General features: G+C 34.5%; 8 protein-coding genes, 3 long non-coding RNA genes and 4 pseudogenes across 11 annotated transcripts in view; 7 read left to right on the top strand and 8 right to left on the bottom strand.

Moving 5' to 3' along the window:
* Nucleotides 1-2,353, bottom strand: part of LOC132168513 (receptor-like protein EIX2) — a 3,174-nt gene extending 821 nt beyond the window's left edge. The window contains exon 1 of the mRNA XM_088512401.1: nucleotides 1-2,353. This exon is cut by the window's left edge and continues 821 nt beyond it. Within this exon, the coding sequence (XP_088368527.1) occupies nucleotides 1-2,353 (2,353 nt within the window).
* A 7,040-nt stretch (nucleotides 2,354-9,393) lies between these two features.
* On the bottom strand, nucleotides 9,394-12,932 carry LOC148587984 (receptor-like protein EIX2; annotated as a pseudogene).
* Nucleotides 12,933-13,229: 297 nt separating this feature from the next.
* LOC148587985 (uncharacterized) lies at nucleotides 13,230-14,009 on the bottom strand (annotated as a pseudogene).
* A 567-nt stretch (nucleotides 14,010-14,576) lies between these two features.
* On the top strand, nucleotides 14,577-85,650 carry LOC132171862 (uncharacterized). The gene is made up of 5 exons (XM_088513636.1): nucleotides 14,577-14,623; nucleotides 14,880-15,211; nucleotides 79,313-79,440; nucleotides 80,441-80,495; nucleotides 85,535-85,650. The coding sequence occupies exons 2-5, from the start codon at nucleotides 14,944-14,946 to the stop codon at nucleotides 85,648-85,650; spliced, it is 567 nt and encodes a 188-aa protein (XP_088369762.1). The 5' UTR covers nucleotides 14,577-14,623; nucleotides 14,880-14,943.
* Nucleotides 26,444-63,344, bottom strand: LOC132169217 (receptor-like protein EIX2; annotated as a pseudogene).
* LOC148587986 (uncharacterized) lies at nucleotides 54,899-56,470 on the top strand. The gene is made up of 4 exons (XM_088512261.1): nucleotides 54,899-55,788; nucleotides 55,880-56,137; nucleotides 56,224-56,316; nucleotides 56,434-56,470. The coding sequence occupies exons 1-4, from the start codon at nucleotides 54,899-54,901 to the stop codon at nucleotides 56,468-56,470; spliced, it is 1,278 nt and encodes a 425-aa protein (XP_088368387.1).
* On the top strand, nucleotides 59,394-60,245 carry LOC132168470 (uncharacterized). Its single transcript, XR_015909784.1, has 3 exons — nucleotides 59,394-59,429; nucleotides 59,591-59,702; nucleotides 60,106-60,245. It is a non-coding gene; the product is annotated as an uncharacterized LOC132168470 (long non-coding RNA).
* On the bottom strand, nucleotides 73,550-76,735 carry LOC148587987 (receptor-like protein EIX2). Its single transcript, XM_088512161.1, has one exon. The coding sequence runs from the start codon at nucleotides 76,733-76,735 to the stop codon at nucleotides 73,607-73,609; it is 3,129 nt and encodes a 1,042-aa protein (XP_088368287.1). The 3' UTR covers nucleotides 73,550-73,606.
* A 1,002-nt stretch (nucleotides 85,651-86,652) lies between the features above and the next one.
* On the top strand, nucleotides 86,653-87,327 carry LOC132168799 (uncharacterized). Its single transcript, XR_009438930.2, has 3 exons — nucleotides 86,653-86,720; nucleotides 86,822-86,890; nucleotides 87,044-87,327. It is a non-coding gene; the product is annotated as an uncharacterized LOC132168799 (long non-coding RNA).
* A 1,034-nt stretch (nucleotides 87,328-88,361) lies between these two features.
* LOC132171592 (uncharacterized) lies at nucleotides 88,362-91,156 on the top strand. The gene is made up of 2 exons (XM_088511773.1): nucleotides 88,362-88,610; nucleotides 90,825-91,156. The coding sequence occupies exons 1-2, from the start codon at nucleotides 88,421-88,423 to the stop codon at nucleotides 90,962-90,964; spliced, it is 330 nt and encodes a 109-aa protein (XP_088367899.1). The 5' UTR covers nucleotides 88,362-88,420; the 3' UTR covers nucleotides 90,965-91,156.
* Nucleotides 91,157-92,285: 1,129 nt separating this feature from the next.
* LOC148587988 (uncharacterized) lies at nucleotides 92,286-93,915 on the bottom strand (annotated as a pseudogene).
* A 1,417-nt stretch (nucleotides 93,916-95,332) lies between these two features.
* Nucleotides 95,333-96,894, bottom strand: LOC132186635 (uncharacterized). The gene has a single exon (XM_088511614.1). It carries the CDS (start codon nucleotides 96,887-96,889, stop codon nucleotides 95,627-95,629), a length of 1,263 nt encoding a protein of 420 aa, XP_088367740.1. The 5' UTR covers nucleotides 96,890-96,894; the 3' UTR covers nucleotides 95,333-95,626.
* A 302-nt stretch (nucleotides 96,895-97,196) lies between these two features.
* LOC148587989 (receptor-like protein EIX1) lies at nucleotides 97,197-98,485 on the bottom strand. The gene is made up of 2 exons (XM_088513642.1): nucleotides 97,321-98,485; nucleotides 97,197-97,225 (listed from the first exon to the last, which is right to left on the bottom strand). Exons 1-2 carry the CDS (start codon nucleotides 98,483-98,485, stop codon nucleotides 97,197-97,199), a joined length of 1,194 nt encoding a protein of 397 aa, XP_088369768.1.
* Nucleotides 98,486-116,397: 17,912 nt separating this feature from the next.
* Nucleotides 116,398-116,969, top strand: LOC132169203 (uncharacterized). The gene is made up of 3 exons (XR_015909804.1): nucleotides 116,398-116,465; nucleotides 116,567-116,635; nucleotides 116,797-116,969. It is a non-coding gene; the product is annotated as an uncharacterized LOC132169203 (long non-coding RNA).
* Nucleotides 116,970-118,132: 1,163 nt separating this feature from the next.
* LOC132171968 (uncharacterized) lies at nucleotides 118,133-120,677 on the top strand. Its single transcript, XM_059583387.2, has 2 exons — nucleotides 118,133-118,402; nucleotides 120,346-120,677. Exons 1-2 carry the CDS (start codon nucleotides 118,213-118,215, stop codon nucleotides 120,483-120,485), a joined length of 330 nt encoding a protein of 109 aa, XP_059439370.1. The 5' UTR covers nucleotides 118,133-118,212; the 3' UTR covers nucleotides 120,486-120,677.
* The last annotated feature ends 2,668 nt before the right edge of the window (nucleotides 120,678-123,345 follow it).

Genomic DNA, 123,345 nt, shown 5'->3' on the forward strand with positions numbered 1-123,345 from the left:
AAAAATCATTGTGTGCAAGGTCTAGAATTCGAAAACTTGAAAGAAGACATAATTGTTGAGGTATGTTCCCATAAAACAAGTTGGACCTTAGACTTAACCTCAATAAAGATGGTAGACTTTCTCCTATCCATGTTGGAAGTTTTCCAGAGAATCTGTTTCCTCCAAGATCAAGGGTTTGCAAGTTTCCATAGTTTCTAAAGAAAGAGGGAAGCTCTCCTTCAAGATGATTTTGGCCCAATGATAATACCCCTAATGCACCCAGATGTCGCATTGATTTGGGAATGTTACCGGATATATTGTTCTCTGATAAGTCCAACACCCATAACAGTTGTAAATCCTTCCAATGACTAGGTAGTTTCCCGGATAGAGAATTGTTTCTCAAAATAAGACATGTCAATTCCTTTAGCATTCCAATAGAATGTGGAATCCTACCAGTAATTGTATTTGAAGACAAGTCCAACCAAGACAACTTGGGTAGTAGCGCCACTATGTTTTCAGGAATAGGTCCAGAAAACATATTCTTATAGAGAGATATGTCACTCAAATTACTAGGAAAGAGTGGGAGTGGACCCTCTAAGTTGTTGGAACTCAAATCAAAATAATATGCCGAAGGGTGAAATTGAAAGTATGGTACCTGCCCACGTAGTTTGTTGCCGGATAGACTCCAAGATGTGACCTTTGGGCAAGATTTCCAAAGGCCATGCGGAATGGTGTCAGAAATGCCAACATTGTTGAGTGACAAAGAATTGAGTTCATTTTGTGTTTTTATCCATGCTGGAAAGTTTGGGCCAATCCACATGTTTGTTAACTGAATATCTCTCAACTTAAAAGGAGGAACCCAATCGTGTTTGACATCTAAAACCAATGTCCACTTTGCAGAAAGTTTCGTAGACAGGGTAAGGGATTTTAACCGGGTGAGATTTTGAAAATGAGCTTCAACTAGGACACCTTTCCAAGAATTCTGAGCAAGGTTCAATGAAACAAGCATTGATAGTTTCCCGATGCTTTCTGGAATTGTTCCATTCATTTTATTGTTCGAGAGGTGAAATGTTTGCAATGATGACATGTTTCCAATAGAATCTGGAATTGAACCCAAAAAAGAGCAGCCTTGGAAATCAATAGTTTTCAAATTCTTGAGTCCTTCCAATGAATAGGGCAAGTTGCCCCCGAGCAACATATTTTTACTCAAATATAGATACTCAAGGCTACTGTTGGAACATTGAGATAAGCCATCAACAAATTCAGTTATATCCCCACTTATATTGCTGCTCTTCAGATCTAATGTTTGCAAATTGCAAAGGTTGGGGAATGAGTTTGGAATCTTTCCAGTAAAATGGTTGCCAGCTAAATTCAAGCTGCGCAAGCTAGTTAGATGTCCCAGACCAACTGGAATAGCACCTCTAAGCGAACTGGAATCAAGATTGATTATTGAAAGGCCACTCACATTGGACAACCAGTGAGGTATAAAGGAATTAAAACTGTTGGAAGAGAGATCAAGGACTGAAAGCAATGTGAAGTTGATGGAGGAAATAGAGTGAGGAAGACTAACAAGTCCACAATTAACTAGGTGTAACTCCACCAAGGAAGGGAGCATATTAACCACATCAAGCCAATTTAGTACTTTCTTAAGATTTACGTCTCCCAGATTCAGGTACCTAAGAGAAGGAAAACCAACAAGCCACTGCAGGCTTTCAACCTCCAATCCTGGGGAGAAATAATATGGGTTGATGGAGGATGAAAATGAATTGAGGTCCAAATATTGCAGTCTTGAAAGATTCCCAAGATGGGTAGGAATAACTTCAGCAAACATTGAGAAAGAGAGATTGAGATACCTCAAACCCTCAAGGGAACCCAAAAATTTTGGAACATTGTATCCATGAAAATCATTCAAGCTTAGGTCCATGTAACTCAAATGCTTTAAATTGAGTAATGAAGGACTTATCTTACCCCCCAAACATGACTTGTGGTAAGCTCTTACTACTTCATCATAATGATACTCATAGTCTAGATTATAAGAGGTTGAACTTTCTTCATTAATAAAATTAAATTCACTAACCGGAAATGGGTTCTTGAGGTCAAGCTTGACGACATATCCCGTGTTGTTGTCACAAGCAACACCTATCCAATTGCAGCAATCATCACTAACCCAAGAAGAGAGACGACCCGATGGATCCGTGAGACCTTCTTTGAAGCTAAGAAGTGCTTCCCTCTCCACTTTTGAGCATTTGAAAACAGGGCTTTTGGTGCATGAAACGGGTTTCATAACTTGTAGGTAGGATGCAGTTCCAAGTAGTGAGAAGAAAAAAATTAGGAGGAGATGAACAAAGTACATAAAGAAGTGGATACTAATCATTTTGGTAAATAAATCGTTAGACAGCAAAATGCATGTGATCATGTGATGCTTAGACATGCATGGGGTTCAAGTATTTATAATGTTAACGATAAGAGAGGGCTTGCACTACCTTCACCATCTTAGGTTGGAAGCAGCAGAAATACTTTGCGAGCTATAGCCAGCTGTCATATTTTGTGGTCAAATTAAAGGTATCAATTTGTATTTTACAAAAGGAGATAAAGAGCAAAGGTTGTGGATGCAATTCTTTCTACTCTTCTTTATGACTCTCTGAAGAGTCAATGATAATTTGGTTGGGAAAATTAAGGAAACAGGTAATAATTCAATTAAACCATTTTGCACGGTATAGAGTTTTCCATCCAGATCCTTTAAGACACAAATTGGTCATAAATTATATATAGAATGAGATATATCTATGTAAATCAAAATAAATCCCAAATTCCCTACTAAAATGTCACTCATTTTTCCGAAATTCTACCAAGTACATCTAATAAATCAATTTTACATGGATTGTGGAAAAAAAGATCGAATGTATACTTGTAATTTTATGTGATGTTGTGGATTAAAAGGTCAAAATGTAGATACTTGTAATATTAGGTTGTGACTTTGTGACAATGAAAGCATGGAGTGGGAACTTCCACATATCCACTTTCTTGACCGACTAAGAAAAAATCCAAGAAATCCAAGAAAATAGACCAGGCAATGTGAAATGAAGAAGATGTACATTTGCTTTATTAATTGGTCTGCCCAAGTTTACCTAAATGCAAAGACTCAATGCTTATCAAAGTCTATTAATGTACATGACAAATTAAACGAGTGAAGACATTCGACGCGCCTAATACTCCCTTCACTGACTAAGACTAAATCCATACAAACGTAGACCATGGAAAATAAAAACATTAATTGATCGGTCCACATTGGTTGAGGAAGTTTGTCTAATTGTCTTAATGCAAAGAATCCACTCTTCGAGTCTCTGCTTATATGGAAATTGCATAGTTGACCCTAAACACTGGCTTGACTAAAAAACTCTCTATGACAGATAAGAATCTACTTATAACACACAAATATATATTAATTATAATTCCTCCCACTAAAATAACCTTTGTGGGGTTAAATTTTAATAAGGTGAAATCTTTAAAATGAGTTCAATAAAAGACACCAACTCAAAAATTAAACCAATTTGCAACTGAATAATGTTAGAAGGAAGACTCTTGTTAAATTAAAGAATCACTAATAAAAATAAAAAAATTAACAATGATACATGAGCTCCAATGGACCGGTCATGTCCCGCCTCATGCATGATGAGATTATGCTTCCTTTTGTCTTCTATTTACAATTTTTTTATTATAATACGAGATTATGCTAAAGGCCAGGCTTATATATAAATAATATATCAAAACGATGCCGTTTTGGTGTTATATAGCAAGATCAGCTGAGACTAATCTCCGAACAATATCTCTTCCAACATCAGATATCTGTAAATGAAGTCCATCCTCGTCCTGCTAAGCGATAATAACTGAAAGTCTGAAACAGAGAACTTGTGACATTCTAAGTTCATGTAGGAATGAAATTTAAAGAGTATATATGCTTCATGAAAGACATGGCCGGATAGATGTACGTGTTTCAGGTCTGATCCGTGGATGACTTGGTAACAAGTTATATGGCGTGATATATTGTCGATGTGGTACTCTTAACATCTTGAGAAACAGTTAGAAAACTAAAGTCGGTTAAAAGTTTCAAAATGGAGAGACTAATTAGTGAAGCAGAATGTGAAGAAGTGGATACTGTATTTTTAGTTAACTTGAAAATCAGTTGTACTTAATTTTTTGACATTGTATTATTGGGGAACTTTGTCATATAGGTCAACCACTAAGGGTCCGTTTAGGATTACGGTTTCAATAGGTACAGTTTTAAAAATTGCGTTTTTGAAATAACTAATTTTTAAAATCGTAAAAGCGTTTGGTAAAATACGTTAAAAATAACTTTTTTTTTTTTTTTTTTATCAAATATTTGTTATGCAAAATTGTGATTTTGATTTAAATTCGTGGTTTTTTTAAATAAACACCCCTTAGTTTGCATATAGAAATCACAATTTTTTTTTTCTATTTTATAAATCCAAGAAATGTAGACCATGAGAAATAAAAACGATGTACCTAACTTATCTCATCAATACGGCCTAGACTCTTCTCTTCAAGTCCTCTTCATGCAAATTGCTTGTTAAATTCCACGTGGACCCCATGATGTGAATTTGTTTTGCAAGTGATAATCAATAATATAGCGTATGGAATTTCTGGATATCACTCTCTTGATTGAGTCCCAATAAATCTAAAAGAAAAATCAACTTTTGGAAAATAAAGAATCTATAATTGCCGTCCACTTTCGGATTGAAAGTTCATCTCATCAATGCAAAGACTCAAAGACTCGAGGATTGGAGTCGTCTATCCCCAAATTGCACGTAAGTTCCACATGTAACATAAGGCCCTATGACTATGATGACACATAATTTGTCCGAGGCCGAGGGCTGGGATTTTAATGTTGTGGGTTTAATTAAAATTGCGACTTCTTAAGTTTAAACCCTTTTTTTTTTGAGTTTAAAATTTAAACTTATGAATAAAGATATTTTGCTTAAATTGTATTAAATCTGAATAATAAGTCAATATATGCCGTATATGTTCTAAAACAATGTGTATTTTAGAAAAAGAGATAAGAGAAAAGGTTGTGGATGCATTCTTTCTACTCTTCTTTATGACTCTCTAAAGAGTCAATGCTAATTGGTTGGGAAAATTAAGAAACACCTAATAATTCAATTAAACCATTATGCACGGTAGAGTTTTCCATCCAGATCCTTTAAGACACAAATTGGTCATAAATTATATATAGAATGAGATATATCTATGTAAATCAAAATAAATCCCAAATTCCCTTGTAAAATGTCACTCATTTTTCTGAAATTGTACCAAGTACATGTAATAAATCAATTTTACATGGATTGTGGAAAAAAAGATCGAATGTATACTTGTAATTTTATGTGATGTTGTGGATTAAAAGGTCAAAATGTAGATACTTGTAATATTAGGTTGTGACTTTGTGACAATGAAAGCATGGAGTGGGAACTTCAACATATCCACTTTCTTGGCCGACTAAGAAAACATCCAAGAAATCCAAGAAAATAGACCAGGCAATGTGAAATGAAGAAGATGTACATTTGCTTTATTAATTGGTCTGCCCAAGTTTACCTAAATGCAAAGACTCAATGCCTATCAAAATCTATTAATGGTGTGACATGACAAAACGAGTGAGGACTTTCGACGTGCCTAATACTTCCTTCACTGACTAAGACTAAATCCATACAAACATAGACCATGGAAAATAAAAACATTAATTGATCGGTCCACATTGGTTGTGGAAGTTTGTCTAATTGTCTTAATGCAAAGAATCCACTCTTAGAGTCTCTGCTTATATGGAAATTGCATAGTTGACCCTAAACATGCTGGCTTGACTAAAAAACTCTCTAAGATAGATAAGAATCTACCTATAGCACACACATATATATTAATTATAATTCCTCCCACTAAAATAACCTTTGTGGGGTTAAATTTTAATAAGGTGAAATCTTTAAAATGAGTTCAATAAAAGACACCAACTCAAAAATTAAACCAATTTACAACTGAATAATGTTATAAGGAAGACTCTTGTTAAATTAAAGAATCACTAATAAAAAAAAATTAAAAAAAAAAAAATCAATAATGATACATAGGGGTGCAAAGGCGGGCGGTTTTTAACCGCCCGCTAACCGCTAACCGCTATAACCGCCAACCGCCTAACCGCCTAACCGTCTAACCGCATTAACCGCTAACCGCCTAACCGCCATAACCGCCTAGCGGTTAGCGGTTAGCGGTTATTGGGTCTACTAACCGTAACCGCTAACCGCTAACCGCCTTTTTATATAATATATTTTTATAATTATAATTATAAAAATATTTATACATATAACATAATCACTTGATCATTAAATCACAATTTTTTTTAAAAATAATTAAATCACAATTTGTGTATTAATATATTATCACTATAATTTATATGATTATATCATATAATCACTTGATCATTAAATCACAATTTTTTTAAAAAATAATTAAATCACAATTTGAGTATTAATATATTATCACTATAATTTATATGATTATATCATATAATCACTTGATCATTAAATCACAATTTTTTAAAAAAAATAATTAAATCACAATTTGAGTATTAATATATTATCACTATAATTTATATGATTATATCACATGAGATTGATTATTAAATCATTTGATTATATAATAACAAATTATACATATATAATATAACATAACTCATAAGTATACTAATTCATACTAATACAACAATTAAATATCTAGAGACTTATTTCCAATGTATGTTATAAACCTATAAGTTTATATAAGTCTACATATGTATATTAATAATATAAATGTATAATATCAATAGTTAATCATATGATTCAATGACAATTCAAATACTTTATTCAAGACTTCAAGTGAATCATATTATTAATGTACAATGATGATATGATTCGTATAATATCAAATTAAGTAATTGACATTGGATTAAACAATGACCAATGTGTTACTTATAAACATAATTTAAGTATTAATGTATTATCATTATAATTTTAGTAATTTATATATTATCACTATAATTGATATGATTATATCACATGATGACTTGATCATTAAATCATATGATTATATAATAATAAATAATACATATATAATATGACATAACTCATAAGTCATAAGTCTGCAAGTTAATCATATGATTCATGTACAATGATAATCACAATTGATTCAATTGAATTAAACAATATGTTACTTATAACTACAAGTCTACAATTTAATTAAAGCATTATTAGATACTTTAGGAATTTAGGATTTAGGAGTTTGAACATTACCATTTACCATTAGATATTAAGTTCAATTCAAAGAAAAAAGATTATAAGTAAATATGATAAGAATTTAAATAATTAATCATATGATATAATTTAATGAGACTATATGATTATATAATATCAAATTAAGTAATTGACATTAGATTCAACAATGTGTTACTTATAATCACAATTGAAGTATTAATGTATTTTTTAAACATTTTTTAGAAAAAGAAATTTAACCATTTTTTGAAAGAAAAAAAAAAAGAAAATTAACAATTTTGAACAATTTTGAATTATATATATATATATATATATATAATTGCTTATAGTTATATTATATGCATATTGAATAATATAAATGTATAAGATAAATATTTAACTATATGATCCAATTACAATTCCAATACTTAATCAATTATTCATATACAATGACAATGACAATGTGATTCATATAATATCAAATTAAGTAATTGACATTGGATTAAACAATGTGTTACTTATAACTACAATTGAAGTATTTTTGTTTGTTTGTAAGTTTATAAGATTAACACTTAATCATATGATCCAATGACAATTCAAATATTTTATAGCAATTGGGCCCAAGAAGATATTAAAAATACAAGAAAAAAAAATGAGGGTAAAAAAAAGCCCAAAAAAAAAGCCCAAAAAAAAAGCCCAATTTTAAAAAAGCGGTTAGCAGGCGGTTATCTATTTCACTAACCGCTAACCGGCCACTAACCGCTAACCGCTAGGCGGTTAGCGGTTGCGGTTAGTGAAATTTACTAACCGCTAGGGCGGTTACGGTTAGCGGTTATTGCCACTAACCGCTAACCGTAACCGCCTTTGCACCCCTAATGATACATGAGCTCCAATGGACCGGTCATGTCCTGCCTCATGAATGATGAGATTATGCTTCCTTTTGTCTTCTATTGACAATTTTTTTATTGTAATACGAGACTTATAAATCAAAATCTAATAACGATACATGCGCCACAAACGATCGGTCATGTCCCGCTACTCATGATGAGATTATGCTTCATTTTGCTTCTTTTTACAATTTTTTTTTATTATAATACGAAATATGATTATCACCGAGCGACGCCAACGGAAGGACTATATTCATTTGAAAAATACTAAATGATTAAAATGATCTATTTTATTTATTTATTATTTAAAAAAAAAAAAAAAAAAAAAAAAAAAAAAAAAAAAGGATATATCAAATTAGAGGAGTTCAAAACCCCATTCGGCCACTTTGATTTTGCTTTCCTCATTCTCTCACTTTCTCTCAACTCTTCTCATGTACACCCAACTTTTTTAGAGCCAAAACATCTACCACACTCCACTCTTCTATGTTATTCCACACGGTATGGCAGGGGAAAAGTTCATCAAAACATCCTTTTGATTAATTTTTTCACACCATTCTAAGTAGCATATATATACCTCCTGATGATAGCCTTGCTTGAATATTGAAAAACTGATTTGAACAAATTGAAAAGTGAATATATTGCTTTCATTGAAAATCCCATATAATGCTATTTTTCTTTTTATATCAATTGCATGAAGACATATATATGGAGAGATAGCCAAACCTATAGTACATATATATACATATTCTTCTTAAACCATTTTCTGGAATGAATACTAAATTCCACTACGTTTACGGTATTCATATTGTCCAACTTTTTCCCTTCAAAGAAAACATGTTGTTGATTTGTCAATCCCGTAACTTTTAAGTAATGAAAAAAAAAAAATTAATAGATAAATTTTTCCTCATCGATCTGAACTGAAAAAGAAGGAAATTGAATGAGTTTATACAACTGAAGCGTGAAGCTCATGCATCAATTTATAGCATATCATTTTCTATATGACAATATTATAAGTTTCGGTAATGTAATATTAGGCAAGCTGGTAATTAAGACCCAAAAATAGTTAAATCGATGACAAATGGTTATTGGAAAATGGGATGCAATACAAGAAATAATGCCTCACAATTGTATATATATAACTTTAACAAGCAAAGAGAAGATTGGAGCATATATTATTACAACACCTTGAGAAACTTGTAATACATAAATAATGCATATTAAGGAAAGCTCCAATGCCCGTAACCTCAACTTCTCTCCAACTTGACCTTCCTTAGCAAGCGAATAATTTTGACCATAACAAACACGACAATCATGTCTTTCAAATTATCAAAGCTTTGAAAGTAAGCTTTTCTCTATGATGTTTTGATGATTAGTGTGCCACAAACTCCCCAAAATCCAATAATAAACCCAGCTACCATGCTAATGTAGAATGATAATGACTCAATTCTCCATCGATTTTCATTGGCTACTCGGTTACCATCATTTGGTGTTACTTCATATTTTGAACACTTAGTCGAAAGAGAAGGCCCATAGAGTAAAGAGTTACCTTTGTAGATAGGAGAGTCATTAAGTGTTTGAAGTTGATTCTCAGCTGGAATTTCCCCCGACAAGTTGTTGAATGACAAATTCAAGTGACTTAAGAAGTTCAAAGAAGACAAGCTTTCAAGGATATGACCAGAAAGCCTATTCATTGAGAGATCAAGTGATTCTAACATGTATAAATCTCCAATTTTTTCAGGAACTCTTCCAGTCAAATGATTCATTGATAAATTCACATTGACCAATCTTAAGAGGCTTGTTATATTACCAGGTATTTCTCCCGATAGATTGTTACTTGAAAGGTCTATAGAGTGAACAAGATTAATGATTGTATACTCATATAGATATTCTCTTCCCTTAGAAACCAGCAGTATATGATCATCATGGTCAGTATAACTATAATCATCTTTACTCCAATTTCCTAAACATTGAGGGATTGCTCCTGAGAAAGCATTGTGTGCAAGGTCTATGATTTGGAGACTTGAAAGAAGACATAACTGAGGAGGTATGTCCCTATGAAACAAGTTGGACCTTAGGCCTAACCTCAATAAAAAAGACAAACTTTCTCCTATCCATATCGGAAGTTCTCCAAAAAATTTGTTTCTGCCAAGATCAAGGCTTCTCAGGTTTCTATAGTTTCTAAAGAATGAAGGAAGCTCTCCTTCAAGATGATTTTGGTGCAACAATAATATAACTAGTGAACTCAAATATCGCATTGAACTTGGAACATTGCCTGATATATTGTTATTTGCTAAGTCCAATACCTTTAACTGTTGTACATGTAAATCCTTCCAATGAGGGGTACACAAGATTTTAGTTTTTGTCTTTTCTGCCTATTCAATCGTATGACAGTGTTTCTTATTTATAATAATAAAAAGATTGTTTTGTTTACAAGATTAATAACTGAAGAAAACCTAATTCTATACAAATTGTCTTTGAGAAGTAATTCACTTCAGTTCTTGTTCCTACAAGAGTTTCTGTTGGAGCAAAGGTCCTTTGTCATTATCTTTATTACAATTGGTTGTTTGTGATTTATCTGTTCCAATACGCCCCCTCAAACTCGACGTGGGTATGCTAACGTTGAGGTTGGATTTTAGCACCAGGAACTTCTATGAAACTAGAGGTTTGATAAGGATGTCAGCTATTTGGTCTTTCCCTGAGATGAAATGAATGTCAAGTTCTTTGGTAGCCACTAAGTCATGAACAAAATGATAGTCAATGGCAATATGTTTTGTTCGTGCATGAAACATGGGATTGGAGGAGAGATACGTGGCTCCGATATTGTCGTAATGTAAGATTGGAGGATGCTGGAAATGCTGACCAAGTTCACGGAGAAGAGCTTGAATCCATACCAATTCGGCTGGGGCATTTGCTAAGGCTTTATACCCAGATTCGATGCTAGATCTTGCCACCATGAGCTGTTTTTTTGAACTCCATGAGAGTAGATTTCTGCCGAAAAAGGTGCAATATCCAGAAGTTGATCGACGATCATCAAGGCATCCCACCCAGTCAGAGTTTGAATATGCTGTGAGTGAATGTGAAGATGAGCTATATATTGAGAATGTATGATCACTTGTGAACTTTAAGTAACGCAGGATGCACTTGACTATTGTCCATTGGGTGTCTCGGGGTTCCTGCATGAATTGTGATACCTTGTTTACGACAAATGACAAATCTGCGGTATAATGAGGGATCAATGATTGTGAAGCCATCAAACTTGCTTAAATGGGAAGAAGCTAACATTGGAGAGGATATAGGCTTGGCAAACAGCATGTTTGTTTTTGTAAGCAGATCGTGTATGTAACGTTGTTGAGAGAGATGTAGAGCATCTTTTGTCCAAATTGCTTCAATGCCTAAGAAGAAGTACAATGGTCCAAGGTCTTTGATGGCAAAGGATAGTTGTAGGTCAGCAATTAGTCTTGGAATAGCCGTTTGGTGGGAGCTCGTAATGATGATATCATCGACATATATTAAAACAAAGATAGTAACACCATTGCATTTATAAATAAAGAGAGAGGAGTCAGATTTTGAACCTTTGAACTTTAGTTTATAAAGCCGTGAACTCAATCGATCAAACCAGGACCTTGATGCCAGTTTTAAGCCATATAACGCTTTGTGTAGTTTGCAAACTGCATTGGGGAAGTTAGGATGTGTGAATCCTGGAGGTTGGAGCATATAGACGTTTTCCTTGATGACACCATGTAGGAATGGATTGCTAACATCAATTTGATGAATAGCTTAATTCTGAGTGATGGCAATAGTAAGGATAGTGTGTATAGTGATAGGTTTCACTACAGGGCTGTAAGTTTCATCAAAGTCGATCCCTGGTTGTTGGTGGAATCCCTTGGCTACTAGCCGAGCCTTATATCTTTCAATGCTCCCATCAGCTTTTCGTTTGATTCAAAATATCCACTTTGAGCCAACAACATTCATTGAGGGAGAGAATGGTACCAAGGACCACGTACCATTTTTGAAGAGAGCATCAAACTTCTCATTCATTGCGTGACGCCAATTTGCATCCTTGGCTGCTGTAGTGTAGCAGGTTGGTTCAATAGTAGCTGAACTTAAGGTGGTGGTGAATGCACTTGGTGGATACCTGATCACCCTGTAGGGAGAGGCTTTGGCTTGAATATCTAATTTTGAGACCAAGTTGTCATCTCATGAGTGCATGTGAGAGGACCTGGCACTTGTTCATCTTCTGAGGCCGTGGATGAGGTATGAGAATCACTTGCGGCGGAGGGTGTGATGGTGGGGGCTGGGACAATAGGTAATTGAGGTGAGGTGTGAGGATTGCTAATTGTAGACCTTTGGTTATGAGGAGTTTCTGTAGGTGGGGACCTGTTCCTGTAGTCCACCAATCCTGGGCACCGGTTCCTATAGTGAGCAAAAAATAATTGTATTTGACTACCCACCTATGTTGGGTGGGGATCCCTTGTAGTAACCCCCTAGGGGACAAGGGGCTTCCGTTGTGCTAGCGTTGAACAAATCAATCGTCACCCAATCCCAAACCCATAACAAATCATGGTAGGCTTGACACTATGAACAAATTTGTCTTTGAGAAGTAAGTCATTTCAGTTCTTGTTCCTGCAAGATTCTATGTTGGAGTAAAGGTCCTTTGTCATTATCTTTATCACAATTGGTTGTTTGTGATTTATCTGTTCCAATAAGGGGGTAGTTTCCCGGATAGGGAATTTTCTCTCAAACTAAGAGTTTTCAATTCCTTTAGCATTTGAATAGATTGGGGAATTTTACCGGTAATTGAATTTGAAGAGAATTCCAATGAAGTTACGTTTGCTAATCCAATATATCTTAACTTAAAAGGAGGAACCCAGTCATGTTTGACATCTAAAACCAATGTCCATTTTGCATAAAATTTTGGAGTCATGAGCAGGGATTCTAAACGGGTGAGATTTTGAAAATGAGCTTCAGTTAGAACACCTTCTCAAGAATTCGAACCTAGTCTCAACGAAATAAGCATTGACAATTTCTCGATGCTTTGTGGAATGGTTACGTTCATTTGATTCACCGAGACGTCAAGTGCTTACAATGATGATAAGTTTCCGATAGAATCAGGCAATGAACCCCAAACAAAGCTTTCAGAGAGGTCAAGTGTTTGAAGACTACTATTGGAACATTTAGACAAGCCATCCACAAACTCCGTTGTCTCCCCACTTATGTTGGTGAATTGCAGATGTAATGTTTGCAAGTTGCAAAGGTTAGAAAATGAGCTTGGTATCTTTCCAATTATATTGTTGATAGATAAATCCACGCTGCACAAGTTGGCTAGATGTCCTATACCATCTGGAATACCACCTCTAAGAAAACTAGACCCAAGATTTATTGTTGAAAGCCCCTCACATCTGACAACCAGGGAGGTATGAAGGAGTTAAAACTGTTGGAAGAGAGATCTACACGTCTACAAGCATGTAGGTGTAATTCCACCAAGGAGGGAGCATATTAACCGCATGAAGCCAATTTGTAACTTCCTCGAGATTTACATATCCCAAATTAAGGTACATAAGAGAGGGAAACCCATCAAACCATTGTGGGCTTTTGACTTCCAATACCCATACTGGAAAGGGAATGACCATTTGGATGTTGGATGAAAAGGAATATGAATTGAGATCTAGATATTGGAGCTTTGATAGATTCCCAAGTTGGGAATTCACAAAGTTGTTGATTTGGAGAAGCCCACCGCAGTCGACAATTGCCTCAATATATGGCTTGCATGGGCCATAAGCCCATACTGTTAAACGGATTAGATCATGTTTATCTCACTTGAACTTTAGAGTAATCATGGTCAAAATTTACTTTGTCCCATCTAATAGTTTATAAGTGTCAAATTATTTAAAATCTTAAATGACATGGTAATTTATTTACTACCATTAACAACACGAATAATGTTAGATACTATCTTTTTATTTAATAATTGTTTAACAATGTCGATATAACACTTTCAACCAACAATCAAATTTTTTTTTTTTTTTTTTTTTTTTTTATCTAACAAAGATTAATCCCAAAATTAATTAAGAGTGTCACATAAAAATTGTTAGACAATTGTTTCTCACATTTCTCTTAACCTCATATAGAATGTCAAGTACGCGGAATTTGACAAAAGACAGCTAGAAAACATGTGACTATCGAGAGCAACCTAAGCATATGATATGCCAACGAGCGGATGACCTTAAATTACAACAAATTAAAGCCCAATATTAATCACAGTAGAGTAAAGAACGGGGCCAAAATAAGAGGGATCAGTTTCTACTCATTAAAAAGAGAAAAAAAAATCAGCTTTGGTTGTCATTTCTTCCTGAAGTAGTTCCCATGGTAGATAAAGAGAGTGGCAGAGAGAACGTAGTTAACTGCCAAGAGACAGAATATGACGTAGAGACTATAAAGTTGAAAAGGCCCAACCTTTCTCCAATCTAATTCGAGGTACGATGCTATCTATATTGTCACGAATTCCTGTAATTGTTGCTCTAAATTACTTGTGTTTTCGTCAAATCAATCTTGTATCTTGGAACCCTTTCCTTATTTCTTCTGTCCTATGTTTCACTTTTGCAAACTGTGTTTTTCCTATATTCAAATTTCTTATCTTTTTTTCTTTTTCTTTGTGTTTCCTGAATCTGCTTTCTGGTGGTGGATGATGGGTAACCTTAAACATTGCTTGATTCCCTTGTAATATATATAGCATCAGAAAGTTCAATGATTGGTATTGTTATTATAGGTGATTTGCCCAATTCTCTGAATTCACGATGAAATCTGCACTTATAAGCACTAATTCCTTGCACCCATTTGCTCCGTTTGGTGCGCATATATCCTCTAAGCCAAAGAATCCCAATGTATTATGCATAAAACCCATTACTTTGCCCGCCATACTCTCCTTGAAATCCCAGTCCAAGCCATCCAGATTGGTTGCGCTTTGCGCTTCCCATTACGCAAGCCCTTCGAATGCTGAACTGAAGGATCGTGGGGTGGAGGAGGTTCCGAGTGAAGACTTTGTTGAAGATGAGAATTCACAAAGTCGATGGAATGTGAAGTGGGGAGCCCCAGTGTTCTGCCCAATGCAATGTTGTGCCGGCGGCCAAGTTGAGCTTGAGTGACCAAGTGTTCTTTCTCCTGGCCTTCATTGCTTGCACGGTATGGGGAAATGTTGTGTTCTTTTTTTTCTTTTTTTTTTCTTTTTTTTACTGTAATTGTGTTGCTATTCAAGCTTGTAGCATTCAATACCTTTTTGAGAAATGCTACATATACTCCCATACTCTCAGAATCTAAGGGGGATTTTTAGTCACAAGTGAGGGAGTGTGAGAATAAGAACGTGGGTAGCATTTCTTATACCTTTAATGGATTTCTTTGTTTGTTTAAGGCATGCTTGCTTTTCCCATTTGGGTTTAAGGGATCAGTTTAATTCTCCATTGCATTGGAAGTGCACATCCATGGCATGAAGGGAACTATTCAGGATAAGATGAAGCCTTTTGGGAATTCATGAAGTCACTACATTTTAAATGTTTTGTGTACGGGTGATGGCTACAATGATAAAGACTGTAACAATTAATAATGATGGCTTTTTGAAAAACTCTATCCAAAAAGATAATTTAAATTTCTATTCTCTTGGAACATGCAAACAGGGTTTTAATAATTCTCACTAATCAAAATTGTAGTTAGGTGTAAGTTCTCATATTCCCTAAAAAGAAAATTAATAAAAATCAAGTAAATATGGATGCTTATTGATCATTAGTAAGAGGTGACTTTTATGATAAGGAAAAGAAAGAGGAAGCCATATAGAGAAGTATGTGCTTTAGTAATGTGTATTTCCCCCTGTTCTGGTCACAAAATAGATGAAATAAAGCAAAAAAGGGATTTTTGTTGCAGCAACTGATGTTATTTGGCATTTACAACAGATTGGAAACTATTTTCAATGCGTGACTTACCAAAGGAAAATATGCTATTTGTTCCCAGCTAATTAATTGATACTTACATATGTAAGAAGAATTGGCTATGATTTTAAGTAGGTTGTGGTTTAAGCTTGTGGTAGTTATTATCTATGCTATTCTTTGCTGAAACTTGAAGCTTGAATTTTATTGTTGACTATGATCTATATGTTAATTTCATCATTATTGATAATCATGAATTAATTTCAATGTTTGCAGACTTCTGTGGCATTCACTAGCCTTATTACTGTAGCTGTCGCAACACTAAATGTAAGTAGTCTGACTTTATGTTTAAGTGCAGAATGTTTTTTTTTATTATTATTTTTTTATTATTATTATTTTTTGGTGTCCTACTCCTAGCTCCACACGTCAGGCTTAATTCATCTCACTTAAGTCTATTACAACATTATGCTACCTGTTCTTTTGCAATATGCCTAAAATATGGATAAACCAGTGATTTATTAGTTGCAGCAATTTCTGTAAGTTCTTTTGTAAAGTGTGCTTTTTTTCTTTTATGAGCAATTGTTTCATTTCTCATGCTGTTTCAGCTAATAGCTGAAGGTTGATCCACTCCCACTCCCAAAGGCCCCCTAAAATTTTGTTATTGCTAATTGATTTAATAGCCACTAACAACTCTATGTTCGTTTGGCAAAACTCTTTTGAGGGTGGTTTTTTTCTTTTGGTTGTGAGGTGATATAAAGGTAATAGTTTTTTATGGTTTGAGTTGTATGTTAATGCTTACCTACCTTAACAAACGTTGCCAAACGAGCCCAAAGTCTACGTTTTTCTGTTTCCCGACTAAACATTTCTAAAACGCATGCAATATATGGAAACATTCTGCAAATTAGTCTGATATGGAAGATAAATAAGGTCAAATAAAAAATTGTTATATTAAGCAAAGCTTGCTTGGAGCCTACCTTCAAATATTTTTCTCCTTTATATGTTTACCTAAGGAGAGGTAGGACAACCAGTTTGAGTGATTGGTGCACTTGCTGTGGGATTGGTTAAATTGCTGATGTTAAAGTTAGGTTGATGCTCTCTGCATAACACTAAACCGAGGTTTCTTCCTCAAAGAGTTTACAATCCAAATTTGTTCTTGTTAGATAAATGTTTTGATTATCTCTGCTGGTTAGTGTATGAGTGCATAAATTTTAGGGCCAAAACCAAGATCTATAAGTTCAAGCACTAAATTTCAGGGTTGAAATAGTATGGTTTTGGTGATTGATATCCAGATATACTACTGCCTGAGGAAAATAACGGAAAAGTTGGTTTGGGTAGGATAATGCGATGTCTAGCTTTTGTAGATATATATCTGCTGCTATGTGTGTTAAGCTTAAATCTCGACTTTCTCTGGCCTGGCATAAAAATGACGGTTTTCTTTTAAGATATGAGAATTCTAGGTGGTCTCAAATTTTTCTCTGTAGCCAATACCTCGTGTTTCTATTTTCTGCATACTTGATCAAAAACTTAGACGATGTTATCAGATCCTCAATTTGCAATATACATTTCCTGTGTTGTTGTCACTCCAATTGTAGCAATCATCACCAACCCAAGAAGAAAGACGACCCGATGGATCTGTAAGATTGTCTTTGAAGCGAAGAAGTGCTTCCCTCTCCACCTCTTAAGCATCTTAAATTTGGGCTCTTGGTACATGAAATGGGTTTAATAAGTTGAAGGTAAGATGCAGTTCCAAACAGAGAGAAGAAGAAAATGGGGCTGAGATGAAGAGCGGACATATCGCAAACCATTCTGCCACTCAAATGCTTGCGAGGGCCTAAGACATGCATGGTGGAGTTCAAGTATTTATTCATGGCGATGACGAGAATTGGTTCGTAAAGCTAAGCAAGTACAGCTAATTAATAATCCTATTAAACGACTATAATAAAGCTAAGCAAGTGAGATGAAGTTATATATATATATATCAAAAAAAAAAAAAAAAAATAGGGAAAAGTATACTTTACCCCCTAAAGTTTGAGACAATTTTCAATTCGACCTTCAATGTTTCAATTTTTGCAATGCACCTCTCCAAACTTCCAAAATTTTGCAATTTAACCAATTTTATCCTAAACTTCCCATATTGCCCCAAATTTTTTATTTTTTTATTTTTTATAAAAAAAAATTTAAAAAAACAATTCGGGGTTGCCGTAGCCACCTCTTGGCAATTTGGCCATTTTTGCACCTCAAATTTTTTTAAAATAAAAAATTAGGTGCAATATGGGAATTTTGGGATAAAATTGGTCGAATTGCAAAAATTTGAAAGTTTGGGGGATGCATTGCAAAAATTGAAACATTGGAGTTCGAATTGAAAATCGTTCTAAACTTTGAGGAGTAAAATGTAATTTTCTCAAAAAATAATAATAATAAATACTTGAGACTTATAAATGCTGTCACATGACAAAACGAGTGAGGACTTTTGAAGGGATCTGGCTTCCATGCGGTAGTGAAAAACTACCGCATGGTGCGATAGTCCAAAACGACCCTGTTTCGGGTTATAAAAAAATATTTTTTTTTAGGAATTAATATAAAATTTATTAAATATAAAATAATTAATAATTAAAAAAATAAAAATATTAAAAAACAAAAACTATTAAAAAGGATAAGGGTGTGGCTGGCGACCCCGAGCCCAAGGGGGTGGCCGGCCATCCCGACCTCTCCGGCCTTCTCAATCTCAAATCCCGGCGACGTTCTTGCCTCCACCGCCTCAAAGTCGTCGACCTCTTCGGGAACCAGATCTCCGGCCAGATTCCGGTCTCTCTTGTCTGGCTTAGGCCACTGTACGTGCTCCATTTGCAGGACAACAGGCTGAGAGGCACCATCCCTCCTCTGTGGCGCTCCTGCTCTGCGTGCTCCTGCTATGCATCGTTGCAAGAAGCGCAGCTGCGTAGGAGGCATGGCCAAAGTGGAAGATGAGTAGGGTTTGATATTTTTTAATATTTTTATCTTTTTAATTATTATTTGTTTTATAATTTTTAAGTTTTAATATTTTTTTATTATTAACTTTTTAAACTTAGTTTTTAACTATGGAAAACGGTACCGTGCAGTGGAAAACGGTTTCTACTACCGCATGCAAGTCGGGTCCCTTTCGGAGTACCTACTGCTCCCTTGAAAAATAAAAAAGAATTCACATTGGTTATGAAAGTTTGTCTAATTGTCTTATTGCAAATAATCCACTCGATCTTAGAGTCTACTACTTGGAAATTCCGTGTAAAGTTCCATATGGGCCGTGATGTTTGCTGATAATCAATGAAATGCAGATAAGGATTTTTTTTTATTCATTTGTTGAGGTTAAATTCGTCCAATGATTCATGTGGGGAGCCGCGTTAAACTTGATGGACTAATTATTTCTACTTAAATTTGTATCACATGTGAAGTAGTCATTAAGTTTTTGAGAGATTTAATTATGTGAATTTTCTCTTATTGGGACTCCTATAAATACATAATTGACATATGTGGTTTAGCTCTTTATCAAAAAAAAAAAAAAAAAATGCATAGTTTTTAAAAAATAATAAAATTGATACATGTGGTTTACAAGTTTATCAATCTGATACTTTTGTCTATCTACGTTTAAAAGCTAAGGGCTTTATGTTTTGACAAAAAGGTGAAAGCTATTGTTTTGTGTTTTGACAGTGTTTTGTATATTTTGAAGATTGTTTTGTGATTGGAGGACATATGTACCTATATGGCTATATTCAACGGACTGTTTTATTATTTTTGAACTTAAAACAAGATGCTACAACAGTCTACTCTGTCATTTTCTGTTTTGAATGAGAACAATCATCTAAGGAGGAAGTCATGATTAATTATTGCAAGGATTTAAGAGCCTCTTTGATAGATTCACTCGACAATTATTTCTAGTATTTGGTTTACCTTTTCAATGCCTTGAGTTTAAAAATAAATTAACAGTCAAAACTAGAAGTTTTACATGTTTAATTGATTCCTCTTGATTTCAAATGAAAATGAACTTTATAGTTTTATTTTCTATTCTTCATTTTTCTATTAAGTTAATTGAAATATTCTGTAACTTTATCAGATGATTGAAATTAAATACATATTAGTTGATCTTTCTATAATTAATTAATTTCTTGGTTGAAATTCTGCATTAAATTAATTTTACAATTAAGGCTTTTTAAGTTAGTTCAAAATGTCATTTCTATAAGCATATTTCGTCTAGGAAACAAATACATTAGCGTCATTCCGTCTAGGCTAGGGTATATGTTAATTTTCGAAGCTTTCCTTTTCATCTAATTTGGTGGATTTTTTTTTTCCTTTTTTCTCCTTAGTTTTGTTTGTGTGAAGCCTCTATCTATTGAAATTAAAAATTGAGAAAGTTAAAAGAATGTGGAAGTGGGGAGCCCAATATTCCGACGAAAGTTGTGCCGGCGGCCAAGTTGAAACTTGAAGCTTTCTTTCTCTTGGCGTTCATTGCTTGCGCGATGTGAGAATTTTTTTCATTTTTAGTGAAATTGTGTTGTCATTCAAGTTTCAAGAAAGATGGCAATTAAATTTAAGACCCCAATATGGTAAATTAAGGCCTTGTCTTGTCATTCGCCAGCCATTTGCTCACCATCTTAATCATTTAAATCGACAATGAGAATATCATTGTATTATATGATTACGATGCAATAAAAGAAATCATGTCTCACACAATTGTGAAATCATTCATATCATGTATATATATATATAACTTTAACAAGCGAAGATTGGAGCATATATTATTATAGCAATCTGAAAAACTTATAATACATAAATAATGCATATTAAAAAAAGCTCTAATGCCAGCTTCAACATCTCTCCGACTTGACCCTCCTTTGCAAGAAGTGAACTTTGATCATAACGAACACAACAATATAAGCAGACTGTGAACAAGTGGAAATTAATTTGTTTGGACTTGGAACACAAAGTAGTTTCAGGATTAGCATTACTCCTACTCTCATCCCAAACCTTCCTCCCCGAATCATCCAAATTTACTAATTAGTTGATTTTTTTTTTCTATCTAAAACATTAAAGCTTAAAAAAAAAGAAAAAGAAGAAGATCGAAAATAATCCCAAAATCATCTAAAATAGGCCGTAGAAAGAAGCTCAATGATGGTTATTTCAAAACTACCAATAAAATTAATGTCAATCTCCCCTCTAAGGACAAAAGTACCCTTCATAAGATTTAAAAACTTTTAAAACAATTTTTTATTTTTTATTTTTAAAATGAAACTCCAATTTATAAGGATATTTTAATTTTTTTTTTAAAACTACAGAAAAATATAAAAATTAAGAAAAAGAAAAACCAATTTAGAAGGATAATTTTTTTAATTTTTCCAATTTTTTCAATTTTTTAAAAAATCTATATATGAAAAAAGCAAATTTTTTTAGGGGAAAAAAAAGAAGGAAAAAACCAATTTATAAGAATATTTTTTAAATTATTTATTTACTTTTATAAGGATATTTTTGTTTTATTAAAAAAATTTTAGGTCATTTTTTTGTCTTTTTGCTGGCTTTAGGAGGACATTAATATTTGTTGGTAGGTTAGGGGGGGCATTGACACAACTGGTAGTTTGGGAGATAGTAACAATAGAATAATAGTTTGAAGAGATTATGTATTTTCATTTTTTTTTTTTTTTGTTATTTTTAGAGTTAAATGACAACGTGTAATATGAGGGAAGCCCCTAAGCCTGAATACCTAACACTACTCTTTATTGTTCTCAAATGGTAGTTCAATCGGCTGTGAACCCCGTCTCATGAAGCGGAGGTTACTAGTTCGAATCCCCTCTTCCCCCTTCCCTTGTGTGGACATGTCAAAAAAAAAAACAAAAAAGACTATTCTTTATCTACAGTTTTTCACTCAAAGCTTTTTTTTTTTTTTTTTTCTAAAAAAAAACAGGTTCAAAGCTGAGCAGACCTTAAAGAATTTGATGAGCTTATTTTAGGTTATGGAGCATCTCATATTAAAGGAGTTTGGAGGTTTAATTATCTCAATATATACAAACACTCCATGCCTCAAGTCTTCACGCGGATTAATTTGCATGTTAAATTCCACATGGGCCCCATGATGTCAATAATTTCCAGAGATAATCAATAAAGTGTAGATTAGGTTGACATGAAGTCGTAAAGATGTCGGTTTAAGGCTTTCATACGTAAAAACATCTTGAGAAACAATTAGAAAACGAAAGTCGATCAGTCAAAAGTTTCAAAATGGAGAGACTAATTACAGAAGCAGAATGTGAACAAGTGGAAATTAATTTGTTCTACGTACTCTGATCCCAAACCTCCGTTGCCGAATCATCCAAATTTAGCATTACTATATACGTACAAATTTATTAGTTGATTACTTTTTTCATCTAAAACACAAAACAGACTCAAAATGGTCCCAAAATTATCTAAAACAGGCCTTAAAAAGAGGTTCAATGATGGCTCAAAGCACCAAAATCGGCCCAAATGCTTAAAAGATGGTTATGCAGTGCGGTTCGGGCTTCAATATTAACCAAACACCAACGGTTATTACAAGCTATGAATTTACTTGCAGTCATTTTGTGGTGACTTTTTGGTGATCATTGCATTTTACATGGAAATGATTTTGCATTCAAAATCTGGTAAGAATGGAACTCTGAGTATTTGAATATAGTGCATGATTTTGCTCGATCTGCAATTGACTCAAGAGTGATTCTTTGAAGTGAAAACGTACAACGTTATCTCTAACGCATGTCAGCATGCACTTTCAAGTTTGATGATTTGAATTTTCTCTTCATCATTTGACAGATGTGGAGATGGCTGATGGGAATCAAAGCGTGCATTCTTTAAAGCCTGTTGGTGGAAAGGGAAGAAGTTTAAAAGGAAAAATGGAGTCCAAATTCTAATTGTTTTTTATTTTTTTTATTTTGAACACTCTAAAATATATTACTTCGATGATAAGCTGCGTATTTGGTGTTAAAACTTTATTATTAACAAGTGATTAGACAACTAGCTCGTTCTGAATAAAAAATGATAAATGCAAAGATAGGTAATTACATTGGTTATTAATTTGATCGAGCTTTCTTAATCCATAGGAATCGTATTATGTACGTAGCTCAAGTCCATTTTTGTATTAGTTATAAAAGTTCTCTCATAGAAGGAATATTAATGGTTTGATATTAGAAAAGTGTTGCGGCATTGTGTATCAACTGCAAGTAAACCCAATTCATATGCTTAAAATCTCCCACATTTTCAATCAATACTACTAATTAACAAGAAATACTTAATAAATTGCATAACAACATAAACATCACAAAAACAAAAATTTTTAAAGCGCCAAAACTTCATCAGGTGAAGCTGAAATTAAAATATATACTAGCACGAGAACATCGAGTAATAAAAATTAAAATACTACTCATGTTATCAGCAAAAATACTAGTAAAATGAAGCTATATCTATGTAAAGCCAAATTAATCCGGGCTAATGAAGATATAGAGCTCATGGCGGTTGTAGCTAGAATGTTACGGTTTCATTGGAATGCTCGTGTTTATGGGAAGAAGTTTAGTCCACCGTCCAGTGTAATCGGGTGTGCCACGAAGTCAATGGAGGCATTCCAATTAGTTAACTCTTGGAAAGATGGCCCGATAGAGGGGCGATTACAGATGATGTTCGGTGGGAATTAAGCCCCTATGAACGGGTTTGTTAAAATAAATTGGGATGCGGCTGTGGATAAGAGTAGAAGGAAGATGAGTATCGGTGTGGTTGTTAGAGATGGTAAGGGAGAGGTGTTGGCGACATTGGTAGCGCCAAAAGACCACATCGTCGAGCCCAATATTGCGGAAGCAGCAGTGGCTTTAAGGGCACTTAAGTTGAGGCTAGAATTGGATTTTCACAAGGTGGTTCTGGAGGGTGATTCCCTCCAAGTGGTGCAGGCTCTTAATAAAGATGGAAAAAATTGGAGCCGTTACGGTCATCTTATGGAGGAGGCAATGGGATTGCTTATTGTCTGCAAAACTGGAAGGTTAAACATGTTAGACGAAATCTCAATAGTGCTGCTTATAGCCTGGGGAATGAAGCATTATCCCGTAGTGCAGAACAAGTCCTTATTGACGAAGTTTCTAGTTGCATTTTAGACATTATCTCTATAGAGCATTGTGCTTAAGTTGTTTTAATTTATATATTGCTTGACTCCTTAAAAAAAAAAAAAAAAAACTGAAAAAGGCAGAGTCTCAAATTATAAGATAAAATTGTATGTGAACGTGTTAATTAAGTCAATAATGGAAAGAGTAATTATTATATTTAATTTGGGGTTGTAATAAATATTGAAAGGCACTTAATTTTCACATATTGACTAATTTATTGACTGACTAAGAATAAATCCAAGAATTAATAAAGGAGTTTAATTGGAAGTTTATCTCAATGTTTACAAAGACTCCAAGCCTCAAGTCTTCACGCGCGCGGATTAATTTGCCTGTTAAATTCCGCATGGGACCCATGATGTCAATAATTTCCAGTGATAATCAATAAATTAAGCTTATATCCACTTTCTTGACAGACTGATTAAGAATAACTCCACTTACTAATTAAAAATAATAATAATAACTCCACTCACTTTTTGACTAACAATAAATCCAAAAAAAATATATATATATAAAATAAGATGTCACATTTGGTATGTTGGTCCGTCGACTTTAGGCTTTAAAGTTTGTGTGAATGCAAACACAAAGGACCCCTAACTTCTTATATTAAAAAATATATCAGCTGAGACTAATCTCTGATATATTATTTAATATATTTAAAAAAAGACATCGTGATAGCAACTCATCTGGCGTGTTATATTGTCGATGTCGTACTCTTAACATCGTGAGAAACAATTAGAAAACGAAAGTCAGTCAAAAGTTTCAAAATGGAGAGACTAATTACAGAAGCAGAATGTGAACAAGTGGAAATTAATTTGTTTGGACTTGGAACACAAAGTAGTTTCAGCATTAGCATTCATTACTCCTACTCTCATCCCAAACCTTCCTCCCCGAATCATCCAAATTTATTAATTAGTTGATTTTTTTTTTTTTTTTTCTATCTAAAACATTAAAGCTTAAAAAAAAAAAAAAAGGGCTGAAAGATCGAAAATAGTCCCAAAATCATCTAAAATAGGCCGTAGAAAGAAGCTCAATGATGGTTATTTCAAAACTACCAATAAAATTAATGTCAATCTCCCCCTAAGGACAAAAGTAACCTTCATAAGATTAAAAAACTTTTAAAACAATTTTTTATTTTTTATTTTTAAAAAGAAACTCCAATTTATAAGGATATTTTAATTTTTTTAAAACTACAGAAAAATATAAAAATTAAGAAAAAGAAAAAGAAAAACCAATTTAGAAGGATAATTTTTTAATTTTTTTTAATTTTTCCAATTTTTTAAAATTTAAAAAATATATATAAATATATATATAAAAAAAAAAAAAAAAAAAAGAAGCAAATTTTTAGGGGAAAAAAAAGAAGAAAAAAACCAATTTATAAGAATATTTTTAAAATTATTTATTTACTTTTATAAGGATATTTTTGTTTTATTAAAAAACTTTTAGGTCATTTTTTTGTCTTTTTGCTGGCTTTAGGAGGACATTAATATTTGCTGGTAGGTTAGGGGAGACATTGACACGACTGGTAGTTTGGGAGACAGTGACAATAGAATGATAATTTGAAGGGATTATGTATTTTTAATTTTTTTTTTCTTTTTATGTTATTGTTAGAGTTAAATGACAACGTGTAATAAGATAAATGCTACTTCGTGTATTTTGAAGTGTTTACTTTTAAGTGCTTATTCTTTGATGTGGTAGTAAAAGTACTATTGATATATCATATATATAAATTAACTGTTCAAATTTAATAATAATTTTTATTGCCAAGTCAAAGAATAAGCAGTTGAGAGTAGGGAATTGAATATGTATGTCCCATTTCATATAGAACAATAATAGATGACTTCTTCTCGTCTAAAAGTTTGGAGAAGAAGGAACTGAAACAAAGTTTTACAACTGAAGCCTGGAGGTCATGCATCCACAGAGTTCATCTCGTTTTATAGCACATCATTTTTTTGAATTACAATATTAGTTTCGGTAAAGCAATATTAAGTATGATGGAAATTAAGACCGCAAAATGGAAAATTAAGGCCTTGTTTTTAGCCAACCTTTTTGGCTCACCAACTTCAGAATAAGAGAATAACCATATGATAAATGGTTATTGGGAAATGGGATGCAAAATATCTCTCACAATTGCAAAATGATATATATATGACTTTAACAAGATAAGATCGGAGCATTTATTATAACAGCAACTTGAAAAACTTATAATACATAAATGATGGATATTAAGAAAAACTCCAATTCCCATAGCTTCAACTTCTCTCTGACTTGACCTTCCGTAGCAAGCGAACAATTTTGACCATAACCAACACAATAATCTTGTCTTTCAAATTATCAAAGCTTCGAAAGTAAGCTTGTCTCCATGATGTTTTGATAATCAATGTGCCACAAACTCCCCAAAATCCAACAATAAACCCAGTTGTTATGCTAATGTACAAGGAGAATGACTCAATGCCAGCCCTTCCATTTTCATTGGCTCCTCTGTTACTACCATTTGGTGTTACTCCAGATTTAATTTCATCCTCTGAACACTTGCTTGAAAGAGGAGGCCCACAGAGTAAAGAGTTCCCTTTGTAGATAGAAGAGTCACTAAGTGTTTGAAGTTGATTCCCATGTGGAATTTTCCCAGAGAAGTTGTTGAAAGACAAATTCAAGTTACTTAAGAAGGTCAAAGAAGACAAGCTTTCACACTACAAAAATTATGTTGATTAGTAACGTGTTAACTATTCATTACTTTTTGGCACGTTACAAATTAGTAACGTGTCAAAGAGTGACACGTTACTAATTATTTTAGTAACGTGTGAAATTCCACACGTTACAAATTTGTAACGTGTTAGTTTGACACGTTACAAATTAGTAACGTGCCAAAATGACACGTTACAAATTTGTAACGTGTTAGTTTGACACGTTACAAATTAGTAACGTGTTAGTTTGACACGTTACAAATTAGTAACGTGCGAAAATGACACGTTACAAATTTGTAACGTGCCAAAATGACACGTTACAAATTTGTAACGTGTGAAATTCCACACGTTACAAATTTGTAGCGTGTCATTTTAGCACGTTACTAATTTGTAACGTGTCAAACTGACACGTTACTAATTTTTTGTCAAACTAATTAATACCATTAATATTATTTGGTTACATATTTGTTATTTTAAAAAAATATATATATGTATTTAAAAAAATACTAGCAACTCTGTATATAGTCTAGAATATTATTTCTAAAAATCAGAATTAAATAGTTTAATTATCATTACAATATGATAAATATATCAAATGGAAAGCTTTATCTATATACTAGTGCAGTAATATGAATAATTTAATTTGTACTTGAGCAACAATTGGATCTCTTCGTAGCTACTTTAGTATATGTTATTATAAAATGTAACAAAATTATTATGAAAACTAAATAAATCATTTTAGTATATGCATGTTGTCAATTTATTTAAAAATTTGAAAGAAAAAAAAACAAATCTTGAAACTAGCTAACACTTACTTTTTAATATCTCTCAAATTAAATATTGCATTAATATCTACTCAAACTACAAAAAAAGTTTGTAAGGTAACCCTTTTTGAACTAAAATGATAAAAATACCCCTATAAAAAATGTAGGGAAAAATACATAAAATCAAGAAAGACATTATTAAAAAATTGGTAACCCATTTCAGCGAGTAATGGGTTAGCATAATTATATGACCATGGGCGGACTCACATATACCATTGGGGGGCCTCAAAAGTTTTAAAATTCTTCTTATAATATGTAAAAGACAAATTATATATTTCTATGTGATTATGTATTTATTTAAGTTCGTTTCCTCAAGTCGAAACAATATAGTTTTAGTCTCTGTATATGACAATTTTATACATCCAGATGGAAGAAGTTTTTCCGACACAATTTTTTACAGAATAAAATCCTAGTCCAACAAGTGTTTTTCCGGTACTATATATATATATTTTTCGACACAATATACATTTTTTGACACTATAAATATATATATATTTTTTTAAAAAAAAAAAGATTCAAAAAAATTATTTTTAGCAACTTAGTAACGTGCCACGTGTGGCACGTTACTGATTAGTAACGTGCCACCCATGGCACGTTACTAAGTTGCCACATAATTATTTTTTTTTGAATCTTTTTTCCCCTGCACGAGTAGTACTTCTCCTCCAAAGTTCTCCTCTTTTTTCCCTCTTCTTTTTCTTCTTCCTTTTCTTTCCCTCCAGTCCAGCGCGCCAGCACCGTGTATCCCCTCCCAAACAGTTTTTTTTTTTCTCTCTTCCTCCTCCGGCCGTTTGGTTCTCCTCCGGCGTTTCTGCATTTCTGCTTCTAGCTCCTCCCACGTGTGCGCCCTGCCTCCTCTCTCCCCCGCTCGTTTCCTCTCTTCTACGTTGGCCGGCGTTGTCTCCCTCCAGGCGGCCTCTGTCACTCCGGCGGCGTCGAACGCAGGTGACTCTCCAACACTCTCCCCCTCTCCAATACTATACTGCAGGTATATACTGAAATTTCTCAAATTTGATGTTTGAGAAATTTGATATAGGAGCGAGAAGAAACCCATTTTAATTTCTCAAATTTGTTTAGCTTTTGTTTGATTTCCTGCAACCATTATTGTTTGAATGGCATATTAGTTGTTAATTTTTAGGCTTTTGTTTGATTTCTTGATAATATTGTTTGAATGACATATTAGGAGTTTTGGGGGTTTTGGTTGATTTCTTGATATTATTGTTTGAATGGCATATTATTTGTTAATTTTTAGGCCTTTGTTTGATTTCTTAATATTATTGTTTGAATGGCATATTAGGAGTCTTGGAGGTTTTGGTTGATTTCCTAATATTATTGTTTGAATGGCATATTAGGAGTTTTGGGGGTTTTGGTTGATTTCTTGATATTATTGTTTGAATGGCATATTAGGAGTCTTGGGGGTTTTGCTTGATTTCCTAATATTATTGTTTGAATCACATATTAGGAGTTATTTTTTATGCTTTTGTTTGATTTCTTGATATTATTGTTTGAATGACATATTAGGAGTCATGGAGGTTTTGGTTGATTTCCTAATATTATTGTTTGAATGGCATATTAGGAGTCTTGGGGGTTTTGTTTGATTTCTTGATATTATTGTTTGAATGGCATATTAGGAGTCTTGGGGGGTTTGGTTGATCTCTTGATATTATTGTTTGAATGGCATATTAGGAGTTAATTTTTAGGCTTTTGGTTGATTTCTTGATATTATTGTTTGAATGACATATTAGGAGTCATGGAGGTTTTGGTTGATTTCCTAATATTATTGCTTGAATGGCATATTAGGAGTCTTGGGGGTTTTGGTTGATCTCTTGATATTATTGTTTTAATGACATATTAGGAGTCATGGAGGTTTTGGTTGATTTCCTAATATTATTGTTTGAATGGCATATTAGGAGTCTTGGGGGTTTTGTTTGATTTCTTGATATTATTGTTTGAATGGCATATTAGGAGTCTTGGGGGTTTTGGTTGATTTCTTGATATTATTGTTTGAATGGCATATTAGGAGTCTTGGAGGTTTTGGTTGATTTCCTAATATTATTGCTTGAATGGCATATTAGGAGTCTTGGGGGTTTTGGTTGATCTCTTGATATTATTGTTTGAATGACATATTAGGAGTCATGGAGGTTTTGGTTGATTTCCTAATATTATTGCTTCAATGACATACTAGGAGTCTTGGGGGTTTTGGTTGATTTCCTAATATTATTGTTTGAATGGCATATTAGGAGTCTTGGGGGTTTTGTTTGATTTCTTGATATTATTGTTTGAATGGCATATTAGGAGTCTTGGGGGTTTTGGTTGATTTCTTGATATTATTGTTTGAATGGCATATTAGGAGTCTTGGAGGTTTTGGTTGATTTCCTAATATTATTGCTTGAATGGCATATTCGGAGTCTTGGGGGTTTTGGTTGATCGCTTGATATTATTGTTTGAATGACATATTAGGAGTCATGGAGGTTTTGGTTGATTTCCTAATATTATTGCTTCAATGACATACTAGGAGTCTTGGGGGTTTTGGTTGCTTTCCTAATATTATTGTTTGAATGGCATATTAGGAGTCTTGGGGGTTTTGTTTGATTTCTTGATATTATTGTTTGAATGGCATATTAGGAGTCTTGGGGGTTTTGGTTGATTTCTTGATATTATTGTTTGAATGGCATATTAGGAGTCTTGGAGGTTTTGGTTGATTTCCTAATATTATTGCTTGAATGGCATATTAGGAGTCTTGAGGGTTTTGGTTGATCTCTTGATATTATGGTTTGAATGGCATATTAGGAGTTAATTTTTAGGCTTTTGGTTGATTTCTTGATATTATTGTTTGAATGACATATTAGGAGTCATGGAGGTTTTGGTTGATTTCCAAATATTATTGCTTGAATGGCATACTAGGAGTCTTGGGGGTTTTGGTTGATTTCCTAATATTATTGCTTGAATGGCATATTAGGAGTCTTGGGGGTTTTGGTTGATCTCTTGATATTATTGTTTGAATGACATGTTAGGAGTCATGGAGGTTTTGGTTGATTTCCTAATATTATTGTTTGAATGGCATATTAGGAGTCTTGGGGGTTTTGGTTGATCTCCTGATATTATTGTTTGAATGGCATATTAGGAGTCTTGGGGGTTTTGCTTGATTTCTTGATATTATTGTTTGAATGGCATATTAGGAGTCTTGGGGATTTTGTTTGATTTCTTGATATTATTGTTTGAATGGCATATTAGGAGTCTTGGGGGTTTTGCTTGATTTCCTAATATTATTGTTTGAATGGCATATTAGGAGTTAATTTTTAGGCTTTTGTTTGATTTCTTAATATTATTGTTTGAATGACATATTAGGAGTCATGGAGGTTTTGGTTGATTTCCTAATATTATTGCTTGAATGGCATAGTAGGAGTCTTGGGGGTTTTGGTTGATTTCCTAATATTATTGCTTGAATGGCATATTAGGAGTCTTTGGGGTTTTGGTTGATCTCTTGATATTATTGTTTGAATGACATATTAGGAGTCATGGAGGTTTTGGTTGATTTCCTAATATTATTGTTTGAATGGCAGATTAGGAGTCTTGGGGGTTTTGGTTGATTTCCTAATATTATTGTTTGAATGGCATATTAGGAGTCTTGGGCGTTTTGGTTGATTTCCTAATATTATTGTTTGAATGGCATATTAGGAGTCTTGGGGGTTTTGTTTGATTTCTTGATATTATTGTTTGAATGGCATATTAGGAGTCTTGGGGGTTTTGGTTGATTTCTTGATATTATTGTTTGAATGGCATATTAGGAGTCTTGGAGGTTTTGGTTGATTTCCTAATATTATTGTTTGAATGGCATATTAGGAGTTTTGGGGGTTTTGGTTGATTTCTTGATATTATTGTTTGAATGGCATATTAGGAGTCTTGGGGGTTTTGGTTGATTTCTTGATATTATTGTTTGAATGGCATATTAGGAGTCATGGAGGTTTTGGTTGATTTCCTAATATTATTGCTTGAATGGCATACTAGGAGTCTTGAGGGTTTTGGTTGATTTCCTAATATTATTGTTTGAATGGCATATTAGGAGTCTTGGGGGTTTTGTTTGATTTCTTGATATTATTGTTTGAATGGCATATTAGGAGTCTTGGGGGTTTTGGTTGATTTCTTGATATTATTGTTTGAATGGCATATTAGGAGTCTTGGAGGTTTTGGTTGATTTCCTAATATTATTGCTTGAATGGCATAGTAGGAGTCTTGGGGGTTTTGGTTGATCTCTTGATATTATTGTTTGAATGACATATTAGGAGTCATGGAGGTTTTGGTTGATTTCCTTATATTATTGTTTGAATGGCATATTAGGAGTCTTTGGTGTTTTGGTTGATTTCCTAATATTATTGTTTGAATGGCATATTAGGAGTCTTGGGGGTTTTGTTTGATTTCTTGATATTATTGTTTGAATGGCATATTAGGAGTCTTGGGGGTTTTGGTTGATTTCTTAATATTATTGTTTGAATGGCATATTAGGAGTCTTGGAGGTTTTGGTTGATTTCCTAATATTATTGTTTGAATGGCATATTAGGAGTTTTGGGGGTTTTGGTTGATTTCTTGATATTATTGTTTGAATGACATATTAGGAGTCATGGAGGTTTTGGTTGATTTCCTAATATTATTGCTTGAATGGCATATTAGGAGTCTTGGGGGTTTTGGTTGATCTCTTGATATTATTGTTTTAATGACATATTAGGAGTCATGGAGGTTTTGGTTGATTTCCTAATATTATTGTTTGAATGGCATATTAGGAGTCTTGGGGGTTTTGTTTGATTTCTTGATATTATTGTTTGAATGGCATATTAGGAGTCTTGGGGGTTTTGGTTGATTTCTTGATATTATTGTTTGAATGGCATATTAGGAGTCTTGGAGGTTTTGGTTGATTTCCTAATATTATTGCTTGAATGGCATATTAGGAGTCTTGGGGGTTTTGTTTGATTTCTTGATATTATTGTTTGAATGGCATATTAGGAGTCTTGGGGGTTTTGGTTGATCTCTTGATATTATTGTTTGAATGACATATTAGGAGTCATGGAGGTTTTGGTTGATTTCCTAATATTATTGCTTCAATGACATACTAGGAGTCTTGGGGGTTTTGGTTGATTTCCTAATATTATTGTTTGAATGGCATATTAGGAGTCCTGGGGGTTTTGTTTGATTTCTTGATATTATTGTTTGAATGGCATATTAGGAGTCTTGGGGGTTTTGTTTGATTTCTTGATATTATTGTTTGAATGGCATATTAGGAGTTTGGAGGTTTTGGTTGATTTCCTAATATTATTGCTTGAATGGCATATTCGGAGTCTTGGGGGTTTTGGTTGATCGCTTGATATTATTGTTTGAATGACATATTAGGAGTCATGGAGGTTTTGGTTGATTTCCTAATATTATTGCTTCAATGACATACTAGGAGTCTTGGGGGTTTTGGTTGCTTTCCTAATATTATTGTTTGAATGGCATATTAGGAGTCTTGGGGGTTTTGTTTGATTTCTTGATATTATTGTTTGAATGGCATATTAGGAGTCTTGGGGGTTTTGGTTGATTTCTTGATATTATTGTTTGAATGGCATATTAGGAGTCTTGGAGGTTTTGGTTGATTTCCTAATATTATTGCTTGAATGGCATATTAGGAGTCTTGAGGGTTTTGGTTGATCTCTTGATATTATGGTTTGAATGGCATATTAGGAGTTAATTTTTAGGCTTTTGGTTGATTTCTTGATATTATTGTTTGAATGACATATTAGGAGTCATGGAGGTTTTGGTTGATTTCCTAATATTATTGCTTGAATGGCATACTAGGAGTCTTGGGGGTTTTGGTTGATTTCCTAATATTATTGCTTGAATGGCATATTAGGAGTCTTGGGGGTTTTGGTTGATCTCTTGATATTATTGTTTGAATGACATGTTAGGAGTCATGGAGGTTTTGGTTGATTTCCTAATATTATTTTTTGAATGGCATATTAGGAGTCTTGGGGGTTTTGGTTGATCTCCTGATATTATTGTTTGAATGGCATATTAGGAGTCTTGGGGGTTTTGCTTGATTTCTTGATATTATTGTTTGAACGGCATATTAGGAGTCTTGGGGGTTTTGTTTGATTTCTTGATATTATTGTTTGAATGGCATATTAGGAGTCTTGGGGGTTTTGCTTGATTTCCTAATATTATTGTTTGTATGGCATATTAGGAGTTAATTTTTAGGCTTTTGTTTGATTTCTTAATATTATTGTTTGAATGACATATTAGGAGTCATGGAGGTTTTGGTTGATTTCCTAATATTATTGCTTGAATGGCATACTAGGAGTCTTGGGGGTTTTGGTTGATTTCCTAATATTATTGCTTGAATGGCATATTAGGAGTCTTTGGGGTTTTGGTTGATCTCTTGATATTATTGTTTGAATGACATATTAGGAGTCATGGAGGTTTTGGTTGATTTCCTAATATTATTGTTTGAATGGCAGATTAGGAGTCTTGGGGGTTTTGGTTGATTTCCTAATATTATTGTTTGAATGGCATATTAGGAGTCTTCGGCGTTTTGGTTGATTTCCTAATATTATTGTTTGAATGGCATATTAGGAGTCTTGGGGGTTTTGTTTGATTTCTTGATATTATTGTTTGAATGGCATATTAGGAGTCTTGGGGGTTTTGGTTGATTTCTTGATATTATTGTTTGAATGGCATATTAGGAGTCTTGGAGGTTTTGGTTGATTTCCTAATATTATTGTTTGAATGGCATATTAGGAGTTTTGGGGGTTTTGGTTGATTTCTTGATATTATTGTTTGAATGGCATATTAGGAGTCTTGGGGGTTTTGGTTGATTTCTTGATATTATTGTTTGAATGGCATATTAGGAGTCATGGAGGTTTTGGTTGATTTCCTAATATTATTGCTTGAATGGCATACTAGGAGTCTTGAGGGTTTTGGTTGATTTCCTAATATTATTGTTTGAATGGCATATTAGGAGTCTTGGGGGTTTTGTTTGATTTCTTGATATTATTGTTTGAATGGCATATTAGGAGTCTTGGGGGTTTTGGTTGATTTCTTGATATTATTGTTTGAATGGCATATTAGGAGTCTTGGAGGTTTTGGTTGATTTCCTAATATTATTGCTTGAATGGCATATTAGGAGTCTTGGGGGTTTTGGTTGATCTCTTGATATTATTGTTTGAATGACATATTAGGAGTCATGGAGGTTTTGGTTGATTTCCTAATATTATTGTTTGAATGGCATATTAGGAGTCTTGGGGGTTTTGTTTGATTTCTTGATATTATTGTTGGAATGGCATATTAGGAGTCTTGGGGGTTTTGGTTGATTTCTTGATATTATTGTTTGAATGGCATATTAGGAGTCTTGGAGGTTTTGGTTGATTTCCTAATATTATTGCTTGAATGGCATATTAGGAGTCTTGGGGGTTTTGGTTGATCTCTTGATATTATTGTTTGAATGACATATTAGGAGTCATGGAGGTTTTGGTTGATTTCCTAATATTATTGCTTCAATGACATACTAGGAGTCTTGGGGGTTTTGGTTGATTTCCTAATATTATTGTTTGAATGGCATATTAGGAGTCTTGGGGGTTTTGTTTGATTTCTTGATATTATTGTTTGAATGGCATATTAGGAGTCTTGGGGGTTTTGGTTGATTTCTTGATATTATTGTTTGAATGGCATATTAGGAGTCTTGGAGGTTTTGGTTGATTTCCTAATATTATTGCTTGAATGGCATATTCGGAGTCTTGGGGGTTTTGGTTGATCGCTTGATATTATTGTTTGAATGACATATTAGGAGTCATGGAGGTTTTGGTTGATTTCCTAATATTATTGCTTCAATGACATACTAGGAGTCTTGGGGGTTTTGGTTGCTTTCCTAATATTATTGTTTGAATGGCATATTAGGAGTCTTGGGGGTTTTGTTTGATTTCTTGATATTATTGTTTGAATGGCATATTAGGAGTCTTGGGGGTTTTGGTTGATTTCTTGATATTATTGTTTGAATGGCATATTAGGAGTCTTGGAGGTTTTGGTTGATTTCCTAATATTATTGCTTGAATGGCATATTAGGAGTCTTGAGGGTTTTGGTTGATCTCTTGATATTATGGTTTGAATGGCATATTAGGAGTTAATTTTTAGGCTTTTGGTTGATTTCTTGATATTATTGTTTGAATGACATATTAGGAGTCATGGAGGTTTTGGTTGATTTCCTAATATTATTGCTTGAATGGCATACTAGGAGTCTTGGGGGTTTTGGTTGATTTCCTAATATTATTGCTTGAATGGCATATTAGGAGTCTTGGGGGTTTTGGTTGATCTCTTGATATTATTGTTTGAATGACATGTTAGGAGTCATGGAGGTTTTGGTTGATTTCCTAATATTATTGTTTGAATGGCATATTAGGAGTCTTGGGGGTTTTGGTTGATCTCCTGATATTATTGTTTGAATGGCATATTAGGAGTCTTGGGGGTTTTGCTTGATTTCTTGATATTATTGTTTGAATGGCATATTAGGAGTCTTGGGGATTTTGTTTGATTTCTTGATATTATTGTTTGAATGGCATATTAGGAGTCTTGGGGGTTTTGCTTGATTTCCTAATATTATTGTTTGAATGGCATATTAGGAGTTAATTTTTAGGCTTTTGTTTGATTTCTTAATATTATTGTTTGAATGACATATTAGGAGTCATCGAGGTTTTGGTTGATTTCCTAATATTATTGCTTGAATGGCATACTAGGAGTCTTGGGGGTTTTGGTTGATTTCCTAATATTATTGCTTGAATGGCATATTAGGAGTCTTTGGGGTTTTGGTTGATCTCTTGATATTATTGTTTGAATGACATATTAGGAGTCATGGAGGTTTTGGTTGATTTCCTAATATTATTGTTTGAATGGCAGATTAGGAGTCTTGGGGGTTTTGGTTGATTTCCTAATATTATTGTTTGAATGGCATATTAGGAGTCTTGGGCGTTTTGGTTGATTTCCTAATATTATTGTTTGAATGGCATATTAGGAGTCTTGGGGGTTTTGTTTGATTTCTTGATATTATTGTTTGAATGGCATATTAGGAGTCTTGGGGGTTTTGGTTGATTTCTTGATATTATTGTTTGAATGGCATATTAGGAGTCTTGGAGGTTTTGGTTGATTTCCTAATATTATTGTTTGAATGGCATATTAGGAGTTTTGGGGGTTTTGGTTGATTTCTTGATATTATTGTTTGAATGGCATATTAGGAGTCTTGGGGGTTTTGGTTGATTTCTTGATATTATTGTTTGAATGGCATATTAGGAGTCATGGAGGTTTTGGTTGATTTCCTAATATTATTGCTTGAATGGCATACTAGGAGTCTTGAGGGTTTTGGTTGATTTCCTAATATTATTGTTTGAATGGCATATTAGGAGTCTTGGGGGTTTTGTTTGATTTCTTGATATTATTGTTTGAATGGCATATTAGGAGTCTTGGGGGTTTTGGTTGATTTCTTGATATTATTGTTTGAATGGCATATTAGGAGTCTTGGAGGTTTTGGTTGATTTCCTAATATTATTGCTTGAATGGCATATTAGGAGTCTTGGGGGTTTTGGTTGATCTCTTGATATTATTGTTTGAATGACATATTAGGAGTCATGGAGGTTTTGGTTGATTTCCTTATATTATTGTTTGAATGGCATATTAGGAGTCTTTGGTGTTTTGGTTGATTTCCTAATATTATTGTTTGAATGGCATATTAGGAGTCTTGGGGGTTTTGTTTGATTTCTTGATATTATTGTTTGAATGGCATATTAGGAGTCTTGGGGGTTTTGGTTGATTTCTTAATATTATTGTTTGAATGGCATATTAGGAGTCTTGGAGGTTTTGGTTGATTTCCTAATATTATTGTTTGAATGGCATATTAGGAGTTTTGGGGGTTTTGGTTGATTTCTTGATATTATTGTTTGAATGACATATTAGGAGTCATGGAGGTTTTGGTTGATTTCCTAATATTATTGCTTGAATGGCATATTAGGAGTCTTGGGGGTTTTGGTTGATCTCTTGATATTATTGTTTTAATGACATATTAGGAGTCATGGAGGTTTTGGTTGATTTCCTAATATTATTGTTTGAATGGCATATTAGGAGTCTTGGGGGTTTTGTTTGATTTCTTGATATTATTGTTTGAATGGCATATTAGGAGTCTTGGGGGTTTTGGTTGATTTCTTGATATTATTGTTTGAATGGCATATTAGGAGTCTTGGAGGTTTTGGTTGATTTCCTAATATTATTGCTTGAATGGCATATTAGGAGTCTTGGGGGTTTTGGTTGATTTCTTGATATTATTGTTTGAATGGCATATTAGGAGTCTTGGGGGTTTTGGTTGATTTCTTGATATTATTGTTTGAATGGCATATTAGGAGTCTTGGAGGTTTTGGTTGATTTCCTAATATTATTGCTTGAATGGCATATTAGGAGTCTTGAGGGTTTTGGTTGATCTCTTGATATTATGGTTTGAATGGCATATTAGGAGTTAATTTTTAGGCTTTTGGTTGATTTCTTGATATTATTGTTTGAATGACATATTAGGAGTCATGGAGGTTTTGGTTGATTTCCTAATATTATTGCTTGAATGGCATACTAGGAGTCTTGGGGGTTTTGGTTGATTTCCTAATATTATTGCTTGAATGGCATATTAGGAGTCTTGGGGGTTTTGGTTGATCTCTTGATATTATTGTTTGAATGACATGTTAGGAGTCATGGAGGTTTTGGTTGATTTCCTAATATTATTGTTTGAATGGCATATTAGGAGTCTTGGGGGTTTTGGTTGATCTCCTGATATTATTGTTTGAATGGCATATTAGGAGTCTTGGGGGTTTTGCTTGATTTCTTGATATTATTGTTTGAACGGCATATTAGGAGTCTTGGGGGTTTTGTTTGATTTCTTGATATTATTGTTTGAATGGCATATTAGGAGTCTTGGGGGTTTTGCTTGATTTCCTAATATTATTGTTTGTATGGCATATTAGGAGTTAATTTTTAGGCTTTTGTTTGATTTCTTAATATTATTGTTTGAATGACATATTAGGAGTCATGGAGGTTTTGGTTGATTTCCTAATATTATTGCTTGAATGGCATACTAGGAGTCTTGGGGGTTTTGGTTGATTTCCTAATATTATTGCTTGAATGGCATATTAGGAGTCTTTGGGGTTTTGGTTGATCTCTTGATATTATTGTTTGAATGACATATTAGGAGTCATGGAGGTTTTGGTTGATTTCCTAATATTATTGTTTGAATGGCAGATTAGGAGTCTTGGGGGTTTTGGTTGATTTCCTAATATTATTGTTTGAATGGCATATTAGGAGTCTTCGGCGTTTTGGTTGATTTCCTAATATTATTGTTTGAATGGCATATTAGGAGTCTTGGGGGTTTTGTTTGATTTCTTGATATTATTGTTTGAATGGCATATTAGGAGTCTTGGGGGTTTTGGTTGATTTCTTGATATTATTGTTTGAATGGCATATTAGGAGTCTTGGAGGTTTTGGTTGATTTCCTAATATTATTGTTTGAATGGCATATTAGGAGTTTTGGGGGTTTTGGTTGATTTCTTGATATTATTGTTTGAATGGCATATTAGGAGTCTTGGGGGTTTTGGTTGATTTCTTGATATTATTGTTTGAATGGCATATTAGGAGTCATGGAGGTTTTGGTTGATTTCCTAATATTATTGCTTGAATGGCATACTAGGAGTCTTGAGGGTTTTGGTTGATTTCCTAATATTATTGTTTGAATGGCATATTAGGAGTCTTGGGGGTTTTGTTTGATTTCTTGATATTATTGTTTGAATGGCATATTAGGAGTCTTGGGGGTTTTGGTTGATTTCTTGATATTATTGTTTGAATGGCATATTAGGAGTCTTGGAGGTTTTGGTTGATTTCCTAATATTATTGCTTGAATGGCATATTAGGAGTCTTGGGGGTTTTGGTTGATCTCTTGATATTATTGTTTGAATGACATATTAGGAGTCATGGAGGTTTTGGTTGATTTCCTTATATTATTGTTTGAATGGCATATTAGGAGTCTTTGGTGTTTTGGTTGATTTCCTAATATTATTGTTTGAATGGCATATTAGGAGTCTTGGGGGTTTTGTTTGATTTCTTGATATTATTGTTTGAATGGCATATTAGGAGTCTTGGGGGTTTTGGTTGATTTCTTAATATTATTGTTTGAATGGCATATTAGGAGTCTTGGAGGTTTTGGTTGATTTCCTAATATTATTGTTTGAATGGCATATTAGGAGTTTTGGGGGTTTTGGTTGATTTCTTGATATTATTGTTTGAATGACATATTAGGAGTCATGGAGGTTTTGGTTGATTTCCTAATATTATTGCTTGAATGGCATATTAGGAGTCTTGGGGGTTTTGGTTGATCTCTTGATATTATTGTTTTAATGACATATTAGGAGTCATGGAGGTTTTGGTTGATTTCCTAATATTATTGTTTAAATGGCATATTAGGAGTCTTGGGGGTTTTGTTTGATTTCTTGATATTATTGTTTGAATGGCATATTAGGAGTCTTGGGGGTTTTGGTTGATTTCTTGATATTATTGTTTGAATGGCATATTAGGAGTCTTGGAGGTTTTGGTTGATTTCCTAATATTATTGCTTGAATGGCATATTAGGAGTCTTGGGGGTTTTGTTTGATTTCTTGATATTATTGTTTGAATGGCATATTAGGAGTCTTGGGGGTTTTGGTTGATCTCTTGATATTATTGTTTGAATGACATATTAGGAGTCATGGAGGTTTTGGTTGATTTCCTAATATTATTGCTTCAATGACATACTAGGAGTCTTGGGGGTTTTGGTTGATTTCCTAATATTATTGTTTGAATGGCATATTAGGAGTTTGGAGGTTTTGGTTGATTTCCTAATATTATTGCTTGAATGGCATATTCGGAGTCTTGGGGGTTTTGGTTGATCGCTTGATATTATTGTTTGAATGACATATTAGGAGTCATGGAGGTTTTGGTTGCTTTCCTAATATTATTGCTTCAATGACATACTAGGAGTCTTGGGGGTTTTGGTTGCTTTCCTAATATTATTGTTTGAATGGCATATTAGGAGTCTTGGGGGTTTTGTTTGATTTCTTGATATTATTGTTTGAATGGCATATTAGGAGTCTTGGGGGTTTTGGTTGATTTCTTGATATTATTGTTTGAATGGCATATTAGGAGTCTTGGAGGTTTTGGTTGATTTCCTAATATTATTGCTTGAATGGCATATTAGGAGTCTTGAGGGTTTTGGTTGATCTCTTGATATTATGGTTTGAATGGCATATTAGGAGTTAATTTTTAGGCTTTTGGTTGATTTCTTGATATTATTGTTTGAATGACATATTAGGAGTCATGGAGGTTTTGGTTGATTTCCTAATATTATTGCTTGAATGGCATACTAGGAGTCTTGGGGGTTTTGGTTGATTTCCTAATATTATTGCTTGAATGGCATATTAGGAGTCTTGGGGGTTTTGGTTGATCTCTTGATATTATTGTTTGAATGACATGTTAGGAGTCATGGAGGTTTTGGTTGATTTCCTAATATTATTGCTTGAATGGCATATTAGGAGTCTTTGGGGTTTTGGTTGATCTCTTGATATTATTGTTTGAATGACATATTAGGAGTCATGGAGGTTTTGGTTGATTTCCTAATATTATTGTTTGAATGGCAGATTAGGAGTCTTGGGGGTTTTGTTTGATTTCTTGATATTATTGTTTGAATGGCATATTAGGAGTCTTGGGGGTTTTGGTTGATTTCTTAATATTATTGTTTGAATGGCATATTAGGAGTCTTGGAGGTTTTGGTTGATTTCCTAATATTATTGCTTGAATGGCATATTAGGAGTTTTGGGGGTTTTGGTTGATTTCTTGATATTATTGTTTGAATGACATATTAGGAGTCATGGAGGTTTTGGTTGATTTCCTAATATTATTGCTTGAATGGCATATTAGGAGTCTTGGGGGTTTTGGTTGATCTCTTGATATTATTGTTTTAATGACATATTAGGAGTCATGGAGGTTTTGGTTGATTTCCTAATATTATTGTTTAAATGGCATATTAGGAGTCTTGGGGGTTTTGTTTGATTTCTTGATTTTATTGTTTGAATGGCATATTAGGAGTCTTGGGGGTTTTGGTTGATTTCTTGATATTATTGTTTGAATGGCATATTAGGAGTCTTGGAGGTTTTGGTTGATTTCCTAATATTATTGCTTGAATGGCATATTAGGAGTCTTGGGGGTTTTGTTTGATTTCTTGATATTATTGTTTGAATGGCATATTAGGAGTCTTGGGGTTTTGGTTGATCTCTTGATATTATTGTTTGAATGACATATTAGGAGTCATGGAGGTTTTGGTTGATTTCCTAATATTATTGCTTCAATGACATACTAGGAGTCTTGGGGGTTTTGGTTGATTTCCTAATATTATTGTTTGAATGGCATATTAGGAGTCCTGGGGGTTTTGTTTGATTTCTTGATATTATTGTTTGAATGGCATATTAGGAGTCTTGGGGGTTTTGTTTGATTTCTTGATATTATTGTTTGAATGGCATATTAGGAGTTTGGAGGTTTTGGTTGATTTCCTAATATTATTGCTTGAATGGCATATTCGGAGTCTTGGGGGTTTTGGTTGATCGCTTGATATTATTGTTTGAATGACATATTAGGAGTCATGGAGGTTTTGGTTGATTTCCTAATATTATTGCTTCAATGACATACTAGGAGTCTTGGGGGTTTTGGTTGCTTTCCTAATATTATTGTTTGAATGGCATATTAGGAGTCTTGGGGGTTTTGTTTGATTTCTTGATATTATTGTTTGAATGGCATATTAGGAGTCTTGGGGGTTTTGGTTGATTTCTTGATATTATTGTTTGAATGGCATATTAGGAGTCTTGGAGGTTTTGGTTGATTTCCTAATATTATTGCTTGAATGGCATATTAGGAGTCTTGAGGGTTTTGGTTGATCTCTTGATATTATGGTTTGAATGGCATATTAGGAGTTAATTTTTAGGCTTTTGGTTGATTTCTTGATATTATTGTTTGAATGACATATTAGGAGTCATGGAGGTTTTGGTTGATTTCCTAATATTATTGCTTGAATGGCATACTAGGAGTCTTGGGGGTTTTGGTTGATTTCCTAATATTATTGCTTGAATGGCATATTAGGAGTCTTGGGGGTTTTGGTTGATCTCTTGATATTATTGTTTGAATGACATGTTAGGAGTCATGGAGGTTTTGGTTGATTTCCTAATATTATTGTTTGAATGGCATATTAGGAGTCTTGGGGGTTTTGGTTGATCTCCTGATATTATTGTTTGAATGGCATATTAGGAGTCTTGGGGGTTTTGCTTGATTTCTTGATATTATTGTTTGAACGGCATATTAGGAGTCTTGGGGGTTTTGTTTGATTTCTTGATATTATTGTTTGAATGGCATATTAGGAGTCTTGGGGGTTTTGCTTGATTTCCTAATATTATTGTTTGTATGGCATATTAGGAGTTAATTTTTAGGCTTTTGTTTGATTTCTTAATATTATTGTTTGAATGACATATTAGGAGTCATGGAGGTTTTGGTTGATTTCCTAATATTATTGCTTGAATGGCATACTAGGAGTCTTGGGGGTTTTGGTTGATTTCCTAATATTATTGCTTGAATGGCATATTAGGAGTCTTTGGGGTTTTGGTTGATCTCTTGATATTATTGTTCGAATGACATATTAGGAGTCATGGAGGTTTTGGTTGATTTCCTAATATTATTGTTTGAATGGCATATTAGGAGTCTTGGGGGTTTTGGTTGATTTCCTAATATTATTGTTTGAATGGCATATTAGGAGTCTTGGGGGTTTTGTTTGATTTCTTGATATTATTGTTTGAATGGCATATTAGGAGTCTTGGGGGTTTTGGTTGATTTCTTGATATTATTGTTTGAATGGCATATTAGGAGTCTTGGAGGTTTTGGTTGATTTCCTAATATTATTGTTTGAATGGCATATTAGGAGTTTTGGGGGTTTTGGTTGATTTCTTGATATTATTGTCTGAATGGCCTATTAGGAGTCTTAGGGGTTTTGGTTGATTTCTTGATATTATTGTTTGAATGGCATATTAGGAGTCATGGAGGTTTTGGTTGATTTCCTAATATTATTGCTTGAATGGCATACTAGGAGTCTTGAGGGTTTTGGTTGATTTCCTAATATTATTGTTTGAATGGCATATTAGGAGTCTTGGGGGTTTTGTTTGATTTCTTGATATTATTGTTTGAATGGCATATTAGGAGTCTTGGGGGTTTTGGTTGATTTCTTGATATTATTGTTTGAATGGCATATTAGGAGTCTTGGAGGTTTTGGTTGATTTCCTAATATTATTGCTGGAATGGCATATTAGGAGTCTTGGGGGTTTTGGTTGATCTCTTGATATTATTGTTTGAATGACATATTAGGAGTCATGGAGGTTTTGGTTGATTTCCTTATATTATTGTTTGAATGGCATATTAGGAGTCTTTGGTGTTTTGGTTGATTTCCTAATATTATTGTTTGAATGGCATATTAGGAGTCTTGGGGGTTTTGTTTGATTTCTTGATATTATTGTTTGAATGGCATATTAGGAGTCTTGGGGGTTTTGGTTGATTTCTTAATATTATTGTTTGAATGGCATATTAGGAGTCTTGGAGGTTTTGGTTGATTTCCTAATATTATTGTTTGAATGGCATATTAGGAGTTTTGGGGGTTTTGGTTGATTTCTTGATATTATTGTTTGAATGACATATTAGGAGTCATGGAGGTTTTGGTTGATTTCCTAATATTATTGCTTGAATGGCAGATTAGGAGTCTTGGGGGTTTTGGTTGATCTCTTGATATTATTGTTTTAATGACATATTAGGAGTCATGGAGGTTTTGGTTGATTTCCTAATATTATTGTTTGAATGGCATATTAGGAGTCTTGGGGGTTTTGTTTGATTTCTTGATATTATTGTTTGAATGGCATATTAGGACTCTTGGGGGTTTTGGTTGATTTCTTGATATTATTGTTTGAATGGCATATTAGGAGTCTTGGAGGTTTTGGTTGATTTCCTAATATTATTGCTTGAATGGCATATTAGGAGTCTTGGGGGTTTTGGTTGATCTCATGATATTATTGTTTGAATGACATATTAGGAGTCATGGAGGTTTTGGTTGATTTCCTAATATTATTGCTTCAATGACATACTAGGAGTCTTGGGGGTTTTGGTTGATTTCCTAATATTATTGTTTGAATGGCATATTAGGAGTCTTGGGGGTTTTGTTTGATTTCTTGACATTATTGTTTGAATGGCATATTAGGAGTCTTGGGGGTTTTGTTTGATTTCTTGATATTATTGTTTGAATGGCATATTAGGAGTCTTGGAGGTTTTGGTTGATTTCCTAATATTATTGCTTGAATGGCATATTCGGAGTCTTGGGGGTTTTGGTTGATCACTTGATATTATTGTTTGAATGACATATTAGGAGTCATGGAGGTTTTGGTTGATTTCCTAATATTATTGCTTCAATGACATACTAGGAGTCTTGGGGGTTTTGGTTGCTTTCCTAATATTATTGTTTGAATGGCATATTAGGAGTCTTGGGGGTTTTGTTTGATTTCTTGATATTATTGTTTGAATGGCATATTAGGAGTCTTGGGGGTTTTGGTTGATTTCTTGATATTATTGTTTGAATGGCATATTAGGAGTCCTGGAGGTTTTGGTTGATTTCCTAATATTATTGCTTGAATGGCATATTAGGAGTCTTGAGGGTTTTGGTTGATCTCTTGATATTATGGGTTGAATGGCATATTAGGAGTTAATTTTTAGGCTTTTGGTTCATTTCTTGATATTATTGTTTGAATGACATATTAGGAGTCATGGAGGTTTTGGTTGATTTCCTAATATTATTGCTTGAATGGCATACTAGGAGTCTTGGGGGTTTTGGTTGATTTCCTAATATTATTGCTTGAATGGCATATTAGGAGTCTTGGGGGTTTTGGTTGATCTCTTGATATTATTGTTTGAATGACATGTTAGGAGTCATGGAGGTTTTGGTTGATTTCCTAATATTATTGTTTGAATGGCATATTAGGAGTCTTGGGGGTTTTGGTTGATCTCCTGATATTATTGTTTGAATGGCATATTAGGAGTCTTGGGGGTTTTGCTTGATTTCTTGATATTATTGTTTGAATGGCATATTAAGAGTCTTGGGGGTTTTGTTTGATTTCTTGATATTATTGTTTGAATGGCATATTAGGAGTCTTGGGGGTTTTGCTTGATTTCCTAATATTATTGTTTGTATGGCATATTAGGAGTTAATTTTTAGGCTTTTGTTTGATTTCTTAATATTATTGTTTGAATGACATATTAGGAGTCATGGAGGTTTTGGTTGATTTCCTAATATTATTGCTTGAATGGCATACTAGGAGTCTTGGGGGTTTTGGTTGATTTCCTAATATTATTGCTTGAATGGCATATTAGGAGTCTTTGGGGTTTTGGTTGATCTCTTGATATTATTGTTTGAATGACATATTAGGAGTCATGGAGGTTTTGGTTGATTTCCTAATATTATTGCTTGAATGGCATACTAGGAGTCTTGGAGGTTTTGGTTGATTTCCTAATATTATTGCTTGAATGGCATATTAGGAGTCTTGGGGGTTTTGGTTGATCTCTTGATATTATTGTTTTAATGACATATTAGGAGTCATGGAGGTTTTGGTTGATTTCCTAATATTATTGTTTGAATGGCATATTAGGAGTTTTGGGGGTTTTGGTTGATTTCTTGATATTATTGTTTGAATGGCATATTAGGAGTCTTGGGGGTTTTGGTTGATTTCTTGATATTATTGTTTGAATGGCATATTAGGAGTCATGGAGGTTTTGGTTGATTTCCTAATATTATTGCTTGAATGGCATACTAGGAGTCTTGAGGGTTTTGGTTGATTTCCTAATATTATTGTTTGAATGGCATATTAGGAGTCTCGGGGGTTTTGTTTGATTTCTTGATATTATTGTTTGAATGGCATATTAGGAGTCTTGGGGGTTTTGGTTGATTTCTTGATATTATTGTTTGAATGGCATATTAGGAGTCTTGGAGGTTTTGGTTGATTTCCTAATATTATTGCTTGAATGGCATATTAGGAGTCTTCGGGGTTTTGGTTGATCTCTTGATATTATTGTTTGAATGACATATTAGGAGTCATGGAGGTTTTGGTTGATTTCCTTATATTATTGTTTGAATGGCATATTAGGAGTCTTTGGTGTTTTGGTTGATTTCCTAATATTATTGTTTGAATGGCATATTAGGAGTCTTGGGGGTTTTGTTTGATTTCTTGATATTATTGTTTGAATGGCATATTAGGAGTCTTGGGGGTTTTGGTTGATTTCTTAATATTATTGTTTGAATGGCATATTAGGAGTCTTGGAGGTTTTGGTTGATTTCCTAATATTATTGTTTGAATGGCATATTAGGAGTTTTGGGGGTTTTGGTTGATTTCTTGATATTATTGTTTGAATGACATATTAGGAGTCATGGAGGTTTTGGTTGATTTCCTAATATTATTGCTTGAATGGCAGATTAGGAGTCTTGGGGGTTTTGGTTGATCTCTTGATATTATTGTTTTAATGACATATTAGGAGTCATGGAGGTTTTGGTTGATTTCCTAATATTATTGTTTGAATGGCATATTAGGAGTCATGGGGGTTTTGTTTGATTTCTTGATATTATTGTTTGAATGGCATATTAGGAGTCTTGGGGGTTTTGGTCGATTTCTTGATATTATTGTTTGAATGGCATATTAGGAGTCTTGGAGGTTTTGGTTGATTTCCTAATATTATTGCTTGAATGGCATATTAGGAGTCTTGGGGGTTTTGGTTGATCTCATGATATTATTGTTTGAATGACATATTAGGAGTCATGGAGGTTTTGGTTGATTTCCTAATATTATTGCTTCAATGACATACTAGGAGTCTTGGGGGTTTTGGTTGATTTCCTAATATTATTGTTTGAATGGCATATTAGGAGTCTTGGGGGTTTTGTTTGATTTCTTGATATTATTGTTTGAATGGCATATTAGGAGTCTTGGGGGTTTTGTTTGATTTCTTGATATTATTGTTTGAATGGCATATTAGGAGTCTTGGAGGTTTTGGTTGATTTCCTAATATTATTGCTTGAATGGCATATTCGGAGTCTTGGGGGTTTTGGTTGATCCCTTGATATTATTGTTTGAATGACATATTAGGAGTCATGGAGGTTTTGGTTGATTTCCTAATATTATTGCTTCAATGACATACTAGGAGTCTTGGGGGTTTTGGTTGCTTTCCTAATATTATTGTTTGAATGGCATATTAGGAGTCTTGGGGGTTTTGTTTGATTTCTTGATATTATTGTTTGAATGGCATATTAGGAGTCTTGGGGGTTTTGGTTGATTTCTTGATATTATTGTTTGAATGGCATATTAGGAGTCGTGGAGGTTTTGGTTGATTTCCTAATATTATTGCTTGAATGGCATATTAGGAGTCTTGAGGGTTTTGGTTGATCTCTTGATATTATGGTTTGAATGGCATATTAGGAGTTAATTTTTAGGCTTTTGGTTGATTTCTTGATATTATTGTTTGAATGACATATTAGGAGTCATCGAGGTTTTGGTTGATTTCCTAATATTATTGCTTGAATGGCATACTAGGAGTCTTGGGGGTTTTGGTTGATTTCCTAATATTATTGCTTGAATGGCATATTAGGAGTCTTGGGGGTTTTGGTTGATCTCTTGATATTATTGTTTGAATGACATGTTAGGAGTCATGGAGGTTTTGGTTGATTTCCTAATATTATTGTTTGAATGGCATATTAGGAGTCTTGGGGGTTTTGGTTGATCTCCTGATATTATTGTTTGAATGGCATATTAGGAGTCTTGGGGGTTTTGCTTGATTTCTTGATATTATTGTTTGAATGGCATATTAGGAGTCTTGGGGGTTTTGTTTGATTTCTTGATATTATTGTTTGAATGGCATATTAGGAGTCTTGGGGGTTTTGCTTGATTTCCTAATATTATTGTTTGTATGGCATATTAGGAGTTAATTTTTAGGCTTTTGTTTGATTTCTTAATATTATTGTTTGAATGACATATTAGGAGTCATGGAGGTTTTGGTTGATTTCCTAATATTATTGCTTGAATGGCATACTAGGAGTCTTGGGGGTTTTGGTTGATTTCCTAATATTATTGCTTGAATGGCATATTAGGAGTCTTTGGGGTTTTGGTTGATCTCTTGATATTATTGTTTGAATGACATATTAGGAGTCATGGAGGTTTTGGTTGATTTCCTAATATTATTGCTTGAATGGCATACTAGGAGTCTTGGGGGTTTTGGTTGATTTCCTAATATTATTGCTTGAATGGCATATTAGGAGTCTTGGGGGTTTTGGTTGATCTCTTGATATTATTGTTTTAATGACATATTAGGAGTCATGGAGGTTTTGGTTGATTTCCTAATATTATTGTTTGAATGGCATATTAGGAGTTTTGGGGGTTTTGGTTGATTTCTTGATATTATTGTTTGAATGGCATATTAGGAGTCTTGGGGGTTTTGGTTGATTTCTTGATATTATTGTTTGAATGGCATATTAGGAGTCATGGAGGTTTTGGTTGATTTCCTAATATTATTGCTTGAATGGCATACTAGGAGTCTTGAGGGTTTTGGTTGATTTCCTAATATTATTGTTTGAATGGCATATTAGGAGTCTTGGGGGTTTTGTTTGATTTCTTGATATTATTGTTTGAATGGCATATTAGGAGTCTTGGGGGTTTTGGTTGATTTCTTGATATTATTGTTTGAATGGCATATTAGGAGTCTTGGAGGTTTTGGTTGATTTCCTAATATTATTGCTTGAATGGCATATTAGGAGTCTTGGGGGTTTTGGTTGATCTCTTGATATTATTGTTTGAATGACATATTAGGAGTCATGGAGGTTTTGGTTGATTTCCTTATATTATTGTTTGAATGGCATATTAGGAGTCTTTGGTGTTTTGGTTGATTTCCTAATATTATTGTTTGAATGGCATATTAGGAGTCTTGGGGGTTTTGTTTGATTTCTTGATATTATTGTTTGAATGGCATATTAGGAGTCTTGGGAGTTTTGGTTGATTTCTTAATATTATTGTTTGAATGGCATATTAGGAGTCTTGGAGGTTTTGGTTGATTTCCTAATATTATTGTTTGAATGGCATATTAGGAGTTTTGGGGGTTTTGGTTGATTTCTTGATATTATTGTTAGAATGACATATTAGGAGTCATGGAGGTTTTGGTTGATTTCCTAATATTATTGCTTGAATGGCAGATTAGGAGTCTTGGGGGTTTTGGTTGATCTCTTGATATTATTGTTTTAATGACATATTAGGAGTCATGGAGGTTTTGGTTGATTTCCTAATATTATTGTTTGAATGGCATATTAGGAGTCTTGGGGCTTTTGTTTGATTTCTTGATATTATTGTTTGAATGGCATATTAGGAGTCTTGGGGGTTTTGGTTGATTTCTTGATATTATTGTTTGAATGGCATATTAGGAGTCTTGGAGGTTTTGGTTGATTTCCTAATATTATTGCTTGAATGGCATATTAGGAGTCTTGGGGGTTTTGGTTGATCTCATGATATTATTGTTTGAATGACATATTAGGAGTCATGGAGGTTTTGGTTGATTTCCTAATATTATTGCTTCAATGACATACTAGGAGTCTTGGGGGTTTTGGTTGATTTCCTAATATTATTGTTTGAATGGCATATTAGGAGTCTTGGGGGTTTTGTTTGATTTCTTGATATTATTGTTTGAATGGCATATTAGGAGTCTTGGGGGTTTTGTTTGATTTCTTGATATTATTGTTTGAATGGCATATTAGGAGTCTTGGAGGTTTTGGTTGATTTCCTAATATTATTGCTTGAATGGCATATTCGGAGTCTTGGGGGTTTTGGTTGATCGCTTGATATTATTGTTTGAATGACATATTAGGAGTCATGGAGGTTTTGGTTGATTTCCTAATATTATTGCTTCAATGACATACTAGGAGTCTTGGGGGTTTTGGTTGCTTTCCTAATATTATTGTTTGAATGGCATATTAGGAGTCTTGGGGGTTTTGTTTGATTTCTTGATATTATTGTTTGAATGGCATATTAGGAGTCTTGGGGGTTTTGGTTGATTTCTTGATATTATTGTTTGAATGGCATATTAGGAGTCTTGGAGGTTTTGGTTGATTTCCTAATATTATTGCTTGAATGGCATATTAGGAGTCTTGAGGGTTTTGGTTGATCTCTTGATATTATGGTTTGAATGGCATATTAGGAGTTAATTTTTAGGCTTTGGGTTGATTTCTTGATATTATTGTTTGAATGACATATTAGGAGTCATGGAGGTTTTGGTTGATTTCCAAATATTATTGCTTGAATGGCATACTAGGAGTCTTGGGGGTTTTGGTTGATTTCCTAATATTATTGCTTGAATGGCATATTAGGAGTCTTGGGGGTTTTGGTTGATCTCTTGATATTATTGTTTGAATGACATGTTAGGAGTCATGGAGGTTTTGGTTGATTTCCTAATATTATTGTTTGAATGGCATATTAGGAGTCTTGGGGGTTTTGGTTGATCTCCTGATATTATTGTTTGAATGGCATATTAGGAGTCTTGGGGGTTTTGCTTGATTTCTTGATATTATTGTTTGAATGGCATATTAGGAGTCTTGGGGGTTTTGTTTGATTTCTTGATATTATTGTTTGAATGGCATATTAGGAGTCTTGGGGGTTTTGCTTGATTTCCTAATATTATTGTTTGTATGGCATATTAGGAGTTAATTTTTAGGCTTTTGTTTGATTTCTTAATATTATTGTTTGAATGACATATTAGGAGTCATGGAGGTTTTGGTTGATTTCCTAATATTATTGCTTGAATGGCATACTAGGAGTCTTGGGGGGTTTTGGTTGATTTCCTAATATTATTGCTTGAATTGCATATTAGGAGTCTTTGGGGTTTTGGTTGATCTCTTGATATTATTGTTTGAATGACATATTAGGAGTCATGGAGGTTTTGGTTGATTTCCTAATATTATTGTTTGAATGGCATATTAGGAGTCTTGGGGGTTTTGGTTGATTTCCTAATATTATTGTTTGAATGGCATATTAGGAGTCTTGGGCGTTTTGGTTGATTTCCTAATATTATTGTTTGAATGGCATATTAGGAGTCTTGGGGGTTTTGTTTGATTTCTTGATATTATTGTTTGAATGGCATATTAGGAGTCTTGGGGGTTTTGGTTGATTTCTTGATATTATTGTTTGAATGGCATATTAGGAGTCTTGGAGGTTTTGGTTGATTTCCTAATATTATTGTTTGAATGGCATATTAGGAGTTTTGGGGGTTTTGGTTGATTTCTTGATATTATTGTTTGAATGGCATATTAGGAGTCTTGGGGGTTTTGGTTGATTTCTTGATATTATTGTTTGAATGGCATATTAGGAGTCATGGAGGTTTTGGTTGATTTCCTAATATTATTGCTTGAATGGCATACTAGGAGTCTTGAGGGTTTTGGTTGATTTCCTAATATTATTGTTTGAATGGCATATTAGGAGTCTTGGGGGTTTTGGTTGATTTCTTGATATTATTGTTTGAATGGCATATTAGGAGTCTTGGAGGTTTTGGTTGATTTCCTAATATTATTGCTTGAATGGCATATTAGGAGTCTTGGGGGTTTTGGTTGATCTCTTGATATTATTGTTTGAATGACATATTAGGAGTCATAGAGGTTTTGGTTGATTTCCTTATATTATTGTTTGAATGGCATATTAGGAGTCTTTGGTGTTTTGGTTGATTTCCTAATATTATTGTTTGAATGGCATATTAGGAGTCTTGGGGGTTTTGTTTGATTTCTTGATATTATTGTTTGAATGGCATATTAGGAGTCTTGGGGGTTTTGGTTGATTTCTTAATATTATTGTTTGAATGGCATATTAGGAGTCTTGGAGGTTTTGGTTGATTTCCTAATATTATTGTTTGAATGGCATATTAGGAGTTTTGGGGGTTTTGGTTGATTTCTTGATATTATTGTTTGAATGGCATATTAGGAGTCTTGGGGGTTTTGGTTGATTTCTTGATATTATTGTTTGAATGACATATTAGGAGTCATGGAGGTTTTGGTTGATTTCCTAATATTATTGTTTGAATGGCATATTAGGAGTCTTGGGGGTTTTGTTTGATTTCTTGATATTATTGTTTGAATGGCATATTAGGAGTCTTGGGGGTTTTGGTTGATTTCTTGATATTATTGTTTGAATGGCATATTATTTGTTAATTGTTAGGCTTTTGAATGGTATATATATATATATATATTTTGTTTGATTTCCTGATATTCGTATTTAATAGTGTATATATTGTATGTCATTTAAACATATAAAGCATTAAATATAATAAAATTTGATTCGAATCATAAATAGATCCTCTCCTCTTAACTAGATTTCATAAATTGGCATGCATATTTCGAGGTTTACTTCTGTTTGTCGCCATATATATATATATATATATATATATATATATTAGAATGACCAAATCCGGTTTGTTGAAAATATATTATAGAAAATGCAGTTGTTTAGGGTCCTCATAACAAATGTAGTTAAATTAATTAGTGGGCAATATTTTCGATATGGTTATTACAAAACTAACTTCAACTTACTTAATGTACGTAGTAACGATATGGACAAGAGTTAGATGACGAAGTCTAGGGGTACGAAGGAATACAGAGACGGGTGTAAATCATTTGTAGACTTTGCAGTTTGGAATTGTAGAACTCCAGATGGACTTATTGCGTGCCCTTGTAAGATGTGTCGAAACAACAGGAAACACCCGCCAGGGTTGGTTTACGAACACTTGACAGTGGGGAGAGGAATGTGGCCACAATACCAACAATGGATTTTTCACGGCGAGAGGCCTGTAAGAGCTCCAGTTGAAGACGCTCATTTGAACCGTCCGACCGTACATGCGGGTGAAAGCGGAGAACAAGGTGGAAATATGCACAGCCTGTTGCGTGATTTATTTGGCATGCACGAAGTCAGGGAAGACAATTGTGAGCATCAGGTCGAGGTGGAAGGTGAGGAAGAACACATTGTGCATGATGAAGCCGATGAATGTGACGTACGAAAGTACGAGTACTTACTTAAAAACGCGAACCAGCCACTTCATGAAAAGACCAAACACAGTAAACTGAGTGCTACTGTACATTTGTATAACTTGAAGTGTGTGGGTGGAGTTAGTAATACGATATTCTCAGCTTTCCTAGATTTCATCAATCAGTTGCTTCCTGTAGATGATGGGGGTTTGCCCGGTAATACATATGAGGCGAAAAGGTTTCTAAGGGATATGGGACTCGGGTATGAGAAGATACCGGCTTGTCGTAATAACTGTATGTTGTTCTGGAAGGGCAATAAGGATTTAGAATTATGTGTTAAATGTGGAGAATCTAAATGGAAGGATGACATCTATTTAGACGAGGATGGGCAGCCCATAACGTCGAGTAAGCGACGTCCAATGAAAGTGTTGCGGTGGTTTCCAATCATACCATAGCTACAAAGGTTGTTTATGTCGCAGCATACTGCGCTCCATATGAGATGGCATGCAGACGGCCGCACAAAAGATGGTGTGTTGAGACATCCGGTCGACGGTGAAGCGTGGAAGTTATTTGATAATTTATATCCGGATTTTTCAGCGGACAGCAGGAATGTAAGGCTTGGCCTCACCTCAAATGGGTTTAATCCTTTTGGAAACTTGAGCACATCCCACAGTATTTTGCCTGTAATGCTAGTACCATACAACTTGCCTCCTTGGATGTGTATGAAACAAACTTCTTTTATATTATCTTTGATTATTCCAGGTCCAAGTTCACCTGGAATGGATATAGATGTTTACCTGCAACCTTTAATTGAAGAATTACATGAACTATGGAATGTAGGGGTACAAACATTTGATGTCTCCCTGAAAAAAGAATTTTATGCTCAGAGCACAGTTGATGTGGATAATTAATGACTTTCCCGCATACGGAAGCTTGTCCGGGTGGCCCACCGGGGGTGGAAAGGCATGCCCTTGCTGTATGCATGCAACAAAGTCTAAACGATTAAAACACGGGAAAAAATTTTGCTTTATGGGGCATAGGCGATACTTGCCCATGGATCATCCATGGAGGCGGAACAAAAGAACTTTTGACGGTAGCCAAGAACTAGAATGTGCCCCCAATGTGCCAAGTGGAGATGAAATTCTAAAACAGTTAGAAGGGATGGTATTTGGGGATGAGAGCGCTGGTAAGTCAAAGCCCATTGATAAATCAAATAGGAAGAGGACTCATAATGATAATGTTGTGTGGAAGAAGAAAAGTATTTTTTTTAGGTTGCCGTACTGGAAAGATAATTTATTACGGCACAATCGTGATGTTATGCACATAAAAAAAAATGTGATGGACAACATAATAGGCACATTATTGGGTATCAAAGGGAAAACAAAGGACAACCTTGAAGCACGTAAAGACTTGCAAGAATTGGGTTTGAGACCTACACTTCATCCGTTCACGGCAGATGGGATAATCTATATGCCCCCAGCTTGTCACACGATGTCCAATGAAGATAAAACTAGTTTCTTGAAAGTTCTTCGAAATGTTAGGGTGCCCGACGGATATGCCTCGAACATTTCCAGGTGTGTACATCTTAAAGACCGATCGATTTCAGGCTTGAAGAGCCATGACAATCACGTACTGATGCAACAACTTCTTCTTATTGCATTCCGTGCTACGTCACTGCCAGATAAAGTGGTTAGACCCCTTGTTGAAATGTCTGCAATCTTCAGAGGCATTTGTTCGACGGCATTGATTGCAGAGGATATGAATCGTATTGAGAGTGATGTCTATATCACTTTGTGCAAGATGGAGCAGGTATTTCCACCTGGGTTTTTCACGAGCATGGTTCATCTTGTCGTGCATCTTGTCCGTGAATGCCGCCTCGGTGGACCTGTACAATATAGGTGGATGTATCAGGGAGAGAGGTAAAGTTAATTCGACGCAAAACTTACATTTTTTCTCTCTTCATTTATTTAAAAACAATTAAATCCAATGATTGACTGCTTTGATATGTAGGGGCCTTGGGGGTTTTAAATCTAATGTGCGAAATAAAGCGGCTCCTGAGGGCTGCATTGCGGAGGGGTATATTGCAACTAAGTTGGTGACGTTTTGCTCTCATTATTTAGATAACGTACCGACATTTCACAATAGGCCGCAAAGAAACCCGGATGGGTCTAAAGGGGCTGGGACACGAGTCGACCTCGACAAATGCACATTGACTCAAATCCACCGTTATATTATGTTTAACTCGGACGAGTTTCTCCAATTACGGATGTGAGTCGGTTTATAGCATAGAATGTTCATTTATCTTACACCCTTAGTTGTATCTTATGGTTTTCATATTTAATTTGAAATTGTAGGATGCACATGGATACACTTAGGGAACCGAGAATTAGGGGGCGACTCACAGATGATCAGTTGGAAACCCAACATGTTGAGCAATTTTTCCATTGGTACCGTGACTACGTAAGACTAATGTCATGTGTGCCTATTAAATTTCTTGTATTTGATTCTTATTTCTATTCCCTCAACACACTAACTATGCGACTTTCATTATATTATACTCGTAGGTCGATCGTTTGGACGATCGACGTAGGAATGAAATGAGTCAGAAACTAGTAATACATTGTAGAGGGCCGATGATCTCAGCAGTCCAGTATAATAGATATGTTGTGAACGGCAAGTTGTTTCGTAAGGTTGCACATGATGTGGGAAAGAGGTCGCAGAACAGTGGGGTGTGCGTGCCAACTGTTGATGGCCAAATATACTTCGAGAAGCTAACCCAAATACTTGAGGTGGAGTATTACGATAGGACGAAGTATGTTATGTTTAAGTGTGATTGGGCGGACAACACATTGGACAGGGGATATAAGGTGGACAAGTATGGCTTAACGTTTGTGAACTTTAAAAACCTTGTCCATACGGGAGAGTTGATTACTGATGAACCGTATGTGCTGACATCTCTAGTGGAACAAGTTTTTTACGTCGAAGATGAAAGGAACCCAGATTGGGCTTGTGCTGTAAGGACAAAACCTAAAAACATATACGACGTTGGTCAGGGCCAAGGGCCTCATGATGATCATGTCAACTACCACGAGAGTGAGCCACTAGTATTGAACAGAAATCCTGATGATCCGCATGATGACGTCGAATACGTTCGACAAGATTTAGCACCGATCGAAGCGTATGTTATCACATTATATTTCAATATTGTGTACATGTTTGGCTTTGTTATATATTTATACATTGATTGTCATTCATTGGTTTGTTGGTGTATATTTAAACATTTATTGTATATCTAATACATTGTATAGATTACTAATCCCACGCTCGTTTATTTCGCAGGGTAGTATGAGTAATCGAGGGAGGACAAAAAGAGGACGAGGGACACCGTCTTCTACGCGACAGACTACGGGTGGACGTGGGTCGAGACTGTTCGACCCTAATGACAGTGAGGCGCAGGACATTGCTATGCTACTGCGTCAGCAACCAGGGTATCGACCGATACTTCCAGAGCATGTAGACGAGCCACCCCCTGCTACACATAATTATATCTTCAACAATAATGAAGATATTCCAGGCTCCTCGAGTCAAGTAGACCCAGATTTGCTTGACCCATCCCGTCGGACAGGCCTTACCCAGTTTGGGCAATCTCCGGATTTGCAATCCCCGCCAGCAAATTTGACCCAGCTGGGTCGGTTGCTGCACGACTTTTTTGATCGCCCGCCACACAGCATAGCACACGTGGATGATAGTGATACGCAGGCCGATGAGGACATTGAGGTGGAGACAGCTGACTTATTGGACGGCCAGCCTGCTGGACTTGCTGGGCAAGTGTTGGGTATCAGCGAGGTTCAGACGATAGGTATGTATAGTAGTCAATGTTGAAATAAGTATGTATTTGTTTATATATTTTATTCTATTTATAAGCATTCACTTCCGATTAATGTCGGTATTTTTTAATTTTTGTGTGTTAAACATCAATGCAGATTCACAGAATAATATTGAAGTGTTGCATATAAATACGTCGCGCAAGGTATGGGACATCCCCCTTGGGAAAAGGATTGTGATGGAGTATAATGGATCGTGGCAGCCAGTAGGACTAAGCGGGTCAAATTTTAGACGGGTGACGGGCAAGGTTGTTAGGGGCGGGGCTTTCCTTAGGATATCTGACGACTGGTTGAAGGTACCCGACAACACGAAGGAGGACTTGTGGAGCTCATTGATGGTATGTGAAACGTTACGAAATTCTCAATTTACAGTCAACTGTACATAGCAGTTATTTGACTCACTGGTACTAACGATTAATTGATGTACATGTCATAATTTCTCAATTTGAAACTTATGCAGACGCAGTTTTATATCCCGCCTGGCTTTGACATTGTGGCGATCAAGAAGGACGCATTCCGTGACATGGGCGACAAGTTGAGGCGTTGGAGACATGACTTTAGAGCGACACTCTATATTCAACGAGGTGAGACGCCTGCGATAGTGGAGCAAAGGATGTCCCAGCTCCTTAAAGAGTACAACACGACAGACGTGGATATATTGTTGGAACAATGGTGCGATCCCGCGTATCAAGTAGGTTACTAAGTTAATTTCAATTGTGTAGTTTCAGTAACAGTTTAATATTATAAAGATGTGTCACAAATTAATAACGTATATGTGTTGTGTACGTGTAGGACTTTGCTCAGCATATGAGAGAGATACGAGCCAAGAATAACACACCACACTGCACTGGCTCGAAGAGCTTGGCAAGGTTATGCAATGAGGAGGTATGTCTGTCATTTACCATTTATACACATATATATGTCATCATTAATTTAATATACATACTAACATATGGATTGTGTTGTGGGTTTTTAATTGCAGCTAATTAATACGGGCATAACTCTTACTCGAGCGAAGGCTTACATCAAGACTCACCGAAAGACAGACGGTAGCTTCCCAAATCGGGTGGTCGAGGAGAGAGTTGTATGTTGTTTACACCCTTCATCTTTTTATTTGTATTTGTGTATAGAAAATTTATTTGTGATGGACAACATAAATAACAATGATTTGATGTAATGTAACTTACAGTTGTTGATGGAGGAGCTAGTGGAAAACGATCCTGCAGAATTGGCAGACGCTCCTCATGGGACCATTCGGTGGGCACCAAACGACGTATACGCCCAAGTGCACAACTCTAAGCCAGAATATGCGGGTCGTGTTCGGAGGGTTAGTAAGAATATTCTTCCTACGCACGGCAACATCTACTCTTACTATAAACCATCCTCACAGAACCCAAGAAGGTCAAATGTCCCGGAAATGATTGAAAGAGCACTCGGAGTTGAAAGGGAGCAGCACAAGATAGATATGGCTGCACAGTTGGCACAGCAGAGGTCTGAGATTACTGCGGAGTTTAACGCACTTATGGCTGCACAGATGGCGGCGTATGAGGCCCGACTTTGTGTGCTTGAGAGCTCGAGACATGTCTCCGAGCCAGAGGTGACCAATGTTAGAGCTCCGCCAGACTTAGAATCCCCAGTTCGTGCGATTGTGAGGTCCTCAGTAGCTAGCGGACCAGGTAAAACTATATTAGTTTTTGTTTCTCTTAAAGTAATACGAGTAACTTCTGAAATGGCTATCAATTTAATAGTTAATAAATTTGTTTGGTAATCACACTTTGTTCATATGTTTTTGGAATACATGCATGTGTATAACACATTTATACCGTAATATGTGTAGATGACGTAAGGCTAGAAGCTGAGGATGACAATCAAAACGAACACCCACAACGGACCCCGAGTGGACAAAAGTCTCGCTTATCAAGACATTGTACCACTGGTTCAGCAAGCCCGTATGTATACATATGACTTATTTCGCGCCAGTTATTATCGAATATTTATAAATAGCGTATATACTTAACTCAAAATATTTGGAATTAGGAATACAAATTAATATGTGTTGTGGTTGTGGAAATGCTGGATACGCGTAGATCATATATATGCTTTGTAATTTTAGATCATTTTCACAGTTTGGATTATCATTGAAACTATAGCGTTGTACTCTAAGGTGTGTGTTGGCAGTGTAGCTATAGCGTTGAAGTTATTTATCGTCTATTTATTCACTTCACTACTGTTAAATATTGTTGAGTATGACGTTTGTATAGTTTGACGAAGTTAGTTGCTTAGGACTTGATGATTCCTGATTGATTGTTCGAGTGTTTGTTTGCTGACTAATTGTTGTGTAATCATTTGCAGTGAGTGCGGAGAAGTCAACCCGTTATGATGGTGTTCACCAGATTTTTTGTTGGGGTGTTTATACGTAATGTACTCGAGAATCACTTAACTTGTATGTTTAAGGTTTTGTTAATGTATATGTATATAGTTATAATTTATTTGTGGACAATGACGTAATATACAACAATGTTATTGTATATATATATCAATTTTTGTGGACATGAAATTGATATATGTTGTGGGGAATGTTGGGATAGGACTTGAGAAATGGATGTATGTTGATAGCAATTGATGATGTATGGTGAGAGCAATTTATGATGTATGATCAGGTGTGTACAAATAAACAAAATTTGGAGAAAAATTTTTTTATGATCAGGTGTGTAAAAAAAAATTTTTTTTTTTTATGCACAAAATCGTAACGTGTCAAAAACTGACACGTTACTACTTAGTAACGTGTCAGTTTTTGACACGTTACTATACTTAGTAACGTGTCAAAAATTGACACGTTACTAAGTAGTAACGTGTCAGTTTATGACACGTTACTATACTTAGTAACGTGTCAAAAATTGACACGTTACTAAGTAGTAACGTGTCAGTTTTTGACACGTTACTAAGTAGTAACGTGTCAGTTTTTGACACATTACTAAGTAGTAACGTGTCAATCTTAACACGTTACTAAACAAGATTTAGCAACAATCAAATTCCTAACACGCCAGACACGTTACTATATACATGTTACTAAAATTTAGTAACGTGTTAACCCTAGTGACACGTTACTAAACCACTGTTACTAACCCACATAATTTTTGTAGTGTCAGGGATAGGACCATAAAGCTCATTCATTGAGAGATCAAGTGTTTCTAACATGTGTAAATTCCCAATTTTTTTAGGAATTCTTCCAGTGATATAATTCATTGACAAATTCAAATTGATCAATCTTAAGAGGCTTGTAATATTAACAGGTATTTCTCCGGATAACTTGTTACTTGAAAGGTCTATAGAATAAACAAGATTAAGGACTAGATCATTATACATATATTCTCTCCCTTTAGAAACCAACAACATTTGTTCACCATTATACATTTCTCCATATCCATCATTACTTAGGTTTCCTAAACATTGAGGGATGGCTCCCGAAAAATTATTGTGTGCAAGGTCTAGGATTTGAAGATTTGAAAGAAGACATAATTGGTGTGGTATGTCCCCATGAAACAAGTTGGACCTTAGGCTTAACCTCAATAAATATGGTGAACTTTCACCCATCCATGCAGGAAGTTTTCCAAAGAATTTGTTTTCTCCAAGATCAAGACTTTTCAAGTTTCTGTAATTTCTAAAGAAAGAGGGAAGCTCTCCTTCGAGATGATTTTGGGGCAATGATAATACATTTAGTGAACTCATATGTCGCATTGAGTGGGGGAGTTTCCCAGATAGGGAATTGTTTCCCAAAATAAGGCCATTCAATTCCTTTAGCATTCCTATGGCATGGGGAATTCTACCAGTAATTGAATTTGATGAAAGGTCCAACCAAGACAACTTGGGCAATAACTCACTTATGTTTTTTGGAAAAGGTCCAAAAAACTTATTATTCCCGAGATATATGATGCTTAGATTACTATGAAAAAGTGGAAGTGGACCCTCTAAGTTGTTGTAACACAAATCAAAATAAGATGCTAAAGGGTGAAATTGAAAGTATGGTACCTGCCCGTGTAATTTGTTACGAGATAGACTCCAATGGGTGACATTTGGGCAAGACTTCCAAAGTCCATGCGAAATGGTGTCGGAAATGCCAGCATTGTTGAGCACAAGAAAATTGAGTTGATTTTGGGTTTTTAGCGAAGTTGGAAAGTTTGAGCCGATCTGAACCTTTTTTAAATAAATCATTTTCAGCTTAAAAGGAGGAACCCATTCCTGTTTGACATCTAAAACCAATGCCCCTTTTGCATTAACATTCGTAGACAACATAAGAGATTTTAATCGGGTGAGATTTTGAAAATGAGTTTCAGTTAGGACACCTTCCCAAGAATTCTCATTTAGGCCCAATGAAACAAGCATTGACAATTTCCCGATGCTTTTTGGAATTGTTCCATTCATTTGATTACCAAAGAGGTGAAGTTCCCGCAATGACGATAAGTTCCCATCTTCAGAGCTATTGTTGGAACATTGAGACAAGCTATCCACAAACTCAGTTATCTCCCCATTTATATTGTTGGAATACATATATAATGCTTGCAAGTTGCAAAGGTTAGCAAATGAGTTCGAAATCTTTCCAATTAAATTGTTATCACCTAAATTCAAGTCACGCAATTTGGTTAGATGTCCCAGGCCAACCGGAATAGCACCTCTAAGCAAACTGGACTCAAGTTTGATTGTTGAAAGCCCACTCACATTTGACAACCAGTGAGGTATGAAGGAGTTAAAATGGTTGTAAGAGAGATCAAGGACTAAAAGTAGTGTAAAATTGATGGAGGAAACAAAGTGAGGAAGACTAACAAGTCCACAACCAGCTAGGTGTAACTCCCGTAAGGAAGGAAGCATATTAACTGCATGAAACCAATTTGGTACTTTCTCAAGATTTACAAAATCCATTCCAAGGTACTTAAGAGAAGGAAAGCCATCAACCCATTCAAGACTTCCGACCTCCAATCTTTGAGATGAAAAGTTATAGGAGTTAATGGAAAATGAAAGGAATTGAGGTCTAGATATTGGAGCCTTGAAAGATTCCAAAGATGGGGAGGAATAACTCCAACAAACAATGAAAAAGAGAGATTGAAATACGTCAAACTTTCAAGGGAACCCAAAAATTTTGGGATATTGATTCCATCAAAATTGTTCAAGCTTTGGTCAAAGTAACTCAAATGCTTTAGATCGAGTAAAGAAGAACTTATCTTTCCCCCAAGGCACGACTTGTTGTAAGCTTCCATCTCTTCATTTGAAAAATCTAAATCTGGTTCAACATCATAATAATTAAAAGGCGAAAATGGGTTTTTGAGGTCAAGCTTGATGACATTTCCTGTGCTATTGTCACAGCCAACACCTGTCCAATTGCAGCAATCATCACCAACCCAAGAAGAGAGACGGCCAGCTGGATCAGTAAGATTGTCTTTAAAGGAAAGAAGTGCTTCCCTTTCCGCCTCTAAGCATCTTAAATTTGGGCTCTTGGTACATGAAATGGGTTTAATAAGTTGAAGGTAGGATGCAGTTCCAAGCAGAGAGAAGAAGCAAATGGGGATGAGATGAAGAGTGGACATAAAGCTAACCATATATTCTGCCACTGAAATGCTTGTGAGGCCTAAGACATGCATGAGGGAGTTCAAGTATTTATTCTTGGCGATGAGAGAGGACACACTTACACGTGGCACAAATATATGGAGTAGTTTTTAATTTAAAGTTAAACCACAACATCGTGTAAAATATGAGGATAATTGGTTCGGAAAGCTAAGCAAGTATATATATATATTTTGAAAGGAATTGAGCTAATTAGTAATCAGGCCTAGGGCTGGTTATCGGTCGGTTAACCAAATCCTAACTGATTACTGATCGATAAGAAGTGTTAACAGAAAATTATCGGTCATATCGATAATCGGTTAACCGGTCGGTTTAATCGGTTTAGGCTTTTGTGGGCCTTTTATTGGGCTTTTACTGGCTGCTAATTGGACAAAAAATTAATTGTTTTGGAGGCCCAAATATGTTTTGTTGGGCTAAAGCCTAAAATAGCTTATTACAAATTAGTTATTTTATAGTATATTTTTGGCTAAAATAGCTTATTGAATTTTTTTTTTTTTAATTTATTTATTTTATATATATATATATATATATATATATATTGATCCACTACATTAATAAATATAAAATTCTAAAAAATTAAAAATTAAAATAGCTATCATATCGATTTTTCGATAAAAAATTTTTAACCGACCAATTACCAACCGATAAGCTTATCGGTATAAAATTTTTAACCGATAACTATCGGTTACGGTTTATATCGGTTCGGTTAAAATCGGTAATCGGTCGGTAATCAGTAATCGATTAATCTACCTACCCCTAAGTAATCCTATTAAACGACTATACAAATTGGTCTATCATCTCTAATTTCAAAAATAAATTGTACCATGAAGATATATATAAAGCCAAATTAATCTCAATTCCCTATTAAATGTTGTTTATTTTATTAAAATGTACTCTGTACAAATAATATATACATTTATAAGTGTCTACTTATACTTTTGTTTTAAAAAAATTTAGATATATGTGATGTTACCGATTAAATGGCCGAGTTTCTAGTGGGGGTTTAGATAGATTTGCCTTAATCTGTACTTCTTTTGCTTCTGTAACCGCCTTGCTCAGCCCCTTAAGAGGACGAGGCCACTTGTTTGACCCATTTCTTACCCTTTGTTTATATTTTCGTACTGTTGTTTTTCGTTTTGGGTCTGTTGCTGGGGAGCCCACACCATTTTCGTTTTTAAGATCGTCTGCTCATTCTTCCTTTCGGATCAGAAGAAAAAAGAATCATTCCCTATAACCTTTTTCCTTATTCAATTAAAATATATATATATATATATATATATATATATATATATAAAATAAAATTGTACCCTTTTCCTCCCCGATTAAAGGCCGAGTTTCAGGTTATAAGATAAAATTGTACCTAAACATGTTAAGTCAATAATTCAAGATAAATATATTTTTTTCATCTCATCTTACAAATTATCCATTAGATTTGTAGACTTATATGGATCTCACATAAATTCAATGGTAGACACTACAAATCTAATAATTGATCTATTAAATTTATAAGAGAATATGAAAATAATATGAATAAATTATTGACACCAATCATTTCTCATAATTCAAAGAGGCATGATTATATTTTATTTAAAGTCGTGATAATGAAATGCACTTTCAATCTATCCAGTTTTTTGACTAAGAATAAATCAAAGAAATAAAAGAGTTTGGAAGTCTGTCTCAATATATAGGAAAAAATTCACCTAACCCTCAAATTACTATCAAATTGATAATGTTGTTTCAAATTTTCAATTGTGATAATGTCTCCTCAAAACTACTAAATATTGTTAATCTTTCTCTAACGAAACTACTCTTAATAAAATAAAAACAAAAGTAGTAAAAATTCTAGAAATACCTTAAACTTAAAAAAAAAAAAAAAAAATCCAAAGGTTTGCCAATTTTATTTTATTTTATTTTTTTAAACACCTTTTTATAATAAAAAATAAAAAATTTCCTTTATATACACGTACGAAGACTAGAGTCTTCACGCCGATTGCTTAAATTCCACGTGGGTCCGATGATGTCTCTTGCGGTGTATTCCGTGCACAACAATGTCAATCATTTGCAACTGATATTCAATAAAACATACATTAGCATGACATGATGTCGGTTTATGCCTACTTTTTTGACTGAACAACTCCATCCACCCACTTTCATTCACATGCGTAAAGACCTTTCGACTAGGAATTATTCCTAAACAAAATGATAAGACCATTGAAAAGTAGATACAAAGATGTCACATTCAGTATATTGGTCCGTCCATTTTGGGCTTTAAAGTTTGTGTGAATGCAAAATACAATGGATCCCGAAGAAATAAAACATAAGGAAGATTGTAAGAACTTTCTTGGTCGGTGTACTACGGGTGTAAAACATGAGTAATGTTATAAATCATCTTAAAGGTTTTTTAAAGTCATTTAAAATGTGATGTAACTTTTAAAAATACAGTTACATTTGAGACGTGATTTATTGAATTTCTATTTCTCACTTACAATAAAATGGTCTTTAAATAGAAATACAAGTAGATAACACCTAAAGTTCGAATATTCAAATTCAAATAAACTTTAATCTTAATAACCTAATCATAATATTAAATAATCTAATCTTAGCTGTAATAGAATTCCAACTCAAATAGTAAACCTATCTAACCCTAATCTTATTCTTAGCTATCAAATAAGAGTGATGCTACAAGTCTTTCTTGTCTCCCTCCAAGGATAATGTGGCTTTTAAAATCATCATTGGCCTTATGATTGATCACTATTAAATTTTAATAAAATGGTGATTTTAAAAGCCACCTTATTTTTTTAGGGGGAATGCTAGGTGTTCTCCTGGTGTTCTTTTCGTATCCTCCTCGTCGTATGTGGAAATTATTTTATAAAAAACAAAAAAAAAAAAGTAGTTCTTATCTCTCTCACTTGTTTTTTATAAAATAATTTCCACTTAAGACGATAAGGATACAAGGAGAATACTAAGAGAGCACCTACCATAAGTAACACAAAAGTTGTTGCATAAATATTGGAAGCAAGCGAGTAATTTTGGCTCAACTTTTACGTAGTTTGGACTTTTGTTTAGTGCCAAAATATTCATATTTTAGTCCATAACGTATATTTGTTAATTTCTTAGTTTTGTTAGTTTATGCTATTTTATTTTATTTTTGTATTTTCTTTGTTTTATAAGTTTTTGGAAGAAATAAAGCATTTATGGAAGTATCGGGCTTAAAGGACAAAATTGGAAAAAAGCTAGAAGATTTGAGTCAAGCAAAAGCATTCTGGTAGTGCGATCGATTGCAGGGGACCTGCGATCGAGCGCACTTCCAGAGAGGTCCAGACGAGTGAGCAAGGCGTGCGCTCGTGCACAAATGAGGAGACTCAATCCCAGACATGCGATCGAGCGCACACGGGCTGCGATCGATTGCACCCATGTGCTAGAGAAAAGACGGTTGCGGCTAGACTTTTTTTTCCTTCCAAATTAGGGTTTTCCAAGTCCTAGTTGCACTAGGACTAAACCTTATGAGTTTACTAGGGTTTCTAAGATTTTTAGAGTATTCCTAAGCCTATAAATAGATCTCTAAGCCTCACAATTCAATAAACCATCTTTAGACACAACTTTGGGAAGATGAATTGGAGGCTACTTCAAGAAGTTGTTTTTTGTTCTTTTTTTCCCTTTTCTTTTTAGTTTTATTTTAATTATGTGTAACTAATACTTTAGTAGGGCTAGATTGAAGTCCAATTATGTTTATTTAATATTTCAATATTGGCGCCTTTGTTATAATCATATTGTGATGCTTAACTTGATTAATTCTTGTTTTATTGAATTCCTCATATGTGTGTGATTGGCCATTATATATATGTGATATGGATTAGTTAATTAAGTCAATTTGGATGATTGAGTCCTAGGCTTAATAGAGTGATAAAAGAATTCCTCACGGGTTTTTGGGTTAATCAACATGGGGAACCGGGAGTAGACACCCATGCCCTAGGCCTCATGTGTTTGTCGTTTTCCACAAATTTATGCTTACTTAAAGAACAACTTAATATAAACCCATGCTAAATCCTTTAAGAAAGAAATGAATTAGAGTATACACCCATGCCTAATTTGTTGCTTAGGGAGATCAATAGCTTAAAGAGTAAACACTCATACCCTTAGGTTGTCAAATATTAGGTATTCATAATATGATTAGAGTATTGGCATATTGTTATATTATTTGAGCATGATTAGTGGTGGATATCAAAGCCCTACCTTTTATTTATCTTTATTTAATTTCAATATATCAATATCAAGTTTGTGACAAAGTTGATATTTTAATCAATTCTAAGTGAAATCAACAATCTCTGTGGAAACGATCTCGTACTTGCTGCACTATACTACTGTTTTGATCTTGTGCACTTGCGAGTTAAAACATACCAATTATTTGCCTATTAATATAGGTAGTATTTGGCACAACACGTTTTTGGCACCGTTGCCTGAGATTGTTTGATTTTGTTTGGAATTTTTTTTCCCTTAGTTATTTTTGTTTTAATTTTTTTTGTTTTAATTTTTAATTTAATTTATTTTTTTTTTCTGTTTTTTTGCAATTCGTGTTCTGCCTCCGGAGGTTCGCTCTATCGCCCATTCCAAGGCGATCGAGCGCACCAGTGCGATCGATCACACATCCGGACAGCAGCCCAGAAGCTGTTTTAATCACAGATCTGATTTTTTCTTTTCGTTTCATGCAAGGTCATTCGAGTCTGCATCTTTGTAAGTTTTATTTTTAATTTTGCTTTTATTTCACTTTTAATTTTAGCTTCTTTTTGTTATTTTATTTTGGTTTTCACACATGTGGGGAAACAGTCCGACCCCCTATGGACCATGTTCATTTTGCCATGACCCTTATCACCATGTTAGAGAATATCCTTCAATAAGACAAATTTCTAACAATTCTTATGGGCATATGAAAACATCGTTCTCTAAACCGAGGAAAGACCGCTATTTTGATTCCTATAACTTAGCATGGAGCCAACAGTCCAATTTCTTGTGGCAAGCTCAAGCACCACAACTTCATGAACTGCACCATCAATCATATCCACAGTTTTATGATCATTCATATTCCTCTCAATCAGCTCCACAACAGCAAAATAGATCACCGGATGTATGGTGCATTTTAAAACTCATTAGCTAAACTAGATAAAGTAGGTTTTGATTAATCATTTTGCATAAACCAAGATAAACGCTCTAACCTATCACATTTGGTATATTTGTGTAAATGCAAACACAATGGACCCAGACAGATAAAGAAGTGAAGATTATATAGTTAAAGAAGCAGAATGTGAAGAAGTGGAAATTTGTATGGACTTGGAACACAATGTACGTAGTTTCAACATGAGCATTACTCCTACTCTCATCCCAAACCTTCCTTGCCGTATCATCCAAATTTAGCATTACTGTATAAATTTATTTATTGATTATTTCTTTTCCATCTAAAACACTAAATGTTAAAAAAGAAAATGCTAAAACTGGCGTAAATTAAAACCATTTAAAATAGGCCCTAGAAAGAGGCATAATGAAGGCCTAAAATGCCCATACCTAAAAGATGGTTATGCGGTGTGGTTTGGGCTTCAATAACTGCTAACCACCGATTATTTTAATACCGTTAACCACTTAAGGCGGTGCAGTTAGCGATTAAAGACAATAACCACTAACTATAACCATTTATACACCCCTACGGCGCGAATTGCCAACATTTGCAAGTGATAATCAATCAAGTTTACATAACAATGATAACAAGTACTTGAACACATGGCATTAAAAAATAGTAATAAATGTAAAATCAACTTATAGTTGATATAAATTACAAATCAGTCTCTGCGGTATAAACAATGATTCAGAGGTTCTCGGGACAAGTCAAAATAACAATTTAGTTCCAGCAGTCAAATTCCATCCAAACATTTGACAGAATTTGTTTGTATGCCACGTAAGGACCAATAAAATTAATTGGAGGACATATGTACCTATATTCAACTGACTGTTTTACCTAACAGTGTTGGACCAAGCACAAAGTGGTATAAAAACTTTGAGAAGCCCGGTCCAATTCTTTCCTTATACCATAAGGAATTTAAATTATGAAGTCCAAGTTCTTATTATTTTTGAACTTAAATTATGAAGTCCAAGTACTCTACTCTGTTATTTACGAACAATGTTAAGCTTGCAACTTTTGTTTGACTGAGAACCATCTAAGGAGGAAGTCAATTATTGCAAGGATTTAAGAACCTCTTTGATAGATTCACTCGACATTTATTTCTAGGATTTGGTTAACTATTTCAATGCCTTCAGATAACTCGATATATTTTACTTGATTAATCGATATGATCATGTCGATAGACTATCAGTTGCATGCCTCGTTATAATGGTTATAACATACATATTTGTCTGTATTTGTTGTGTGCATATGGAAAGAGACAATTGACATTAATTAGATGATTATAAACACCCTAGAATATATTACTTTGATGATAAGCTGCGTATTTGGTGTTAAAAATTGATTATTAACCAGTAATTAGGCAACAAGCTAGTTCTGAAATAAAAATGATAAATGAAAAGATAGGTAATTACATTATTTGAGCAATTCTTAATCCATAGGAATCATATTTTGTTGTAATCCACGGCTTTATTCATTGGTGAATCTTGGCACAATGTGGTTTGGCTCTTCACAGGATTTTTAACGGCTAGTTTCCGTTTTCCGGCCTCATTGTCAATTGCGGCTTGGCCCTTCACCGGATTCTTTTAGCGGCTTGTCTCCGTTCTGCAGCATCTATCCGGCCATCACTTTCAGCCTTTCTCACCGGCATTGCCTTGATCCAATTGTCGACTTCGGATATCTTTAGTTTCTTCTCTTTTCCAAACTCAAGCTTACATCTTATGTTTGAGGGGGCATGTCGAAATATTTTATAAATTAAGTTTATTGATATTTTCCTTAATATGTTATTTCTCTTTGTGATAGAATATTTTTATTTTCCGTTATTATATTTCCTTCTAAGGTTTATTATCTTCCTTAATTAGTTTAGGTCTACTTTAGAGTTTCTTGGTCACTACTCATTGTCTCTCTATAAATAGAGAGTTATATAATATTGTTTGATATATTGAAGATACAAGATGTAGCCCATATGTCTCTCTCCGCTTCCGCACTTTCTTTTCTTTCTATTTCATATTTTAGTACTTTTATATTTCATATATATTTCAACATAAATAAATGAAGAGAACATTTCATTGGAATTCAAAACAAGGGAAAATAAATAAATAAATTGCAATCAAAATTTTCTTGTGGGTGTTGCTATCATGAGGGTAGCCCTCGCTCGTTACGTTACATTGACTCATTTTGTTTTTTGAGGTACTTTGGAAAATGTAAATTCATGTACTCTTTAGATTTAGAAAATTTATCACATTATGCTTTATTTTTATAAAATCTTTGCAAAATTTTATGCATCGAAAGCGAAAGACGGAAAATGAGAAGTTTAACAAACAAAGCCATTGATTTTCTAATAATTGTACTATTTTGATTTCTTACTTCCGCTTTCTTGGCAACTAAACATAGCGCATATAGGTGCTTACAGTTATATGCCATGATTATCTTTTGAAATTAATTGTTCTATTTTGATTTCCTGCCCTTCATTTTTGATTTTTTTTCTTTCTACTTGGATTGAAGTAATTTAAGAATATATAGAATGGTTAGGTTCATATTATTGATCTCAATTTATTCAGTCATTTTATGTTGACTTTGCTTATTCTATGGAATTATCACAAGTTGATTTTTTTGGTGATCAATTGTATTGTACATGGAAATGATTTTGCATTCAAAATCTAGTAAGAATGGAACTTGACTATGTGAATCTACTGCCCGATTTATTGGTGATCAATTGTAGTGTTTGTTTGAAGTGAAAACAGCGTTATCGTCTCTAATGCCTGTCAGCATTTTCAATTTTGATGATTTGGATTTTCTCTTCATCATTTGCCAGATGTGGCGATAGCTGATGGGAATCAAAGCATGCATTCTTTAAAGCCTGCTGATGGAATAGGGAAGAAGTTCAAAAGGAAATTCAAGATGGGTAAAGGTAAGCGCCGTGGTAAAGCCATCAGGAGGATGCACCATATATATTTGAATCCATAACAGAATTTCTCCTACTGTACTAATGGTATCAAGTGGCCTGTGGGCAATCTTGATAGTTCTAAGATAGTTATATTTTGTATTCTGATTTTGTTGAGTGACATGAATGTAGACTATCCTTTTTCTTTATCACAACTTATAAATATGGATGGATGACTTTTTTCCCCTCGCACACAGAAAATTTTAGTGGATTGAAGGACATCACTACAAAAGTTTTCACATTTAATGACTCTTAATAAGACTCTTTATTAATGACGATTTTTGCCCAAAAAACATCATTATTAAACTATCGACGGTCAAATAGTGACTTTTTCAAAATGACTTCAATTACATAGATTGGAATCCGAATTAATGACATTTCGATAGTGAAAATTGAGGGAAAATGTGACATTTTAGCTCACACGCCACCTTCTAAAAGGTGATGTGTGAACAGTCACGTTCCCTTCTAGAATTTGACATTTTCACTATTCACACACCACCTTTGAGAAGGTGACGTGTGAACAGTGCACATCACCTTCTAGAAGGTGTCATTTTTACTATTCACACGTTGCTACCCTTTAAAAAATTATGAAAAAATAATTTTTAACAAAAAAGTATTTATAATATATATCAAATTAATTTTCTTTTTAAAAATAAAACAAATTCAAATAAAATTTAAATTTTTTTAAAAAAAAAAATAGAGGGGTGGCAGCCTGTTTGGCAGCAAACCGGCAGCCACCTTGTGTTTTTTATTTTATTTTTTAAAAAATGTTTTAAGTGTGCGGGTTAAAAATGAAAGTTTTTGAGTGTGGATGGTTGTTTTAAAAGCTAATATTTTCAAATTTTGAGACGTTTTACTATTCACGGGCAAAAGGCAACATGTGATTAGTGTTACTATTCACACATTGCTATTCCTGTGCGAAAGGCGACTTTATGAATAGTGACAGTTAAACTGTAAGTATTATGTTTTCTAAAAACATCACTATTTAAAAGACATTAAACCTGGTTTTTTTTATTTATATTTGGTAGTGTATGTACCTATATTCAACTGACTGTACGTTTTACCAAAGAGTGTTGGAGCAAGTACAAAGTAGTGTAAAAACTTAGGGAAGCAGAGGAATCTACATTATGTAAGTCCAAGTTCTTATTGTTTTTGAACTAAAAACATGATGCTACAACAGTCTGTCATTTATAAACAATGTTAATCGTTAATTATTTGCGGGGTTATTGAATGCGGTTATTAATAGCTATTTGCATATCAAGTAATGGGCTTTGTGGGCATTCTTTAGATCTCTATTAGGGTCTATTTTAAATGCGTTTGAAAGTATTTTAAGCCTGTTTTAGAGTTTTTTTTTTTTTGTTTTTTTTTTTTTAAGCAATAGTATTTTAGATGAAACTCATCCTTTGATTACATATTTTCGTTTAAAAATAACAAAGAAAATACAAACACCTTGTGATAGGTTCATCCACAAATTACAAACATACGAATTACAAAGGGTATATATATATATATTACAAATTCAAAACATAAAAAACATAATTAAAGTTTAAATGTAACGACAATGAAAAATTTGTTACATATATAGCAGTCACAATTTCTTGCAAAGACTAAAAACTTTTTTTGAAATGAAGGCTAAATTCCACTACCTTTATGATATTCAGACTGTCCAACTTTTTCCCTTCAAAGAAAATATATTGTTGAGGTACCAATCCAGTAACTGTTAAGTAATAAAAGAAAAATAATAGATAACTTTTTCTTGTCTGACAGACTGAAAAAGGAGGAATTAGAACGAGTTTTTTTATAACTGAAGTGTGGAGCTGATGCATCAGTTTATGGCACATCAGTTTCTGGATGACAATATTAATTTCCGTCACGTAATATGAAGAAAGATGATAATTAAGACCTTGAAATGGTTAAATCGAGAATGAGAATGTAATGGTACCATATGAAGAAATGGTTATAAGAAAATGGGATACAATAAAAGAAATAATGCCTCACACAATTGTAAATTCATTCATATATATGATTTTAACAAGTGAAGATTGGAGCATATATTATTACAACAACCTGAAAAACTTATAATTCATAAATAATGCATATTAAGAAAAATACCAATACCCATAGCTTCAACTTCTCTCCGACTTGACCTTCCTTAGCAAGTGAACAATTTTGACCATAACGAACACAATAATCTTGTCTTTCAAATTATCAAAGCCTCGGAAGTAAGCTTGTCTCCATGATGTTTTGATAATCAGTGTGCCACAAACTCCCCAAAATCCAACAATAAACCCAACTATCTTGCTAATGTAGAACAAGAATGACTCAAGTCCCCATGCATTTTTGTTGCCTACTCTATTACCACCATTTGATGTTTCTCCAGGTTTAGTTTCATTCTCTGGACAATTGGTTGAAAGAGGAGGCCCACAGAGGAAAGAATTACCTTTGTATATAGAAGAGTCATCAAGTGTTTGAAGTTGATTCCCATTTGGGATGTTCCCAGACAAATTGTTGAATGACAAATTCAAGTAACTTAAGAAGCTCAAAGATGACAAGCTTTTAGGGATAGTACCATAAAGCTCATTAATTGAGAGATCAAGTGATTCTAACTTGTGTAAATTCCCAATTTTGTTAGGAATTCTTCCAGTCAGATGATTCATTGATAAATTCAAGATGACCAATTCTGAGATGCTTGTTATATTTTCAGGTATTTCTCCAGATAAATTGTTATTCGAAAGGTCTATGACATTGTGAAGCGTAAAAGCTGACTCGTCAAATAGACGTTCTGCTCCTTTATAAACTAGCACCATTTTATCCGGAAGATGGCCATCATCAATAATTTCTGGATCACCATGGTTAGTCAAGTTGTCTAAACATTGAGGGATTGCTCCTGAAAGATCATTGTCTGCAAGGTCTAGGATGGTAATATGCGAAAGAAGACATAATTGTTGAGGTATGTCCCCATGAAACAAGTTGGACCTTAGGCTTAATCCCCATAAATATGGTAGACTTTCTCCTATCCATGCTGGAAGTTTTCCAAAGAATTTATTTCCACTAAAATCAAGGCTTCGCAAGTTTGTATAGTTCCTTAAGAAAGGGGGAAACTCTCCTTCAAGATGATTTCGGCGAAATGATAAGTGCCTTAGTGAACTCAAATGCCGCATTGAAGTTGGAACATTGCCAGATATATTGTTGTCTGCTAAGTCCAAGAATTTGAAATACTGTAAATCTTTCCAATAAATGGGAAGATTTCCAGACAACGAATTATTTCTCAAAACAAGATATTTCAACTCCTCTAGCGTCCCAATCAAATGGGGAATTATACCAGTAATTGAATTCGAAGAGAGATCCAACCAAACTAACTTGGGCAATAACTCGACTAAGTTTGTGGGAATAGCTCCAGAAAACATGTTATTATTGAGAAATACCATACTTAGATTACTACGAAAAAGTGGGAGTGGACCCTCTAAGTTGTTGAAACTTAAATCAAATTGATCAGCCAAAGGGTGAAATTGAAAGTATGGTACCTGGCCGTGTAGTTTGTTACCAGAAAGACTCCACTCAGTGATATTTGGGCAGGACTTCCAAAGGCCATGCGGAATTGTGTCAGAAATGCCAACATTGTCAAGCCTAAGAATTTTGAGTCCATTTTGTGTTTTTATCCACAGTGGAAACTCTGGGCCGATCCGAACGTTTTCTAATTGAATTTGTGTCAGCTTAAAAGGGGGAACCCAGTCGGGTTTGACATCTAAAACCAATGCCCATTTTCCAGACAATTTCATACACAAGTCTAGAGATTTTAATCGGGTGAGACTATGAAAATGAGCTTCAGTTAGGACACCTTCCAAAGAATTCTGAAGAAGGTTCAACGAAACAAGCATTGACAGTTTCCCAATGCTTTCTGGAATTGTTCCGTTCATTTGATTGTACGAGAGGTCGAGTTCTTGCAATGACAACAAGTTTCCGATTGAATCTGGAATTGAACCCCAAAAAGAGCACATAGAGAGCTCAATAGTTTTCAACTTCCCGAGTCCTCCCAATGAATAGGGCAAGTTCCCCCCAAGCAGGCTATTAAAACTCAGATGTAGATATTCAAGGCTACTGAAGGAACATTGAGACAAGCCATCAACAAATTCAGTTATCTCCCCACTTATATTGTTGTTTCTCAAATCTATTGTTTGCAAGTTGCAAAGGTTTGCAAATGAGTTGGGAATCTTTCCAATAAGCTCGGGGTTTTTAGCCATATCCAAGCTGTACAAGTTGGTTAGATTTCCCAAACTACCTGGAATATCACCTCTAAGCCAACTGGATGCAAGACTGATTGTTGAAAGCCCACTCACATTTGACAACCACCGAGGTATTAAGGATTCAAAACGGTTGTTAGAGAGATCAAGGACTGAAAGCAATGTGAAGTTGATGGAGGAAAGAGAGTGAGGAAGACTAGAGAGTTGACAGTGACTCAGGCGTAAATCCACCAAGGAAGGTAGCATATTAACCGCATCAAGCCAATCTTGTACATTCTCAAGATTAACATCTCCCAAATTAAGGTAACTAAGAGAAGGAAAACCAACAAACCACTCTAGGCTTTTGACTTCCAATGTTGGAAAATAAATGACACGGTTGATGAGGGATGAAGATGAATATGAATTGAGGTCTAGATATTGCAGCCTTGATAGATTCCCAAGTTGGGGAGGAACAACTCCGGCAAACGATGAGAAAGAGAGATTGAGATACCTCAAACCCTCAAAAGAACCCAAAAACTTTGGAATACTGTTTCCACTAAAATTATTCAGGCTTAGGTCCAAGTAACTCAAATGCTTTAAATTGGGTAATGAAGGACTTATCTTACCCCCCAAGCACGTCTGGCTGTACGCTTTTATTATTTCATCACGTTGATAGTCATAGTCTGCATTTGAGGAGGCCCGGATTTCTTCAATAGCATCAAGTTCACTCAACTGAAATGAGTTTTTGAGGTCCAGCTTGACGACGTGACCTGTGCTGTTGTTGCAGCCAACGCCTGTCCAATTGCAACAATCCTCATCAGTACCAACCCAAGACGATAGACGACCTGATGGATCAGTGAGATGTTCTTTGAAGCTAAGAAGTGCTTCCCTCTCCACCTCTAAGCATCGGAAAATAGGGCTTTTGGTGCATGAAACAGGTTTAATAACTTGTAGGTAGGATGCAGTCCCAAGCAAAGAGAGAAAAAAAATGAGGAGGAGATGAACAATGGACATAAAAAAGTGGGTACTAATCATGTTGAGGATGAAAATAGTTTAGACACAAAATTGCAAGTGATGCCTAGAGACACATGGGATTCATATATGATTATTTACCTTCACCAACTAATTGGGTTGGAAGGAGAGACTAGTCAGACTTAATTTGGTAGCTATGGTCAACTGTCATATTTATTATTGCCGACAAGGAGGGTAATACCTTCATAAGTCATAAAGTTAGGTTGGAAGAAAGGGAGATGTTAGACTATAAATTTTTTTTTTAACAAAAAATTGCCCAAGTATATCTAAATGCAAAGAGTACACGCTTCGACTTTATTAATGGTGTGACATGACAAACCAGTGAGGCCTTAGGTTTGAATGCAGGAGACGTAGTCAAACTTTGCGAGCTATAGCCAGCTGTCATATGGGTTTGGAAAAGTTTATCTTCTTCTTCATGTAAATTGCCCGTTAAGTTCCACATGGGCCTCGTACGTGCATGTCAATTATTGTATTGAATCTGGGATCCTTAAATCTGAAGGAATAAATCAATGCCGTATACATTCTAAATAAGTGTGCATTTATTAATTTTTTGTTTTGAAAATTTATAGAGTAATGCTAGATGCTTAATTATTATCTTTTTATCATCTTAAATCATCATTAAATTTTATATTAATCATATTTAAATTTTGATTCAATAGTATTTTGAATGTCATATTAATTTTAGGAAGATAAAAAAATATTCGGTTTACATACTGTTATTTTAATAATTGTATATATGTTGTAATTTAATCAACGGTCTTAAAGTTGACTTATTTATAAAAAATTTTAATAAGAAAGAAAATAAAAAAAATTTAAAAAATTTAATCTTAATTATTAATTAAACTATAATATACATACTATTATTAAAATATCAGTAAGCCGTGCCGGATAAAGGTTAAATCTGGTTGATTGAGTGTCCGATTAAATAAAAATGACAAATTGAGAATTTATGATCTGATCAGTATTATCTGGTTGTGTGTCATATCAAATTACAACGACAAAAAATAATAAATATAAAATTATTCAATAAAAATTAAACTTTCAAAAAGATAAATAATTGTATCTTAATATGTTACGTCATTAGTTCTGAGACCAATGGTATTATATTACGTATGCCTTCTCCTCGTGAAATAATATTTCAACACTTGTGTGTTTGTTTATTTGATCAATACAAAATAAACTCTCTCCAAAAACAAATTAAAACCAAATAAAGTATTTAGAGTTTTTTTTTCCTGAGCGATACTTGCTAATTGGTTCGGAAAACTAAGCAAACTGGTAATTAATAATCCTATATATTAAGCGACTATGAACGGTAGAGTTTCTTTAAGACCCGGCCAAATTGATCTATGATCCCCTATTCCAAATTAAATTGTATACTAAAATAAAGTTATATATATATATATATATGAAAAACCAAATTAATCGCAAATTTCCTACTAAAATGTTACTCATTTTTATTTTCTTAAAATATACTCCGGACAAATAATATAGAGTAATGCTAAGAACTATATTTTTATCTTCCTAAAGTTGATGTGATTTTTATAATGTTAGGGATCATCTTTTTATCATCCTAAAGCTGATGTGCTTTTAAAATTACCATTAAATTTTAAATAAATCATACTTAAATTTTGATCCAGTGGTAATTTTGAAAGACACATCAGCTTTAAGGGGATAAAAAAATTGTCCCTAGCTTTACTCATTTTAAAATCACAATTACATTAAAATTCAAGTATAATTTATTTAAAATTTAATGGTAATTTTAAAAGTTACATTAACTTTAAGAGGGAAAAAAAAATGATTCCTAACATTATCAACTTTAGGAGAATTAAAACAGAAAATATAAAAAATAATTCCTAACATTACTCAATTTATAATCATGCAGCTAAGTTTTTCTTGAAGGACTAAGAATAAATCCAATAAATGTAGAGCATGAGAAATAAAAACGACGTACGTAACTTATCTCATTAATACGGCCTAGACTCTTCTCTTCAAGTCCTCTTCATGGAAATTGCTTGTTAAATTCCACGTGGACCCCAAGATGTGAATTTGTTTTGCAAGTGATAATTAATAAAGAGTATGGAATTTATGGATGACAGAATCCCTACTATCAAGTTCATCCTAATAACACTCTTTTTACAATTTTTAATTACCATGTGATACATCATAAATTTAAGAAAAATGTAAAAAATAGAAGTGAGAACAATCACACCAAATTTGAGAAAAAAAAAAATGGTAGCCGGCAAGATCCAAGTGAGACCCACGGACCCACGCCGTGAGTCTCGCCGGACTCACGGGTCTGGCCAGCGGAGAACGCCTCAAATCCCGCCGGCCGTGACCTACCTCAAAACCCGTTTCAAATGCCTCAAATTCCGTTTTTAATGCCCCAAAACTCGTTTTTTGATTCAAAATTAAAACATAGAGGTAAAAAGTTAACTCTTTAGGAATTTTATCACCCTAAAATCTAGTGTATTTTGGTCTAATTTATTTTTGTACACTTTTTATATTTTTACTTATGTGTCGATTTCTAATTGGGAGCTGCAAAAGAGGTATTATCAGGATGGTCCTGATAAAATGTTGAAGATGAGAATTCACAAAGTCGATGGAATGTGGAAGTGGGGAGCCCCAGTGTTCTGCCCAATGTTGTGCCGGCGGCTAAGTTGAGCTTGAGTGACCAAGCGTTCTTTCTCCTGGCCTTCATTGCTTGCACGGTATGTGAAAATGTTGTTGTTGTTATTATTATTTTTTTTTACTGTAATTGTGTTGCTATTCAAGCTTGTAGCATTCAATACCTTTTTGAGAAATGCTGCACATACTCCCATACTCTCAGAATCTAATGGTGATTTTAGTCACAAGTGAGGGAGTGTGAGAATAAGAGTGTGGGTAGCATGTCTTATACCTTTAATGGATTTCTTTGTTTGTTTAAGGCATGCTTGCCTTTTCCATTTGGGTTTAAGGGATTAGTTTAATTCTCCATTGCATTGGAAGTGCACATCCATGGCTTGAATGGAACTATTCAGAATAAGATGAAGCCTTTTAGGAATTCATGAAGTCACTACATTTTAAATGTTTTGTGTAGTGGTGATGGCTACAATGATAATGACTTTAACAATTAATAATGATGGCTTTTTGAAAAACTCTATCCAAAAAGATAATTTAAATTTCTATTCTCGTGGAACATCCAAACAGGGTTTTAATGAGTCTCACTAATCAAAATTGTAGTTAGGTGTAAGATCTCATATTCCCTAAAAAGAAAATTAATAAAAATAAAGTAAATATGGATGCTTATTGAGCATTAGTAAGAGGTGACTGTTATGATAAGGAAAAGAATGAGGAAGCCATATAGAGAAGTATGTGCTTTAGTAATGTGTATTTCCCCCATGTTCTAGTCACAAAATAGATGAAATAAAGCAACAAATGGATTTTTGTTGCAGCAACTGATGTTATTTGGCATTTACAACAGATTGGAAACTATTTTCAATGCGTGACTTACCAAAGGAAAATATGCTATTTGTTCCCAGCTAATTAATTGATACTTACATATGTAAGAATAATTGGCTATGATTTAAGTAGGTTGTGGTTTAAACTTGTGGTAGTTATTACCTATGCTATTCTTTGCTGACAAACTTGAAGCTTGAATTTTATTGTTGACTATGATCTACGTTAATTTTATCATTATTGATAATCATGAATTAATTTCAATGTTTGCAGATTTCTGTGGCATTCACTAGCCTTATTACTGCAGCTGTCCCAACACTATATGCAAGTAGTCTAACTTTATGATTAAGTGCGGAATTTATTATTATTATTATTATTTTTTGGTGTCCTACTCCCAGCACCACACGTCAGGCTTAATTCATCTCACTTAAGTCTATTACAACATTATGACTACCTGTTCTTTTGCATTATGCCTAAAATATGGATAAACCAGTGATTTATTAGTTGCAGCAATTTCTGTAAGTTCTTTTGGAAAGTGTGTTTTTTTTCTTTTTATGAGCAATTGTTTCATTTCTCATGCCGTTTTAGCTAATAGCTAAAGGTTGATCCACTCCCACTCCCAAAGCCCCCCTAAAATTTTGTTACTGCTAATTGATTTAATAGCCACTAACAACTTTATGTTCGTTTGGCAAAACTCTTTAGAGGGTGGTTTTTTGCTTTTTGGTTATGAGGTGACATAAAGGTAATAGTTTTTTATGGTTTGAGTTGTATGTTGATGCTTACCTACCTTAACAAACGTTGCCAAACAAGCCCAGAGTCTACCTTTTTCTGTTTCCTGACTAAACATTTCTAAAACGCATGCAATATATGGAAACATGCTGCCAATTAGTCTGATATGGAAGATAAATAAGGTCAAATAAAAAATTGTTATATTAGGCAAAGCTTGCTTGGAGCCTACCTTCAAATATTTTTCTCCCTTATATGTTTACCTAAGGAGAGGTATGACAATCTAGTTTGAGTGATTGGTGCACTTGCTGTGGGATTGGTTATATTGCTGATGTTAAAGTTAGGTTGATGCTCTCTGCATAACACTAAACTGAGGTTTCTTCCTCAAAGACTTTACAATCCAAATTTGTTCTTGTTAGATAAATGTTTTGATTATCTCTGCTGGTTAGTGTATGCGTGCATAAATTTTAGGGCCAAAACCAAGATCTATAAGTTCGAGCACTAAATTTCAGGGTTGAAATAGTATGGTTTTGGTGATTGATATCCAGATATTCTACTGCCTGAGGAAAATAACGGAAAAGTTGGTTTGGGTAGGATAATGCGATGTCTAGCTTTTGTAGATATATATCTGCTGGCTATGTGTGTTAAGCTTAAATCTCTTGACTTTCTCTGGCCTGGCATAAAAATGATGGTTTTCTTTTAAGATATGAGAATTCTAGGTGGTCTCAAAATTTTCTTTGTAGCCAATACCTCATGTTTCTATTTTCTGCATACTTGATCAAAAACTTAAACGATGTTATCATATCCTGAATTTGCAATATACATTTCCTGTGTTGTTGTCACAGCCAACACCTATCCAACTACAGCAATCATCACTAACCCAAGAAGAAAGACGACTCGGTGGATCTGTAAGATTGTCTTTAAAGCAAAGAAGTGCTTCCCTTTCCACCTCTAAGCATCTTAAATTTTGGCCCTTGGTACATGAAATGGGTTTAATAAGTTGAAGGTAAGATGCAGTTCCAAACAGAGAGAAGAAGAAAATGGGAAACCCCATGAGCATAAGAGTGAGAATTCATATTCTAGGAAAGGTTTTGAGGGATTATGCATAATAATGAGGGGAGTGTTAATGAGGGGAGTGTTATCTAGGTTAGATGAGTTTGACAAGAGTCACAAATCTGTATCTAGGGTTAGGAAGGTTAATACCATTCACCTGTTGAGGGGGAGTAGTGGTGGACTCACCTAGAGTAAGGTGGTCCAGAACATGCCTTGGATTGGTTGTCTTGCATATTTCTTCCTATCCTAGAGTATTTATCATTCATTGCATTGCATTTTGTTTCTAATTTCTGTTCTGCATATATATGCATTGCATTAATTTTGTGCATTTTATTTTGAAAAAATTCAAAAAGACAAATATTTTTTTTAAGGTTGTCTGCTTATTGTTGTCATATGCACCTTGATAGTCCATAAATTTCTCATGTATACTTCATGGATCCAATTCCTTATAACTCAGAATGTGCTTACCATACATGAGATGAATATGTATTAATGGACTGATTTTTTTTGTGTCTAAGCATAAGCTTCTATGGTACATTTTACCTATGCTTGAACTCTTGTGCACATTTAAGCTTATATTAAGTATGAATTTGACCTTAAGGGTGAGTTATGTTAGGCAACCATATGAGGACGATTGACTAGTTGTGTCTATTAAATTGACCAAATGCTAGTTGAACCTAGGACCTAGAAATTCCAACATTCCACTAATTTCTTTTTAAGCACTAAATGATTAAAGACAATTCTCAAAGTGAAAAATAGTGAAACAATAAAACAAAATAACATATTCCAAAAGAAATTCTATTTCATTGTGCCTTATTTGTGCTAAACTTGTCCCTATATAAATAGTTGTGGCCATATTCATTCTGGAAAGAGACAGTCACTACCGGACAATTTTTGAGTATGTGCTATTACTACATGGGAAGTGTATTGGATGAGGGTGACATGACCCTAGCAAGGTTTGACTTTTGTTTAGATATACATGTCAATCTTCTCATGAGGTAATTTAAGTTTTTTTTCTTGCTAACCTATCCCCTCACCTTATAACTTCTTAAACTTACTTGATGGTTAGCCACACAACACACAACCATGGGTCGAGTGGAAGTTGTTGCTTTGCTTTGTTGAAGAAACTTTTGTTTCATATCTTTTTATCCTCATGTATATTTTGGACATTTTGAGAAATAACCGGAGAATCATTTCTTCATACATGAGTCTTTTATGTTATCATGTGTGTGTATTTGACATAACGAGTCTTACATTGAGGGGGAGAATTTTTTTCATGATCTTGCATTTCACTCATTATGCATTCGTAGCTTTGATCATGTTTATGTTTCTGTGACTTTCCTTGGGCTTACTGGTGTTTTACTGCCCTTGATGAGAATAGATAGAACACCATAGATGATTTTGATTTTGATATACTTGTTGCATCTATGAATGATATTTGTTTTGTGTTCTAATAGATTTGGTGAGCTATTCATGATTATATTCTATTAAAATCTGTTATATTATTGATCATTATTTATTTCTGTTCCACATATGCCTCTATGTGTTTTGTGAAATGTTTAAGGAAAATTGAAGACCTTTTGTCATTCTGTGATAAAAAAGGGAGAGTAATGATGGGAGATGATGGGATGTCTGCATGTTGATTTTTGTCACCGAATTGCCATAGGGGGAGTTTGTTAGTATTTTTGTTGACATTTATCTCTAGGATTTGGTTAACTTTTTCAATGCGTAGGTATATTGTAATCTGGAATGTGCAGGATTCTAGTGTTATAGGATAACTCGAGATATTTTGCTTGATAGTAGATATGATGTGGCTAGGCTATCGGTTGCCTCTGTATAATGCTTATATACATACTTATTTGTCTGTATTTGTTGTGTGCATATGCCAAGAGACAATTGACATGCATTTGATGATTACAAACACTCAAAAAAAAAAAAAAAAATTTGATGATAACATTGAGTTATTTTAACTTCATCGGGTGGAGCTAATAACAGAAACGAATTAGGCAATTAGGCAATTAGCATGACTATATATATCGAGTAATCTAAAATTAAAATGCTAGCGTTATCCTGTAACTATTAAAATCATAAATATCTCTCACAAATCTCTATCAAAATGTTAAAAAACAAAAAAGTCTATGAATTCACCATTTCTTCCATAGAGTAAAATTATTTGGAAGGCTGAAAAAGAAGGAAATCAATGATTTTTTACGACTGAAGCATGAAAGCTCATGCATTATTGTTTTATAGCACATCATGGCTTGAATGACAATATTAGCTTCAGTAATGTAATATTAAGAATGATGGTTAAAATTGTAAATTTAGGACTTGTCCTGTCTTTAGCCAACCGTTTGCTCACAGCACCATTAAATAGAGAATGAAAATATAATAGTAAGTAATGAGAAATGGATTTTGGAAAATATAATAGTAAGGGAATGGGCTATAGGATATCTGCTGCTAGTGCTCTTAGAGTGGGCACATTTACCTATTTCTCTCAGCTTATTACCTGCTCCCAAGTGAATATATAAATTTCGCAATTGACAGAAAATGGGAATGAGGGAATGTAATGTAATGCTTTTATTTCATGGGTGACACCCAATCCCACCCATGAAACAAGCGGCATATCTATTTGTCAAAGCAATTGAATTATGAGTTGTGCGATATACCAACCCTCCGTCCCATTTCTGTTTTACTTGGTTGACGTGGCAATGTCTAAGGATGGAATGAGGGTGTAGTATGTAGCATTACTCTTGAATTATTATTAGTTTTTTTAGTTATAAGAACTAATATTTAAGTAAATGAAGAGAAGATTTCATTGAAATTCAAAACAAGGGAAGAAAAGAAAAAATATATTGCAATCAAAATTTCTTGTGAGTGTTGGTATCATGTGGATACCCCTCATTAATTACGTTACATTGACTATTTTTTTTTTTTTTTTTTAGGTACTTTGGAAAATGTAAATTCATGTACTCTTTGATTTAGAAAATTTACACATTATGCTTGATTTTTATAAAATGTTTGCAAAATTTTATGCATCGAAAGCAAAGACAGAAAATGAGAAGTTTAGCAAACCAAGCCATTGATTTTCTAATAATTGTACTATTTCGATTTCTTTATTACTTCCGTTTTCTTGGCAACTAAACATAGCATAGGTGCTTGCAGTTATATGCCATGATTTTGAAATTAATTGTGCTATTTTGATTTCCTGCCCTTCATTTTTTCTACTTGGATTGAAGTAATTTAAGAATAGCATGGTTAGGTTCATACTATTGATCTCAATTTATTCAGTCATTTTGTGGTGACTTTGCTTATTCTATGGAATTATCAGAAGTTGTTTTTTTGGTGATCAACTGTATTGTACATGGAAATGCTTTTGCATTCAAAATCAAGTGAGAATGGGACTTGACTATGTGAATATACTGCTTGATTTTGTAATAAAACAGGATTACTACTTATTAAAAAAAATATAGTGCTTGATTTTGCTCCATCTGCAATTAGTGTTTGTTTGAAGTGAAAACAACGTTATCTCTAATTCCTGTCAGCATTTTCAACTTTGATGATTTGGATTTTCTCTCCATCATTTGACAGATGTGGAGATAGCTGATGGGAATCAAAGCATGCATTCTTTAAAGCCTGCTGGTGGAATAGGGAAGAAGTTCAAAAGGAAATTCAAGATGGGTAAAGGCAAGCGCCCGCCGTGGTAAGGGCATCAGGAGGAAGAACCATATTTGATTCCATAACAGATACTGGTAATTGATATTTCTCCTACCGTACTAATGGTATCAAGTGGCCTGTGGGCAATCTTGGTAGTTCTAAGATAGGTATATTTTGTATTCTGTTATTGTGTCCTAGGGATTAAGTTTGGAAGGTTGTTGAGTGACATGAATGTAGACTATCCTTTTTCTTCTTTTATCACAACTTATAAGTATGGATGGATGGCTTTTTTGAGTTTTTCCCCACGCACACAGAAAATTTTTGTGGATTGAAGGATATATCAAATTAGTGTAAAAACAGAAAATTATTCAACTGACTGTTTTACCAAACAGTCACCATTTATTGTGAAGACTCCAAACTTTTCTGAAAGGAAGGCTAAATTCCACTACCTTTATGGTATTCAAATTGTCCATTTTTTAACTTTATATACGTTTTAAACACTTTACAACAATCATCTGCTAATTTGGTATTTTCCTAAAGGCTGAGAAGTGACCTCTGTTTTCTTATGGGTTGATTAATTATGGCTTTGTGATTTTAAATATGTGAACATCATCCTCAAAAGTTGACTTTATTAGAAATGGGTCTTGGGTCTAACTCAACCTAAAAGCTAGCTCAAGAGTTAAAGTTTTTTCTCACATTATAAATGGCCAATCTTCTTAATACTCAAGCAATGTGGGACTTTCAACACGTCCCCTCACGTGTGGCGGGAGAACATCCAAGCCAACACGTACGACAATAGGTGACGGTGGGCCACAGCTAATTGGGCTAGGCACGTGTGGTGGGAGAACATCCAAGCCAACACGTGCAACAATGGGAGAGACGGTGGGCCACAACCAATTGAACCTGACTTTAATACCATATTAAAAATGGGTCTTGGGCCTAACTCAACCCAAAAGCTAACTCAAGAGTTGAGGTTTTCCCTCACATTATAAATTGTCAATCTCCTTAATACCCAAGCAATGTGGGACTTCCAACAGACTTTGATGGATGTTATTATGGGTCATCAAGGGCGGGGACCAAGGCATTCTAGGAGGTGATGGAGTCCCCCCAATGCTTGCTGGTACAAAGAGAAAGAATCCAGGAAAATTCCATTCTTTTTTCATTGTAATTTAATTTTGTAGCACACTTTTTTAAAGTTTCTTTGGTATTTGCTTAATTTAGGTGGAAAACGCACACTAAAGCTTCCCCCAGAACTCGCATACGGCATGAGAGGGGCTGGGTGCAAAGGAGGTAAGCAGTCATCTTTTATAAAAGAAAATTTCTTCATGCGTAAATTTCCTTTGTACATGTAAAAGTAGCTTAATCTTAATGTTTTATATATAAATAATAAGATTTAACAATGGCAGTATCTTAAATTTTTTTAGCATATTTTGTTTGTTGCAGGTTCTTGTATTATTCCTCCAGATTCGGTTCTTTTGTTTGATGTAGAATTCATTGGCAAGGTATGAGAAGTAGTTGCCACAAAGAAAGTGTCTACATCAATCAGTTTTTGGTTTTCTCCAACTTTTTATTTGTAAAGTTGAAGAGGAGAATCAAGAAAGCACAAATGTTTCATCTCTGAAGAGCATTCATGCTTCCACTGTTGCACACATTTGTCAATTAGAGACCCAAAAGACAGACCTTATATCATTATTAAGTAAATACATTGTGAAAGTGAGTTGAAGGTTGAGTGCAAATAATTTTTTGGGATTATGCTTACGAGCAAAAGCTCGAGTTTTACCTAACTCGTGTAGAAGGAATGCTTTGCACAGTGTCATAAAAATCAAGTTTTACCGAACTTGTATGAAATGAGTGCTTTTCTCATCATTAGACGCCTCGTTTACTAAATATTGGGTCTTGAAAGCGCTATTAATGGTTGAAGTGACAATGATGGAAGGTGTTTGATAAAAATGATGACTTGCAATAGTAACAATAATGATAGTAGTAATGTGAATAGTGATGCTAATGATGGTAATTCAATTGCATTGGATTTAGGGACAGAATTGGAATTTACCATCGGAAGACCAAAGCATAAATGAAGGGTAAAGCTTAATTTTAATAGGGCTAAGTCTAATTTTTCTGTCTGAAAAATTGAAAAAAAAAAAAAAAAAAAACCATTAACACATTTTTCAAAATTTAATTATAAAATAATATTCAAAACTTAAAACACTTCTTAAAAAATAAAACACAACATATATTTTGTAAAAAAGAAAACTTAAATATTTTAAAGGAAATAGTTTTATTTTTCATTTTTCAATTTTACAAAATATTATTCCAAAATTTTATCAAACAAAATTTAAACTTTTCTTAAATATGACCTCCACCAAATAAATTATCAACTTTTACATTTTCAAACTTAAAACGCAAAACATTTCTCAAAATTTTACCAAACGAACTCTAAGATCTTTCGGCCCAAGTTGGAACCTCGATTATTGTTTTAAAAAATGACTATAAAGGAGAGAGTCATTATTATATCTTGTGGTGTTTTAAATTTTAGTTCGAGTTCTTGTAGTATTTGTAGTGACAAATTGTAAAAAGAAAAAGGTAAATAAGAAAAAAAAAAAAAAGAAAAAAAAGAAAAAGAAAAAGAAAACAATAAAAGTGGGACAGGAAAATCCTTATCCAAGATGGGAGGACAAGATCCGAATCAGCCAAACAGACCCGAATATAGGCGAATCCAGAAATCATAGCCCTCTTTTATTTGTTTAAAACCCTAGCGACCCCGAAAGACAAAGCGAAAGACTAGCGAAGGCGGTGGTTGAAGAAGAAGAAGAAGAAGCGATGGCGAAGTCAATGAGGTCGAAGAAATTGAAGAGGCTTCGAGCGATTCGGAGAGAGATGGTGGAGCCCTACTACGACAACAAAGATGTTGCTAAGCTAGCTGCTCAGGAGGCTGCCCTCGCCGCCCCTAAGCTCCCTGCGCGTCCCACTTCTACCAATACCGATATCACTACAACTTCAAACGCTATGGGTAACCTCTCTCTCTCTCTCTCTGCTTATTATCCAGTTTCTTGAGTTCAATGATTCGCCTGGTATTCAATATTTCCTTATTGTTGATGGTGTTCTTAGTAGTAGTTTATAGTTTTACAAAATTATGTGCTCTTGCATTTGGGTTTTTTCATGCTAGTTGGTGATTTTGTGTGTAGCCCATTTTTGCTTATGATGTAGAACCCATTACCTACCAACACATCAACGCCACTATTCATGTCCTGCCATAATGATATGTTTCAATTCTTATACAATGACCGGATGATACCCCTTATGATTCCTCAGTATACGCAGGAATGGCAAAAGTGGGAGAAAAAAAAAATATGGAAGCTTTGTACTGAACGAATTGTGCTACGCTAGTTTCTTTTTTTTTTTTGATGTCGGGAACCTCTCCAAGGCACGGTCCCATGCACCGCATCCTCGGAAGTTTCTTTACACGGAACTGGTTAAATCGCTGGCCTTTCATGAGGGGGTGTGGCCTTAAGAGATTGTTTGCACCCATGAAGTGTTGAACCTTGGACCTTGAAGGGAGCAAACCTTAAGACCAAGGCCTCCACCACTTGGCCCTTTGTACTGAATGAATTGTGCTATGCTAGTTTCTTATGTTGGATTCCTCCAGTCTACTATCTATTTTTGTTCTGACCAAGTTCTCTCTGTGAAACCTTTTTAGTTATTTCTTAAGGAGGAAACAGATACTTGTATTTCTTAGCAACAAGCTTATTGAGGCTCTTATCACACCCAAACATGTTTTGATTTACAAGTATATATATAGATCCCATTTGCAGCTCGAATTCTCACCTCTGTTTTTTTACGCAAAAGATAAAAACTGCACTCCAACTGAGCACCTCTTTTCAAACTCAGTAATATTAGGAAAGAATTGGCTTTGTTTGTTAATGTGTTTTGGGGGCACTTTTTGTTTTTGGTTTCACATAAAGGTGAAAACTGCTTCTTCTTTTTTTGGTGTTTTGAGGACTAATTAGCCAGCCAATGGATAGATGTTTGTGTTGGATGGCGTAGATGACAACCAGGGAGTCTCCGTCAATGATGATGTTGTTCTTTATCCCCAATTTTTTTGCTTTCTAGATGGCTAGAAGCCGAAGGGCGGCTTTGGCTTCTCCCATGTTGGGGTTAGAGTGGGCTTTCTCTCAGCTTATTATGGGGCATTATCTGCTCTCAAGTGAATATGTAAATTTTGCAATTGACAGAAAATGAGAATGAGTGACACCCTTTCTCACCCATGTAACAAGCGGCGTATCTATTTGTCAAAGCAATTGAATTATGAGTAATGCGATATACTACGCCTCCATCCCATTTCTCTTTTACTTGGCTGACGTGGCAGTGCCCATTAGCATTTGATTTTTTTTTTTTTTTTTTTTTAATAAAGGTTGATGTGGCATTGTGATGTGGATAATGCCACATCAACCTTGGAGGATGGGATTTATACTTCAATTTTTTTAGTTATAAGAATGAAATATTAAATCCATGAAGAGAACATTTCATTGAAATTCAAAACAAGGAAAAAAAGAAGAAAAAATAAATCGCAATCAAAATTTTCTTGAGTGTTACTATCATGAGGATACTCGTCATTACATTACATTGACACATTTTTTTTTTGAGGTACTTTGGAAAATGTAAGTTCACGTACTCTTTAGATTTAGAAAATTTATCACATTATGCTTGATTTTTATAAAATGTTTGCAAAATTTTATGCATCGCAAGCAAAATAGAGAAAATGAGAAGTTTAACAAAAAGCCATTGATTTTCTAATAATTGTACTATTTTGATTTCTTACTTCCGTTTTCTTGGCAACTAAACATAGCATAGGTGCTTACAGTTTTGAAATTAATTGTGCTATTTTGATTTCCTGCCCTTCATTTTTTCTACTTGGATTGAAGTAATTTAAGAGTAGCATGGTTAGGTTCATACTATTGATCTCAATTTATTCAGTCATTTTATGGTGACTTTGCTTATTCTATGGAATTATTACAAGTTGATTTTTTGGTGACCAATTGTATTGTACATGGAAATGATTTTGCATTCAAAATCTAGTAAGAATGGAACTTGACTATGTGAATATACTGCCCGATTTTGCTCCATCTGCAATTAGTTTTTGTTTGAAGTGAAAACAACGTCATCTCTAAAGCCTGTCAGCATTTTCAATTTTGATGATTTGGATTTTCTCTCCATCATTTGACAGATGTGGAGATAGCTGATGGGAATCAAAGCATGCATTCTTTAAAGCCTGCTGGTGTAATAGGGAAGAAGTTCAAAAGGAAATTCAAGATGGGTAAAGGCAAGCGCCGTGGTAAGGGCATCAGGAGGAAGCACCATATTTGATTCCATAACAGATACTGGTAATTGATATTTCTCCTACTATACTAATGGTATCAAGTGGCCTGTGGGCAATCTTGGTAGTTCTAAGATAGGTATATTTTGTATTCTGATTTTGTTGAGTGACATGAATGTAGACTATCCTTTTTCTTTTATCACAACTTATAAATATGGATGAATGACTTTTTTCCCCTCGCACACAGAAAATTTTAGTGGATTGAAGGACATGTGTACCTATATTCAACTGACTGTTTTACCAAACAGTGTTGGAACAAGTACAAAGTTGTGTAAAAACTTAGGGAAGCCCCAGTTCTTACGGAGGAAGCTAAATTATGAAGTCCAAGTTATTGTGTTTTAACTGACAACAAGATGCTACAACAGTCTCATTTATAAACAATGTTAAGCATGCGACTTTTGTTTTGAATGAGAATGATTCGAGTAGAGATGCACATGCTGATGCAGTTTTATTGGCAATAGCTGCATCTGGATTATGCATTTATCAATTTTAGGTAAATGTATCTGCATCACGTGGTTACTAATCAGTATTTGTGTGGTTATTGCGGTTATTGAATGCTATTATTAACAGCTATTCGCATATCAAGTAATGGGCCTTTTGGGCCTTCTTTGGATCTCTATTAGGGCATATTTTACATGCGTTTGAAAGTGTTTTTAACCCTGCTTTAGTGTTTTTTTTAAGCCATAATGTTTTAGATGAAATTCATATCTTGATTCCACATTCCAGCTTAAAAATAACAACGAAAATACAAATACCCCATAATGTGTTCATCCACAAAATACAAACATACAAATTACAAAGGGCTATTGTTCAAATGTAAATCCAACAACATTACAAATCCAGCTAACATTTTACAAATTCAAAACATAAAAAACATGATTAAAGTCTAAATGTAACACATTCAAAAGTGGATGATGAATTTGTTGCAAAGACTAAAATCTTCTTTGGATTCAAGGCTAAATTTCACTACGTCTATAGTATTCAGATTGTCCAACTTTTTCCCTTCAAAGAATATATATTGTTGAAGTACCAATCCAGTAACTATTAAGTAATAAAAAAAAAAAAAAAAACTTTTTCTCGTGTGAAAGACTGAAAAAGAATGAATTAGAATGAGGTTTTTTTAATAGCGGAAGCATGGACCTGATGCATCAATTTATAGCTCATCATTTTCTGGATGACAAAATTAGTTTTGGTAATGTAATATTAAGAAAGATGGTAATTAAGACCCTAAAATGGGACCATGTGAACAAATGGTTATTAGAAAATGGGATGCAATAAAAGAGAGAATGCCTCGCACAATTGTAAAATCATTCATATGTATGACTTTAGCACATGAAGATTGGAGCATATGTTATTACAACAACCTGAAAAACTTATAAGACATAAATAATGCATATGAAGGAAAAACTCCAATACTCGTAACTTCAACATGCGAACAATTTTGATGTTAATGAACACAACAATCCTATCTTTCAAATTATCAAAACTTCGAAAGTAAGCTTGTCTCCATGATGTTTTGACAATTAGTGTGCCACAAACTCCCCAAAATCCAACAATAAACACTTGACTACTCGAGAGGTCAAGTGTTTGCAATGACAGCAAGTTTCCAATAGAATCTGGAATTGAACCTGAAACAGAGCTTTGAGAGAGGTAAATAGTTTTCAACTTCTTGAGTCCTCCTGATGAATGAGGCAAGTTCCCCCCAAGCAACACATTTATACCCAAGTCTAGATACTCAAGGCTACTTTTGGGACATTGAGACAAGCCTTCCACAAACTCAGTTACCTCCCCACTTATATTGCTGTATTGCATATTTAATGTTTGCAACTTGCAAAGGTTGGCGAATGAGCTTGGTGTCTTTCCAATAAAATAGTTGCCAGCTAAATCCAAGTTACGCAAGTTTGTTAGATGTCCCAGACCAACTGAAATAGCACCTCTAAGCCAACTGGATGCAAGATTGATTGTTAACAGCCCACTAAAATTTCACAACCAGTGAGGTATGAAGGAGTCAAAATAGTTGTAAGAGAGATCAAGGACTTAAAGCAATGTGAAGTTGATGGAGGAAACAGAGTGAGGAAGACTAGCGAGTTCACAATCACCTAGGTGTAACTCCACCAAGGAAGGGAGCATATTAACTGCATCAAGCCAACCCGGAACATTCTTAAGATTTACATCTCCCAAATTGAGGTCCCTAAGAGGCTTTTCACTTCCAATATTGGAAAGGGAATGACCATGCCGATGAAATGAAAATGAATTGAGATCTAGATATTGCAGCCTTGATAGATTCCCAAGATGGGGAGGAATAGCTCCAGCAAACATTCAGAAAGAGAGATTGAGATACCTCAAATTCTCGAAGGAACCCAAAAACTTCGGAATATTGTATCCATTAAAATTATTCAAGCTTAGGTCCAGATAACTCAAGTTCTTTAGACCAAGTAAAGAACTCATCTTACCCCCGAGGCATAACTTGTTGTAAGCTTTTGATATTTCATCACAATGGTACTCATATTCAATTTGCGAATAATATTCTCCTTCTTCTAAAAAATAAAATTCACTCACCGAAAATGGATTTTTGAGGTCAAGCTTGATGACATGTCTTGTGCTGTTGTCACAGCTAACTCCAATCCAAGTGCAGCAATCATCACCAACCCAAGAAGAGAGACGACCCGATGGATCGGTAAGACTTTCTTTGTAGCTAAGAAGTGATTTTCTCTCCATCTCCGAGCATCTAAAAATAGGGCTTTCGGTGCATGAAACAGGTTTAATAACTTGTAGGTAGGATGCAGTTCCAAGTAGAGAGAAGAAAAAATCAGATGGAGAGGAACAATAGACATAAAGAAGTGGGTTCTAACCATTTTGCTAGTGAAATGCATGTGATGCTACATGCATGGGTTTCGACTATTTATTCTTGCCAATAAGGTTGGTAGAGTTAGACATGTTATGTGGCATTAAATAAATAATAAACTCAACATTTATTCAATTCAAAACCGTTTAGTACTTCAGCTTTCAATATATAATTGTATCTCAACTTGTTAAGTGGTTGTAAGAGTCCTCATATTTTATTTAACATTTTGATGTGATGAAACCACTAAGGACTTTCGAAGTATCCACTAACTTGACTTATAAATCCACTCTCTTGATTCTCAGAGAATAAAGCCAAAAAAAGATTGAAAAATAAGATGTAATTGCCGTCCCCTTTGGGTTTAAAAGTTAATCTCAGGACAAAGACTCCACGCTTGGGTCTTCCTTCTATAAAGCAAAAAATAAATTATAATTATGGTATATTTAAGCCTATGAATTTAAGTTTTTCAATTAAACTAAGATTTTGGGTCCGACATTTTTACTTTCATCATACATCATAATGATAGCAAGAGGAAGTTGCAAGGGAGGGGTGGAATTAAAATATAATGGACTATTTTATATCTAAATTGGTTGCGTGTTTGTGACTATTCTTTGATACCCTTGTTTGTACAACTTGTGAAAGGGGGAATATTCATATGCTCATTGCGATTTTGACCAACTTCTCTCGATAAAATTATTTTAATTATTTTTATTAGTGTTAAATTATTAATTAAATAATTAAATTCATCATTTTTTATGGAACATCCTCCTCTTTGGGTTGTGAAGTTTCTCTACAAAGACCATCCGAAATAAAAAAGAAGTAGTTCCTGATTGGGAGTCAAAACTGCGTGTTTGCAAGAGATAATCAATGAAATGGACATATGGCTTTCTTTATTGATTTGTTGAGCTTAAATTCCTCCAATAATAGTGGGGGGAAGCCACGTTATACTGTATGGGGTCAATTATTTCTACTGAAATTTGTAAAATATGTGAACTATTTATTAGGTTTTTGAGAAATTTGATGTATATACAATTAATTCCCAAAACCTTTGTGGGTTTAATTATGTAAGTTTTTTTTTTTTTTTTTTCAAAATTGGGACTCCCTACATTTTAGAAACTCGTGATCATTGTAGCTCCCAATCCTATAGACTTGCTTTGCTCTATTTCTATTAAAAATTAGAGCAAAAGTCAATTAAAAATATGATTTTTTACTATAGAAGAATCATCTGAATGATTAAAAAAGAAGGAAATGAAACGATTTTTTTACAACTGAAGCTTGAAAGTTCATGCATTCGCAGATTTCATTTCGATGTTTGAAAGACAATATTTGCTTCGGTAACATAATATCAAGAATGATGTTTAAAATTGTAAATTAAGGCAGTGTCTTGTCTTTAGCCAACCGTTGGCTCACCATTTCATTGCAGCACCATTAAATAGAGAATGAAAATATAATAGTAAGTGATGAGAAATGGATTTTGGAAAATGCGATACAATAAAAGAAATAATGCCTTGCACAATTGTAAAAATTATTCATATATATGACTTTGACAAGTGAAGATTTGAAGCATCTTGGATCATACATTATTACAACAACCCGAAAAACTTACAATACATAAATTATACATATTAAGAAAAAATTTAAAAGTAAAAACATGAAACATAAATCCTCTGTCGTGGGAGATACGATTGCATTTGGCATATGCAACAAGCCTTTTAAACCCCTAGGCATCCCTAATGGACGAGTGAAGTCTCGTGAGGGTTTAACAGAAATGATACCCACAAACATTGTAGCACTATGTTAGCCCACAACTTCAATTTCTCTCTGACTCGACCTTCCTTAGTAAGCAAACATTTTTGACCATAATGAACACCGCAATCTTGTCTTTCAAATTATCAAAGCTGCGAAAGTAAGCTTGTCTCCATGATGTTTTGATAATCAGTGTACCACAAACTCCCCAAAATGCAACAATAAACCCAATTGCCATGCTAATCCAAAACGAGAATGACTCAACTGCCCTTTCCTTTCGGTTACCACCATTTGGTGTTACTTTAGGATTAGTTTCATTTTCGGAACACTTGGTCGAAAGAGGAGGTCCGCAGAGTAAAGAGTTACCTTTGTAAATAGAAGAGTCATCAAGAGTTTGAAGTTGATTCCCAGTTGGAATTTTTCCAGACAAGTTATTGAGTGACAAATTCAAGCGACTTAAGAAGGTCAAATTAGACAAGCTCTCAGGGATAGGACCATAAAGCTCATTCATCGAGAGATCAAGTGATTGTAACATTTGTAAATTCCCAATTCTATTAAGAATTCTTCCAGTGAGATGATTCATTGATAAATTCATGATGACCAATTCTGAGATGCTTGTTATATTATCAGGTATTTCTCCTGATAAATTGTTACTCGAAAGGTCTATAAGATATAAAAGATTAAAAAAAGTTAGACCATATCTATATTCTATTCCTTTAGAAACCAACAACATTTGGTAATCATATTCTCCATAGGAAACTTCACTCTCATTACTACGCAAGCTTCCTAAACATTGAGGGATTACTCCTGAAAAATCATTGTGTGCAAGGTCTAGGATTCGAAGCCTTGGAAGAAGACATAATTGTTGAGGTATGTCCCCCTGAAAAAAGTTGGACCTTAGTCTTAGCCTCGATAAAAGTGGTAGACTTTCTCCTAACCATGTTGGAAGTTTTCCGAAGAATTTGTTTCTTCCAAGATCAAGGCTTTGCAAGTTACTATAGTTTCTAAAGAAAGAAGGAAACTCTCCATCGAGATGATTTTGGCTCAATGATAATACCTGCAATGATCTCAAATATCGCATTGAACTTGGAATGTTGCCAGATACATTGTTATCTGCTAAGTCCAATATTGATAACTGTCGCAAATCCTTCCAAAAAGAGGGGAGTTTCCCGGATAAGGAATTATTTCTCAAAATAAGAAAGCTTAAGTTCTTTAGCATTCCAAAAGACTGGGGAATTCTGCCAGTAATTGAATTTGAAGAGAGGTCCAACCAATCCAACTTGGGCAATAACTCACCTATGTTTTTTGGAATAAGTCCAGAAAACATATTATTATCGAGATTTATGACTCTTAGATTACTATGAAAAAGTGGAAATGGACCCTCTAAGTTGTTGGAACTCAAATCAAAATAGTATGATGAAGGATGAAATTGAAAGTATGGTACCTGCCCATGTAGTTGGTTATGAGATAACCTCCAAAAAATGACATTTGGGCAGGACTTCCAAAAGCCATGCGCAATGGTGTCAGAAATGCCAACATTCGTGAGTATAAGAGAATTGAGTTCATTTTGGGTTGTAAGCCAAGTTGGAAAGGTTGGGCCGATCCGCACGTCTTCTAATCTAATTGTTATCAGCTTAAAAGGAGGAACCCAGTCCTGTTTGACCTTTAAATCCAACATCCAATTTGCAGAAGATCTCGTACACAACGAAAGAGATTTTAACCAGGTGAGATTTTGAAAATGAGCTTCAGTTAGGACACCTTCCCAAAAATTCCAGCATAGGTCCAATGAAACAAGCCTTGACAGTTTCCCGATGCTTTTTGGAATTGATCCGTTCAATTGATTATTTGAGAGAGAAAGTTCTTGCATTGGCGGTAAGTTCCCATCTTCAAGGCTGCTATTGAAACCTTGAGACAAGGCATCCACAAACTCAGTTACCTCCCCACTTAACATGTTGTTAGTTAAATCCAAGCTGCGCAAGTTCGTTAGATGTCCCAGACCAACCGGAATAGCACCTCTAAGCTCACAAGACTCAAGTTTGATTGTTGAAAGCCCACTCACATTTGACAACCATTGAGGTATGAAGGAATTAAAATGGTTGTAAGAGAGATCGAGGACTGAAAGTAGTGTAAAATTGATGGAGAAAACAGAATGAGGAAGACTAACAAGTCCACAACCAGCTAGGTGTAACTCCCGTAAGGAAGGAAGCATATTAACTGCATGAAACCAATTTGGTACTTTCTCAAGATTTACATAATTCATTCCAAGGTACTTAAGAGAAGGAAAACCATCAACCCATTCCTGACTTTCGACCTCCAATCTTGGAGATTTCTTGAAGTTAATGGAAATTTTAATTGAATTGAGGTCTAGATATTGGAGCCTTGAAAGATTCCAAAGATGGGGAGGAATAACTCCAACAAACAATGAGAAAGAGAGATTGAGATACCTCAAACTTTCAAGGGAACCTAAAAACTTTGGAATATTGATTCCATGAAAATTATTCAAGCTTAGGTCAAAGTAACTCAAATGCTTTAGATCGAGTAAAGAAGAACTTATCTTGCCCCCAAGGCACGGCTTGTTTTGAGCTTCCATCTCTTCATTTGAAAAAAATAGAACTCGATCATAAAAATGAATCGGCGGAAATGGGTTTCTGAGGTCAAGCTTGACAACATTTCTTGTCTTGTTGTCACAGCCAACACCTATCCAGTTGCAGTAATCATCACCAACCCAAGAAGAGAGACGACCCGATGGATCTGTAAGATTGTATTTAAAGCGGAGAAGTGCTTCCCTCTCCACCTCTAAGTATCTTAAATTTGGGCTCTTGGTACATGAAATGGGTTTAATAAGTTGAAGGTAGGAAGCAGCTCCAAACAGAGAGAAGAAAAAAATGGGGATGAGATGAAGAGTGGACATAAAGTTAATCATTCTACCACTGAAATGCTTGTGAGGCTTAAGATATGCATGGAGAGTTCAAGTATTTATTCTTGGCGATGAGAGAGGGCGCTACCTTTGTCAAATTGGGACACTTTGGAGAATCAAGGCACTTCTATAACTTACACGTGGCACAATATATGATGTAGTTTTTTATCTAAAGTTAAACTACATCGTTTAGGTTCTGTTTGGGATTGTGTCTGAAGCGGCTTAAAAGTGCTTTCAACACTCAAAAAGTCCGTTTAAGAAAAAAGTATTCGTTTAGTAAAAAAATTAAAAATGTTTTTAATGGTTCAAAAAGCCTAAAAATGGTCAAAATGCATTTTTGGCAAAAGCTTAAAAATAAAGCTTTTGCCCAAAGGCTCTTTTTAACTTAAAAACTCTATTTCTCAAGCGCAATCTCAAATAGACACTTAGAGCATGTTTGAGATTGCGTTTGAGAAATAGAGCTTTTAAGTCAAAAAGAGTTTTTAGTCAAAAGCTTCAGTTTTAAGCTTTTGTCAAAAGTGCGTTTTTGTCATTTTTAGGCTTTTTGGACCTTTAAAAGCGTTTTTAATTTTTTACCAAACGAGTACTTTTTTCTTCAAAATGGCTTTTTGAGTGTTAAAAGCATTTTTAGACCCTTCAAACACATCCCAAATAGGCTCTTTATATTTTTGGGATTGTGTTTGAAAAATAAATATTTTAAGTTTAGAAGCATTTTTTTTTGCAAAAACTTCATTTTAAGTTTTTGCCAAAAATGCGTTTTTGTCATTTTTAGAGTAAAAAAGTCAAAGAAATACTTTTAGAATCTTTTATCAAACATGTCAGCTTTTAGTTTGACACTACTTTTTAGATATTAAAAGTATTGTTTACCCTTTATAACACAATCTCAAATAAGCTAGTCGTATCGAAATACCTGACAGCTTTTTTGACTGTATATAATTTTGTTTTTAAAAAGTTTAGATGTATGTGATGTTACCGATTAAAAAATGGCCGAGTTTCAGGTTATAAGATAAAAGTTGTATGTGACTCATCATGTTTATATGTTAAAGTCAATAATTGTAAGAGTCGTGATTATATTTAATTTGAAGTTGTGATAAATAATGAAAGGCACTTTCTTGACCGACTTATTAGAATAAATCCAATAAATGAAGGAGCTTAGAAGTTTATCTCAATGTATACATACAAAGACTCCATGCGGATCGGATTGCCTCTTAAATTCCACGTCGACCCCATGATGTCAATAATTTCCATCCACCTCCAAATTAAACAAAAAATGATAGACCATTCAAAATAGATATAACATGTCACGTTCGGAAAGCTAAGTAATGAAATAAATGAACAATTAAATAAAATTTAATTATTACATGTAAATATACATAAGTTGTGTAATTTATAATTGATGGAAAAGTCCATATACCCCCTCATACTACCATTTAATTGATAATGTTTCCCTCCAAATTTTCAATTCGGACCGTCTCCTTCAAACTATTAAAATATTGTCAATGTTCTCTCAAGGCTAATAAAAAGACAAAAATGACCCTATAAATATTTCAATAAGACAAAAAATATCTTATAAATTTGAAAAAAGAACAAAAAAAATATTTTTTTAAAAAAAACGTACTTATTTTTGAAAAATAAAAACGAAAAAAAGAAAATTTTTTATTTTTTAAATCAAAGTTCTTAAATTTTATAAAACAGAAATTTGTATTAAATAAAACAAAAGTTTTTTTTAAAACGAAATTTTTTTAAATTTTTATGAAAAACGAAATTTTATTTGAGTTTCAGCTATGTGATGTTATTTGAGTTTCAGCTTTGAAGATAAAATTGTACGTATATGAACATGCATATACATGATGAGTCAATAATTCAAAGAGTCATTGTGAATATATTTTACTTGTGGTTGTGATAATGAAAGCATTGATGACTTTCCATGCACATGTCCAATTTCTTGACTGACCAAAAAATAAATCCAAGAAAATAAAGGAGATGTCAACATTTGCTATAAATCCAACAAAAGTTTGGAAGTTTATAATCTGAATCCAAAGAATCCACCATTTGCAAATTGCCTCTTAAATTCCACATGATGTCAATAATTTCCAAGTGACAATCCTAAGTTTATCATGTAGCTAAGTTTTTATTGACCGACTAAGAATAAATCCAATAAATCCAAGTCCTCTTCATGCAAATTGCTTCTTAAATTCCACGTGGACCACATGATGTCAATTTTTTTTTTTTTTTTTTTTTTTGCAATGGAATTTCTGGATATCCACTCTCTTCATTCATTCACAATAAATCCCAAAGAAAAATCTACTTTGGGAAATAACAAAGATGTAATTGCTGTTCACGTTGGGATTGAAAGTTTATCTCAATGCAAAGACTTCACTCTTGGAATCGTTTACACGCAAATTACGCGTAAGTTTCATACGGATAAAATTTTCCTCTAGACTGCAAGTAGGAGTCCTTTAATAACAATTATTTGGAATCATTTTCTTACTTACCTCCATATATTTTAAAGTTTCGTTATCAATTTGTCCAATCAATTAAGTAGGATAATATATATATATATATATATATATATATATATATATATATATGACTAAATTGGTTATTTAATTATGTGACATTGTCTGGATTCTCAAATATTACTGTTAAAGCATTGATTAAGTGGTTAAATTTACCTCTTCCTATCAACTTAAGCTTTTGGGATAACTGTGATTTTAACATGGTATCAGAGCCAAAGGTCTTTAATTCAAACCCTGTCTTCGTCAAATGACCTCCCATTTAAATTAAATAAATATTCTACGTATTGAACATCACACAATTAAAAAGAATAGTTATTACTGGGAATAGAAGAGGTTGAAATTGAATAATTATTCAAATTCTTTAGTTTGGTAATAATACACATGGTCTAATTGGAATTGAATCAAAATTACTTAAAACCCCCCACATTATTTTATTTTATTTTTTCAATTCATATTAGAAAATAAAAAATTAAAAAATCTTAAAAAAACTTAAAAGCCACCCCCGAAATTCAACAGGGGTGGTCACGGCCACCCCACAGGGCCTTTGGGTGGCCGAGACCACCCTAGAGGAGCACCAAGGGTGGCCGCAGCCACCCCTGGAGCAGATCTGGGGTGGCTACGGCCACCCCCCGATGAGCATCAAGGGTGGCCATAGCCACCCCGAGATGCCACGAGGGTGGTCGCACCACACTCGGATGCCTCGGGGGTGGTCCTACGAGGAGTCCGGGGGTGGTGCAACCACCCCCGCCTCTTCTGTGGGGGTAGCCGACCTCTAATTTCCATATTTTAGTTATTTATTTATTTATTTTATAAGTTTCAAATAAAATAAAAAATAATAAGGGTATTTTTTTTTTGAAAAATCTATTCTATTCCATAAGGAATAGCTATTCCTCTCTTCTTTTTTTTTAGAGGAATAGCTATTTTTGTGTGTATGAGATTAATCATTCCCATGTGAATAACTATACCCATACCAAACAAAAGAATGACTATTCCATAGGAATAACCATTTCATTTCAGGGATCTATTCCGCAAACCAAACGGACCTTTAATGAGTAATGCTATGAACCATCTTTTTATCTTCTTAAAGTTAATGTGGCTTTTAAAATCACCATTGGATAAAAATCTAAATATGATTCATCTAAAATGTAATAATAATTTTAAAAGCTATATTAATTTTAGGAGGATAAAAAGATGATTTCTAATATTAATTTTAGGAGGATAAAAATGATCGAGTTTCATCTTTGAAGATAAAATTGTACATGTTGATTCGATAATTGATGATAATATTTTATTTGAGGTTGTGATAATGAAAGCAGTGAGAACTTTTCATGCACATATATATCCAATTTCTTGACTGACCAAAAATAAATTCAAGAAAATAAAGGAGATGTAACATTTGCTACAAATGAATTCAAAGAATCTATGCTTTGCAAATTGCCAGTTAAATTCCGCATGGGGCCCATGATGTCAATAATTTCCAGATTCCAAGTGATAATACTAAGAATAAATCCAAAAAATGTAGACAATGAGAAATAAAAACGACATACGTAACTTATCTCATCAATACGGCCTAGACTCTTCTTTTCAAGTCCTCTTCATGCAAATTGCTTGTTAAATTCCACGTGGACCACATGATGTGAATTTGTTTTGCATGTGATAATCAATAATAAAGCGTATGGAATTAATTTCTGGATATCCACTTTCTTGATTTAATCCCAATAAATTTAAAAGAAAAATCAACTTTTGAAAAATAAAGAAGATGTAATTGCCGTCCACTTTCAGATTGAAAGTTCATCTCATCAATGCATAGACTCAAGGATTGGAGTCGTCTATACCCAAATTTCACCTAAGTTTGACATGTAACATAAGGGCCCTATGACTATGATGACACATAATTTGTCCGAGGCGAAGGCTGGGATTTTAATGTTGTGGGTTTAATTAAAGGGTTAAATACTCCATACCCCCCTGGGGTTTCTCAACTTTATTTTTTCTCCCTTGGGGTTTCATTTTTATCACAGGAGGTCCCTGTAGTTTTGATAAATGACCAAATTAGTCCATCCGTTAGTTGACCGTTAGACTGACACGTGGACCAATCAGACGTCGACACGTGGCACATATATTAATTTTTTTTAATTAAAAAAAATATTAAAAAAAAGAAAAAGAAAAAGAAAAATCGGACGAAACTGGGGGTGGCTTGGCAATTTGGGGGTGGCTCGGCCACCCCCTTTGGCCATGGGGGTGGCCGAGCCACCCCCTGTGCACCAGGGGGTGGCTCGGCCACCCCCGGTACCCACTGGGGGTGGCTCGGCCACCCCCAAGGCTCCATGGGGTGGCCGAAACCACCCCCAACCACCATTGGGGGTGGTTTCGGCCACCCCCAAGGCTCCATGGGGGTGGCCGAGCCACCCCCAGTGGGTACCGGGGGTGGTTTCGGCCACCCCCCTGGAGCCCAAGGGCACCAGGGGGTGGCTCGGCCACCCCCATCCGGCCAGATGGAGGTGGCCGAGCCTCCCCCAAATTGCCAAGGGGGTGGCCGCGCCACCCCCAGTTTCGTCCGATTTTTCTTTTTTTTTTTTTTTTTTTTTAGTATTTTTTTTAATTTAAAAAAAAAACATTTTTTTTTAATTAAAAAAAAAATTAATATATGTGCCACGTGTCGACGTCTGATTGGTCCACGTGTCAGTCTAACGGTCAACTAACGGATGGACTAATTTAGTCACTTATCAAAACCACAGAGACCTCCTGTGATAAAAATGAAACCTCAGGGGGGAAAAAATAAAGTTGAGAAACCCCAGGGGGGTATGGAGTATTTAACCCTTAATTAAAATTGCGACTTCTTAAATTTAAACCTTTTTTTTTTTTTTTTTTTTTTTCTGAGCTTAAAATTTAAACTTATGAATAAAGATATTTTTCTTAAATTGTATTAAATCTGAATAATAAGTCAATGCCGTATGCGTTCTAAAAAAATGTGTGTATTTTAGAAAAAGAGATGAGAGAAAAGGTTGTGGATGCAATTCATTCTACTCTTCTTTATGACTCTCTAAAGAGTCGATGCTAATTGGTTGGGAAAATTAAGAAACAGCTAATAATTCAATTAAACCATTATGCACGGTAGAGTTTTTCATCCAGATCCTTTAAACCATTGAACTACCACCTTTGATGGTTTTTAGCTTATGTGTTTTTTTTTTTTTTTTTTTTTTCTAATTAAAAGAGGGGGGAGGGGCGACCAGTGTAGATTTTCCCCCCTGGGCGTGACCATAGGGGCCCCCCCTCGCCATGGAATGTCCGGTTTGAGCCATAGCTACTGCCTAAGCGGCGAGCCCGTCACCACAGCCCCACAAAGGTGCGAGTTGGTAAAGCCCAGAGTTGAGCACGCACTACTACCGCAAGCGGGTTCGAACTCGTGCCCCTGGAGGGGGGGATTTACCCGGCTGCTTTACCATCTCGACTACCACCTTGGTGGTTAGCTTATGTGTTGAATTCTTAATAAATGTTGTAAAATTAGGTTTTTACACCACATTTGGGTAGAAGATTTTCTCTAAAAAAATGGTATCCTAATATGTCAAGTCAGTAGTTCTGAAACCTATGGTATTATATTAGATAAGGCTGGGCAAATTAATCATTTACCGCCTACTGCCCTTCCCCGAGCATCACTGACCGACAATCAACTTTTGACAGTCGGTAGGCGGAATAAAAATATTGTTTCAACATCGGTTTGGTTCGGTAGGCAGTAGAATTGTTTTTTTTTTTTTTTTTTGTCAGTTAATTGACTTAACTGATTTTTCAAGTAAATTTTGAATTTTATCTGGTAGGTTTCCTTATTGTGTTTGTGGAGGTGATTTGTGGTTGTACTTGTGGCCTGTGTTCCATAAATTTACATTTTCTTTTCATTTATAAATCATATGCTTTGTTGATTTTGTAGTTACAAAGAAATTGATAAATCTTAACGTAAAAACTTATAACAGACAATTGACCGACTAACTGACCACCTATTAACCAACTAACCGATTAAGCAAAAAAGTTGAAACTATTCCTTGTTAGTATGAAGTCGGTTAATTAATTGACTTAACCGACTTTCATGAATCGGTAGACGAAAATTTCCCTACCGACACCGATCGAACCAATACTCACCCCTAATATTAGATACAAAACTTGTATAGTTATAATTTTGCTTTCAAAAAATTTAGATATATGTGATGTTAGTGATTAAATGATTGAGTTTCTGGTTTGAAGATAAAACTGTATTTGATCAAGTTGAGTCAATAATTCAAAGAGTCATGATTATATTTTATTTGAGGTTGTGATAATGAATTAAACAGTGAGGACTTTTCATGCACATATCCAATTTATTGACTGACCAAAAATATATTGCCTCTTAAATATTTCCACATATATGGGGCCCCATGATGTCAATAATTTCCAAGTTTATAATCTAAGAAATGTAGAGCATGAGAAATAAAAGCGACGTAACTTATCTCATTAATACCAAGACTCTTCCCTTCAAGTCCTCCTCATGCAAATTGCTTGTTAAATTCCACGTAGACCCCATGATGTCAATTTGTTTTGCAAGTGATAATCAATAAAACGTATGGAATTTCTGGATATCCACTGGATCTCTTGCTTCAATCACAAGAAATTTAAAAGAAAAATCGACTTTTGAAAAATAAAGAAGTTGTAATTGCTGTCCACTTTCGGATTGAAAGTTCATCTCATCAATGTAAAGACTCAAAGACTCAAGGATTGGAGTCGTCTATACCCAAATTGCACGTAAGTTCCACATGTAACATAAGGGCCCTATGATTATGATGATACATAATTTGTCTGAGGCCGATATATATTGGTCCATTGTATTCATGACTTTTTTATTTTGAAAATTTAGATGATAATTTAAATTTAGATTACTTTTTTTTTTCTTTCCTGAATACTTACAAAAAAATGCTTGAATGTCATATCAAATTTAATAACAAATTGAAAATTTAGATGTGTATGAGTTAAATATGGTGTATTAGTGCCATATCATATAATAATGACAAATTGAAAATTTAGATATGTATGATGTGATCAGTTAAGTGTGGACCGTGTGGTTGAGTGTCATATGAAGTACTAGTAATGACAAAAAACAATTCCAATTAATTAATTTAAACTTTCTTTGACGGTGCCGACCCCCGGTTTTGGGCTTTGATGATGTCTATACTTCTGGGCTGTTACGAACAGGGCCCATGGGCTCAGGTCGTATATGTGTAACACTAGAATTAGCTAGAGGGGTGTATATGGTTTGTTTGGTGGTTTACGAATTTCTCATTCATCCAAAAAAAAAAAAAAAAATGTAATCATTTTTTACTATCAAAATTAGAAACATACCCAAAAACTCTTCTGCATGCAAATTGGTTGTTAAATTCTACAAGCTAGGACCCATTTCGTCAATAATTTGCATGTGATAATTATCAGTAAAGCGCACATCGCGAGTTCATGCATGTCATCCTAATGTGGTAAACATGTGGGGAGGATGGCTTGTCAATTGTCATGTACCTAATATTTGTTATTTATTTATTTATTAATTTCCTTCTTTCATGATCAAATAATGAAATGTTTCTACAAAAAAATAATATGATCAAATAAATTAACAACAAAAATATTGTTATATAAAAAAAATTTCCAGAACTTTTTAGTAAAAGTTTTAAAATCCACTTTCTTTTTGAATGACATGCATGGCATAATATAGTTCAGTACATAGCATTTTTTTTTTTTTTTTTTATGAAATGTAGTACATAGCATTTGACATATGGGGCATGGGTTCAAAACTTTAATGGCTTCAACCAGCAAATTTTTATTTTTATTTTTTAGAACAAAAAAAAAACGAAATCCCAACAAAAACCCTAGCCTAGCTGGTGCATGCCATAACCATTTTGTCTATTTTTTGAAAACAAGTTTAAATTTAAAAGGTGGTTAACATGACATTAACCCTTGGTAAATAAAGTCAGTTTGATCCATAGCATTAACCCCTTTGTAAAAGAAAATTATAATCTTTGATTCGTGGCATTGAGCCTCGGTAGATGAAATAATTAACCTTTGTTACATGCCATTAACCCTTCTTATTAACCCTTAGTTTATGAAATCAATCTTTGGCACATGGTAATTAAGAACCCTATCTTGATCCTTGGAGTAAATCTTCTTTATTGGTTTCCAAAGCCCCATCTTTGAGCCCCCTACACGCATATATACCGGCCACCTCAGGCCATTCGGCCACTTTGATTTTGCTTCCCTCATTCTCTCACTTTCTCTCAACTCTTCTCATGTACACCCAAGTTTTTTAGAGCCAAAACATCTACCACACTCCACTCTTCTATGTTATACCACACAGTATGGCGGGGGAAAAGTTTCATCAAATATTCCTCCTTTTGATTAATTTTCACACCATTAGCATATTATATATACCTCCTGATGGTAGTCTTTTGCTTGAATATTGAAAAACTGATTTGAACAAATTAAAAAGTGATTATGCTGCTTTCATTGAAGGTCCCATATAATGCTATATATTTCTTTTCATATCAATTGCATGAAGACATACATGGTGAGATAGCCAAACCTATAGTACATATATACATAATCTTCTTAAACCATTTTCTGGAATGAAGACTAAATTGCACTACGTACGTTTACGGTATTCAGATTGTCCAACTTCCACTTAAAAAAAAAAAAAAAGAAAAGAAAAACCACGTTGATGTGCCAATCCCGTAACTTTTAAGCAATGGAAAACAAAAATAAAAAAATAAACATAAATTTTCTCATCTGAAAGACTGAAAAAAAAAAAGAAGGAAATTGAATGCGCTTATACAAGTGAAGCGTGGAGCTCATGCATCAATTTATATATAGCATATCATTTTCTAAATTAAATGAAAATATTAGTTTCGGTAATGTAATATTAAGAAAGCTGGTAATTAAGAACCTAAAATGGTTAAATCGATAATAAGAATATAATGGTGCCATATGATGACAAATGGTTATTAGAAAATGGGATGCAATAAAAGAAATAAAGCCTCACACAATTGTAAATCATTCATATAACCACATGAAGCCAATTTGTAACTTCCTCGAGATTTACATATCCCAAATTAAGGTACATAAGAGAAGGATTAGGAAACCCATCAAACCATTGTGGGCTTTTGACTTCCAATACCCATACTGGAAAGGGTATGACCATTTGGGTGTTGGATGAAAAGGAATATGAATTGAGGTCTAGATATTGGAGCTTTGATAGATTCCCAAGTTGAGAATTCACAAAGTTGTTGATTCGGAGAAGCCCACCACAGTCGACAATTGCCCCAATATATGGCTTGCATGGGCCATAAGCCCATATTGTTAAACGGATTAGATCGTCTTTATCTCACTAGAACTTTAGAATAATCATGGTCAATTTTACTTTGTCCCATCTAATAGTTGTCAAAATCTAATTCGAGGTACGATGCTATTTATGTTGTCACAAATTCCTGTAATTGTTGCTCTAAATTACTTGTGTTTTCGTCAAATCAATCTTGTATCTTGGAATCCTTTCCTTATTTCTTCTGTCCTATGTTTCACTTTTGCAGACTGTGTTTCTCCTATATTCAAATTTTTTATCTTTTATCTTTTTCTTTGTGTTTCCTGAATCTGTTTTCAGGTAGTGGATGATGGGTAACCTTAAACATTGCTTGATTCCCTTGTAATATATATAGCATCAGAAAGTTCAATGATTGGTATTGTTATTACAGGTGATTTACCCAATTCTTTGAATTCACAATGAAATCTGCACTTATAAGCACTAATTCCTTGCACCCATTTGCTCCGTTTGGTGCGCATATATGCTCTAAGCCTAAGAATCCCATTGTATTCTGCATAAACGCATTACTTTGCCCGCCCTACTCTCCTTGAAATCCCAGTCCAAGCCATCTAGATTGGTTGCGCTTTGCGCTTCCCATAACGCAAGCCCTTCGAATGCCGAACTGAAGGATCGTGGGGTGGAGGAGGTTCCGAGTGAAGACTTTGTTGAAGATGAGAATTCACAAAGTCGATGGAATGTAGAAGTGGGGAGCCCCAGTGTTCTGCCCAATGTTGTGCCGGCGGCCAAGTTGAGCTTGAGTGACCAAGCGTTCTTTCTCCTGGCCTTCATTGCTTGCATGGTATGTGGAAATGTTGTTGTTGTTGTGTTTTTTTTTTTTTACTGTAATTGTGTTGCTATTCAAGCTTATAGCATTCAATACCTTTTTGAGAAATGCTGCACATACTCCCATACTCTCAAAATCTAATGTTGATTTTAGTCACAAGTGAGGGAGTGTGAGAATAAGAGCGTGGGTAGCATGTCTCATACCTTTAATGGATTTCTTTGTTTGTTTAAGGCATGCTTGCTTTTCCCATTTGGGTTTAAGGGATCAGTTTAATCCTCCATTGCATTGGAAGTGCACATCCATGGCTTGAATGGAACTATTCAGAATAAGATGAAGCCTTTTAGGAATTCATGAAGTCACTACATTTTAAATGTTTTGTGTAGTGGTGATGGCTACAATGATAATGACTTTAACAATTAATAATGATGGCTTTTTGAAAAACTCTATCCAAAAAGATAATTTAAATTTCTATTCTCGTGGAACATGCAAACAGGGTTTTAATAAGTCTCACTAATCAAAATTGTAGTTAGGTGTAAGATCTCATATTCCCTAAAAAGAAAATTAATAAAAATAAAGTAAATATGGATGCTTATTGATCATTAGTAAGAGGTGACTTTTATGATAAGGAAAAAAATGAGGAAGCCATATAGAGAAGTATGTGCTTTAATAATGTGTATTTCCCCCCCTGTTCTGGTCACAAAATAAATGAAATAAAGCAAAAAATGGATTTTTGTTGCAACAACTGATGTTATTTGGCATTTACAACAGATTGGAAACTATTTTCAATGCGTGACTTACCAAAGGAAAATATGCTATTTGTTCCCAGCTAATTAATTGATACTTACATATGTAAGAATAATTGGCTATGATTTAAGTAGGCTGTGGTTTAAACTTGTGGTAGTTATTACCTATGCTATTCTTTGCTAACAAACTTGAAGCTTGAATTTTATTGTTGACTATGATCTACGTTAATTTCATCATTATTGATAATCATGAATTAATTTCAATGTTTGCAGACTTCTGTGGCATTCACTAGCCTTATTACTGCAGCTGTCCCAACACTATATGCAAGTAGTCTAACTTTATGATTAAGTGCGGAATTTATTATTATTATTATTATTACCATTATTTTTTGGTGTCCTACTCCCAGCACCACACGTCAGGCTTAATTCATCTCACATAAGTCTATTACAACATTACGACTACCTGTTCTTTTGCATTATGCCTAAAATATGGATAAACCAGTGATTTATTAGTTGCAGCAATTTCTGTAAGTTCTTTTGGAAAGTGTGTTTTTTTTTTCTTTTATGAGCAATTGTTTCATTTCTCATGCCGTTTTAGCTAATAGCTAAAGGTTGATCCACTCCCACTCCCAAAGCCCCCCTAAAATTTTGTTACTGCTAATTGATTTAACAGCCACTAACAACTCTATGTTCGTTTGGCAAAACTCTTTAGAGGGTGGTTTTTTGCTTTTTGGTTATGAGGTGACATAAAGGTAATAGTTTTTTATGGTTTGAGTTGTATGTTGATGCTTACCTACCTTAACAAACGTTGCCAAACGAGCCCAGAGTCTACCTTTTTCTGTTTCCTGACTAAACATTTCTGAACGCATGCAATATATGGAAACATGCTGCCAATTAGTCTGATATGGAAGATAAATATGGTCAAATAAAAAATTGTTATATTAGGCAAAGCTTGCTTGGAGCCTACCTTCAAATATTTTTCTCCCTTATATGTTTACCTAAGGAGAGGTATGACAAACTAGTTTGAGTGATTGGTGCACTTGCTGTGGGATTGGTTATATTGCTGATGTTAAAGTTAGGTTGATGCTCTCTGCATAACACTAAACTGTGGTTTCTTCCTCAAAGACTTTACAATCCAAATTTGTTCTTGTTAGATAAATGTTTTGATTATCTCTGCTGGTTAGTGTATGCGTGCATAAATTTTAGGGCCAAAACCAAGATCTATAAGTTTGAGCACTAAATTTCAGGGTTGAAATAGTATGGTTTTGGTGATTGATATCCAGATATGCTACTGCCTGAGGAAAATAACGGAAAAGTTGGTTTGGGTAGGATAATGCGATGTCTAGCTTTTGTAGATATATATCTGCTGGCTATGTGTGTTAAGCTTTAATCTCTTGACTTTCTCTGGCCTGGCATAAAAATGATGGTTTTCTTTTAAGATATGAGAATTCTAGGTGGTCTCAAAATTTTCTTTGTAGCCAATACCTCATGTTTCTATTTTCTGCATGCTTGATCAAAAACTTAAACGATGTTATCATATCCTCAATTTGCAATATACATTTCTTGTGTTGTTGTCACAGCCAACACCTATCCAATTACAGCAATCATCACTAACCCAAGAAGAAAGACGACTCGGTGGATCTGTAAGATTGTCTTTAAAGCAAAGAAGTGCTTCCATTTTCACCTCTAAGCATCTTAAATTTGGGCTCTTGGTACATGAAATGGGTTTAATAAGTTGAAGGTAAGATGCAGTTCCAAACAGAGAGAAGAAGAAAATGGGAAACCCCGTGAGCATAAGAGTGAGAATTCATATTCTAGGAAAGGTTTTGAGGGGTTATGCATAATGATGAGGGGAGTGTTATCTAGGTTAGATGAGTTTGACAAGAGTCACAAATCTGTATCTAGGGTTAGGAAGGTTAATACCATTCACCCGTTGAGGGGGAGTAGTGATGGACTCACCTAGAGTAAGGTGGTCCAGAACATGCCTTGGATTGGTTGTCTTGCATATTTCTTCATATCCTAGAGTATGTATCATTCATTGCATTGCATTTTGTTTCTAATTTCTGTTCTGCATATATATGCATTGCATTAATTTTGTGCATTTTATTTTGAAAAAATTCAAAAAGACAAATATTTTTTTTAAGGTTGTCTGCTTATTGTTATCATATACACCTTGATAGTCCATAAATTTCTCATGTATACTTCATGGATCCAATTCCTTATAACTCAAAATGTGCTTACTATACATGAGATGAATATGTATTAATGGACTGATTTTTTTTTGTGCCTAAGCATAAGCTTCTATGGTACATTTTACCTATGCTTGAACTCTTGTGCACATTTAAGCTTATATTAAGTATGAATTTGACCTTAAGGGTGAGTTATGTTAGGCAACCATATGAGGATGATTGACTAGTTGTGTCTATTAAATTGACCAAATGCTAGTTGAACCTAGGACCTAGAAATTCCAACATTCCACTAATTTCTTTTTAAGCACTAAATGATTAAAGACAATTCTCAAAGTGAAAAATAGTGAAACAATAAAACAAAATAACATATTCCAAAAGAAATTCTATTTCATTGTGCCTTATTTGTGCTAAACTTGTCCCTATATAAATAGTCGTGACCATATTCATTGTGGAAAGAGACAGTCACTACCGGACAATTTTTGAGTATGTGCTATTACTACATGGGAAGTGTATTGGATGAGGGTGACACGACCCTAGCAAGGTTTGACTTTTGTTTAGATATACATGTCAATCTTCCCATGAGATAATTTAAGTTTTTTTTCTTGCTAGCCTATCCCCTCACCTTATAAGTTCTTAAACTTACTTGATGGTTAGCTTTCACACACAACACACAACTATGGGTCGAGTGGAAGATGTTGCTTTGCTTTGTTGAAGAAACTTTTGTTTCATATCTTTTTATCCTCATGTATATTTTGGACATTTTGAGAAATAACCAGATAATCATTTCTTCATACATGAGTCTTTTATGTTATCATGTGTGTATTTGACATAACGAGTCTTACATTGAGGGGGAGAATTTTTTTCATGATCTTGCATTTCACTCATTATGCATTCGTAGCTTTGATCATGTTTATGTTTCTGTGACTTTCCTTGGGCATACTGGTGTTTTACTGCCCTTGATGAGAATAGATAGAACATCATAGATGATTTTGATTTTGATTTTGATATACTTGGTGCATCTATGAATGATATTTGTTTTGTGTTCTAATAGATTTGGTGAGCTATTCATGATTATATTCTATTCAAATCTGTTATATTATTGATCATTATTTATTTCTGTTCCACATATGCCTCTATGTGTTTTGTGAAATGTTTAAGGAAAATTGAAGACCTTTTGTCATTCTGTGATAAAAAAGAGAGAGTAATGATGGGAGATGATGGGATGTCTGCATGTTGGTTTTTGTCACCGAATTGCCAAAGAGGGAGTTTGTTAGTATTTTTGTTGACATTTATCTCTAGGATTTGGTTAACTTTTTCAATGCGTAGGTATATTGTAATCTGGAATGTGCAGGATTCTAGTGTTACAGGATAACTCGAGATATTTTGCTTGATAGTAGATATGATGCGGCTAGGCTATCGGTTGCCTCTGTATAATGCTTATATACATACTTATTTGTCTGTATTTGTTGTGTGCATATGCCAAGAGACAATTGACATCCATTTGATGATTACAAACACTGAAAAAAAAAAAAAAAAAAAATCAATTTGATGATAACATTGAGTTATTTAAACTTCATCGGGTGGAGCTAATAACAGAAACGAATTAGGCAATTAGGCAATTAGCATGACTATATATATCGAGTAATCTAAAATTAAAATGCTAGCGTTATCCTGTAACTATTAAAATCATAAATATCTCTCACAAATCTCTATCAAAATGTTAAAAAACAAAAAAGTCCATGAATTCACCATTTCTTCCATAGAGTAAAATTACTTGGAAGGCTGAAAAAGAAGGAAATCAATGATTTTTTACGACTGAAGCATGAAAGCCCATGCATTCAATTCGCAGATTCTATTTTGTTTTATAGCACATCATTGCTTGAATGACAATATTAGCTTCAGTAATGTAATATTAAGAATGATGGTTAAAATTGTAAATTTAGGACTTGTCTTGTCTTTAGCCAACCGTTCGCTCACAACACCATTAAATAGAGAATGAAAATATAATAGTAAGTAATGAGAAATGGATTTTGGAAAATATAATAGTAAGGGAATGGGCTATAGGATATCTGCTGCTAGTGCTCTTAGAGTGGGCACATTTACCTATTTCTCTCAGCTTATTACTTGCTCCCAAGTGAATATATAAATTTCGCAATTGACAGAAAATAGGAATGAGTGAATGTAATGTAATGCTTTTATTTCATGGGTGACACCCAATCCCACCAATGAAACAAGCGGCATATCTATTTGCCAAAGCAATTGAATTATGAGTTGTGCGATATACCAACCCTCCGTCCCATTTCTGTTTTACTTGGTTGACGTGGCAATGTCTAAGGATGGAATGAGGGTGTAGTATGTAGCATTACTCTTGAATTATTATTCAATTTTTTTAGTTATAAGAACTAATATTTAAGTAAATGAAGAGAAGATTTCATTGAAATTCAAAACAAGGGAAGAAAAGAAAAAATATATTGCAATCAAAATTTCTTGTGAGTGTTGGTATCATGTGGATACCCCTCGTTAATTACATTACATTGACTATGTTTTTTTTTTTTTTTAGGTACTTTGGAAAATGTAAATTCATGTGCTCTTTGATTTAGAAAATTTATCACATTATGCTTGATTTTTATAAAATGTTTGCAAAATTTTATGCATCGAAAGCAAAAGACAGAAAATGAGAAGTTTAGCAAACAAAGCCATTGATTTTCTAATAATTGTACTATTTCGATTTCTTAATTACTTCCGTTTTCTTGACAACTAAACATAGCATAGGTGCTTGCAGTTATATGCCATGATTTTGAAATTAATTGTGCTATTTTGATTTCCTGCCCTTCATTTTTTCTACTTGGATTGAAGTAATTTAAGAATAGCATGGTTAGGTTCATACTATTGATTTCAATTTATTCAGTCATTTTGTGGTGACTTCGCTTATTCTATGGAATTATCAGAAGTTGTTTTTTTGGTGATCAACTGTATTGTACATGGAAATGCTTTTGCATTCAAAATCAAGTGTGCATGGAACTTGACTATGTGAATATACTGCTTGATTTTGTAATCAAACAGGATTACTACTCATCAAAAGAAATATAGTGCTTGATTTTGCTCCATCTGCAATTAGTGTTTGTTTGAAGTGAAAACAACGTAATCTCTAATGCCTGTCAGCATTTTCAATTTTGATGATTTGGATTTTCTCTTCATCATTTGACAGATGCGGAGATAGCTGATGGGAATCAAAGCATGCATTCTTTAAAGCCTGCTGGTGGAATAGGGAAGAAGTTCAAAAGGAAATTCAAGATGGGTAAAGGCAAGCGCCCGCCGTGGTAAGGGCATCAGGAGGAAGAACCATATTTGATTCCATAACAGATACTGGTAATTGATATTTCTCCTACCGTACTAATGGTATCAAGTGGCCTGTGGGCAATCTTGGTAGTTCTAAGATAGGTATATTTTGTATTCTGTTTTTGTGTCCTAGGGATTAAGTTTGGAAGGTTGTTGAGTGACATGAATGTAGACTATCCTTTTTCTTCTTTTATCACAACTTATAAGTATGGATGGATGGCTTTTTTGAGTTTTTCCCCACGCACACAGAAAATTTTTGTGGATTGAAGGATATATCAAATTAGTGTAAAAACAGAAAATTATTCAACTGACTGTTTTACCAAACAGTCACCATTTATTGTGAAGACTCCAAACTTTTCTGAAAGGAAGGCTAAATTCCACTACCTTTATGGTATTCAAATTGTCCATTTTTTAACTTTATATACGTTTTAAACACTTTACAACAATCATCTGCTAATTTGGTATTTTCCTAAAGGCTGAGAAGTGACCTCTGTTTTCTTATGGGTTGATTAATTATGGCTTTGTGATTTTAAATATGTGAACATCATCCTCAAAAGTTGACTTTATTAGAAATGGGTCTTGGGCCTAACTCAACCCAAAAGCTAGCTTAAGAGTTAAGGTTTCCTCTCACATTATAAATGGCCAATCTTCTTAATACTCAAGCAATGTGAGACTTCCAACACGTCCCCTCACGTGTGGCGGAAAAACATCCAAGCCAACATGTGCGACAATAGGTGACGGTGGGCCACAGCCAATTGGGCTAAACATGTGTGGCGGGAGGACATCCAAGCCAACACGTGCAACAATGGGAGAGACGGTGGGCCACAACCAATTGAACCTGGCTTTGATATCATATTAGAAATGAGTCTTGGGCCTAACTCAACCCAAAAGTTAACTCAAGAGTTGAGGTTTCCCCTCACATTATAAATTGTCAATCTCCTTAATATCCAAGCAATGTGCGACTTCCAATAGACTTTGATGGATGTTATTATGGGTCATCAAGGGCGGGGACCAAGGCATTCTAGGAGGTGATGGAGTCCCCCCAATGCTTGCTGGTACAAAGAGAAAGAATCCAGGAAGATTCCATTCTTTTTTCATTGTAATTTAATTTTGTAGCACACTTTTTTAAAGTTTCTTTGGTATTTGCTTAATTTAGGTGGAAAACGCACACTAAAGCTTCCCCCAGAACTCGCATACGGCATGAGAGGGGCTGGGTGCAAAGGAGGTAAGCAGTCATCTTCTATAAAAGAAAATTTCGTCATGCGTAAATTTCCTTTGTACATGTAAAAGTAGCTTAATCCTAATGTTCTGTATATAAATAATAAGATTTAACAAATAACAATGGCAGTATCTTAAGTTTTTTTCAGCATATTTTGTTTGTTGCAGGTTCTTGTATTATTCCTCCAGATTCGGTTCTTCTGTTTGATGTAGAATTCATTGGCAAGGTATGAGAAGTAGTTGCCACAAAGAAAGTGTCTACATCAATCAGTTTTTGGTTTTCTCCAACTTTTTATTTGTAAAGTTGAAGAGAAGAATCAAGAAAGCACAAATGTTTCATCTCTGAAGAGCATTCATGCTTCCACTGTTGCACACATTTGTCAATTAGAGACCCAAAAGACAGACCTTATATCATTATTAAGTAAATACATTGTGAAAGTGAGTTGAAGGTTGAGTGCAAATAATTTTTTGGGATTATGCTTACGAGCAAAAGCTCGAGTTTTACCTAACTCGTGTAGAAGGAATGCTTTGCACAGTGTCATAAAAATCAAGTTTTACCGAACTTGTATGAAATGAGTGCTTTTCTCATCATTAGAACATTAGACGCCTCGTTTATTAAATATTGGGTCTTGAAAGCGCTATTAATAGTTGAAGTGACAATGATGGAAGGTGTTTGATAAAAATGATGACTTGCAATAGTAACGATAATGATGTAGTAATGTGAATAGTGATGCTAATGATGGTAATTCAATTGCATTGGATTTAGGGACAGAATTGGAATTTACCATCGGAAGACCAAAGCATAAATGAAGGGTAAAGCTTAATTTTAATAGGGCTAAGTCTAATTTTTCTGTCTGAAAAATTGAAAAAAAAAAAAACCATTAACACATTTTTCAAAATAAATTATAAAATTATATTCAAAACTTAAAACACTTCTTAAAAAATAAAACACAACATATATTTTGTAAAAAAGAAAACTTAAATATTTTAAAGGAAATAGTTTTATTTTTCATTTTTCTTTTATTTTATAAAAATAAATTTTTTTTTTCATTTTTCAATTTTACAAAATATTATTCCAAAATTTTATCAAACAAAATTTAAACTTTTCTTAAATATGACCTCCACCAAATAAATTATCAACTTTTACATTTTCAAACTTAAAACGCAAAACACTTCTCAAAATTTTACCAAACGAACTCTAAGATCTTTCGGCCCAAGTTGAAACCCCGATTATTGTTTTAAAAAATGACTATAAAGGAGAGAGTCATTATTATATCTTGTGGTGTTTTAAATTTTAGTTCGAGTTCTTGTAGTATTTGTAGTGACAAATTGTAAAAAGAAAAAGGTAAATAAGAAAAAAAAAAAAAAAAAGAAAAAAAGAAAAAGAAAAAGAAAACAATAAAAGTGGGACAGGAAAATCCTTATCCAAGATGGGAGGACAAGATCCGAATCAGCCAAACAGACCCGAATATAGGCGAATCCAGAAATCATAGCCCTCTTTTATTTGTTTAAAACCCTAGCGACCCCGGAAGACAAAGCGAAAGACTAGCGAAGGCGGTGGTTGAAGAAGAAGAAGAAGAAGCGATGGCGAAGTCAATGAGGTCGAAGAAATTGAAGAGGCTTCGAGCGATTCGGAGAGAGATGGTGGAGCCCTACTACGACAACAAAGATGTTGCTAAGCTCGCTGCTCAGGAGGCTGCCCTCGCTGCCCCTAAGCTCCCTGCCCGTCCCACTTCTACCAATACCGATATCACTACAACTTCAAACGCTATGGGTAACCTCTCTCTCTCTCTCTGCTTATTATCCAGTTTCTGGAGTTCAATGATTTGCCTGGTATTCAATATTTCCCTATTGTTGATGGTGTTGTGAGTAGTAGTTTATAGTTTTACAAAATTATGTGCACTTGCATTTGGGGTTTTTCATGCTAGTTTGTGATTTTGTGTGTAGCCCATTTTGGCTTATGATGTAGAACCCATTACCCACCAACACATCAACGCCAGTATTCATGTCCTGCCATAATGATATGTTTCAATTCTTATACAATGACCGGATGATACCCCTTATGATTCCTCAGTATACGCAGGAATGGCAAAAGGGGGAGAAAAAAAAAATGGAAGCTTTGTACTGAATGAATTGTGCTACGCTAGTTTCTTATGTTGGATTCCTCGAGTCTACCATCTATTTTTGTTCTGACCAAGTTCTCTCTGTGAAACCGTTTTAGTTATTTCTTAAGGAGGAAACAGATACTTGTATTTCTTAGCAACAAGCTTATTGAGGCTCTTATCACACCCAAACTTGTTTTGATTTACAAGTATATATATAGACCCCATCTGCAGCTCGAATTCTCACCTCTGTTTTTTTACGCAAAAGATAAAAACTGCACTCCAACTGAGCGCTACTTTTCAAACTCAGTAATATTAGGAAATAATTGGCTTTGTTTGTTAATGTGTTTTGGGGGCACTTTTTGTTTTTGGTTTCACATAAAGGTGAAAACTGCTTCTTCTTTTTTTGGTGTTTTGAGGACTAATTTGCCAGCCAATGGATAGATGTTTGTGTTGGATGGCGTAGATGACAACCAGGGAGTCTCCGTCAATGATGATGTTGTTCTTTATCCCCAATTTTGTTGCTTTCTAGATGGCTAAAAGCCGAAGGGCGGCTTTGGCTTCTCCCATGTTGGGGTTAGAGTGGGCTTTCTCTCAGCTTATTATGGGGCATTATCTGCTCTCAAGTGAATATGTAAATTTCGCAATTGACAGAAAATGAGAATGAGTGACACCCTTTCCCATCCATGTAACAAGCGGTGTATCTATTTGGCAAAGCGATTGAATTATGAGTAATGCGATATACTACACCTCCATCCCATTTCTCTTTTACTTGGCTGACGTGGCAGTGCCCATTAGCATTTGATTTTTTTTTTTTTAATAAAGGTGATGTGGACAATGCCACATCAACCCTGGAGGATGGGATTTATACTTCAATTTTTTTAGTTATAAGAATGAAATATTAAATCCATGAAGAGAACATTTCATTGAAATTCAAAACAAGGAAAAAAAAAAGAAAGAAGAAAAAATAAATCGCAATCAAAATTTTCTTGAGTGTTGCTATCATGAGGATACCCATCATTACGTTACATTGACTCATTTTGTTTTTTGAGGTACTTTGGAAAATGTAAGTTCACGTACTCTTTAGATTTAGAAAATTTATCACATTATGCTTGATTTTTATAAAATGTTTGCAAAATTTTATGCATCGCAAGCAAAATACAGAAAATGAGAAGTTTAACAAAAAGCCATTGATTTTCTAATAATTGTACTATTTTGATTTCTTACTTCCTTTTTCTTGGGAACTAAACATAGCATAGGTGCTTACAGTTTTGAAATTAATTGTGCTATTTTGATTTCCTGCCCTTAATTTTTTCTACTTGGATTGAAGTAATTTACGAATAGCATGGTTAGGTTCATACTATTGATCTCAATTTATTCAGTCATTTTATGGTGACTTTACTTATTCTATGGAATTATCACAAGTTGATTTTTTGGTGATCAATTGTATTGTACGTGCAAATGATTTTGCATTCAAAATCTAGTAAGAATGGAACTTGACTATGTGAATATACTGCCCGATTTTGCTCCATCTGCAATTAAGTTTTGTTCATCTCTAATGCCTGTCAGCATTTTCAATTTTGATGATTTGGATTTTCTCTCCATCATTTGACAGATGTGGAGATAGCTGATGGGAATCAAAGCATGCATTCTTTAAAGCCTGCTGGTGGAATAGGGAAGAAGTTCAAAAGGAAATTCAAGATGGGTAAAGGCAAGCGCCGTGGTAAGGGCATTAGGAGGAAGCACCATATTTGATTCCATAACAGATACTGGTAATTGATATTTCTCCTACTATACTAATGGTATCAAGTGGCCTGTGGGCAATCTTGGTAGTTCTAAGATAGGTATATTTTGTATTCTGATTTTGTTGAGTGACATGAATGTAGACTATCCTTTTTCTTTTATCACAACTTATAAATATGGATGAATGGCTTTTTTCCCCTCGCACACAGAAAATTTTAGTGGATTGAAGGACATGTGTACCTATATTCAACTGACTGTTTTACCAAACAGTGTTGGAACAAGTACAAAGTTCTGTAAAAACTTAGGGAAGCCACAGTTTTTACGGAGGAAGCTAAATTATGAAGTCCAAGTTAGTGTTTTAACTGAAAACAAGATGCCACAACAGTCTCATTTATAAACAATGTTAAGCATGCGACTTTTGTTTTGAATGAGAATGATTTAAGTAGAGATGCACATGCTGATGCAGTTTTATTGGCAATAGCTGCATCTGGATTATGCATTTATCAATTATAGGTAACTGTATCTGCATCACGTGGTTACTAATCATTATGTGTGGTTATTGCGGTTATTGAATGCTATTATTAATAGCTATTCGCATATCAAGTTATGGGCATTTTGGGCCTTCTTTGGATCTCTATTATGGCATATTTTATATGCGTTTGAAAATGTTTTTAACCCTGTTTTAGTGTTTTTTTTAAGCCATAATGTTTTAGATGAAATTCATATCTTGATTCCACATTTCAGCTTAAAAATAAAAGAAAATACAAATACCCCATGATGTGTTCATCCACAAAATACAAACATACAAATTACAAAGGGCTATTGTTCAAATGTAAATCCAACAACAGTACAAATCCAGCTAACATTTTACAAATTCAAAACATAAAAAACATGATTAAAGTTTAAATGTAACACATTCAAAAGCGGATGATGAATTTGTTGCAAAGACTAAAATCTTCTTTGGATTCAAGGCTAAATTTCACTACGTCTATGGTATTAGAATGTCCAACTTTTTCCCTTCAAAGAATATATATTGTCGAAGTACCAATCCAGTAACTATTAAGTAATAATAGTCATAAAAAAATCTTTTCTCGTCTGAAAGATTGAAAAAGAATGAATTAGAGTGAGGTTTTTTAATAGCGGAAGCATGGAGCTGATGCATCAATTTATAGCTCATCATTTTCTGGATGACAATATTAGTTTTGGTAATGTAATATTAAGAAAGATGGTATCGGAAATTGGAGCTAATCACGTGAAGGGATGGGAGGGGGTAGGTAGGCTCGAAGAGCAGCCCTGGTTTCGTGTGAAAACTGAACTAATTAATGCGAAGGAGTCGTTGAGTAGGCTGAGGGGAGAGATTGACGTGGGTCTAGATAGGATTGATTTTGTTATTAAATACCTGGGAGAGAAGAATGATTATTCATGGGCTGGAGTGGCGTGCGTCTGTGGTCTGGCAGGAGGGATTTCATCCAAGCTAGGGGAGGCCCAGCCCAAGAAGATGAATATGGAGGGTGATGATCTGGAGGGGACGGATGGGTCTACGGGGGGAGGCCAACGGCCCACAAGAAAGCTTAAGGGCAAAAAGAAAGTGGTGGTTGTGTATAGGCGTAGGAAGGTGGGCCTGGGTCTGGGTCTAGGTCAGACCAGCCCAAGATCGTCGGGTCTTAACAGGGTAAGACCCACGGGGTCCTCTTACCCATTAAGTTCGATCGGTTCGCAGGAGGGTTGCCGAAGGAGTCCGGTAGGTGACCCAGGTGCGTCGACGTCGGCGGCAGTAGGGGCGCGCACAGAGGAGATATCGCCGGCTTCAGTGGAAGTTTTTACTGATGGACCCGGAGAGTCTTCCGGTGGTGAGAGAACGTCAATTCAGGCCGGAAGTAGCTGTTGTACTCCGGAGGTTGTGCCATACAACGCCGGAGAGACCGGAGGGAAGACTGTTTCGTGTCAGACAACGCCGGAGAGGCCTTTCGTGGTGGTCGCTGGTGCCTCAGAGCTGGTCGGCAATAAATCCAGTGCTCCGGCGGTCGTGATTACGAATAGGGGAAAGTCTCTGTCAAACCAGACAACGCTGGAGGTGAATCTCTTGATTGCCGCTGGTGAGGATCTTGAGTGGGTTGAGCCCGAAGAGGCGTCTGGAGCTGAAGGATCGCCGGGGAAGGTGGTTTTGGGTAGTGGGGACGCTGCTATGCACCAGAGGATGCTGGTGATGCCAGATACAGTGAGGGTAGAGAGTTGGTGCCTTGGTTTGCCGGCGAAGTGATCCAAGTTGATAGTCAGGCGAGTGAGGGTCTGGGTCATATGCTGGAACAAAGGTATAATGGTGGGCTGAATGTCTTTTGTTCCTCTTGGGATGATGATCCTTCTAATCTAGGATTCAGGTGCTCAGGCATGGCCGAGTCTCGAGGGGCTGGCCAGATGGTAGCTAAGAGTTCTGGGGGTGAAGTTAGTGTTGACGCTAGAAGTAAGGAAGTTGGGAGGGCAGGGGCGTGTGGAACAGAGGGGCCTTCGCCTTTGAACAGTTATGATCCTAATTTAGGGGGTGCGGCAGGACACTCAGATTGGGTTATTCAGTGTGCCAATGAGATTTATCCGATCGTGGGGATTTCGTATGTCGGTCATAAGTTGCAGCTGTTAGCATTGTTAACTTCTCTAGAAGAGGAGCGCCGAAATAATGGAATGGTAACTAATTCAAGTAGTGGCACTAAGGGGAAAAGGGAGATGAGGAATTTGGAGTGCTCGGTGAATTATGATGCTAGAAGTGGGAGCTCGACTCGGGGTAACAGGAAGGGGAGGAGGAATGTCGGAGTTTTATGAAGATAAGTATACTTTCTTGGAATGTGAGAGGGTTGAATAAGAGGGACAAACGCTTGAG

The sequence above is a fragment of the Corylus avellana genome, chromosome 1, assembly GCF_965113065.1.
Source record: "Corylus avellana chromosome 1, dhCorAvel1.hap1.2, whole genome shotgun sequence".
NCBI lineage: Eukaryota > Viridiplantae > Streptophyta > Magnoliopsida > Fagales > Betulaceae > Corylus > Corylus avellana.

Bases quoted from the DNA above. Each gene is read 5' to 3' on its own strand.
- LOC132171862 (XM_088513636.1), top strand. From the start codon at position 14,944: ATGAAATCTGCACTTATAAGCACTAATTCCTTGCACCCATTTGCTCCG. The intron at 15,212-79,312 runs GTCGATGGAATG...AAAATGTTGAAG, and splicing joins TGAAGATGAGAATTCACAAA to ATGAGAATTCACAAAGTCGA. The intron at 80,496-85,534 runs GTAGTCTAACTT...ATCATTTGACAG, and splicing joins TGTCCCAACACTATATGCAA to ATGTGGAGATAGCTGATGGG.
- LOC148587986 (XM_088512261.1), top strand. From the start codon at position 54,899: ATGGGGCATAGGCGATACTTGCCCATGGATCATCCATGGAGGCGGAAC. The intron at 56,138-56,223 runs GTGAGTCGGTTT...TTGAAATTGTAG, and splicing joins GAGTTTCTCCAATTACGGAT to GATGCACATGGATACACTTA. The intron at 56,317-56,433 runs GTACCGTGACTA...TTATACTCGTAG, and splicing joins GTTGAGCAATTTTTCCATTG to GTCGATCGTTTGGACGATCG.
- LOC148587987 (XM_088512161.1), bottom strand. From the start codon at position 76,735: ATGATTAGTACCCACTTTTTTATGTCCATTGTTCATCTCCTCCTCATT.
- LOC132171592 (XM_088511773.1), top strand. From the start codon at position 88,421: ATGGCGAAGTCAATGAGGTCGAAGAAATTGAAGAGGCTTCGAGCGATT. The intron at 88,611-90,824 runs GTAACCTCTCTC...ATCATTTGACAG, and splicing joins TACAACTTCAAACGCTATGG to ATGTGGAGATAGCTGATGGG.
- LOC132186635 (XM_088511614.1), bottom strand. From the start codon at position 96,889: ATGTTTTCTGGACTTATTCCAAAAAACATAGGTGAGTTATTGCCCAAG.
- LOC148587989 (XM_088513642.1), bottom strand. From the start codon at position 98,485: ATGATTAACTTTATGTCCACTCTTCATCTCATCCCCATTTTTTTCTTC. The intron at 97,226-97,320 runs GTGTCCTAACTG...TTGGATTTAAAG, and splicing joins ATGCTGGAATTTTTGGGAAG to GTCAAACAGGACTGGGTTCC.
- LOC132171968 (XM_059583387.2), top strand. From the start codon at position 118,213: ATGGCGAAGTCAATGAGGTCGAAGAAATTGAAGAGGCTTCGAGCGATT. The intron at 118,403-120,345 runs GTAACCTCTCTC...ATCATTTGACAG, and splicing joins TACAACTTCAAACGCTATGG to ATGTGGAGATAGCTGATGGG.